This window comes from Dromaius novaehollandiae, chromosome 4, assembly GCF_036370855.1.
Source record: "Dromaius novaehollandiae isolate bDroNov1 chromosome 4, bDroNov1.hap1, whole genome shotgun sequence".
NCBI classification, from domain to species: Eukaryota; Metazoa; Chordata; class Aves; order Casuariiformes; family Dromaiidae; genus Dromaius; species Dromaius novaehollandiae.
Genome location: NC_088101.1, coordinates 62436565 through 62567214, shown reverse-complemented (window position 1 = coordinate 62567214; position 130650 = coordinate 62436565). Strand labels below are relative to the sequence as shown.

Below are 130650 nucleotides of genomic sequence, written 5' to 3'. Positions count from 1 at the left end.
TAAACTGGCTAGCATTTGAATCTTACGCTGTCCTACACCCTTTTCTAACAAATCTTTGGGTGCTAGCTAAGAGTTGATAAGGCTGGCTTGACCTCCAGGTAGAAAATTACATGGGATTTCTGTGAGATTTCTGGTTACTAGAAATTAACACCATCTGTTTAGGCCACCACCAATCAACTACTCTTTGCTATGTGGCAAAAGTGGTGTTTGTGTTCACTGTAGGACTTACTGCAGTATGGCAAGACTTAAGTGGTCACTACTGTATCTAAGGTTCTCTTGATCTTTGTTTTAGCTGCAGTTCAGCTACAAGCTATTTGTGTTTCACTGTCTGGCTTTGTTCGTTAGAAATGTTTGCTTGTTCAGTAACTTCTGTCTGGGTACATAAAATCTAACTGTAAGTAGAGCTGAGCTGGGGTGATGTGAAGGTGGCAACCCCCCAGGAACTTAGTCTGGGGTCCCTACTGGCCATTGGTTAGGCTGAATAGACTCTTAATTGTTGCTTATGCAAGTGTGTTTTACGTGCTCTGTGCAAACCTTGATATATTTTTGCTATCACCTGTGTACATGATGTATCTACTTTCTGGGTTGTGCTGTACCTAGGCATACTAGACAGGTTTACTGTCTCTCATCTTGCTGCGAACAGTATGGCAGCTCTGACATTTCTGTGGGTAAACTTGAGAGAGAAATTCCGGGATGGTTGCAAAGTACCAAGTGTAGTAGTTCAGCTCACTGAGTCGCATAAGCCTGTTATGGAAGTTAGGCTCGCTGGCCACCATAACAGGGTCCAGCCCTAGGTTCCTGCAGAGAAGTTGAGAGCCAAATCAAGGCAAATTAAATAATTAAATTTTAATGACACGCGTGCAGTAATTACAGCTCAAACTGCGTGCCTCTGAAGAGGAACCCTGAACAAAGAAATCCCTGGGCAATTATACTTTCCAATCTAAGCTCTCCACCCCTCACACGGTAGTTTGGACCAATAGTAATATTTAGTTCTGGGGTCTCCTGCTCCTTATTGGGTCTCATCACTGTCCCTAGGTAGGCTGTTTATCTTCACTGTTGGGGTTTCTGCTGACAGATGTGTCTTCATTCCTCGGTTCCACCCTTGTCTCTCAAGGCCCTGACAAAGAGGTGTTGTTCCAGCAATTAGCACTGCCCCAGCACTGACAGTAGGTGTTATCTCCCAGGGCCCTGACGAAGGGGGTATATTCCAGACCCCGAGATAGTCCAGACCCCCTAGTTAACGCTGTTTCAGCAGTGAGAGGAGGCTTTGTTTCCCAGGGTCCTGGTGCCCAAGCAGGCCTTATTTCAAAGTCTTGACATCCTCCCTTTCAGAGTGTGAAGCACAGGAATACAAACTGCTTGTTAACTCCCTTATCATTCCAGTTTGAACCAGCTCTCAGACCCCTTTCTTACTGAACTAGGTAAAAGTTCATTATTTTATCTAAGTGCGGCCTAAGGATTCAACAAATTTAGCTACGCGTGCTAAGCAAGTTTTATATAAGTTGTAGTAAGCAGCTACCTCTAGACAGTTCCAGCTCCATATTCTTTAACAAAGCCAGCTTGGCTCCTTGGTGGTGGGATGGTAAGAATAACCCTAGAAGTAATACCATATCATGTAGTCAGCCACTGGAAATATTCCTGTGTTTAAAATATTAGGTAAGGTCCCATGACAGCAGGTAGCAAGGGAACACATGCAACTGAGACTTCTGTATCTGTTGAGGGTATAAAATAGGTAAGGAAGTGAGGGCATCTGGTGGAGCGCCATCAATGGAGAGTCTTCCAAGAGCAGAAGGAAAGGGAATGGGATTGAGATGGACAACTCCTGAAAACTGTCCTGTGGCAGAGCTTCCTATGATAACCTTATCCCAGGAGGTGTCTCCAGCCCCACTGAGGGATTAGCAGTCCTGTGTCACTGGGCAAATTGACAGGCTGAGCTGGCTGCCCTGTAGCTTGGGGAGGAGAAAGATCTTAGATGGTCAGGGCTGACATGGAAGTGCATTTGGTTTTGGTGCCTCAATTAGTTGTTGGCTGTTATACCGGTGTTTTTTCTGCAGAGGCTGACAGGGGTTTTTAGTATGAATGGTAGTCCTTCTGGTTGATGTTTTTGCAGAGTTACATGAGAGAGGCTGACATGGAAGGATGTAAATCTTAATGATTGCTGCTGATGTGTCAGAATTCTTCTGAGAAAAGGCACAACCAGTGTCATTAGTGCTGCCAGTGTGTTCTTAGTGCCCCAAAACAACTACTTTTTCAGTAGAATCTGCCTTTCCCTGGAGGGGTCTGTAAAATATTCCAGTAATGTCTTTCTACTAAGGAAGTAACTCAAGAGAACTACAGCTGCGCAGTCAGCGTCCAGAATACAAAGGCTACTGTGAACTCATAATTACTGTAAGTGAAACTGTCTTATTCTCTAGAGCGAAAGATTTGTCAAAGGACTGTCTCTAGTCAAATTGACTTACTGCCTATGGAAAAACTAACTTTGCATATGACTTCTTGTTGATCATAAGGCTCTAAAGCAGAACTGACTTCAACAGTGGAGTTCAGTGGGGAACTAAACTGGTAGTTGGGTTCATCTGCATCTCTTTCAGGATGGAGGGAAAGAGCCTGGATGGAAATGAGTTGTTACTGCCTCCTAATGAACGTATGTTTGAAGGTGCAGAGCTTGGCATGGGAGGAGCCAGATACAGAGGTTTCTTCCTTTCCCTGCTTGCTTTGTCATTGGCATGGCCACAGATAGACACATCTGGAGCCTGCATGTTTTCTGTTCAGTAGAAAACTGAGTTCCAGTGGAAGAGCATAGCCTGATCTAAAAGGCATGTTTCAGTTGAAGGGGGGAAAAGTCCTTAAGATTTTAGGCTTTTTTTGATAAAACGTCTTCAAGACAAAGTCAGAAAGTTATCAAGGTCTTTTAACAGAAAAACCTCACAGACTTTTCAGAGGATGAAAGTCCTTTCTCCAAGTAGATCAAAGTAGCTGCAACAGAATTACGAAGCTGGGAGGTGTATCAATGATATAAACAGTACAAGAACAGGTCATCAGACGAGCTTTAGCATCCCTACTTGTTAAGGCCTGGACTCTCCCATTTAAGTGATTTCAACAATTGTTTGGGCATCCCAGATTTGCAAGGTCGTCTCGTATCCCCATATTTTTAGTGTAAATGGATGTTCTGGTAAGATGGAAATGGCAGTGTTGATGTTAGTGCCTTTAATAAAAGTGTATTTTGTTTTAAAGCTTAGAAGTAAGTGTATTTTCTGGGTTGCTCTGTATTTTGCAGATGTATTCCACAGTGACTACTCAACACTACTGGAAAGTGGATGTCTGTCTTATTGTAGATATGTATTTTTACTGTGTTTTTCCAGTGTGATGCATGAAACAGAAGAGCAAATTAACTTTTTTTGTTTCTATCTGTATTCTATAGCTGTAGCCAAAGATGTTGATCTTGTACCCTCAAAGCAGAAATGAAGTCTAGGAAGTAGCTGGGGAGGTGGTGAGGACAGATATAATATCAACCTCACTGAGTTCTGAACTTCTACAATTTCTAGTGTTTCTAATTGTTGAATTTAATTAGGCCCTTCAAAGAATAGAGGGGAAGCAGTTGGTTGTTTTATTTCAAAAAAAAAAAAAAAAAATCCTTTGTACACCTGGTTAATGTGGATTCAGTTCTGTTCTGCTTCTGATGACTGTATCAAGTGTATTCCTTAGAATGACCAGGAATAATATTGTCCATTAAGCAGCATAGTACTAATTCTCAGTTAGCTCGTATTCCTGAAGCAGAGGAAATTTGCAGGAAATGGCTTTTTTCCATATCTACTGAAAGTTGAGTGGGTGCAGAAATCAGTTGCACTTGTCGGGCTTCATCCCAGGGCCCTGAGTACTTGTTGCTCTTGTATGTGAAATGAAGATGCTCCCTGCTAGTCTGACTGCAGCATTCAGTGGCCTCTGAATGGCGAAGACCCAAGTCCAGAAAGGTAATGATAAATGAACTTCTCAAGCTCTTCCTCTCAAGGTTTTATAGAGAATTTTGTGCTCTAGAAGGTGTTGAAGAGACTTTGAGACTACTTCCAAATACAAGCAATTGCATTTCCCATATTTTTGTCTCATCTGAAACTAGCACTTGAATGGGAAGTAGCTAGCAAAAGAGAACCTTAAGGAAGATTGAGGGGATTCATTGATTTGTTGCCTGAAACATCTGCAAAGTGCTCTGTGGGTGCTCTGATTTTTTTTCCCCTCCCCTAGTCCCACATCACCATGGCTTCTTCCTTCTTTTGACTGTAATATATGTATATCTAGCAGTTGTGATGGTTGCTCGTATACTGGAGAGATTTGATTATTCCACTCCGTAACAGGGAGGACACCAGACATTCTACAGTAGCTGTGTATCACTGGGTTGGGCACATTATGCCAGCACTTTACCTTGTTTACCCTGCCCTGGCTCTCTATTGAAGGGTGGTTCATTTCATATTGTCAGTAGGACAACCATACCTCCTCAGAAGGTTTGTAATGGCTAGTTCTGCATGCTTGGAAGCTGTAAACAGACATTCCAAGTATATTTCTTTTAAGGTAGCTATTGAAAAACTTTGCATTTCCTATCAAGATAGCAAAGAGGGCTCTGTTTTAAGCGTTCTGATATTGTGATGCAAGTTTGGCTAGAAGCATTAGTATGGTGCTGAATACACCAGTTGCTACTGACTCATTGGGTACAGAGTCAGCTTTTCCAATGAGATGTCGTAATGCGCTGCTACCCAATTCTCTGAATTTAGCATACCAGCATCTTATTCACTGCTTATGTTAGGAGTTGCCTTGAAGTAGTCTTGGCAGAAGGTAAAGGACTAGAGAACAACATGCAGCATAAATCCTGTGCTATTTTCCTTACGTATAGTTTCTCACCAAGAACAGATCAGATCATCCGTCATAGTCCAGATCTGAGCATGCATTGATCATTAATAGCGTTGTATTAGTAGTAGCTCTCTGAAATGGCAATGTGATCTGCTACATTTGCTAGAGAATGGGGGTGAAGCTGGGGATTTGTTGCTAAAATTTTTCCTGGTTTTCTTGATGTTCTTGTACTAGCTCTTTTATACTGGTTTGAGGAGCTGGCCTTTGCACTCACATACATTTGCAACAAGCATCCTGGTTATCTTCTGCTTCAGAATAAACAACTCCCTTTATGCCTTTTCATCAGGCAAAAAGCATCTGAGCAATTGTTCTGATATTTCACAGCCCCCTGCCAGTTGTTGGAAGACAAGCAGCAGATGTCTTCCAAATACACAAACCAGGTAGAATATGTGATTATAGTAGTATTTTAATGTTAGAGCACAAATTTTTTGGCCTTTACCTCATATCACCTTCCATAAAGAGCTTCAAAAATAGCACTTAAGCCTGTAATATGAGTATCAGTGTTGTAGGCAAACACTTCCAGATAGCAAATCCTTTACCTGTCTTGAAGAGCAAAATAATATTTTTCACCCTAATTAATCAAAATGGAAATAGACATTCACTAGTGCTGACACCCTATACTAACGCTTGAACTTTTTTCCCTCTATTTTGAGAGTGCTAAGAATTCATTTCAGTGCCTTTGGTGCAGGTTGAAAATGAACTGATACCTTGCAATTACAGTCATTCAGAATTTTGTAGAAGTAAACCAAAGTTATGAATACAGCTTTTAACCCTGGCCAGGAGCCACTGTGGTCAGAGATGCTTAAGATAAGAGGTACTGTTTTCAGCTCAGGTAGTGGTACTTTGTCCTCAAGATCTAAATGACCTTGTGCCAGGATGAGTGTGGATGCAGCTTTTATTAGTAAAACTGCAGTTTTACTACTGTAACTTCTTAGTCAACTGTGCCATGTACATGAACAACAACATGCTCATGCTTGGAGGTGCTTTGCTAGGTCAATATACTGGTGCATAAGGTGGTAAAAAAAGCTGCGAGTGTAAAGAAAGTCCCAAATGGACCTACTGTTTGGGAATCTGCATCCTGGCAATATATTCTTAAAGGTAGGGGGGCCTGCAGGGTGACTGCGGGTTCAATCCAAACAGCTGCGCTTTGTGGTTACAATGCTGCCTGCTAACATTTTTGTGATGGGTAGACAGCCTGCTGTGTGGAGCATGAGATGAAGGAACCAGAGACGTAAGAAATGTAACTAAATACTGTCAGGCCTCAGTCTGTTCTCATTACTGGCTTGTGGGTTTTCTTTGCAGACTGTAGCTACTAGGCCAAACATGCTTGGCCCCTGTTTTTCATCAAATGCCGTAGCAACCTGAGAGGTGAGCATGACCCAAATTTTCACCCCAAATGGCAGTGTAATCTTTGTATTTCGGTCAGACACTGTTACATGAATAGAAAATGTGAAGTGTTACTGTGGCAGAATATGAGTGTGTGTGTCAAGCTGTTACGCTGCTCTGTTACAAGAAGCTCTGTTCCTTGCTCATGGGGATGAAGTCAGAGCTTGTCCCTTCAAGATCAAACTGACCCCCAATATAAATGGTTAAATATTGCATTCTTTTCAGTTAGACAAGCACTGCTGGAGGTCTGTATCCCTTTCCTGTGGGGACTCCCCACCCCTGCTGTTTCTTTCCTGTCAAGAATCTTTTTTAAAAGAGACAGTTAAGAGGTCACTGATAGTCATCTTCATGATATTAGTGTAAATCCAGAATAAATTGACAGAAGTCAGAATTGCTCTGGATGTAAGGTAGCATTCCTGTGATCAAAATATGCTGTAGTCCTTAGAAAGCTAGCCAAAAAGGGGAAGAATATCTTTCAGATAGATATCTACAGATATCTTTCCCACCCTCAAATGCAGCCCAGGAAGAAGTCTAAAGTGTGTCAGTACCCAAATAACAAAATGCTAAGACATTTCAGTAGCTAAAGTTATAGTTTACCAAACATTCTTTTCCCTCAGATGAATAGTTACTGCTTGGCTCATCCAAAGTGAGGTTTGTCAGGCATAAATAAGGTTTTTGCATTATGATAATTTAGATTCCCCCCCACTCTGTGAAGTTGCTCTGTTTTTAAAGCAGGCAGCTCTGTAATAATTGTAAGCTTGGAAAATAGTTTAGAAAACACTTACCCTTGGACTGGTTCACCAAGGCAAGTATTTAACGCTCCGAGTCTAGGAGCATTGCTTTATTCTCTTGCTCTCAATTCTGGGAAGATGGAGAAATGCCCTGTGTGGATTGTTGCATGTGATTAGATAGAGCAAAACCAGCTAGGTAACCCCCAAATTTGCAATACAAATTTCTGTTTAATGTCTTTTTTCCAAGATGCATATAACAATGCAAGCAGAATTATGAGACATTGGTTAAGCAGTGTGGACAAATACTGCTTTAGTAGTCATTTTGTAACCCGGAGTTCTGTGAATCTTTTTAAAACACAGTTAAAGTTTAGGTTGATACATTATGTTCTGTACTCTTTTCTTTTTCTTCCCTTCCCTCCTTCTTGTCTCCATATTTTGCATCCTGCCTTTACAGCCAGCTGCACTGCATTAGCATCAGTCTTAGGTCTTTGCAAGGAACTCTGAAATCTGAGGAACTTGGATAAGGACACAAATGGTTAGATGTACTTTATTCTGTGATATAAGGTGGATGTGAGCTTGCTGGTAAAACAGGTGTTTCCAGGGGATGCTAGACTTTCTACACAAATACCCTTGTGAATATGGTGAATTTTGGTAGTGTTTTAAAAGTGATGTTATTTTTACCCTTTTGAATTCTGTATAGATGAAACTTTAATTCTGAGTTATTGTCTAAAATGTTGCCTTTCAGTCTTGCTTCATCACGGATCAATTTACTGGCAGTTTTCATATGTGATGCACATTCAATCTGAAGGAATTGCATTCTGGTGAAACTAGTTGTTCAGCCCCCGCTGGTAGCTCTGTCACTTCCCTCTATTTCTGAAAGCTGAGGAGATGCTGTGTGTCCGGTAGCTCAAAAGTGATCAGGCACAGAAACATACTTGAGTCTTTCTATCTATACCCTTGTAAAAGGGTAAAAATTTCTATAATCCAGTTTTGGAGCATCAGGCTGCCTGTCATAGCAAACCAGTGATCTGGAGCAGTGTCTAGGCCCGGAGGTTGTCTTTGTATAGAGCACAGATTCTGTGATCAGCAATTCAAAACCATGATACAAAGCTGAAAATGATCCTAATAAGAACGAGTTGTGTATAGAATAGTTTTCCAATGGCTAAAGCTATGAAATAGCTTTGCTCTAAACTCTACCAAATACTGAATGCTTCTCAAGGGCAGAGAAAATGCCAGTCAACTTGCATGCATCCTGGTGAAAGGGAATGACCATGCTGCATTTCAGATCAAATAAATAACACAAAGCTCAGGGCAAAAGCTTCCTCTCTGTCACATACTGGAAGACTGTCAGTAAAGCTGTGTATATAAGTGGGCCTTAAATAAACTTACTTTCAGAAAAACTAACTGGAATACTTGAGTTATGTTTTTCCTTTTCTGGAAAGTGTGGCTAAGAAAGATTCCATGACCTGACATTCCAAACACTTCCTAATGTATTTCCTATCTTCTGTATGTGCAAGAGAGGAAGAAAATATGAATGAGTGTGCTGGTTTCAAGTGGTAGGGGATTTTTAGAGATAAGGAAGGAAGGAGGAGGCGGCAGTAGGTGGGTGAGAAAAAATGAGGCAGAAAAATGCATTGCATCTAAATGAAGTGCTGTATTCTACCTATATAGAGCAGGCCCAGTAAGGCTATTCTACTGGCAGGAAGAGCTGCTGTTGTTACCTGTGCTGTTAAGACTTCAGTTAGTCTGAGGAGAAGTCTGGGGCTCTTCAGAGTTAGTGTGCTGCTTGACCTCATCACAAGATAATATTCCATAGCAAATGCTTTGAAGAATGTGAACGCAACAGCTTCTGAGAAGAAAAATTGGCAGGAAGGCAAGTAGAAGCAGACTGTGAGACACTTCTAACAAACTGTGCTTAGAAACCAATCTGTTCTTCTTTATTCTCCAATGAAGGAATGGATTATAAATGGTACAGATGGCCTTGAGGCCTGTGATAATACAATATCTGTAGCTTTTCCAGTTTGAGGCTTAATCTCTTTCTCTTTCATGTACTTCATGCAAAAAAAGGATGAGAATACATTTAAAAAAATTCTGAAAACACATGTCAAAACCTCAGCCTTGGGAGCAAAAGATTATTTTAGGCAGGATAGGAAATATAGATTGCTTAATCAAAAGAGCAGATTTTAATATATGTGTTTTTAACTTGTTTCCTGCTTTGCTTGACCAAGATAAAAATCCAAGGTTGGAAGTTCTTAATATGAAATACACCCCCCCCCCCCGCCCCCAGTATTTCAGTCTGTTTTTAAGGTGTGTGTGAAGTCAAACCTCCCAAAATGGCAATACATAGAATTCAGAGGTTTTTTTTGAAGTCTTCATTACATGTGTGCTTGTCTAGAACCACAAGAAGTTATGCAGGTCTCCTGAGTGTCCTACAAGCTCAGTGCGCTGATGGACGAATGGAACATTATCATCCCATTGAGTGTAAGAATGAGCGCAAGTTCTGCCTGCACAGCATTCTCTGTCAAATATTTGAATAAAATCATATATGGAAACAGGATTGGGTGTTGTGCCATGTGCCTTAACTGCTCTCTGCATTGGCAGAAGCAGCCTGTGCTCTAAATGTGGTTTCATATGGTACAGTTGACAGTGATTTATATTTGCCTGCCATGAAACAGTCTTGTGACTAGTCTCATGTATCAGGCAGACCAGAGAGCCAAATTCAACCATTAAGTAGTTTTGTTCCTTTTGCTTATCTTGTTCCTTCTTTAAAGGAATATCTCATTTCTGCTTTGTCTTGTGTCAAATGTGAAGCAAATAATCAACAGTGAAATTAATCAAAGTAGATTTAAATGTGATGTGATTTTATGTGATAAACAAAAATTGTCTTGAATGTCTGGATTTTCAGTAGGATGGTTAACAGGGACATCTGCTGGTTGATACTCAACAAAGTAACTTTGAATTTCACTGGGAACAAGATCTAGTTTAGGAAGAGGTTAATGACTTGATTCTAGCTTCCAAACACTCATGATTCTTTCTAAATTATCTTTGTGAGCTTCTTTGTACTTTATATTAATTCCCAACTTTGTAGCAGAACTTTTTACTGTAAAAATAGAGGACTGCTTAACTATAAATTTAAGCCCCATTGAAATGTTAAATGGGATGTTTGATCTGGGAATAGTATTACCATAGATTAAGCCACAATCTAAAACTGTATTCTGTGGAAGTTTGTAGATGAATCTCTTGGATCATTTAAATAACAATTAACATTAAAAATTACTCTTCTTGTGAAGTCTCTAGCTTAGAGACATTCTGATTAAAATTACAAATCAGACTTCACCTTGTGAAGTAAAAAAAAAAAAAAGTCTGACATACTAAGATTGTTAAATGTCTTTAATACTGGAAAGTTTTTTTGGGTATATTTTATTTTTGTTGTTACAATCATTGTGTAATATGTGTAACCACCTCACATGAGCTGTATTCTTGTATGTGTGTGCCTGCTTGCCTGTCTTTGTTATATAGATGGCAACTAGCTATATGTATTTGAAAATTACTGAGAAGTTATGCTATATCCATTTGAGTTCATAACAATCAATGTATGGAATATAATGAGTAATAAATACATGTAGACATGCTGTGCTTCTTGTTTCTGTGTGTTGAGAACATGCAGTTTCCTTCTAAAAAGATCACATTATGTATATTGAAGTACTTTACACCTCTACAGTAATCTTATGTAAATTACTGTATATCAGTCTGCAATATTCTGCAGATACATTTTGCTGGTGTGGCTGGTCACAGGCCTGCCTCAAGCCTGTGGCAAAGCAGGCTTGGTCTTGGTTGCAGCAGTGTTCAGAGCAGCATACTTAAAGCACTAGCCCTGGTCATTCTCTTGTAGCTACAGTAAGCAACGGTAGCTACTTGCAGACATAATGGCAAATGTGCTATAGACTAAAGTTATCACCTGAGAACCTACTGATTGGACCATATCCAATAACTCTTTCATCTCGTTTGCCTGCAGTTTCTGTTGTCTCTAACAGCATAGTCCTTCCCACAGAAAAAGCAGGGTATTACATGCTACCTATGGGCTGCTTTGACCTTTTTGACTTCTAAACTGTTTTCTACTTTTTTCCCCTTTTGAGAATTCAGCAAATGAAGTGACAGAGATGGATTTCCTTACAGGTCCCTTGACTGAAATTATTTATTGCTTAGCTATTAAATCTGGCCACAAATGTCACTGATTTATGAACCCCCCTAAGCACAAATGTTAGGCAGTGAGTACCAGGGGTGCTACTATATAGAAGTCATTATGCGTATGGAGGGATCAATTTACTTCTAGCCAAAAGAATGCACAAAAGCAAAGCAATAGTATTTAATCTTTGTGTGGATTAGAAGTGTTCTGGACTAATTCCTTTTGTTGGTAATTCATTCTTTTTTTCACCTTTCTATTTAGCATTTTTAGTGGCTGTTGTGTTCTGTTGCCTGTTTTAAAAGGAGAGCAAAGATCATGGATTGCAGGATATCTTAAGGGATGGATTTAATTTGCCTATAGGGAAAAGAAGTTACCGCCTCTTCTCTGTGAGAAAGCTGTAAGAAATGCCTGCAACACTAGGAAACTATAACTTGCTAATATGAGGAATAGCCTGAGCTGATGATGAGCATTTCTTGTAGGCTGTTGGGGTAGGAGGGAGTCCAATTTATGGTAAACTCGCACTTCTTGTCACTCCTCTTGCTAAACTTGAGAGCTGTCAAATTCCGTAATTTGCCAGCAGAACTTAACAAGACTACAATGAACTGTGTTCGTACTGTACCAGGAAATGGCCCTTTATCTGTAGGGTCCAGTTCTGCTGCTCCTCCTTCCCATGCTGAGTAGTGGTCTTGGAGTTGTTCGCACCAGTGGAAGCTCTTGCTTGCACAGCTATGTTGGCAGTACCTATTGCTGCAAGTGTTGCTTGTGTTGTCCAAAGGAGAAATTTTGCTGTTGGTGTAGCTGCATCTCTTCTATGTAGTTTGGTTGATAAAGCATTGTTTTGACAGCAAGGGGGTAGGTAGGCAGGGGATTTTTCCTGTGTGGCATGTTGGCTGTGTGATGTACAGTATAACTATGCCAATTAAACTATTGAGCTGGATCCTTTTTTGTGTGTGAGGATCCATAGGCTTCTGCTGACTGGTTCTGAGTTAGCTGTTGCTGAACAAAAGGGCAGCAAACCTTGGCCCACTCTGAAGAACTGAGAAAGGGTTTATCATAGATTGGTTGTTGAATGCTGGATTTGTGGCAAGAAATGCAGTGGAGTGCAGCTTTCCTGCTGATACCCATCTGTTCATCTTCTTGCTCAGCATCAGCGTCAGAACTGGCAGCTCTCATGTTACCTGGAGAGGAGGGTTCATCAGAGACCTGTAGAGGTGGCAGAGACGAAGGCCATAGCTCCAAGTCAGGACCCTGACAGCTGCTGAAGGAGGGCAGAGTTGCTTCTAGCAGCTCATCAGTGCCTCGGATAATTCTATGCTGCTGTGCAACTTGTTTTTAGTTTTGGATGGTGATAAACATCTTTGTGCCCCTTGGGTGAACAAAATTTTACTTATGGTCCAGAAATGAAGAGAAATAGCCTGTTCTCCTCCTGCATATGTCTCTTGTGGCTGTTGACAGCAGTGGTGCTTCAAGGTAAGAACACTTCTTGGTAGCTAAATGTTGCGTTGAGTTTTACTTAGAGCTGGTGTCCAGATGCGTGCATCTTACCCAGCTGAGCTCCAGAGGATTCCTTCATCTGTTTTGTTTTACTTTTGCATCACTGATATATAGGCAAAACGAATGATCCTGAATGAGCCAGGATCTAAATGCTCTTTGGGAAGTTTTATTTGTTAGGATTTCTTCTTATTCAGAAAGATTTGCTTTGAACTCTAGCTCAGGAAGTCAGTGTGAGTCACTGAAGAGTGAAGTACTCCAGAGCACTTGCTTCCTGTGTTGTGCCAGCTGGCATTTGTGCAAGCCTTGTGAATGTTACAGTCCTTGCCCTTTGCTTGCAGAAATGTGTGAATCCATCTAAAGGTAGTACAGGCATTCTAGAGAAACTCGATGCACAGAGTAGAGTGAAACAGCAAGAGTATTATTTTAAAGGATACATTTCAGTGGATTGTCCTTAGTGAGTAAATTTGTATAGCAAGAAGTGTCCCCAGATATGTGGCTTGAGAATTGTTTACTGAGCCAATTGAAGGTGTTACTCCAAAGATGTGTTCATGCTCATACTTCTTCCAGTTGCCATTAAAAAAAGGAAACTCTGAAAGCCTGAATCTGAGTGCTGCATTTTGGCTTGTATAACAAGTCATTAGCTAGGGAGCAGTTTTGACTTCAGATTTTGCTTCTAATTTTAGTTTGGCAGATATGTGACTGTTTAAGTCAATCTCTATGCTTATGAAAGAAATCAGTAAAACAGATAATGATATTTTTCTTCTGAAGAAAGAAAATCCTCTGTATTGCTGCTGCTTTTTGGGAAAGATAAATATAAGTGGGTGTGAACAACTGTTGTTAGCCATGCGTTTACTAGAAAAGAATGATGTTCTCATTTGAATAGCTTCGTCGGAGTTATTGTCTGTTGTCTGCATTAAATGATGTTCTAGAGTATATGGATGATAATGTATGGTTATAGCATAAAGTATAGCGTATAGTTATAGCAAATGCTACTTGAAGCTGTAAAAAGATGTTTTTTGATATTACTGAGTACTTAATCTGATGTACTGAACAAATCTGTTATCTAGCTGTAGAATCAGCTAAAGGAAAATATGCTCACATGCTGTTTAATGAACTGTTCGAAGACTATTCAAATGCCTTAAGACCAGTGGAAGACACAGATAAAGTACTGAACGTCACCCTTCAGATCACATTGTCCCAAATTAAAGACATGGTGAGTAAAAATTGTTCCATTTTCTAGAGAGGTGCAGAAATCAGTGTACTAACTCTAAACTTCAGAAAATATATAGGTATGAGGATGGAAATTTTTTTTGTTGTTTGGAGTAGGAAAAGCGACCCGTATCTTATTGTGACAACTTCAGTAATACTTTTTTTTAAGTAAAGCAATCTTAATAACTACTTAACCATTTGCAATACTAGGATTCCCATTATATGGCTACAGACTAACAGCTGCTGAATTGTTAAAACTTCTTTTGTAGTAACAGTTAAATATTGATATTGCACCCTTCAGTTTTCACAATTTTTGCAGTGTATCAACTTAAATAGAAAAAGTAAACTTATTTTCTTTTTTAGAAATTTCATTCTGCCGGACTTTGCTTTTAAGGCAAAAGAGAAAGTGTCTGGAATAAGAAAGGAAAATCACTTCTGTGACTTCTGAATTACAGTTTGAAGGCCTCCACCAGCTTTCAGAGAATCTATTGAACTGAATCTGTTAGCTGTTTTGTTTTCTTAAGTTGGCAAAATAAAATTCTTAAGATACCGGAAGCCTTAAGCAAAAGTATTTTCATAACACTGATTAAAGGTAGGGAGGATGCAGAGAAAAGAATCCTCATATAAGAAACAGGGTTGGGATGAGAAAGTTCAAATGTGTAACCCCCCCCGTGCAGTATATGGACATATGTACCTGTTTGAGAAGTACTATTTTTGCCTGCCAGTAAACTGGCCTATTTTGAGCACTATTTTACAGCTATAAAACAAATGCTGTTTGTATCCAAGATGTGCTTTTTTCACCTTCAGCTAGAAATATTTCTGCATGTTTATGCAGGATGAAAGAAACCAAATTTTGACGGCTTACCTGTGGATTAGACAAAGCTGGCATGATGCATACCTCAAATGGGACAAGGATAAATATGATGGGTTGGATTCTATCAGGATTCCAAGCAGTTTGGTTTGGAGACCAGATATTGTCTTATATAACAAGTAAGTGAGTGTAGCTGAGAAGAATCATCTGTGTTAATATTTGGCTAAAGGAAGAGGCGAAAGCAGGACCCATGGAGCCTGAACTTTAATCAATTCACTTTGCATTAAGAAGGAGAATGCTTGTTGTCTTAAGATTTATTGTTGATCATCTAAATAGTTTGCATTAAAGCTGTAGACAGGATTGTTTGACTACTGATTACACTACACAGCAAAGCTGTTTGCGTCCCAGTGCAACAGAGGAATTTGGAAGATCCTTCTCCTGGGCTGACAGGCTGAAGTGCTTTCTGCTGAGGCTGCTGAACAACTCTGGAAGATTGTGTTCACAAAATGGCGGTACACACACTGCTCTCCCAGACCAGTAGTGAACAGCAGATTATCATAATCTTTGAATAGATTTTTATCCCAGCTGTATCCTGTTTGAGGTCAAGTTTGAAGAAGCTATGGCCAAGAAATAGGGTAGTTTAGCAGCACTGATGTTTAGCACTCATCTGAGTAATAATCCATCTGTCCAAAAATGGGCATTACTACCTGTAAAGAATAGTTAATAGTGAGTTCCTGATAAAATTCAGTACAAATAATACGATTTCAGAAGCATGCTTTTAATGGTTTGAAGGGAGAGTCTTTTTTTTAACCACAGTAAGTTGTCACATATCAATTTGTCACTTTTCTGTCTCTCTTAGGGCTGATGACGACTTTTCAGAACCAGTGAATACTAATGTTGTGTTGAGATATGATGGAAAAATCACTTGGGATGCACCAGCTATCACGAAGAGCTCATGCGTAGTAGATGTATCTTATTTTCCTTTTGATAGCCAGCAGTGCAACCTTACATTTGGGTCCTGGACCTATAATGGTAATCAGATAGACATCATCAATTCTCTTGATAGTGGTGACCTCTCTGACTTCATAGAAGATGTGGAGTGGGAGATTCATGGTATGCCAGCAGTTAAGAACGTAGTAACTTATGGCTGCTGCTCTGAGCCTTATCCAGATGTGACATTCACGCTAATTTTGAAGAGGAAGTCATCTTTCTATATATTTAATCTGTTGCTCCCTTGCATTTTGATCTCTTTCCTGGCCCCACTGGGATTCTATCTCCCTGCAGATTCTGGGGAAAAAGTGTCTCTGGGTGTTACAGTTCTTCTTGCTCTGACTGTGTTCCAGCTGATGGTTGCAGAGATCATGCCTCCCTCTGAAAATGTGCCTTTGATAGGTGAGCTTTACATTTTTTAAAAAATATAACTTATTAATAACAAGGCTTTATGTCAGGGAGATCATATGTCACTCTTGTCTTCTGAGAAGATAAATGTATTGCATTTCTAAAACCTAGTAAAGTACTTAAAATGCACATGGGACTTGCACAGGTATGTTGAAGCTCTTCAAAGTCATCTTCTGTCTATTTTGGATTATATATTTGTTAGCTGTATTTATTCCATATAGTTAAGATGTTTAAAGCAATTTTATCACTTACTGTTTTTTTAAAAAAAGTGGGACCAGATTACAAAGAGCAAATGAGAGAACTATAAGTACAAAGTTGGACTCTTTCAAGATGTGTTCCTGTCAGATAGTTAAATGACCTGGCTGGGACACTCCAGGGTGACTTAAGATTTGGCATTTATTACGTTAAATTGTAATGTCTGGGAATTTGTTATGCTGATTTTTACTGCCTTTTTGTTCAGAAGATGCCTGTGTGGACTCTGGGGTAGTGAATGACACATTCATCTCTGTCAGTCTGTCCTCTGCCAGGACCCTCCTCCTGTCCCTGGCTGATCTGCCCCTGTTAGGGTAGGAGGCTGCCCGGCTGCCCTGGTGGGAATTCCAGAGAGCTGGACACACTGCCTCCACGCTGGTTTCCTGCTTCATTAAGATAATTCAGATCTTATTTCTGTTGTTACCAAGTAGTGTATGTGTATGAAGACTACATGGAATATAGAGACCAAAAGCTGTCAATGAATAGGACTGTATTGAATGAGTTTCCCACACCAGGAACTGCTGTTCGCACTCAGTATGGGCTTGCTGCATCTGAATACCTTCCCTGCCCTCCTATCCCACTGTATAAATGAAGAAGCCAGGACCTGACCACAGTCCGATTTATATATATCCTCCCACTTTTCCTTGGCATCCTTCCCAATTTCTTTGTAAACTGGGGTCACATCAAACTCCTCATCAAACTTGCACATCGTCCTATTTCGTCAGTGCCAGCTCTTATTCTCTGTTCTTAGGCAATGCTGATCCTGTACTGGTCGAGTTCCTGCAGATGCTGAGGAGCAGCAGAGCAGGAGCTGGGAGCTGCATCTTTGCATAGCCACAGGCCTCTGTAGGTTAGCTGGTCAGCTGCATTCTTCCACTGTGAAGGGCAATAGCTGAGGCTCCCAATTTCGTCGTATTTGTTATCTATTCCTGGCCAGAATTCCTTGTTTGGACTAGCCATGCTAAAATCTGCCTAGTCTGAAGAAAATTCAAACAGTATTCCTCACCAGGCTACTGAGCCACTCTGGCTTAGCTGTCTGTGCACTACCTGCACTTGCCAATAGCGTGTGGAAATTCATAGACCTGTGTGAATGAAGAGGCATACATCTGCTGCTGTGGGATACATTAATAGTTCCAAAAAAGGATTATTGTCACTTTTATTAATACATCAGGAAGTGGGATTTCTAATATGCCATTTGAAGATATTGATACAGGAAACTTAGAGATCAGGAGAAGTGTCTCCTGATATACATTAAGTTGTTTTTTGAATGTTTTTGTTTTGTCTTTCAGGGAAGTTGCAGGGATTGGGTTCACAAATATTTACCATGTTGATGCAATAGTCATTCATCTGATAGAGGCATGCCAGTACCAGAGTATGATTTTGCTTTAATCTGTGTTTTTAAATGATTAAATTCAGTGCAATCTAAGTACAGAGTATTAGAGTGTGTAAGAAATAAGTTTTGCTTGCACTTACATTTAGCATTATGTTGTAGGATTGATTATTATTGCAGTGAACTTTTATTGGGATACCTTCTTTAATATAACTTTGTTTTATGTTCCAGGCAAGTACTATATAGCAACTATGACGATGATCACAGCTTCCACTGCACTGACAATCATTATAATGAATGTCCACCACTGTGGCTCAGAAGCAAAGCCTGTCCCACAGTGGGCCAGGGTGGTCATTTTGGACTACATGTCAAAAATCTTCTTTGTTTATGATGTGGGTGAAAACTGCACAAGTCCACAAAGAAAGAAAGAACAAGAACAGAAGTTAGAAAGGGATGACAGATGTCAGAGGAGGCACAAAGAGGAAAGGAGTCACCTTTCTGGTAGAAATGACTGTGATCTCAAGGAGAAGCGGAATGGAAATCTAAATAAAAGCTGTGGAATTCATGGTGGAAACATTAGGGAGACTGTTGATTGCTGCTCTTGTTACAAAATACTGATAAAAAATATCGAGTATATTGCTAATTGTGTTCGAGACCATAAAGTGAACCGGGCCAAAGGAGTTGAGTGGAAAAAGGTAGCAAAAGTGATGGACAGGTTCTTCATGTGGATTTTCTTTATCATGGTATTTTTTATGAGCATGCTGATCATTGGGAAAGCAGCTTAATTGAAGATCTTAACACACTGTTTTTTCTAAGTATGAGTACTTGGTTAGCTTGGTTTCTGTGGAGCTCTGTGATGGGTGTTTTTGAGCTCTTTGTATGTTGTCTTCTGTAATGATAAACAAATTGATTCTATAGGCTACAACAGTGTAGCAACAGAGGACAACATCTCTGCAGGTTCTAACTTTGCCAGCCCTTCCTCTCTGCCAGAACAAAACTAGGGTATTAGTGAGATCATGGCAAACTCTAGAAATTATCCCTTCATGGCACTGTTGTCTTTTTTCCCCCTCCTTTCTTAGCTTGTCTTCCTAACTTATCTTTCTGTTGTTGCTCTCTGATCATTGCTCATATCATTTCACAGGCTCTACCTGTCTCTATCTGTTGCCCTTTACTTCTAGTGCTATTCAGCTTTCTGAATATGATGGTTACCTTGATTTTTCTCTTAACCATTTCCTGCTGCTGAATATTACCCCATTGCCACCACAGGTCCAGTAATTCAGATTCCCAGGATTTCTTCCTCACCAAGCCACAAGGCTCCTTTTCCATTCTCTTGTTCTTCAGTCTCTTAATATGCTGCTTCTCTTGTCCTTCCTTGATGTCACATTCCTCTGGGCATTTATGCAAGATGGGTCTTTAAATCCTGCTTGTGAGACTGTTAAAGCAGGGAGCCGTGACTTCTGTCTCTGCTCATTTTACTGACCCTCACCAATGCTCACCCCATGTGTCCCTTGTCTACCGTTACGTTCTCTGTAATAATAACATTCTTCCAGACAGCTTACAATTTGAGGTTGCTGTGTGCATTACCTAGCACAAAAGCATGATCTTACAGGCCCATTAAAGTAGCATCATAATCAACACACTCCTTGCTCAGTACCTTTAGTACTTGTGTACACCAATGTTTGCTTCACCGAAAACACCGCCAGCATAATTTCTTTTGTGTTAATTTCTCTTAACCTTCTGGGACTAATGGAGCTCTGGAAGATGTCTCTTGTAAAGTGAGAAGCTAATACCGTGGGTGTACCCTGGGCAGATGAATTGCCTTTACAAAGTACCCTGAACTTTGAAACCATGATATTCTAGATGCAGTGGGAGAGGCAGAATGACACTGTAATGGATCCCAGTCAAAAGTTCATGTGATAAAGCTCATTTTTATAATTGTTACAGTTAATAGCGAGCACACCTGTGAAGCTGTAATTTTAAGGTAGTGAGGAGTCAAAATGGCAAAGTGATGCCATTGTTATACCCAAATTTATTGGAAGAAAAAGGGATTTGTGATTACTATTCTGTAAATGATGCATTGAATTCTTAATGACAGGTTTAGTCTTTTGTATGGAATAATGAAAGCTGTAAGGCTATCTGAATTCTCATAAATAATGCAAGGCTTTAAAGTCCAGGCTCCAATGTAAAGATGAACTGGGTAGCTAGCCAAGAATAAACTCAGTATGTGGAAAAAGTCTCAAGTGTTTCCTGTATATTATTAGTTCCCAGGCAACTGGGGCAACTTTAATGAATAGCTCCTTTAAAAAACAAGCTGTTTGTTTTCACCCTGCAGAAAAATGGTCTCACCCATTTGCTGTGGAGTTCAGAGTTTAGTGTTTATATTGCCTGTTTGAGGAAACTGATTTGTTCTTTGTGATGGAAAACATATAGTCCCAAAAGCCTGAGGAGTGAAGTATTTATAGATAAGGTTAAGGTATTCAGAACATGAGTATTGAGAATGGAAAACAGATGAGTGAGGGTGTGTTCATCCAATGTCTATATGGATGGTACAAAGAGTAGAGAAATACTATTCACTGTTTCTTCCAGTATAGGACTCAGATGCATCAAATGCAGGGAGTGACTATGGGGGAGACTGTACAATGTGTGAGGAAGAGGAACTCTTTCCAACAGGATTTGTGAATGGTAAAAGGTTATGTAGATTTAGAGAGTCAGTGGAAAAAATGGAATTAAAAAATAAAATCAAGGATACTACTACAGTTCTGAACTGTTGCAGGCTGGAAAAGTATTTTAAGGAATTATGACAACATGTCTCGTGCTCTTCAGCAAGCATCCCTTGGAGACAGGTTCCAAATTTAGCAGGACTTTTGGTCTCATTCAGGATGGCTATTCTTAAAACTCAGACTGTGCCCACCCTGTTCTGTTCAAAATAAACTACAACACATGTGCATATAGTTGTGGACTTTACATGTGTAAGGGTAAATATTGTAACTATGGGTGGAACATGGGGCTTTTTATCATGCTGATGCCCTTCAGAAGTTTCTGCCTGGCTGCATGCTTGAAGATGTTGAAATCATAGTTTGTACTTTCCTAGTCTCTTTTCTGTAAAGATCCGATAGCACTAAAGAATTCTCTTCCTTTATAAGAATATGGTAAGATTTGAAAATTATTCACAGCTACTTCATTAACAACTAACTTGCTTTTTTTATTACTTTCAGTTATTCTTTGGGTGGCTTCTTTTCTTTGGATTACTAGGCAGTCTCAGGCCTTTTTCTTCCTTTGTTTTTATATGTCGAGTTGTCATCTTGCAATAAACCCTTTGCTGCTTTTAATTCGTAAAGGTTTGATCCTGTAAAGAATGTGAGCAGCAGATGATGGGCATAAGTAGAACTGGCACCTGAATTGTGGTTATGAAGTGTCATGCCAGAACCCTCAGATTCTCAACTCTGGACTTGAACATTGCAAGGGAAAAAACAGCTTAGTACTGTGTGGCTGTGTTTTAGACAAGGCTGCCCCAAGCTCTGTGCTACTGCAACCATACTGCCCGTGGTATGAGGGCTGGCTTGTTTGTTTGAAGCCAGCTCGGCAGTTTCTACCTCAGCTACAAGGGCTGCAGTTTAAGTGACACTTCAAGGTGCTGGATTTGGCTGTAGCGCTATTTCAGGAAGGAAAAACTGCTCTAAATCTACCAAGTGTGTTAGCAGTCAGAACTGTGCATGACATCTCTAATGCTGAGTGGAGACAGGAAGCTTTAATCTAATTTCATCTGTCTTGGTCTCTTCTTCTTCTTCCCTTTGCATGTCTCATGCTTAGATCCAGTATTCTTTGAGGAAGATTGAATTCAGAGATGATGAATGACTGATTATAGTAACAGAAAAATAACTGTTCATTTACTTGTCTGAGAAACTGTATAGGCTTAGCATGAAGGGAGCAGAGTGACTTATTCAGGAGGACTGTGATGCTATAAATACTGTTTGAGATCTGTTTTCTGCAGAGGCTTTTGCTGAGGAATGGGCAGATTGTTCTTGTACCATCTCTTGGCAGAGAGATCACCTCTCCCCTCTCATATTGAGTCATTGCAGAGCTGCAAGTGAGGAGGGATATGGGGCTATCTTTTGCACTGCTTTCACTGTATCCTTTATGTAATCCAGACAGAGGACAGTGATATAAGGTGAAAGCATTTATTGTGGTAATGCTCCTTTGGGCTAACTCTTTGGAGCTGTTAGGAGCACAGCGTGTCCTCAAGTCTGTCATGCAGGCCATGCAGCCTGCCTTCAGGATACCCGGGGTGCAGTGACTTACCTAGCAGCAGGCTAGTGGGGAGCTAAGTTGTATGTGTTCTTGATCGTGCAGGGTCCCATGTCTTTTGCTGACCATGCCAATACTGCGTCTCCAGGTGTAATTCTAGCCTGTGTGTTTGAGAAGACAGCCTAGGGGGTTTGTTCACAACAGGACTCATCCAAATATGACTGTTCAGGAGTCAGTTTATGGGGAGAGTAACAGGGCAGAGAATGTGGTCTCTGCTTAATTCCAGATGCAGTCAATGTTTTGGCACAAAACTGTACTACTTTTTCTGGGTTTCTTTTTGAGCCCTCGTGCTTGAAAGTAGAAGTTAGTCTAGTGAATATCCAGAAGGCACAAAACAAAAATGTCAGTGACAATTTTTAAAATAGAAGGGGAGGGGGATCCTGTTCTAGTTCCTGGAAAATATTTATTTAAAATGTGATTCAGAACCACTTTCTACGTAACCCCATCTAGAATTAAGAACTTTTCTGGACAGCCGGTATTGCTGTTTTCTTCCTCTGCTATTCTGAGCACTCTTCTTTACCAAGTTTTATTGCCTAATGACATTCACAGAGCTACTTGCAATAACCTTTGACCTCTGTTGTGGGAGAACTTCAAATATCTTCTATACCATTATTTTACTACTCTGTTGAACAAGATATTTTGGTGGTGTTTGGAGTTGCTGGGGACTGCACTTCCTTCTAAAGAGATTGTCTGGCATTCTCCTTGGGTTTGAAGAATATTCTGGTTTTAGTTATTCTAAATGCAATGACAGAGATGGCAAAGGGAGAAGTAGTAGTGTTTCCTATGGAGCAAAAACTGGTATGGTTTTTAAGAGTTGCTTAAGCTTAACCCTGACAGTTGTAAGCGAAGTACATCAGCAAATAAAGTGAATAAATTAGGATTCATTGGGTGCTTGCTTGTTATGAGACAGAAATCTGGTTAATCTTTAAATACTATATAAATATACTGTATAATGTCTTTAAATACTGTATAATAACATTCTGTTCTTATGTATTTGTGAATTCTCTATTATATTTAACATACTAGAAGGAAATTATCAAACCAATATAATATGGACAAATAAATAACAGTATAATTAATGCACACATCTGCATGGCTCTGTAGTTAGTGTCAGAGATGAGTAGTCATATTTTGTTGACATTCAGCTAGAATTTAATGTAGAATGAATAAAAGAGCCAGAGCTCAAGATGCTCACTACATTTCAGTGGCAGAGCAGAGCCTTGCTAGCATTTCATAACAACAAAAATGGACTCTACCTATAAAAGTACACAAGTATTAATATCATCCAGGGTAGTCTCCAGAGACCAGAAAAGCCCTTCACAGATGGAGCATCTGTATAGGATGTGAAGTCAGTGTTCAGTAGTGATGAAAGCGATGGTTTGACCTCTGTAAAGCTGAAGCTGAGTAGAGGAAGGCAGCAGATGCATCTATGCTGCAAGATAGTGCTAAATGAGGTTTGCAAACAGAGTAAAGAAGAGGCAAAAGTGATGAATAATGAGGTGAGAGATGTAAAATTAGCTGTCATTCAGCGACTTTGAGAGTTTGTTCACTAGAGCACCTTCCCCTTGTGGTATAGGTACTTTCTTTTTGCATCCTACTCACTGTTGGGGAGGGCGGGCAGACAGCCTGGGGCTGTGGGTGGACTGCCAGCAGTTCAAATGCAGCTCTCACCCAGGGACTGTATCGCAACAGCAGGTCTGTTCTGGGGCAGGGATTACTGGCTCAGTCAAATTTCCAGCTGTGGAAGCGAAAAGGGGCTGCTGAAGGCAAGGTTGCCATCTTACCTGGTGTCAGTGATGTGTCCAAGCCTGCACCATTTGTAATGAAAGGTGGGACCCTGAGGAGCTACTGTCACTCCCTGCCTGTAAGCCAGTCCTACCTCCCCCCTCTGCTCAGTTCCCAAAGGTGTCTGGTGTGTCTCAGTTGTATGGAGATATGTCATTTGTATGGTCTCAAAGGCTGGTTGTCTCTGGGCTACTTGATTACTCTAAGTTCCTTCTAGCACCTATGTGTATTTGAATCCTGTCCAGCTTGCCTACTTTTTCCACAAGAAACTTGATGCACTTTCTCCATTTCTTGTGCTCTTAACCAATAGTGTAGTGCAAATGAGCTCAGGAGTCTGGTGTTTGATATTGAAAGCTTGCCCTCAGCTACACTGCTCTAATTCTGCTTTTGAAAACTGTTCTTACTACCCTGCTGAAGTTCTGTTTGCACTATAAAATGAGCTTTTCTAAACTGTGGTTCAAAATGGAGTGGGTTGGGCATGGCATAGCACAGTTGAACCTGTGCATGATTTGCAGTGATGCTTCAACCCAGTTAGTTTTGTTGTGTTAGGAGCCTTACACTGAGACTGGTTTCCTGAGATACTGGTAGTAAACCAGACCGAAGTTTGCGTCTCATGTGCCCATGTCTGAGTTGCGATTGCCTCTGCTCTGTTGGCTGTGCAGCTTCAGCAGTCTGCAAGGCTGAAAAGTGGATTGCTAACATAGTTAAGGACTGTAAAAGGCCTGGGGCCATCCAGGATGAGGGGAGCAGAGGTGAAGGGTGGTGATGGATCCAGGGCCTGTCCTTCATAAGGTGCTGCCTTCCACAGCAAAGGTCCATGTAAAGACTGTTCCTCACCTAAATCCTGATACCTCTAGGGGTCATACGAGTGCTGTTCTGGTTGCCTGGGTGCTTCAAGACTCTGTTTGTGGGAAATCTTTTTTTAAAAAGAAGAAGAAAAAAAAATTGTTGCTGCTCTTAACCCTTGATATTCCATTTTTTTTCTCCAAGTGATGTAGACTTGGTGCCTTGTTAGCATAGTATCTTCTGCTGACATTTTATTGAAGGTCTAGGTAAAAGAAGAAATGTATTCTCCAGAACAGTACCTACTACATCGGCCTGAAAGGCAGTTTTATCCCCTGAGAAGTTAGGCTTTGGTTTACCATGTGATCGAGGGGCCAGCAGTCTTATAAACAAACCTGATTTGATTGGAATTTGGTTTGTCATATCAGTCCTCAAAGTACTGGGAAATGAAAGCTTTGTGAGTAGTGGAGGCTGTGAGCCTGCAGCTGGTTGGGGCAGTCTGGCATGCTGCTGAGACCCACCAGAAAATGCCTGCTGAAGGCAATGGGCATTACAGCAGGCTGAAGTCACTCTGGGCCAGGTCAGCAAAGATGTATCAACTTAGTTTCTAACCAACTTCAAGTAGCCTGGAGGAATGGAGGCTTTGTGCAAATGATTTGCTCTCTTCCATTGCAATACGTATTTCTGGATTGAACTATCTGTCTGTTTTCTGGGTTGCTTCTGAATTCAGTCCTCTTCCTCCTCTAGTTATTTATGTTCTCTTCTTACAGTAAAAGAATCCTGTTTTGGTGGGTAGGGCCATAAGGTAAAGCATAAGAACCTACTTTAGCATCACAGTATTGTTCTCTGTCCCCTGTGAATGTATTGCCTTGAGTTCAGTAGCCACAGATGTTGACTGGATAGGGCAGTATCTGTGATATGGGAGAAAGTAAGAGGGGATAGATATTTGCTCTCAGTATTGCTTTACAGCTAATATGCTCTGCTCACTGCACACAGCATGAAAAGGTATCCTGTCTGTGCAAGAGACTTCATCTCTACAGACAGCTAGGCTGAGAGAGGAATCACTGAAACAGTTCAATGGATGGCTTTTATTTTAAAAGGTGGACCCATTGGTAGATGCCACTTGTGACAGTTCTGAAGAAGACAGGAGAAATGGAGTGGGATGCATCATACAGGCTTTCCTGCTTGCTCTGGCTGGTTCACTATGGTAATTGGAGCCTGCACTTGCACCCAGAGGTGATTCTTCTCAAAATGCCAATTTAAACTTTCACTGTCATATCAGACTGCAGTCCCCTGTTGGAGGATTCCTGGAGTGTGGAGACTGTACAACTCATATGAGGTAGCAGATGTAATAGGACTGTGCTGGAGGCAGTTTGGTCCATTTCAAGTGACCCACTTGTTAAATAACAGCCTAGTACTTGCCCATGTTATAACCTTGCTTCGGGATACCTTGTTTCTAGCTGCATCTGTGTCTGCTCCTCGAAGGTGGTACTCCTGAGCCCTGCTTGGCTCATGGCTCCTTCCCTCCATCCACCCATCCATCCCGAAGGGGCTCAGACCTGAAGGTCTCCCTGTGTGTGGGAGAGGGTAGGAGGCAATCCTTGAATCTGCCTTGGAGCAGATGTTGCTGAGCAGGCAGAATGGCTGAAGATGCAACCAGGCTATGTCATAGATCTAGGCATATTTGCTTGAATGATGGTTATGGGACCTACCTGTGATCAGATCAACACAGAAGCCTACCAAGATGAACACAGCTTCACATAGGGCAAAATATATTGCCTGTTCAGCACGATGAAATACACTTGCCTGCTATTACTAGGTAAGTATTGTTCCATACAATTATTAGTACAGCCTAGGCCTGGGAATACTAATGAGCAGCAAACCTAATAAGGGCTGCTGCTAGCCGGTCAGCTCAGGGAGTAGATTTCTATTTGTGCAGGAGGAAAACATAAATCATTGTTCATTTCCTTTACACTGCAGCTGTTAATGTTACATTGTTACATTGCTGTTTGGTAGTTTTATTATTTGAAGAAAGAAAAGAAGGCAGCCAGGACAATGAGGTAATTATTAACCACTCAGATCTATATGAGTATGGGTTTAAATTCATTAAATATGTTAAATGTTACTTTTTAGTAAAGGAACATGTAGTAAAGGAACAACTACTTGTCTCAGAAATTACTGTTCATACATGATATCTGAGAGGTTCCAGATGAAAAACACAAAAGAAAGAGATGCCTTGCAGGGATACAGTGGGACCTAGAATTGCAGTCTTTGTGCATGGGTAGTGGGGCCTTATCATAAAGGAGAGAGGCAATGGGCAGATTCACGATGTTGTTTTGGCATCTAGTTTGATTGAGATGTTTTAGGATATTAGAAATGAGGCACCAAAATATTATAGGTCTGAGTCACGGTCTTGCTGATGATAGCGTCCTAACACTGAGCCTCAGTCCTGCAAGCATCCAGTGGTTTTCTTGCAGTGTGTATGGGTAAATCACTCTGGATTTAAGGTGAATACAAGACAACATGGAGTGATACCATGTTGTTTCATTGCCTGATATGTTTAGGGGGTTGCTTGCCCAGAACAGTGTTTATCATGTTAATGCCTTACCTATTTCTTCTGCTTAATGATAACTTGTTATTCAAAACTAATAATAAATGAAACATTCATTGAGTTTAGAGAGGTGACTCTTCTAGAAATAGAGCACTGTGCTAGAATTGCTTCTTTGGCTAAGTTAAAGAGCCTGCAAACAGGCTACCTGCTGTTGGTGCTTTAAACCTGGATCAAGTTATGACTGCTGGCACTTGTGGGTGCCTAGTGTCTTGGAAGTGAAACCACTGTTCTGGAGGTGTACCACTACGGGTATATGGAGCTTTTCTATAGCTGTGCAGTTTTCACATGTTGACCCGTCAGGTGCATGCAGGTGTTATTGCTGAACAAACAAACACAGACAACTTGCATTACAGAGATAAAGATTTCTCTTAATATGCATTGAATCTGCAGGGAAAGGGAATAGAGATTTACTTTAATCCAGAAGAGTGTATGTTAGAGAGTGAGTGCTCAAGAAAAAAGAGCCCTGTTAAAATCTCATTACCATTTACCTGGTATGTGAGCCTCCCCTGTTTTTATCACTCTTATGGATTATCTCTCCAAAGAGCAATTTTATCTATGACAAGTAACTTACCTAATTGCATGCTATTGAGAGAAGAGTTGCATTCTGGTACCGAGCTAAAGTTCCAAGGTTCACTGCAAAACTGGATGAGAAAGTATCTTATCAAGGATCTATACAGTCATTTGTAGTTTGCTCTTGTTCCCTTAAATACAGTCCAGCAACTCTAGATCCTGGGTAGAATAAGTAGGTTCAGTTTTGTGCAAAATATAACATAGATTTTTGTATATTGAGGTCATAACTCCTCCGATGAAAAGATCAATAGTAATTCCTTTGACTTCAAATGGAGGCTGTAGCATGCCACTGCTGTTATACAACTTTTGTCTTGATTTTTCTGCTTCCACTTCACTGTTTTAGAAAGCACATAATCCTCTAGCACTGCTCTGTTAATTTTTTTGGTCTCTGAATCTCCTAATTGCTATTTGTAAATTTTCCTGCTGGTAAAGATCACAAGGATAACGTGGCCTCCAGCTCAACCTCTTGGTACATCTCAGTTTATGAAAGGCAGTGTAGAAATCTGCAGATTAAGTTCATTATTCTTCTGAGGCTTCATCAAAAAGACTATTTTGCCTTTATAGTTCACTTCCATCTAATTTTTTCATGACATTTGAGGCTTGGGTTAGGAGTCTCTAATCAGGCACAATCAGATGGTAGGAACAGCTTTGTCAGACCTAAACCTAACCCTGGATTCTGTTGCATAGGATCCTCCCCTCTTCCTTCATGAGACTGAAAACTATGCTTTGCCTTCCTTGTACCCCCCCACCCTTCTGCCTTTGCTGGGAACATCTACAGATTGATGAAATTGGAGCAGAGCCTTAAAATAAGACAATAGTGTTTCAGTGCCTAATATTGCACCAGTCAGTGTTGTGTTCACTGTAGCCCCTGCAGACAACTTTCATAAGTTAGTGAGCCTTTGAGAGCTGGTTTTGCTTCCCAGCTAGGGAATTCACTGCCCTAAACCAACTATTCCTGTTTGAGGGAACCAGTAGTTGGTACCAAGGTGTCCTCATAAAGCCTTGAGTTGCCCTGCTCCTTGTTAGCCTTTGCTCCCATACACTACAGATGCACTGGGATATCCCTGCTGCTCTTCCTGGAAATTGTAGTAGCAGAGGCCAGCAGGGCAGGTAAAGCTGAGTTAATCCCAAATCCTGTAGATCAGCCTTTTGAAGCACAGGTGGGGAGAGGATGTGCAAAAGTGGCTGTCCTGCCTTGTCCTTTCTTCATACAGTCTTTGTCTGCTTAGCCCATGTCTCTGCCAAGGTAGTTCTGCCATATTTTTTTACTGGGAACGGCATTGCAGAGGTAATATTGCTACTTTTCTAGATTTCTTGCAGGATATCTGATGGTTGCCTGCTTATTGTGTGATTTCCGCTCCCCTCCCCCCCTCCCAGTTTCAGCAGGAGGGTTAAGCCTTTGATGTCAATGCCGAGAGCCTTGACCCATTTCTAAGGCTGAGAGCCAACATGCTGTCCAGTTCCTCGGGCTGGGTTTTGCTTGGTGCTTCAAAGAAAGCCACCATGCCACCTGTAAAATGCAGCTCATGAGTATAAAACTAGGCTGTAAAGTATACTTATGGCTATACAAATCTTTCAAGTGGCAAGATGCAATCCATATGTTAAATGGGGAGAGTCCTGAAATACTTATGAGAGTTCATTGAAGATAAGTAACATTTAACATGTATGTAGCTTTTTCTGCCTTCAGAGTGCTGTGTAGATATTTGTGTACTTGCAGCAGTGACTTAGCTAGATGCTAGTTCTTACAGCTGGGCAATATGAGTAGCATGAATTTCCTAGGATTGTGGATTCATTATCATGCCTGAGTTCAGACAGTGTGGCCAAGGCCTCTGATTGCACTGCATGTACTCTGCCAGGATGCTGCAAGTGCAGCACAGTGCCAGATCCCAGATGTCCCCAGGTGGATCTCCCCTTGCAAGTTCAGCCTGTAGGGTTATGCAGAGCATGTCGAGGAGGAATGTGTGCTGCAAAATCTGTATCCTATTGTATTGGGAAAGGCAGACTTTAACCATCTCCCAAAAGTGTGTGTCTCTTAGCTTGTTTACTCCATTACATTTTGGGGCTGAGTATGAGTGCAGTGATCAGATGCAACTTAAAGCAGCTTTTCAGGCAAGCTGGGGTAGCTTTAGAAATTGAGGGTCCCCAAACAAGATCTAAAGGCAACATCCAAAATTAGTTTTTAAAAAATAATTTTCCTACCCTTCCTCTCTAGAACACATCCCAAGGGGCCTCTCCAGCCCCTGTATCTCTTCCATCTTTGCTTGCTTTCTCAGTGCATATCATTTTTCCAAAGCCCAACTTTATGGCTGCTCTGCTCCATCATTTTCCGTCTTGGAAATCATTTGCAGGGTTTCTCATTTACTTGATCGTGGGTAGACTGAAGCCAGCTTTGTTTCACCTTGTGCAGAGTTAAGATGCAGGGTATACTGGATGCATGAGCACTACTGTGCCCAGTGTATTCTTTGCATCTGCTTCATCTGTGCTAGCTTTGCAGCTTATATTCCTAACCAGTACAACATTCAGGCATCATATGAATAGCCTGAACAGCTCTGATAACCTCTGCCGTTGAAGATGCAGTCTAGCTTTCAATAAGAACAGCTTTCTGCAATATCAGATAAGTATTAAGCTTTAATTGTTCATGTGGGCAGAATGTGGCTTCTATTTCTCTATACACTAATCTTGAATTGCCTTGTGGAAAGTCGCTCTTTCTGTAATTTCTTCCTTAAAATCAATGGCAACAAATACGAACACTTTCAGAAGTGCTGAAGACCAGATTTTCAAAGGCACATTGCCCTATACTGAGATTAGTGATTTTTTTGCATAAGCATCAAAATAAGGGCTAAATTTTCAGAGTTGCTGATCAGCCACTGCTGGATGAGGTCGGCATGTCAGAGTGAAACACTGATAGTCTCCCATTTTGTCTCCAAAGATAGATGCTGCTCCCATCTTTTTGGTTTGCTCACTTTCTATGCATGTTTTGGAAAATAAAATTATTCTGTGTTTCAGCACAGGAAAATTGTGTATAGTTTACAATCACGTGGTTGCTTCTGTTTAAGGGGAACATACAACATGCATGTGCTGAGTAAAAATAAAAAGTTGTTTAATCAAATTGCTCTGTTTGATTTTTAGAAGAGACTGTACTTGGAAGGGAGATCTGTTGGCAGTTGCTAAATAAAGCATATTCACCTCAGGAAATCCCCTGAGCTGGAAATAACGGAGGGCTCTGGGGGGTAGGGGGTGCGTGCTTGAGCAGAGCAGATGTAACTTGTGCTGTTCTTATTCTTCTCTGGCCATTGGTGTATAGTGGGCTAAACGGGTCGTGCATCTAAAACAGCACAGCTGCCCATATGTTCTGAATGGACAGCTGCTAAAATTACAGCAGGATCTTGCTGGGGTTTCACATTCTCTGTTACACTATAAACAGCATGGAAGCAAATTGATGTCATGTCCGTGCTTCTTCACTATTAATTTTGGACTACTTTGAAACTTCTTTCCTAGCATTCTTTATAGTAGCAACCAAATTAGGTAAAAATCAAGCCACTTTGCATTATCTCCTCAGCATGTGTAGAAACACAAGAGTTTAAGCAGAGTTGTCTCTTCTCAAAGAAAAAAAATGCTATGCTGGGACAGAAGCACCATCGCAGGAGGTTCTCTGTATGGGAAATGTCCAACCAAAATCAAATTTCACTGCAAGCAGTCACTGACAGATAGCAAGCTGTCATCCAGGAAGCTGCCAGGGTAACTCTTGCTACCACAGGGGAGGTGTTGGCAGTTCAGACTTGCAAGACTGATCCTACAGGAGCCAGAAGTGAAGGGATAAGGCTGTAGTACAAGGGCTGATACTATGCTGCCCAATGCTGTAGTGCTCACTCACTCTGTATGTGTTTGTCCTGCTTGGGATTCAGCTCAAGTGGAAGTATCCGAACAGCTTTTTGGCAGAAATCTTATGATGATTTGCCCAACTTTATCACTTGCTAGTTCCCGTATCATTCTGTAATGATATTAGTTCATCCTTGATGCTAATCCTTGTGTATCTATTAAAAGTTATTTCTAGCTTTCATCAATTTGAGCCTCATATGTTTCTGGACATGTTTCCATATGAGTCATTAATTGTCCAAAATTTGCTTTCTTACCAAAAGATTGCAGTCTGCTTTATTTACCGTCCAATTATATTAGCTCTGAACCTGTCTATGATTTTTGATCAATAGATCCTATAACATTCATTAAAAGCTTTTATCTAGACTGATCAAAGTGTAAAATTAAAATGCAGTGAATCACCTCCCTTTTTCTTAGTAGTCCCTTGCCTCCGAGAGGGAGGGCCTGTTCCTTGCCTGTTTTCCCTTCTATCTTTCTAAGCCTTATCTATTATTAAATCTAATCTTTGTCTTTTGAGTCCCTTGTCATTATCTTGGTACAAGCAAAGCCCTGATTACACTGAATTTGTGTTAAAAATACTGGCCAGTAATGCATTAGCTAGCCCTAGCATTTCTGGAGTGAAATAATTAGTTATACAAAGCTGCCTTTTGTTTCTTCTGTTGACCTCTTGGCAAGTTTTTCTACTCCACTTTTTTTTTTTTCTCCTTGGTTTCATTAAACAGTAGCTTTCATCTTTTGTTTTGGGGAGGTGTGTGTTCCCACATGCACTTATATGTTGGCCTTTCACTTTAAACATAATGGAAGTAGGAAACTTGCAGGGGATGAGACCTGAGACCTGGTGTCAGGATGTTTTAGTAGCATCGTCTTAAAGACTTGTCTTAAATTTCTGAATTCATTGAGTCATGAGTATTTAAGAGTATCATATGCAAGTGCTTATCTTACGTTGCACAGACCAGTTTGGGGTGTTTTGCCAAAATCCGATTTTAAAATGTTCTTCTCCTTTAGCTTCACCAAAGGAAAGAAAACCACCCCTGTTGTGCTGCCCCCCCACACCCCCCCAAAAAAATCCCATGGTCGTAGTAAGATCTGAGGAAAATACCTCTGAGGTTTAAACTTGACCAGTCAAATTGCACCTCAATTTAGCGCACACAGGAGTGAGGCCAGAGGAAACATGCACCTTTTGGTTCTCCTTAATTTTTTTTGTCTGCTACTGTTTCAAAAGCAAGTTAATCTCCACAGGTGCTAGGCCAGCTCCCCCTGCAAGCTTTGCTTCTTAGGAATATGAAAAAACATTTCTCAAGTTAACTGGAGTTGAACTTTTACAGAGTTAGGGGTTGGCTGTGGTGTTTGGGAAAGCTCTGTCACCAGCAGGATCCCAAGACAACAAAAGGAGAAAGTGCAGTCCTGCAGGGGCTGAGCACCTGTGGCTGGGAGCAGCAGCAGAGTTGCAGGAGGCAGTGCTGGGAGCTTTTGTGGGAAGGGAGAGGGGTAGGATGATTTTTATCTGCTCCACTGGCATGAGAAAGAGCTGTGGGTGCTTATTCCTGTGCCTTTCTCTTCCTGAGCATGCTTTCCATAGCTCCCTGGGCCCTTCCTAAGCTTTGAGAAGATGTGTTGCAAAATTACACAAGCAGCAGGGAAGGCTCAGAAGAGCAAATGAACAAAAGCCAGTAGAGCAGGCAGCAGAGGAAATGCAGCCGGGCTTCTGGCAGGGAATGCGAGCCCTCTCTTTGCCCAGAAATTACTTTCGGAAAAAATCTACTGACAAGAATGAATGGGAGTAGCAGAGCTGCCAGTAAATAAAAATGGCTCATAGCAGGAAGTACTGGGACTAAACATCAGAAGCCTTGTGGAAGAGTTGTAGTGCCGTTACTAAAAGTGGCATTTCAAAATTTCACATATAAGCTGTTTGCTCCACCACAGGTAAGGTTTTAACATTGCTCATCCGTGCTCCCCTGCCTCCTCCCTGGCCAGGGTGTTGCTAGTTGTCTATTCCCGCAGCGCCCCTGCTGCTCTGCCCTCAGCCTTGCCGCCTTGCTAGCTGTGGCTGAGATGGGAGCGATGTTGGGGATCGCTCCTGGGGGGCTGGGCCGGGTGCTGTGCTGTGCGCGCTCCCCTCGGTGAGCTGCACAGTGCTCGAGCGAGTGGCGACTGTCCCTGGTCAGGAGAGCTCTGGTGGTGCCTGAGGCGAGGGGCCCCGCTGTGGCTGTGCCAACCCACAGCTAGTATCTCCTGGGAGATAGCACTGGTGGTACCTTTAAAAAGGTACCTCTCAACCTGAGTTACCTTGCTGTGGTTTCTTTGAATCCTGTATAGACTAGACTAGTAAAAACTTCATATAATCAGGCTAATGTTGGAATAGGGGAGAGCAGCCAAACAGAAACCCCCCAAAAAACAAAGGAAAAAGCTACAATTCTCAGAAACCTTTGAGCATGTGATAAACCCTAAATGTTGGAAAAGATAATCTCTGACGCTTAGCAGAAAAATCTCTAAATAACTGTTGCTTCGTTGAATCATTGTGGGGCATTCAGTGTGCTGAGAGGAAAATCCCCATGTATAATGTTGGGGGCCTCCTCGTGAGGAAGGACCGAAGAGAGGGCAGTTTGCAGGCAGAGCCCATCGAGTTTCTTGCATAGCTTCTGTTTCCGTCAATGTTTTCTCAGGTTTGCGTTCTCACCTCAGTGACTCGCCCTTAGCAAGGAGGCTCTCCTGCGTGTGCCTTCGCCTGCGTGGCAGTGTTGCAGAGGTGCAGGCCAGCCTTTTCGGTGCTTAGGCTGCACGCCTGTCCCGGGGCCTCTAGGGACAGGCTGGGGGGGATGGGGATGAGGTGACCCTTGCTGCTGCGCAATAAGACGCTCCAGTGCGGAGAAGTTGCTGAGTTCAGCCCGGCTGCTGCATGCGAGGGTTGCGTCCCTTTCCTGGAAGGGGAAGGGATTCCCCCAGACTGCCCAGCAGTCGGAGCATGTTCCCAGCGGGAGCCGGGGGCGGCGGAGGCTGTGGCATGCTGCTTGGCTGCCCCCAAGCCCCAGTGAGGATGCGGTTGCAGCTCTTGGAGGCGCGCAGTGCTCGTCCCTGGGGAAGGCAGAGCCGGGCCCCTCCTCTCCCGCACTGCTGAGGACCGGGGAGCTCAGCCAAAGACCTGCTCCTTGGCCCGGTGCCTGCAGCCAGCTCGCCCTGTCCCAGGACCGCGGAGCGCCCAGCTCGCCTGGCCCAGGGCTTCCCCTCAGCAAGCCTGTCATGTTCTGCAGATGAAGCAAAAATATTAAAAGTCACTGCTTTGAAGGGTGATAGGGTGTTACATAACTTTCTAATTTCTTTATGTGGGTAATTGCTGTTGCTTTAACTCAAAGAGCAGATTAGGGAGCTTGACTTTTGGAAAGCTATTAATGCTCTGGTTACGAAAGCAAATGGTGGCTAATCCTCATCTTTACCTGACTGACTCCCTACATGCCACAGCCAGAGGGAAGTAGAAAAGCGTACCGAGAAAGTTTTCAAGGTGAAGAAGAATATTTGGTCACAAATAGCTCCCCTTTCCCAGCCTTTCCTAGCTTAAGCCATTTTGTGTTCTTTTTTTTCCCCCCTCTTCCTCTTTTGGGCAAATCATTTACTGCAATTTAGTGATCACAACCACATAAAATTCACTTCCTTGTTTGTTTGTTTGTTTGTTTTTTTTTTTAAAGGATTAGATGTCTTGGTTTATCTTTCCACGCAGGTCACATGGCCAGAGCTGGTTGTAAAATGTTGAAAAACGAGTTTAAGGCGTGCTGGGTGCCAAGTGCGGTACATTTCCTTATTCTCCCTGCCCTGCGTATCGCTCACAAAGACACCACAGAAAGACAAGGAAGTTTGCTTTCTCAGGGAGGGGATTTTCTTTTTTTAATTTAAAGCAACATTTATTATTCTTAAATCTAATCCCTTAAGACCTCCCTGCTGTCCTAGTCCCAACCCCAAAAGGAACAAGCTGAGAAAAGCTCTTACTCACTGATAGGAAAACCTGAATGTGGAACAGAAGTCGGAGGCCCGGCTTGTAACGAACAGTTGGGGAGTTTCAGGAAGCCGGGCAAGCCACGCAGGCGGGATCTGCGTCTCAGTTACCCCAGTGAATCTGATAAATGGTGTGTGAGTGCAAAACGAGACCCTTGTGCAGGATGTGATCCATCGCTCCAAACAGTGGCAGGGTCTCTGCAGCCTCAGGCCAAGCCTGGCGGCTCAGGTGCCCCAGCGGTGCCTGCAAGCGCAGCCAGCAGTGCGCTGCTGTTGATGCGCTCGCCGGCCGTCGCAGCCAGGCCAGGGAGCGGCGAGTGAGCCATGGCCAAGCACCAAGAAGCCCCCCGCCTGGGCACTGAGCAGGCCAGCGTGTCGGGGAGCTCGCTCCCAACCTCGCGGCTCCCGGGCAGAGGTGAGGCACATAGGGTGGGAAGTGGTAGGAGACTCTGAGACAGCAAGATGCCAAGCAGGACTTGATTTTTTTTGCCAGTTACCAGTAGAAAAACTATAGCTGCTTTGTTTAAATGGTGTCTTTTTCCCTTGTGGGGCTCTTGTGTGAGGCTTTCAGCAGTTTAGCTTTTCTTGCAAAAACTGGGGAGAGGAAATGTGCCCCATTTAAAGCGCCATTTTTATTGGTACTTCTGAAGAGATACTTCAATACTTAGAAAACACTCTCTGATAGCACAGGAAATGTAGCAGGCTCACGTCTGTTGTCCTCAGACCAGACCCCACGGTTTCACTGCTGCTGAGCTCTCTAACTTGAGCTAACCCTGGCAGCTGGGGAGTGTTTATCCATTACTTCTGGGCAGCAGCAATGCTCGTGAGCGGTGAAGACATGGTGGCACCTTGCTTAGCTGAAGTCTTTACTCCTGGTGGGGTTAAGCTGAAACATGTATTCGCGAGTGAAATTCTGTCCTGCTGCAGGACGCAGTCTGAGGTCTGTGCTCCACTGAAATCCTCCTGTGCTTCATATGAAAAGAGAATGAAAACAATGAGACAAAGATACTGCTAATTACAATGTGGTGTAAGTACTTTATTTACAGTACTGCTGACAACACCCAATGGGACAGGGTGTTGATACTGTCTGGATTTAGGGAAAACAAGTGACGTGTTCTGAATGAGCCTCTGATGGTCGCTGCAGGGAAGAGGAAACCTTGTTCCTAAACCAAGATGCACTTAAGACTGCATCTTTGATGTCTACAGTAATGATGTCTGTAATGGTCTTATTGGTAGTGACAATAGTGGTAACCTTGCTGATGCATGATTGCTCAGTTTCAGAGCTGTTTAAAAAGCATCCCTCCTGCTTCAATATTTGAATACAAAAGCATCATTTGAATTTCAGTAACTTTGCACACGTGTATTCCTATTCCTATCTCCTGCAGAGAAACAGATTTTCTCTGCTGTATGTCATACTCAGCATATTCTTTGGCAAAAGAGGAATTAGCTGTAGGACCCAAAGAGACTGATAGAATTATTTCTTCCATTTATTTCTATTTTGCAGGACCCTGAGAATAGAATTGTGACCAGGGACAGAGTGGGAGGTCTCACACAGGTGAGTTCTGCCTACTGTCCTCGCTATCTACCTATATGAGAGCACGCGTAGAGCTAGAGGGACAACCTGGTCTCAGCTAAAGCCAGTTTGGCTTGTTTCCGTTTTCAGCCCACTTTCTCCCTCCATGTGTATTCTGGAGGATGCTAGCTTAATGATTAACGTAGTGTCTGTCAGTGTCTTCCTTCAGACCTGCTGGGAGGAAAGAGGGGTACATAGCCCTTGCACCCATATCGCTACCCTTCAGAGAGAAAAGTAAATAGGGACAAATGGAGCTATTGTTCTGCCTTTTGCAGCTGATGCCTGCCTACCCAGCCAATGTCCTGAGTTTGACAAGCCAATACTGGGGAAAATCACTAAATACAGCCAGGTGCATCAGTGGAGGAAGACCTGCTCTGCACACACTCCATAGAGTTCCAATGGTGAGATGCACGTCCAAATTAAGGGCACGAAGTGATCTCTTCCCTGCCACAGTCTGACACCCAGCCTCCTCTGGCCAGCCTTCCCTCAGGCCAGAGCCTCAAGATGCCACCTCATCATCACAGTTTCCCGAATTGTCTGGGTGATACATGCAATGCTTTTTCCAAGTATGTCTCCACTGTAGGTTGTCAACTGCCTTATGACTCAGGCTGCAAGTTCGAGTCAGACATACTGCTCTTCCTCACCTTTCATTTTTGTCACGTATGCCAAGCCTACCCATGCTTCTTAGAGCTCATCTGCAGCATGAGAGCCTTTGGGTGTGCTCCAGGGCTTCCCAGAGCACCGTGCAGTTGTGGGATGGCCAAAAACATCACCAAGACACCATAAGAGGAGGAGTATCTCTATGGAGCATGGAGCTTGCCTCAGCCCCCTCAAGCCATAGCACTCAAATGTGGAAATGAGGTGTGGATACAGAGATGGATGGTCTGTCTCTTGGAACAGTTTGGGTGATAGTGAGAAATTACCTAGCTGATAGGTAGAGGGTTAGCAGGGGTAACCTGATGTCAGTAACTTGCCCGAAATCATTGCTGTTTTCCTAACAATTGTTTACTAATTATAGGGGCCCAGTGATGGTACTTGGGATACTTTTTCCGAAAGAGCTAGTAAAAATGTTGCCCACAAAGGATGCTGCTTCCTTGTCCTACAGAGTACTGGAGACTCAGAGGTGAAGCCTGGACCACATAAATAACACCAAAGGGCAAGATGATCAGGCATTTTCATGCTTGGATATGCCTTGGCGACATGATCGTCAATGAGGTGCTGGTGGTCCCCAACATGTTTGCCATGACCTGCAGAGCCCTGTTATGGGAAGCATGGAGTCCTGTGAGCGCTCTGCGGTGCTCTCTGCTGCGGCACCGTTGCTGCTTGGAAGGTTGCAGGAGGGCAAGGGCCTCCACAATTGTTTGGATGCCCATGTAGCAATTGCTCAGTATGACTGTTTAAAAATTTTGGAACAAAGGAGTTACTAATAAGTGTAGGCTGTTTTGCCTCTGACCAGTTTAAATGCAACTTTCTTTCTCTGCTAGTTTGTTTGAGGTCACTTCTGTGGCTTGTATAGGTTGTTTGCAGTTTTTTCATGCTTCAGTACGATCTTTTGGCTTACCTGTGGCTTCCCACTTCCCACAAGTGAGCAGACAGCAGACAGTGGTTGAGCTAAAATAAAGTACTTCGTGATACTGGGAGAATGTACAAAGACAGGCTCAAAGTGCAGTCAGACTTGTTCACCTCTGGCAAAAATTAAATGTGCTTCCTAGTTTGGAAAGAGGCAAAAAAAAAAAGACCCAAACATACTGTGGTTCAAAGTGAAACCACGGCCATGGGCAACCAGCCCATTAAATACAGCTTCAGTGTGGTGACCAACAGGCAAACTAGTTGTATACAGAAGCAAATAACAGCCAGGCTGAGCATAAACCCACAACCTGAGCAGAGTTTGTGATCTTGCTGCTAAAAATGCCCTGGGAAATGATAGTAGGATTTTTTTAATGTGGACAAGGGAACAGGACACAGGCCTAAATGTGAGGCAAACTGCCAATGTTGGTCTACCCTTGGGATCAAAGCCAGCGTGGGGAACCCAGTGCTGTTGCTGGCAAGGAGGTGCTGGGAAGGGAAGCACAGTGCCCTGGAGCATGAGTCAGAGCACCCCACTGACACCGACTGTGTTGGGTGTGGGTTGGAAACACGTGGATGTCTGGTGCACTTGGGACAAATCTGAGCCCATCTGAGCTATCTTTCCCACAAAAAAGTTTTCTAAAGAAGAAACTGACTCCTAGACTGAGTCCTTCATTGAGAAATGAAGTCCTTGATTGCTTACCTTCTGCATGCAGAATCTGTTGGAGTTTTGCCTGAATGTGGACTGCAAGACAGAGCTTCTGTCTTCTTTCATTAGAAAACCAGTGAACTCTAGTCCTGGCCTTCTGGTTGGAGAAAAAAGATCTGATCTAATTCATGAGCTTGACAGGAGGTATTCCATATGGAAGTATTTCTACAGATGAGCCTGTGCCAAATTCCTAAAAATCTCCATATTCTCTTTGCCCTTTGGCACCTTGAACAACTATAATTGCGTGCTGTAGCCTGCCTTTGTGCCCAGAGAGAAGGGGCTCCTGGAGCCACAAAACTGTCTTTTTATTTTTTAACTTACAGCTTCTCCTTGCAATGCTCCTCCTACCGTTTCATTGCCAGGTAGGACTTAACCTTTAAACTTAGTCAAGTGTGATTCAGCATTTAATTAACACACCGGAGCACAAAACTTGATTTTGCTGACTTTTAGATGCACAACAGTGGTAGTTTCTCGTGTTATGAGGTAGGTCTGGGTTTTATTTATTTTACAGGTCAGCACGATGGATCATATCCATGGCCGATATGTATGAAAAGGAATGCCGATCTCCATCAGTAACGGCCTAACCAGAACATAAATGTTAGAGGTTTAACAACAGTCACAGAACATATCATGGCTATACCTTTTCAGACATATCAAAAATGTGTTTTGCGTATACTCTGAGCAATACTGCTTATATAAACAAGATGTTGCGATATCAGAATGGTGATAATCCACTTGAATTTCTTGTTAATCTGTTTATATAGGTGCTGTACCATGGTTGTGTTAATGTATGTTGTTTCCTGAAAAAAGTCAAAACTGGTTTTAGTTAGCAATTTGGATTGATAACAGCCAGAGAAGTGCATGTCTGCTCTTCAAGATCATCAAGAAATATGTTCAGAAAGGGAAGGGGATCAACCTGGCAACCTTTGGAGTTGTCACAGTGCCCAAGGCCTCAGTATAGCTCCTGACATTCCCAAGGCAGCAAGGTCGTCTTAAAGACACAATTGCTGTTCACTAGCATTGTTTTTGTTAATATCCTGAGAATGACTTGCATATTTGAACCTTATGATGGGTTAATCATTAATTAGGATCTTACAAAACTGAGATCAGAAACCAGCAATCTAGGAAAACGATAAATTCTCTTATAAAGTGTCTGTTTAGAAAAAGCAATAGAATGCATTCCACGAGAGCGCCAGAGACATATTTTACTGTGACACAACCTTTCGTCTCAAAAATCAAAATGCTTGATTTTTGTGGAGTGTATGAACACCTGTAAAGAGCCATGGTTTGAGTTTCTTTTTCATCCGAAGTGAATGTAGGTGGACCTCTAGTGAGCGAGAACACTGGCAACTAATTGTAGGGAAGACATTAGTCGTCTTGTGTGACTTGATAATTTTTCTGACAATTGAAGTCCTAATGTGGCTATATCTCCTTGAAAGCTGCTTTTAGCATCATGTTGGTTATCCATTCCCTGAGCAAGATAGATTGACCTTGTTGTAGGAAATGGTTGCTGGGACACACAGACTTATGTAAAGAAACAGGCAAAATTAGAGCACACTCTCTGTTACCTTCCCCCCCTGCCCAGTCCTACAAAGAATTTAAAAAAATATTTTCTTTCCATTTGCTAGCACAAAAAGGACTAGGGAAAACTCTCATGAGCAGTATCCTTTAGGAAGCTCAAGACATGTTAAATACAAAAAAGTTGCCCTTATTGTAGTGTGAAAAACGATGTATAAAGAGAGTAGGTTGCAGGTACTTTGCTTTCCTATGAGGGATGTAGAAGATAGTGCAGTATTTGTTCTGGTCTTCTCTTAGCTGGTCTTCTCTTTTCTTTTGATTCTTCAGTAGTGCTAGTCCCTGTCTTAGAGGCCAAGACCTCTCACTTCTTTTTTTTCTACCTCAGGAGTGTAACTCTGCTCCCTCATACAGCTTTTCTCCCAAACTTGGTATTTTCAGCAAATTTTCTTCTTTCTGAGGAAACAAGCAGGGATTCTGCAGGACTGCATATATTGCCAGCCGGTACAGTTTAGCCTTTTGTGTATAAAAGGACTGTGCTTGAAGGCTGAATCATGCAGGGATGAGAACAGTGTGCCATTTCCCCTCGATGGGGCACTTCAGTGCCAGCCTACAGTGCTCTGCACCAGGGACATGCAACATGCAACAAAGTGCCAGGGGTTTTGTGCACGGGGTGAATGGAAAGCATGGAGAGACACCAACCTCTGCTCTTCCATCCACTTCCAAGCATCGACTCTGAACTGGATGTGAAAAGAAACGTAGGCTGATCCCATTCCTGCTGGAAGAATAGCAACGCTTGCTGGGCAGGGCTCTGTCCTCAGCACAGGTGGGACAGGGGAGCAGGGGGACAGCACATCTCCCCCTCCTGCAGGCGCCCGCGGGATGCCGGCTCTGGCGCCCTGCTCCCCCTCCTGCCCAGCTCCCAGGGAAGCACCCGAAAGCCTGCGTAGTGCGACAGCCTCTTCTGGGTGACTCCACCTGGCAGCAGGATGGTACAATGAAATAACAGTCTCCAATTTTTAAAGAATGCTTTATTCACTACATCCTAGAAATGTACCGTAAATGGAGCAAGAACTAAATAAACTCAGAGGCTTCCAACAGTACAGAGAACAGAGATACAATAAAACACCTAAAATATCACCTCTTTTGAAAATAAGGCACACTAGTTTTTTTTTATATATATATAATATATTTTTTTTCTTTTTATAGTTTGTTCTTAACCTAAAGATGTTCACATTTCAAGTTAGACTTACCTCAGTAGTAGTGTACATGAAATGGTTTAGCAACAAGCAGAGAGGGCAGAGGCAGGCGGGAGGCTCAGCACTACCTGGCTGGCTGGTACCTGGGGCTGCCGGCTCCGGCCGGGGCACAGCTAGCGCTGCCCCAGTGGCGCGAGGGGCCGGACGCCTCGGGGCTCGCCACCTTACGTTAGCGGCACGGCAGCTGGCGCGCGTCCGAGGCTCCCCCGGGCTTTTGCCCACGCCGCCTCCTCTCGCCCTAAAAACGGGCCGGGCCCTCGGGCTAAGGTCTAGGCGCGTTTTCAGAAGCGCTGGGCCCTGCAATAAAAGTCTCCTGGAAAGGAGCACGGAGGGGCAGAGTCCAATTTAATGGTTAACGTCCTCACAGTGCCTTCGATAATCATTTGATAGGTTTAAATAGAGCTCAGCTTTGCTGAATGAAAGAACCTACAAAACAACTGCTCGGTTCTGAGGCAAGAAAAATGCATATCAAAAGGCCACCTTACTGAGCTGGACATGATCTGGAAGTGGTTCAGTGGTCAAAATATACCTTTAGGTGAAACCTCTTCGGTGGGTGTTTATACCATAAAAAGGAAATTGTTTACTCGCTCCCTGCTTCACATCTCATTTCACTGGAGTTGTGTTTGCAGAGCTGATGCACTTCATAAAATGGGCAAGGTATTTCTTTAACATTTTACTATACTTTACATTCACTGCACTACTAAATAAAAGCCTTTAAACAGGCCACAAAACACTGCAATAATATATTTACTTATTAATAAAACAAACTTTTTTATAACATCGAAATAAAATGTTTTTGTTTTGTGGCAAACCACATACCATGTAAATTTGCAACATAAAATGACTTTAAAAATGTATATTAAAAGATATTTACAAGCTCTATTTCTTAAAATCATCGGGTCTAATGACTCCCGTCCCTGATGTGCATGCATAACCCCAGTAAGGAGAACTGGAATTAAGTGTGGAAGGGAGGGCGGGAGGGAGGCTAGCCCTGTTTTATTAATTTCAATATCACTACCACCCCTAGTACCTCAGAAATTTGTCATGGAACATGATGAAGCTATAGGTAAATAACGCTGTACTTCCTGGTGACAAGAGCACGCTCGGTCTTGCCTACAACAGCATACATTCTCAGTCACTACAACATATACTTCAAAGAATAAAATAAAGAGCATTTGAAAACAGCCTAGGTTTTATACTGGATGAAGATCTAAGTCAAGACACCTTCCGTGAAATACCAGATGCTCAGTTCTGCATGTGCTCCAAGGCTGAACTACTAGTAGCTTCAATAAATAAAAAATCCAGTTGTTAAGGAAAATCCAGAATCTTTCCTTTACTTAACGTAAGCCTGCTAATCACACTGGGAAGAGGTTTGTGTGATGAGGCTTTTTTTTCTTCCGAAAAGGCAATATTAATCATTTTTGATTCCAAATAATAACAAAGAGATTGTATTAATGCCAGCACAAAAATGCAGAGGTCTTGCACACTTCTCAAATTGCACTTTCCAGTATAACTTTTAAATAAGATACTTGTTTTTTTTCTTTTAAAAAATTTTAAGGTATGTATTCTTTAAATATTGAATATATTCTTCAAAATATATTGTTTAAACTTCCCTAGCTGCTCAGGTGGGCTTTTTAATATATAGCTGATATATTATTAAAGGCACTACAAAATAGACATCTCTGGAGTGCAGAAGTTACTAAAAAATAACCTTCATACCACAAATATATTGAAAATATAACTGCTAAAAAAAAAAGACCATATGCAATCCCACTGTAATGCGTATAAATGCACGTAAGCTGAATGCATCGAGGTCATTTAGAAATGGGTGAATACAGGCATGTTAAATTTTAAAAATAGCCTAAAAAACTTAGTGAAAACTTCATGCGTATAAAATATTTCAAACATATTCTTTAACATTCTTCACTTGCAGGTTCTGCATCAGTTTGCCGAGTCCCAATGTTACTCTTTTGCAGTCGGTTCTTTCTTCATAAATAGTAAAGTGTTCCTTCAGTGTTTGTTTCTCCTCGAGCCTCCTTCGCTGCCAGTCTCAGTACGTCTGGTAGACGTCGTGTATGGGCACCTGGATGGTGGCGGCCGGGAACGCCTGAGGTATGTAGCTGGCATATCCTCCGTAAGCCGCTGCCGCCGCTGCCGCTGCCGCGTTCTTCTGTAGTGTGGCTATCGTCGCCGTGGCGGGCGCCGCGAACGGCACATAGCTTGTCCCGTAAATCCCAGCGGCGGGAATTCGCGGCACGTTGGGAGCCATGGTGTACACCGGCGTTATTGGGCGGCCCTGGGGATAGAAGGGGAGCCTCTTAGGTGCAAGCGCCACTGCCGAGCAAAAAGGTTTTCCTGTTCCTGTCAACGTTCCCTTTCAGTTTTTAAGGGGGGGAAAGGATGACCATGAGAGGGGTCAGGGACTTAACTGGTGGAAGGACCCAAGCTGGGGGCTGAGCCAGTCTGCCGGGGGCCAGGAGCACCTTGGGAAAACCCACGTGCCTGCTTGGGCAGAGGCAGAGGCTGAAACGAAGGCCCATGGCTGATACCGCATCCCGGGGCGGGCTCCCTGCTGCTCGTGCATGCGGGGTAGGGCTCGGCCCTGCCTTCAAAACCCTGCACAACCCTGTGTCCTGCTGTCCTGCCCTCGTCATGCTTCATGGCACTCGTCTTCCTTCTGCTCCCTTTGCATCCTGCCCCATCACCTTTGGCTGCTCACATAGTTGCTCTTGGCCTCCTTTCGCACAGCCTGCCAGTGTCTTGGCCAAACTCTCTGGTAAAACATCCCTCGCCGCTTATACTGACTCTTGCTGACTCATACCAAAAATCCCTATTTATGGTTCTCACAGCCCTTCCTACACCAGCTTGTTCTTGTGAGCCTGGCTGGTCAGGGATGGCTGTATTTTGAAGCACCCAGTGCATGCTGGGCACCATCATCCAGACCCTCCTCTGCCCTGGCAGACCTTGCCAGCAGGGCTGTGGTGGAGCTGGAGAGACAAACTGCTGCTGCCCACCCCGGCACTGCTGCCTGCTGTCCCGGGCGAGGGCCAGAGCGTGTCCTCCCGCTGGGTGCCCATGCCCCTAGAGGCACCAAAAGCACCGAGCAGCAGCAGGAACAGGCAGAGTCCTCTCAGGGGCTTGTTGCCACCTACAGCCCCCTCGCGATGCTGAACGAGTCAGTGGACATCAGCCCTGCGTGCACAGTAATGCACCTCCTAGCCTGGCAATGTTGTTTCTCTAGGGGAAAGAACTTATTGTTTCATAAACCTCTTGTGGCAAACATCCATTGGCACGTGATGGGCCTCATACAAGAGCATCCCTCACCCCAGACTGGGACTCAGACTCTGCTACAGTACAAATGGTGCACCTTAAAAGAGTGATGACTTGCAATGGTTTGTAGCTACGTAATTGCACAGTGCAACTCTGTAACCTTATTGGTGTAAACCTTCACTTTTACATTTTTTTTTACTGTTACTGTAAAGTAATGGAATTCCAACTACAGAAGAGGAGTGATTACCTCATGTTCCACCTAACCCCAAGGGTCTGGACATGACACATGGGTGTCCCCCCCATCACACACTCTGCACTGCCACGAGAGGATTTTGAGCAGACGCCTGCCCCAGTGTCCTGCTCCCTGCCAGGTGCCTGCGCCTGCCCATGGAGGACAGCACTGTGGGACAGCGGGCGCGGCAGGATCTCAGGCAGGGGGGAACGAGGCCAGCAGGCTTCTGGGGTGACCTCTGTAATTCTGCTTAGACATGCCCAGATAATGAGGTGTAAAGGTCAGGGGGGCTGCACCATATAAACCTGAAGCTGAATAGGCAATGGGGGGTCCTCCAGTCCCATCTGTGGAAAAAAAGGATTTAATGTGGCTTTATGGCACTTAAAATGCCATACTTAAAATTTCCATTTGCAGAATGACAAATCTCCTAGGGCAAGAGATTGTGAAGGAAAGACTGAAAGTGCGTGCCTTGTGGCTGAACAAGAGCTCTATCCCTTTGGGGGCTGTCCCCTCCCTCCCAGGTTGCCTCACTCTGTAGGGAGGGCAATCGTCTGAAGTGCAGATGTCAGATAGGTCAGACAGGCTGTGCTTTAGAAGTGCATCTTTCTCTCCTTTGATTTAAAGAATGGTTTGGCTTTGGAAACAGAGGAAGGTTTGAATGGAAAGAAAGCTACTCAGATGTAGGTCAGGCATTGGCTCAGCTATCAGATGTAACCACTAAGTAGATGTCTGAAGTTATGTGAGATGAATCTCATCGGGCATCTTGGGACAAGGGAAGAGGGAGAAAATAAAGCACCTCTGTCACAGGAGCATGGCCAGACATTAGGCCTTCCACCTATCTGGCTATGTGGAGAATGATGTAAGCACTGAACTCACCTGGAAGGGGGGAGGCGTTGAGACAGCCGGTATCACAGCTGCAGCAGCTGCGGCCGCGGCGGCTGCCGCACTGGCTGGGTCCTGCTGGACAGCAATAGGGTTGATGATGTGCTCGACTGCGTGGATTTTGCCATCTTCCATCATCTTGGCTGGTGGGGCGGCCTGAAACATGGAGTACTGGGCTCCAATCGCGGGGATGGCCACTAGGAGAGACCAGATACATAGAGCTGTTTTGGGCAAAAGTGACCCTCCTGCCAGGGTACACTGGCTCTCCCACCGTGGTTCTGGCTGCTCTTGCTGCAAGGCGCAGCCACGTGTGCTGGGCACCTCTCCCTTCTCCACTGCTGGTGGTGCGGCAGCAGAGCCCATGTGAACCACGAGCCCGGACCAGCTCAGTGCTGGGCGCTCTGCCCATGCATTTCTCCTGCTCAGACCCCGGCCTGGGGCTGCCCCAGGGTGGCTGCGCTGATGCCCTGCCAGGTAGTGGGGGCTGCGCGCCAGGTCTGCGCAGCCTGGTCTGGCTGCTGCCATCCAGCAGTTGTAGAAGTTGCAAGCAGCAACTGGTCTAGTCCTTATGCTGTCCTTTGGCCAACCCTGCAAAATATCCACTAATTTACTATTATGCATTTCCCAGGCCTAACTTGGCTAAATACATTTTATCCTGTCTTTCTGCTGCAGGATCAATCTGTTTAATGGCACTAAAAAAGAAATTGCTCTTAAGAGGATTTCCTCTCATGCCAAACTAGGACAACATGAAATAATTAAAGCTTCCAGACAAAGGGAAAGTGCTCTGGTCATACTGACTGTGAGTTCAAAGACAGTGAGTTTGTACATGCTCCTAAATGGAGCTTAGTGGCACTGCTTAGGGAAGGAATGTACTTTGCTGAACATTCCCAATACTCATATTTAAATGCTGTTTTTGCTTCATAATGCACATTTCAGCTTTCAGTTCATGAGCCTTTCAGCACTAAGGTTATTCACAAGGGAAACTGAGTGACTAACAAATGATGGACTACGTGGTGATGATGCTTGCACCTGTGTGAGCTGCAACCAGTAAGTCCAAAGTGAAACCAAATTAGCATGTTTTTTTTCACTGGGACGAAACTTTGGAATTCTGCCTATGGGAATGACAGGTCCCAGCAAGCAGTATTCTCATTCTGATCATGGAGACCGCAAAAGGGATCTGATCAAATCCCCTCTTTCAGGCAGAGATGTTCCCACTGACAGCATACTGCTGCTTCCTCACGCGGAGACCTCTGCATGCAACCGTTTCTTGTTCTCCTTCATGCCAACTCCATGTGGTCAGCTCATCAGCTCAAACCAATTTTAGCACTGGTTTAATTAACCTGCGTAATTTCTCACTGCAGCAAAGGCCACATGCTCTGTTCTGCAAAAACTTCTGGCAGAAAAGCAGGGACAGGCAGTTGGGGTATGGGATGGTGTCTCAGAAGTTTTCTAACTTTTTTGCAGAGACTGCATCTTGGAGCTTTCAGGTTATTCTAAGCAGTTGTAAACCTTGCAAAGTCAGAACATCTCAACTCCTCCATTCTGGTAATGTGACCACAGAATAATATCCTTTTAATAACAGAGGTAAGGCTGGCAGGTAATACCTTTTACTAGCTCAGCTGATCTGGTTGGGAAAAACAGACCAGGTCCTCTGTGGTTGGAGTCTGTGCTGGAACTGTATGAGAGGGGCAAGACCAGATGAAAAACTCTGAATCTGAACATGAGTGAAGTGTAGAAACATTTAGACTTGAGATTCAGGCCTTTCTCTGGTAGTCTTATGAATTATGTAGGCCTCATAAATAAATAGTTAAAATAAAGTGTGCATTTCAAAAATTAGTTTTCAAGCATCCTTTAGTAATGCTTGGGATTCCTAAAGTATCTCTACAAATATGCATAGTGGTAATATTTTCGGGTTATGAGTGGATAGTTTTCTCAGGAAGTCTGACGATAAAGGTAGAATTACTGCAAATCTTCCTTTGAAAATTGTTCTCATCTTTTTAACAATGTTCCTTTTTCTCTAGACCCCTCTTTTCATATTATCTCATCCAGCTGTTATGAAGGCCTCTTCTTTTCACAACATTCATTAGACGTGAGTTATAGTTTCCACTTCAGGTTGTATAGTTTCCAGTACAGTACAGTGTAGTTTCCAGTATATATAGTATGAAGCATGTTCTAATAAACCACTGCAGCTTTGTTATAACACCACTTAGGTTCTGCAGTTACCATTACATGGAAGGAGGAATGGAGATACCAGAGGACTTCTGCAAGGGGGCTTGTCCTGGTCACCTGAAATGACCTTCTTCCTCAGGCTGCTTTTCCAAATAAAAATCTTTCCAAACAAGATCTTGAGGAATTTCAGGGCTTCAGCCATCATCGCATTAAGCTAGGAAGGGCAAGGGTTAGATGCTCAGGTCCTGCTGGGGATATGGCAGAAAGGAGCTCGCTGTCTCTGGGCCGGTTGGACATAGCTCAGGAGGGGGGAGAGCTCCCCTGCAGTTTGCTGCGTGGCTCGAATGGGACCCAGGCTCTCTGCCTGGCGCCTGCAGCAGGGCCGTCCCCAGGCTGCCGCGGGGATGGAGGAGCTCTGTGTTGGCGGGGACTTTCCTGCGGTGGGAAATCCCCAGGCCCTTTTCCCAACCACGAAATGCTTGAGGCCAGGCTCGCATGCCAGCCGCGGTGTCCCCCTTCCCGCGGGCCAACCGTGCGTACTGACCTGCACCAGGCTTAATGGCCACCGGACTGACGGCGGATAACTCCAGATTGGGCACCAGCTCGTATCCTTTCTCTTGCTGCTTTCCTTTGCCTTCGTGGTACCTGCTATAAATGCCACGGCCGGCAGAATATCCCCCCAGGTACGAGCCTCTGGGGCCGGGGGCTCGGTTGCCGGCTGCTCCTCGCCCTCTGCCTCTTACGCTGCCTGCTTGTGATAACGACAGGAAAGAGGGTGATGAGTAACATATAGCAACGGCAGTGTGGGGAGTCCTGACAGCCTGGGTCTGAAACCTGGAGGCATGCGCCTAGAAACGAGGCTGCTGAAATTAGTTTGATCTGAATTTTACTGACTGCGCTCATGGAAACAGGGCATTTGGCCTCACCAGAAGCACCAAATGGAGCTATGCAAGTTTTGCTCTTGACTTTTTTGACCGCTAATAAATTAACCATTTATTCATAATAATACAGCCCTCATGGCCAGTTTTATGAGTATAATATAGGCTTTGTAGTCAGATGCTCCTCCAGAGGCGATTTCTGTGCGGTAGAAACTTCTAGTTTCTACTCTCAGCTGTCCTCCAAAGGAGACCCAGCCTCTCAGCTGCCTGTGATGGGCCCCTGCAGAGATCACCCTCACTAAGCTGAATCTGGCCTTTAACCAACTTATCCCCTTATTGATGCATTTTTACTAGTGTCTTTTGTTTTCTCTGCAATTTTATTAGTAATGTGAATATGCCCCAGTTCCAGAAATAGCACCTCTATTTGTGTCAGCAACTCCATCCACATTACGACAGTACTTTGGACATGGTGGTATTAATGTACTCTGTGACAGCCTAATTGTAGCTTTAGACTGTCAGTTAACTCATTTGTAGTTCATTGTAAGTACAAGTCTGGGAATTGAGTTGAGGCTGAAATTTTTGATCAGCCACTGTCAAAAATACTTCTTTTTTTTATGTGTGTGCTTAAAGAATCTATTCATGGTAAACTGCCTATTGTACAGAAACACACATTAAGGATTTCAGGAAACTATAGTTCCTGTAAGCACAGGATAATTATAATTATAACACCAGTTATAGCTGCTAGGGCTTTTTATGAATAACTTATTTTTGGTTAATTTTTAATATTTATAATCCATAACTAATTAAATTATACATAACAAATTGTTTTGCACTCATATGGCCCCTTCTGCTTGTAGTTCTTAATGGTCTTTAAAGGATGCAGCAGTGCTACCATTTTAATGCAGAGGGCAAATGACGCCCCAAGACTTCCTGGCTAAGGCTATCCCAGACAGCGCTCCCTTTGGATGGCCAGCCCTGGGGTGCGGGTTTCACAGACCCACCTCCGGGCGAAGGCAAAGGATCTGTCGGTTTGGAAGGAGGCACCAGAAACTGAAGTCGCTGGACTATGCATTTGCCCAAACTTCCTGCAGCACTCATAAAAAGCAGATCACTTTCTTTCCATCCTGTGCTTAGTCTTTTAGCTCATTTTCAATGCCTCCATTATACCGGTTTGTACATTAGCAATTATTACTACATAAATGCAGTCTGCACAGTCATAAATTAAAATGAGACTGATCATAAATACAGCAAAAGGAACTATAAAAAAGTGTTGAAGAAAAAAATGAATAGCACCAGCTGTTATCTGGCTCAGACAGGCTTTGGGCCACCCTTGCCTGAAATCAAACCTGCCCATCACATCCCCTAATTGTGCTTACTAACCTTTCACAAAGTAATCTCTGTTGGGACCGATCAGGGCATTGTACGGATAGCCGTAATATGCTAGTGTGTACGGATCGCAAGAGTAAACGTAATTGGGTTGCTGCGTAACTTCGGGGGTTGCTGCTGCCCCTCCCTTGGCTGCTTTCTGGTAGCGAGTGTATTGCTCCTTGTCTACTGGCTTGGCCAAGGTAACCTCCAGGCAGGAGCCTTCCAGTTCAGCACCATTAAGGTTGTTCATGGCATGAATGGCGTCTTCCCTGGTTGTAAAGTGCACAAAAGCATAGTCACGTATTTTTTTCACCCGCTCTACACAGCCAGGGTTAAACTGCCCAAAGACCTTTTTAATGGTGTCCTCTGTGGTTTCAATCATTAAATTCCTCACATAAAGGATTTTAACAGTCTCCATGACGTCTTCATCCACATCTATCTCCGGTTCTGCCCAGTCAACGGCAATTTGGTGTCCCCACAGCTGGATCCTTCCAGGCATGAGTTTCCTCCTGGCCATTGCAGCTGCTCGATGGCTCTCATACTCCACAAAGGCGAAGCCTCTGTTCTTCATCTTGTCTGCCGCACTCGCGTACACGATAACATCCAGCACACCTTCCGTCACCTTGGCAATCTCTTCCAGGATCTCCTCTCTCTTCTTCATCTTGGGAATGCCTCCGATGAACAGCCGGCAGTTATCCACACTGCAGCAAACCCCGAGCAGCCTGCCGGGGCGGATTTCGTAGTTGTTCAGTTCCCTGACAGCACGCTTGGCCTCATGCTTTTGCGTGTACATCACGAAGGCGTAGCCTCGGTTCTTCCCATCAAAGTCCATCATCAGGCGCATTTCATAGATGCGGCCAACAGACTCAAACACGGGGACGAGTTCGTCTTCATAGACATCACGGGGGATTTTGCCCACAAAGACTTCGCAGCCGCGAGGAGGGTGCAAGCCCTCCCAGCCGGGAGGGGGACCGCCGTACTTGCGTTGCCCATTCTCCTGAATCATACTATATCCCGTACGCTCCATGAGCGCCAGCAAAGCAGCCTCGTTAGGTGCACCGGCTACGCCTTCGGGAACTTTAGTAGTAGCCACGTTGGAAGAATCGTTGCTCATCCTTGCAGTGGAGTCCTCAGCAGTCATGATGTCAAAATCATTCAAAGCCTGATAAAACCTAGGCACAGGAGGAGGAAGAAGGAGGACATATGTTAGAAGCTGTTAGCTACCACCAGCATCGCACCTGCTCTCTCTTGTCTTCCCACGGTTGTTCTGCAAGTTCATTTTTCAAGCTGGGAATAAGGCTGCAGAAGAGCAGGAGAATGCACTGTACTGCCCTGAACGTTTTACTGCAGGGAGGGGTGCAGCGAGGGGAGAAGGGGACGAGGCCTGTGGCCATGCAGCCTCGATTTAGGCACATCCCCTCGCTGAGGCAGTACGAGGGGAGCACCAAGAGCTGCTGCCGTGGGAGGCTGCAGTCACATGAACAGCTGCCACCAACCACCCCAAATCCCTAGGGGGGGCCTAGCTCCTCTTTGATGGGTAGGAAGGAATTAGCATCGTTTTGGGAAAGGGGAGATGCTGTTATGGAGCCAGCGTTTCCCACCTCCAGAGCCCTCTTCTCCCTCTAAGTCACTCCTCAGCTGATCTTTCTACTCCTGAACAGCAAAGTGCTGGCTCTGTTGCTCCACAGGGAAAGGGGGAAACGCACATGAAGCACCAGGTGTGACTCCCTTTCGACACCAACTCCTAGCTCCTGTAGGCTTTCAGAATAACACTTGAGTGGGAAATGATAAATACATTTTAAAATTTGGGGAACTAATTCTTGTTCTCTTGTGCAAAGAGCAAACTGCCAAGCTTCCGAGTTGCTTGCTCTTTGTGGTATAATGTCTAGCATGTCTGTGTCCTTCATGATTGCGACAGGACTTTACAAAAGCTGAAAGAAGCACTCCCCTATTACAGGCCACTTGCTTTAGAGCAATCAGTCAGCACAGCCTTGCAAGTCAGCAAGGGAAAGGCAAATTTCTGAACTCTCATTCTGCATTCAAGTACCGAAAGAGGGCAGGAAATACAGAAATACAGAAGGATTAAAATGCTAAATACTACAACAGAAAGATAATGAGCTCTCTTTCTGAGCACAACTAAAAAAACAGACACTTCGGGATTCTGAGAGTAGTTAATTCATTGATTTTTAAAGCTGGAAAGGACCATCAGACAGACCATTTAATACGAGTGACTGTATATGACATGGACCATTACATTTTATTGTTATTGGCATATTGAGTCCTATAACATTTATCTGAGTAAATCATATGTTCCAGAAGACATTCAGCCTTGATTTTAAGGCATCAAGAGCTGTAGTCCCTACCACTTCCCTTTATGGCTTGTTTGGTAATCACTCTCTCTGACAAACAGGTGGGCCATATATCTCATGAGAATTTGTCTGGCTTCTGCTTCCAGCTAGGATTACTTGTTAAACCTTTCTCTGATAGATTAAAGAGTCTTCAATACCTGTGTCTTTGCCTTATGATGATATTTAAGCTGTTCAATCAAGCCACAACTCTGTCTTGTTTTTAATAAACCTTTCAGATGGAACTCCTGAAGTCTTCTTCATCAAGCATTTTCTCCCCTAAAATTGTTTTCATGGCTCTTCCCAAAGCACACTATTTTTTTTCACCTTTTTTTTTCACCTTTGCTACACTCAGGGATAAAATCATCCCTCTCTCTTCTCCCCACTTCTCTCTTTATATAGCCAAGGCCTATTTCTCCACACCTTCTCACTAGCCAGCGATACTCAGTTCTTTGTCTGCTCTAGCCCGAAATCCTTTTCAGTGGTGCCCCTTGTTGGTGTACATCCCATTGGGGCATGGGATATACACCTGGGTAATCCCAAGGGGGCATGCCTTGCATGTGTTACTCCTAAATGCCAAAATCTTGCATTTGGCTACAGTCCAACTGCCTTTTAAATGAATCCCACCTACTGAGTGCTACGTCATCCCTCTCCTCATTATTAATTACAACCCCATCAACCTTTGCATCATCAGCCAGGTGGTTTGCCATGATCTTGAACTTATGATCAGTTTGTTGATGGAACTGTCAAAGGGCACTGGCCCCAGGAAAAACCCTGCAAACCACCAAGAGAAATGCTGTGTTTGGCAGGCTTATTTTCCATAAAAAGGGTGAAGCTTCAGCCAGATGTGTTTGTTCTATGTATTAGTGCAATCCAGCGGGACAGAGGTTTCTCTCTGTTCCACAAGGACTCTGATATGTACCCTTTGTTAGAATAATTTGGCCATTTTTCATGTATTGGTTGCCACACAGGTAGGTCTATTACACACAGGTAAGTCTATTAGTAAAGTAGGCTCATGTCCACAGACAGACATATACAGAATTTAGGCAGCTAAGTCTGATTTTTATAACCCACAAGACCTGCGTATCTCCTTAGTAACCTTAGCACCTCAGAATTTTTTCAGCAAAGTCCCTGAGCTGCCCAGAATTGTGCTTACCTATATCCAGAAATGCCTCTGTCCTAGCCAGGGACAAACACCGATACTGCCTGTTTTCCGCTCCTAAATGCATTTGGAAATGAGAAACTAGACCTCTCTGAGCCTACGTCTATGAAAGGGCCCTATCCCCCAGGTGTGTTTGGACCATGAGTATTACGCACTCAGTACAGCACGATTTCTGCTGCAGTGTAGGCATTTTTTATTTAAAAGTGTGGAGAGCAGAGGAGGAGGCAGAGGAGGGGGAGGCAGAGAAGGTGGAGGGACAGTAATAGTGATGCCCAGACAATATTCCTCCTTTAGCAAAGGCCCTTTCTGTGAAGTCAGGTCTTTCACGGAAGTGCATCAGTTATGACAACTTCTTGGTTTAAAATGTTGTTTATAAAAATGTTTCTCTTAGATCAAAATGTTACCCCTTTTTAATGTGTCACAGTCAAACATTTCCATTTTAGATCTGAGAACTATTCTACATCATTTAAAAAAAACAAAGCAGAGAAGATTTTCATTTTTCACTTGACAATGTATTCCTAAAAATGTGACTTCATCTTTCCTTAAATGAAAGCAAAGCTTGTTAAACAAACACTTTGCTGAATAATAATTCCTACCTTTACATTGGCCACCTGTTGGTGGCCACTTATCTTCCCAAGTTTAGGTAAATTTAAAAATGAGTCACTACCATCAGCTTTATGTCAACCTGTAAAATAAAAGTCTCTGTACTGTGTTATCTGCATGGCTCAGTCACCTGGGCTACAGCCTAGAAAGTTGCAGACAGGCACCGGGAGCGTGGAGAGAGGAGAGACGGAGCAAAGCCTCCCCTGCCCCACCAGAAACAAGCTGCTAGTTCAGTTTGGGCCTATGGTGGCGATCAAAGCCAGGAACTGGCTCTTTTCCCACACTTTTGCACTGCAGCCAGGGCTCCCTGCCTCAGGAAGGTGATGCCTAATGTTGAAAGCTGCACTTCAAGCTGCTGCTACGTGCTGATAGCCACCTTAGCTGCAAATACTGCTGTACACAGTCTGTACTGGTGAATAATTAAAAATGTTCTGTGAACTTAAAATGCATTTCACCTCTGTGTAATCTATAGGGAATCTAAATTCATGATCAAATATGCTTAATTTTTTCTGTGCAATTCCATAGACCTTGGTTTCATGGATACATAGTATCTCAGACAATTATAGAGCCCACAGAGTCTTACTTGATCCAGCTAAACCTACATTTAGTAACATTCACTGCCACATGACAATCAACACCTTCACAGTGTTCAGATACCCTCTGCCTTGATGAGAAAAAACACCAGCGTGTCCATTCTGAGAGCTCTCCCCACCTGTGGATACTACCTTATAAAACAGGCTGCCAGAACAACTTCACCCACTCATGGCAAAAACCAATCACTCTCAAGAAAACTGTTTTCAAAATAACCTTTTTTTGAAGTGTTCTGCAGTACCTACACATTCTGTTAGTCCACAGTAAACTGGTCATGAAAGCTTGCTACCATGTGTTTTAGCTGTACCCACAGCAAGAGCTAATAGTGTGAGTTGAGTGGTCTTGATAATGCCACACTGATTTGCATATATCCATGAAGTGTGATTAATGCTACGAGAAGAAGCAAAAGTTTAAGCTATAGTAAAATGCACTGTCTTATGAAATACAAGAGCTTGATTTCTAGTCTCTGAAGAGGAAAGTGCACCTGAGCTCAATGACAAAGACTCATAAAAGAGAGACAAACAAAAGTGTTAATTCCTAATCAGAATGGCTGTACTTTGGAGACAACTAAGTTCTAAATGACTGCTTATCAGGACTGTGTTAAAACCCTAGTTATTATAGCTATTGCTATATTGTGCACATCATGTCTCAAATGCTGAGAACTTAAAATAACAGCAGAAAAACAGAACAGGTACTGAAGCTCAAACAGTCAAAACAAACTACACTATAATTTAAGTAATAACACCAACCTAATTGCCTTTGTACCCAAAATACCCCATCCTGTGCATCTTAGAACAGTAATGAATGAATCTGTCCTTGCAGCATCCTGCTGAATTTGGACAGCTTTTACCCCATGCTCTAGGATGTGGAAGTGAGGCAGAAACGGTTCATGTGGTTTCCCCTGGGAACCCTGGGTGCTGAAATCAGACCCCAGGAGAGCTGCTCTGGTGCCATACGCTCAAAGCCATCTTTCTGAAAAATAGTTATCCTTTATCCTTTTCCCTAAGCATTCCTACCTTTTCCTCCCGTTTAAAACTTAGTAAATTACTGCAAAACAAAACAAACGTTTCAAGTCCTTTCAGGGGCTCACTGGTGTCTCAGTCCGTATTTTTGCAGGGTTGTCCGTGCCCCCTGAGCAGGCACCAGCACTCTGGGTGGCCGGGTGCCTTGGCTGCTTTCTGCTGTCCTTATGCCCCCTGTGACTGATTACCAGCACATCTGTGTAAACACTGAGGCACCCATCAGTACCCAGGCAAAATCAGCGTCTAGGAAACTAAAGACGGAGGAGCTTTGCAGCAGGACTTTGAGAGGATTTCTCTTTTGGGAGTAAGAGATGTGGGGCTGGGTTTCGTCCATGAGAAGCAGATCACCTGGGATGAACACAACACTGTGACATAAGGCAGTCTGAAAGAAAAAGTTCATAGGAGAAAAATGGGAAGTCATGGGGTGTGTACATATGTATGTGCACATGTGTGTGCATGTATATGTGCATGTTTTGCAGATGCAGGTATGTGGCTTTGGAAGGGCAAAGCAAAGACTCCCGCCATTTGGCTTGCTCATGCCGTGCACCCTCAGAAATGCCCGATAATCGCCTTGTTTGAATTAATCTGTTCCATTCTCTGCTCTGTCTCCCACCAACTTCAGTATCCGACGTATAAGCATACTCCTGCTTGCTGCTGGTGTGGTTCTGTCTGCCATCTCCTCAGTGTCTAACCCGTAGGAGAGGAATGAAGCTGAGCAGGCTGTGAGCGATACGTAACACTCTGAAAGATTTTCTTCAGTAGTGCAAATCACTATTTAAATGTCCAGTTTGCTTGGTGGTAGTGCTAGCACATAAAATACAAACTGGAAGCACTTTGATCTCTACCAGTTCGTGCCTGGTGAAAGACTTTCCCCCATAGCATGATTCCTTTCTCAGCTTCTGTTTGTCTAACCTTTAACTCCTTCTTATGGAAAACCTCATTAATAAGACTGATCTGAATCTTTGTGTCCAAGCAGTCAAAGCAAATACTCCTAATTTTTCTGGAAATCTGGTTAGCTTCTTTTTTTCTCAGAAAAAGCTATAAAGATTGTTTGATTTTTCTGTATGTTCCTTATCTCATTAAATAGATTCCAGGTTCTATCAGGCTGTTAAAAGCACGACTCGGAAACCTCTCAGTTCAGCTCCTCTGCCGAAAGCACTGTGCCTTTCTCGCAGGTGACCTTTCAGAAGTATACGTTTCAGCAAAACCATTCAAATTTCACTTCCTCTTTCTTACAAAACTCTCTTCCCCACTGCCAATCAGTTGTGTGTAAGGAGGTCTTGCCTAAACATTAATTATCTCCTTTTTAACCTTTAATGTTTTTTTTTTTTTACACGGCAACGCAGAACATCATTAAATGGGCACTGTTGCCAGTGACCGAGCTAAGGCATACCGCGAATAGGTCAGCTAGTAAAGGCAGATTCTCTGTTAAATGCAGCGCCTCGATTAGCAAAAATGCAAAATGCAACAGTGCAGGGCCAAATTCTGCTGCCCCTTACGCCAGGCCAAGGCTAAGCGAGGCGCAGGCAGCCAAGCGCGGCCCGGGGGCTCCCAGTGCAGCAATGCGGTCGTGACCCTGCCGTGCGCCGGGCCCCAATGCCTGGGGGCTTGCTGCTTCGATCGGAGCGTGAAACGGCAGCTGCCGCTGGGAGGGGACAGTCTGGAGCAAACTCCCCCGCCGCTACCCTTCCTCGCTGCCCGGCAGGAGCAGGCACCACCAGCCCCCTTCCCCAGGGCGCTCCGGTCCCTCTGTGCCTTTCCTTCTTCCTCCTTCCCATGGCTAAGGCAGCCAGGCCTTCTCATCCTGGGGTGGCCTGGGCTGCTGAGAAGGTTCGAGGCCAAAGGAACCCAAAAGCCTTCAAAGATATTACTGTGGATCTGCAACAGAAGCAAGGAAAGGACAGGGAGAGAAACTTCTGCAGCTGATATCCATGAAGTGGGCACAAAAAGGGCCAGTTACGTGCTGAGGAGACAGAAAAGTGTAAAAGGCAAATGACTGCATGGTACAAAGTAAGTCAATCTCTCAGCTGAACATATACCTGTGTTCCCAGGGCACTCTCACTGTCTGCTGAAGCAAAGGAGGTCAGATTTATCGCTTTAAAAAGGTCAGTCCATATAGCATCTTACCCATGGGCTTGTACGACACTCAACGTGACACGAGGACATTATGCAGCCACTGGCACTGCTGTTGAAATGAGTCTCGTGGCTCTGGTAAAACAGCTTTTACAAACACACGGCCCACAGCCGGTGCTCCTGTGGCTGCGAGCAGCTGTCCACTCCCCTCAGGTGCTCTACGGAGGATTTGGTCCACGTTTGTGTTTAATTCATGCCTCCAGTTTTGCACTTTGTTAGACTTAGTGGCACCGTGTGTCCTGCTACGGGCTGCAGGGCCGGGGGCACTCGCTGCCCGGGGTTGGGGGCTCACGCAAGCGGGAGGCTGCAAGAGCCCCCCGCGACACCGCTGGCCCCACGGCACCCTCGCAGCCGCTCCGCCGTGACCGAAGCTTCACCAGCACGGAGCATCCCACCAGCATCCCCCCAATCCGCCCCAAAAGCCGACTGGGAAGCAGCGGATGAGTGAGAGTGGGCAGAGGACAGGACGGGGACACCCGCGCCTCGCCAGCCACGCTGCCCTGCGCTGCTCGCCAGAGACCGTTTTGAGTTTTAGGCCAAGTTCACGGTCGTTTTTCTGTAGACCGTTTTGGACACTTCAGGCTGCACTGCATAAATTCCTGATGGGATTACACCACGATCCTCCACGCAAGCACGCCAGCCCACTTGCTTCAGGAAACTGCCACGGCTTTGCCTTGTGAGCCGCAACGCCTGCCGTCACAGAAGGAAGGTCAGCCACCAACATCTTAACTAAAGGCACTTTGTTGACAGAGTAAAATGTCAGGTACTGTTTTAAATGTGACCTTTCTGCTTTTTTTAGTTAAAATAATAAGGACAAATAGTAATCCTGCCCCGACATTCTGCAGCAGCCCTGTAGCAGTACTGCTACAGTTAAAGCTCACTATTTTTAAAAGTTGACTCTTTCCTAATGGTAGTTTTAGATAAAATATATATAATAATAATAACAACAACAACAGCAGCTAACTGTGTAACTTTACCATAAACATCAGTTATCCACAGAAATGCTTTTGCTGAAAACACAGTTTGCCTGTTTACAGATTTCTCAACTGAACAGAAAAACGAAAGGAACATGTCAATCGAAAATAATGCAGTGTCTGGAGCATTGCTTCAAACATACCGTGCAAGTTACTTCTCCTTTTAAATATAACTATATACATTATACATTTTTTTTGTTTAAGCAAGACTCATTCATCTGATATGTTTTATTTGCATAAATTTGCTCAGCAAAGCCAGAGTCTTTGGGGTTGTTTAGTAAGGATGTGCCTGTGATCAGCCACGATGGGTATGGCTGCAGAAAGCGGCGACAGCCTAGCACTGCTACTGACACAGCCACGGTGGTTAGCTTATACTCAAGGTGCTCCTTCCTAAACCAGTGGTGAAACAGAAAGTCTCACCACTTTTACAAACCCATATGACCTAGCAGCGGGCCCTGCAAGCGCTCCCTGCCTGCCCTGGTGCTTCCTGCTTTGCCCTCCGGTTGCAAGCAGCATGGGGACATCCTGCCGCAGGCTGGTTCCCCGGCTGCCCTCCGTGTGCTGGCGGGGGGGGGGAGGGAAGGGATCTGATCTTCTGTGGAAAATCCATGCAAAGGTTTTGCCTGATTCTAATTTATTTCATATTTTAAGGGTCAAAGGCTAGATCCCAATGTGGTTTTCAACAGAGAACAACAGGAGTTGGCTCAGAGCCTGGGTCCCCACCCGCTGTCACTTATGAAAAGCAAAAGTCTGAAGTTGAATCTTGTTCTGTGCCAGTGCAAGCGAGAGTGCATCATTTCAGCATGGCTTTTTGGCCAGTGAATTTTTCTGAAAGCCATTTATATAGGAAAGGGAAGCTTTCTAGGGAAAAAGTCTTTGTTCAGCAAAAGGATGGAGAATCTCTTGGACATTTAAGAAAAAAAGAAGTACTTGAGGCCAGCAGGCCCTGGCAGCTGTCTGCAGCATGTCAGACACATTGCTTTACTTGCAACTGAGCTGGATGAAGAATTTCTCCCAGCCTAGTTTAAACACTTTGAAAAGGTGGGTTTTCCTAATCTAGAACATTTTAGCAAAAAGCTGGGGAGAATGTGGTTAACAGCATCAGCAGGTCTGAAGGGACAGAAATATCTGATAGCAAGAGACTTGATGAGCAGCTTGCGACAGGCAACTTGGGAGAGTAATCTCTTAGCTCAGACCAGCCCTGGTGACAACAGCACGTCTGTCTGCTGTGTCGGCTATCCTGCTGCTGGCGCAGCGGATTCGGGGAAGTCTAACGCACTGCATGTGCTCACCATGGTGTGTGCGCCTGAACTAAGGCACTTGGACCTGTCTGACTCCTCCCAGGTCAGAGGGAGACTCCTTGCAGCTCAGGTGCTGCATGTGACCAGAGAGATGCACACGCACAGACCTTGCTGCTCACATCACGCTGCACGCATGTGCAGGTGTGAACACACACAACAGCGGCGCTCTGCCCAGGGAAGTATACTCTGTTCAACATAGAGAGAAACAATGCCAAGTACCACACAGGCAGTATAAGACTCACTTTGAAAGCAGGGAAAGCAGGCATCAAAACCACAGTTGCACTGGAGAACAAAACTGAGTAAATGGAATGAGAAAATGAGGAAGGAAAACAATGGATGGATGCAGGTTCACAGAAGTTTGAAGGTTTGTGCAGAGACAGAGAAGCCAGGGACATGACAGAAGTGGCTGACACCTTTTGGTAAAGTCAGAAGATCATTTCTGCTACCTCTTTTTTAGACTGGCATGGGGAGAAATAAGGCCAGCGAGCATCAAGGTATTGTAGCAAGAGCCAATACAGCAAAATACTAAAGGCTTAGTGCTTATATGAGGAGTGGTCATTTAGAAGGGAAGAGCTGCTTAATATGTTTTGAGGACATCTTGGTAATGCTACAACACACACACTTTCAGTTTTAACAGATTTTTATCAACTGTTTTACATTTTGCAACTTTGTCTTGGAAAAGGGAAAAGACCTGTGAATATACACAGAGGAGGGATTCTCTTTCCTCCTCAGGTTGTGATGGGATTTTCACGTTAACATATCAGTGAGGCACACAGCACCATTGTCATGCTGGAGAGATTAATTTCAGTTGTAATTAGGTAATATTTAATACATTTCAGCTTCTTAGTAGAATATACTCCTGTAATCCACTGCAATATTTAAAGGTAATGTCTTGCTACTATTTCTAGGAAAAATCAGAGCTATTCCCTCCTCCAGACTAAGCTTTTCCTTCAGTCATAAAAAGTTTTCCAGGACTGCAGGATGCTCTAACCTACTAAGGCCCTAGGCTCGCTTCTGGAATTCCCATTTCTACTAACAGTGGCTGTGGCAGACTGTCCTCAGGACCCCAGCAGGGAGCTTGACACTGCCTCCAGTGGAAGAGTCCATATTTCAAGCTTAATCTTTAAATTTATTCTGGTCAGCTAGTCATGTTCACCTTGTATTGGATGGGTTAATGTTCTGGTCTTGAGAGGCAGTTTTCAGCATGGAGCTACTGCAGAAGGGGTCCATGTACTACTTTTAAGCCATCTACTAGAGCAAGCCAACTGCCAGTTGCTTAAATTTGTCCTAGGTGGCCCAAGGATGTTAAAAATGGTTGGTTTCCTTTGAAGCATGTTAAAAATGGTTGGTTTCATCTTTTGATGACAGGTCCTGCCTCTTACTGACTCTTTCAAAAAGGAAGAAAATTTAAAGAAACAGAAGAGGGTGAGATTTCCAAAAGTACTCAGCATCTAACACTACTCCCTCTGATACCAATTTTAAGACTCTAACAGTTTCTATGGGGATATATTTCAGGCATGGATGAGCAATATTGAAAATCCCACCTTAAAAGTCTTGCAGGGACTGGTTATGTCCCCCAGGCACCAACGAAGAGCAATGTATTTGGCTGAAAAACTGCAACAACTTTGTTGTATTTTCTTCTATGTCTTCCGCCTTTTTACAAGGAAAACATCTGAAATTATTCTGTACATTAAAATCCTGGAATTGCCCAGGTACAAACTTTAATTCCAGTAAGAAAATTGAGCACTTATTTGTGGAGTCAGTAATTGGCTACAACTTCAGACTAGGATTTGAAGGTTAAACTTCTTCCTTTCCTTATTTTCATCACTGTTGTGAACAGCATTAAGAACCACAGATGTAATACCTTTAGTTATACTATACCAGTTCCCTTAGCTATATTAATCTTACGCCACTGCAATTTTCTGTACAATATTAAAATACTAATAAAACTGAAATGATGATATCCATACAAAAACAACTCACTTTGTATTATGCAAACTTTCTGCCTATCCTATTTTCAACTCTTTCTGCACCCTTTTAAGGCATATTTAATTTGGAGGGTGATGCTACCAAAAATTTCACTTGCATGATCCATCGGCATTATTAATGCAGAGGAATGAACATTCACAAGAAGGAGGCTCTTGAACCACCCATTCTCCTGGCCTGGAAATTACAAAAATAGTATTCAAGTAAAAGTCTAAATTTGGATAATGATAACCTAGACAATGAAGTGAGAAACCTTACCGGAGCCTGGGTTTTTACCTCCTGCCATTGTTTTTTGATGATGACAAGCAAGAGTTCTGTTTGCGCATACATGGTTTTCCCATGGCAAGAATGAGGTGACGGTGACCAAAAAGTTATCCATATGCCAAATTGTCACCAGCACAGAGCATCCTACCAACACGGTTGTTATTTTTACTGCTTCTTCATGTGAACTCTGTCAATAGATTGTGTATTTCTTGAGGGCTTTTAATTTACTGTGGTGCCAAACCAGCCATCTTAGTTTAAACCACTTCTGAAGAAAGTTTGGGTAAGTGAAAACCAGTCTCCTCCCTTAATTTATAATGCACTTTCCTGCAAGTCATTCAGAACTTTGTCCCAACAGGTTGTGTAACCTGTGTGTTGTATAGCTGATTAGCCCCAGCTCTGTCGTTTGCACAGTCCAACTCAAAATAATTATATAACTCTCCTCTCTTTCAATAGGACCAGTTGGTTGCTGGCTGGGTCTGAAGTTATTATCCTGCAAGACATTGAAGCCACATGTTGAGGAAAGCTGAGAAGACGGGAGATGTAGTCCTTCTTATCAGCTTTCCAAATCAGGAAACACAACCCTTCGCTTCCCCCCAAATTCCCATATTTCAGTTTAGTCAAAGTCTATTATTAACACTGTCAGGCAGGAAAATGTGTGACACTTAAATAAAGTGCAATGTAATCACTCAGTATCGTACAAGCATTTCCTATTGCAGATGAGTTGCATTTAATGGGAATTTTTTTTACAGTGTTTTTCACGAATGCAATGAAACAGTGATCTGTGCAGAGATTCCCACGCAGATAAGCGTGCCCTCTTCACTAGCTGTCTGCTTTAAAAAACGTCCATTCTAGGAAAGGAAGAAGTGTTTCATATAGGCTGGACTATGAGCTTGCAAGCTTTTACTGTAAAAAAGACAGGAAAAAGGATCTTTTGCAATTTAGCACCAAAACCAAAACAAGGCTCCTCCTTTAATTATTACACAGGAAAGATGAGACATTCGCCTAGCTCACTCCTTGCCTCTTGGAAGATATATTTTATATATAAAAACAGTGATGTAATTCTATCATTGAAAATGTCTGCGAAAAATCTTGTTGAACTCTGCGGTGTGGGGATGCGTGTGCATGTGCTTGTGATTTTTGTGTGTTTCTATAATGTAGACCACCGTCTGTCTGTTTGTCCGTCTAGCTATCCGTGTAAACACTACACTAAAATGTTCCACCTCACAGTGCAATCAAAAGTATCTGAAAGGGGTCCATAGACTGCAGTTCCATATTCAGCCTTTCTGATCTCATTTTTTCAGTTAATTTTACAGAAAACCCACAACTAAACATACTGCCTATTAATACGAAGCCTACTGGCTCAGTTGATTTTATAACAATAAAGCATGGTTTAAGCCTTTTCAGTTCCCACTAACCTTTCGCACTATTTTTATTGCCACATTCTCGGTTTCGTATTCACCACGTGAACGCTACAACAACAGAGGGGCCCAACGTGCAACTCCAATTTCAGCAGGAGGCAGCGACTGAAGGGAAAGCTGAAAGTGGCCCAACTTGTTCCCTCCCCCTCAGGTCACAGCAACGAAAATCAGCATACAGCTAACCACAACTGCGATGTGAATGTTCACTGTCGAAAGTATATTAAACTCAAAACATTTGGCTTAGTCAGTGACTGCATGTTTTTTTCTTTGTGCACTGACATTTGACCCTTTTTATAATATGCACCTTGCACCACTGAAACACAGCTAGTTATTTATTAAACTCAGGTACCAATGGCTGACTTGTACATATCATGCTTTTAATTGCCTGGTGTTGCCTGTGAGCAGAGAAGAGGGGGATGAAAAGCAATCGTCTTTGCTGTGAAATTCTGTCATATCGGCAGAACGAAGCTGCAAAGTGCAGCAATTTTGTCTGACCTCTGATCTAAGAAGTTTGTACAAACCTTTGAACCCTTGGATTGAAATCAAGAAACAAGGTTTACAAGTACAAGGAAGAGATTTCCAGTACTCATTACCTCTGCCCAGGGTTAATATTATAAATTAAAAAAAAAAAAAAAGTTTAACCAAGGCAGGGACTCTCTCAGGAGGCCCCGTTCCTGCGTTGAGTTAATTCGAGACAGTCTAAGTCTACTGAAATTACAGTTCAGTTGGAAATACCTGTGATTTGGAAACAAAATTTCTGTGCATTTCAGAAAAACAATGGGATTTGAGACAGGTGTTATCTGAAATTCACCTTTTGCTGCACTTAACTGGGATTTTTTTTTTTTTTTTAGTTAAAAGCTGAAGAAAGAAGAAAAGCAACATTTGAATCAATATAATTTCTTCAACAAGGAATGGAACTGAAATGCAGAATTAAATAGAAACTCTTAAAAAGACCAGCAATATGGCTCCTCCTTTGTTAACTGTATTTATTTTTATCCAACACGTTATCTAATCTCAGTTATAAAGTACAGAACTATATGAGAAACCCACGGAAAAATAATCAAACCAACAGCATTACAGCACGCTTCTGATAGACAGTCATACGGCTTTGTTTCGATGGGCAAAAAGGACATGTTTTGCAGTCATGTTACCTTCATTGTGTTAACTTAATCCAATTAAAAAACTCTCTTAACTCTTTCAGACACCAGACAAGGTCTTAGGTGCCACATCATCAGCTGGCACGCACTAGTGTGGGTCACTGTGGATTGCCCGGAGCGTAAGGCCTTCAAAGTTTAACTGAGATAATACGATTGAAAAATACACCCTTTCTGCAACGAAGCCTATCAGGCCGTGAAGCAGCGCAGAGGATGGCAGGTCCCTTGTCCTGCAACATTCCTCCTGTGCTCCGGACACTGGCTATCCTACATGGCAACTTTGGATGTGCCAAGAACGAAGGATCACACTTCAAACATGCATTTCAGAGCACAACGACTACCCCACTTAGCCTAGACCTGTACGCCAGTATATACAATTACAGCATCTGATCTTCATCTGAATTAGCAACCTTGCCGTTGGTTTAAGTCGGAACATACCTGAACCTGAGTTATAAAAACCAAGTTTCCCTTTCTTTTTTTCAAAGATGTTAGATTCAATTGCTTTTTTTCCAGATTTAAGTTCAAACTTTGCTATTGTTATTAACACTGATCCCAATAAATAAATAAATCAATGAATAAATAAATAAAGGGTGAACAGATTAACATCACGTGTCCTATGTCATGCACAAGACTTAAGCGTTTCACATGCTTTTTAATTAGACTGTTAATACATTGTTATCAGAACCTCATTCTCTTAAAATATTATCAAATATTCAACACACAGAATGAGTTGTATAGACTCATTTCTATTAATGATAATTGCATATATACCCTGCCTGCTCAGCCTTCCTTGCCACCCTCAATGTACAAGCCCCGAATCCTCTATCTAAAGCTGATAACCCACTTTTAAGGCTTGATTTTGATGTCAGTTCTTCGAGTAAGAGCAGAAGAAAACCCAGGTCAGCACAAAAGACGATGGCAGAAACAGGCCAGTTCAAAATAAAGCAGAAGATGGCTGGTTAATGCCTGCCTTTCACTTCATTGATTTAGGAGAACAGACAGCACCTCTCTGAAACTGATTTTGTTTTCTTCTAAGTAGTATAAGTGGTTAAACATAGCAGTATTTTAGCTTTAACAGTTGTGGCATTTGCTTTGTTACTTGCCAGGCAAATTCTTTCAGGTACTCATTTGTCCAGCTCTTAGTTCAAGTTTAGAAGTAGTTGCTTCCTTCTCATACAACTCCCTAAGACCCTCCAATGGAAAGAAAAAAACCAAATCTGCTTCCTTGACAAGGACACACTCTCAGTCTTGACTACCTGATAAATGAAAACCAAATAAAAAATCCCTACAGAATAAAAAATATTTCCCTTACCTCTCCAATCCTGCAATCCAAGCACGCCAGGTTAACAGCACTAAGCACCTTTGCCTGAGCAACCTTGCTTGCTAATCACGAGAACTGTGTAACCTGGTTATAGTGTTCATGCACCACTTTATTGGTCAGCGAGCGTTAGCCATTTAAATTCCTTGGGAGTCATTTGTTAAGGGCTCTTAGACTGAGGCTAAGTGGGTGGGACAGAAGGGAAAGGGGATGTTGGCGCTGCCAGATGCTGAGAGCTCTCCAAAGCAGCTTGAAAATTAATAGAGAACCATCTGTAACTAATGGATTTTTGGAGGGCTGGGTTGAACCTTAAGGGAAGAATAGCAAAGGGAAACTTTGACATTTTCACGGGGCAGGAGTTTGAACAGAAAGATTTCATTCAAAATTCAAAACTTGCAAAAAAGGGAGTGAAACATGTACAAACAACTCCTTCCTAGCACAAGGCGTTGTGCAAATAGCTTGAGTTACTCACAACAGATAAGATAAGCAAGGGGCATATTTTGCTCGATGGCATGAGGTTTTCAGTAAAATCTTTTGCTTTATATGTACTTGGCAAAATTGTTTTAGGCTGTGTTTAATGGATTTACCTTTGGTTGCAATGAAAATCACCTGTGTGCAAGGTAGGTTTACTAATCGCAGAGGCACCTGGATTGCAGGAATAATTCAGCTGGGGCTGAATACCTGGCGGGTGCCGGTTCAGTTGCAAACACGGAACTCAGATGTGTTTGCTTGAAAGAAAAAAAAAACTGGTGGAGAAGTAAAAGCAAAGGGGTGGTAAAACATGATTCATGACAGTAGAAATGGTTTGTACATAACAACGGTACATTAGGCCACAGCAGCACTTAGGCAAAGCAAACAACACACCTTGCTGAGCAGTCGAGAGAAGGAACTGGAGTGAAACCTGCTCGGGATGATGGATTTGGCAGCGCAGCAGGCAGTGAGTATGACCAGCCAGCGGGAAAAGAGGGAGCATGGCAGGCTTGGGGAGTGGACTGATTTCTCAGGAAGGACACTGTCCAGAGACAGTGAAAAACAAACAGCGTAACGCAGAAGCAAAGCCACTGCAGGTTACAGTCCTCTCTCGAGCTGGCTCTAGAAAGTGCTTCCACCTTAGCTTCACAACTTTATGAGAACGAGGGCTCCAAAGATACTCAGGGCTGCTCTGACAAGGCTCAGGAGAGCTGCTTCTCCAGAGGTTTCAAGGGAACGTTAAGCTGCAGAATTCTCAAGGGGCCACAGGCAGATTCCTTTGGGGTAGTTTTTCCTAGAAATCAGGGCTCGGCCTGATCATGGTTTGAGTTTGGCGCAGTACAAGAGTTTGAAAGCTCTATGAATTCTCATTAAAAAGAACATAATTATAGTGCACCCTCATTTAACCATATCTGATTGTAGCAAACTGAAAATTAAAATCTGCCTGGTCAAAATATTTAATTTAACATGCATACACACACCCTATGTACCTACCTATCTACCTAGCTATCTATCAGTAATTTTTACAGTAGATTCGCCATTTGGTTGTTTTCTGACATATGTATTCCTTTCTCCTTTTTTTTTTTCCCCAAAAAGTAAAGCCCAATCCTCCAGACAACTAGAAAAGAGGAGGTTGTGATTCTGGTTTTTGGTCATTGCACTGGAAGACAGTACTCCAGGAGGTATCACTGTGTGCTTGCCTTGTCCTTGCCCTTTTCTCCGGGCATCGGGCTGCAGCTGGACAGGGCATAGGGCATTGGGCCAGGCGGATCTTTGCTCTGACCCGGTACGGGTGATCTCTTGTTTTTGTTTCGACTTTGAGCTCCCGAAGGCATCTCTGCAAGAGCAGCGAATGTGGCAGTGCCCCATGGCCCACGTCAAGGACCATGTCCCCAGCAGCACCCCGCACACCGGGGCGGGAGGAGCAGGGGGACCGAGCCGCTGCCTGGTGAGGAGCACAGGAAGGGGAGCGAGTGCCTGGCAGCCCCAGGGCCACTTGCCGGCATCACTGGGGGGACGGGAGGTGTCTCACCTCTCTGTGAAAGACTGTGCGCAGGGGAGGACTCTGCAGAAAAGCAATGTCAGCTTGTGTCAGCTGGTCCTTCACAGTAACTTGTTCTCACCCTCCAAGTGGTTTAATGTGGGCGTGCAAAACTTAGAGGCATCCTTATGCTACAGATTCAGAGGCTGCTCAATAGAGAAAAGGGATAGAGGAGTCAAAGGATATAGGCACTAGAGTTCAAAAAAAAAAAAAAAAAAAAGAAAAAAGAAAAAACGGAAAGCACCAAGGTGGAGAGAGAAATTTGGAGGATGGCAAAGACTGTGGCAAAGGAAGTATCTTCGTGGCAAGTCCTGAGAGTGAACAGGAAAGGCAGCTCTTCGAATTACAGCACAAGTCCCGGTGGTGATCGCAATCAGCCTACTCTGACTTTCCAGACTCACTTATCGGCAGTAGTGTGGCCACAGTGTGGTAGGCACTGTACAAACACACCTGCAGCCCGGATCCTGGTCCCAAAATGCCTGCAGCCCAAGTCCACTGTACTAGTCTTTTATCTCCAGCATTCCTCCCTGCAAATGTTAACTCCTTAGGTACGAGAAGGCTGCCGGGAAGCAGCTACTACTTTGCAGGTGCAAAGCTGCAGCACGTCAGTTAAGCATTTTGCCCAAGACTGTTAAAGGAATCAGTCTTAAATCTGGGGTTAAAATCTAGGAGATTTGGCCAAAATTAGATCCATGTCTCAATCTCACTGACTGTATAGGAAAGTGAGTACAGAATATTTAGCTGATATAAGCTCACAAAACTCCCCTCAACAAAATCAATTAATTTTTTTAACTTAAGATCCTTATCTTTACTTTGCACTTTTCTGTTGGAAAACAAGTTACTCTGAACTTTCAAATCTAAGCATTGTAGAGTGAATCTAATCAGCTACGATCATGCATGCACCTGAATGCACAGGGAAGATTATTCCAGTGTAAGTGGAAAGAAAATGCCCTGATGCTAATAAGCCGATGGGTTAATATGCAGTGCACTCAATTTTAGAAGGATCTTTAATATATCATTTGATTTAGGATCACCTAGGGAGCCAGCTTGGCTTTTACTTTGTACTTTCACTTTTAGCTCCAGCTTGTTGTTAGTTTCCAGGATATGCCCTGATTATTGTTTAAAACAATTAAATGTCAGGACATCAAGTTGCTACATGATATTCTGAGGTGTTATTATCCTCAGCAGCAGAATTTGAAAATATATTATTGTGTTTTTACAGGGATGCAAGGAAAGCTGGGCAGAATCTCCAAGACATCATCCACGTGCCCTCTGGCTTTCCCTGGGATTGGGCACCTACCTCCTTTTGGCTTCAAACACACTGTGTTTTTAATGTTTATATGGCTTTTTATAATGGCTCCTACATAATGAGATGAATACACCATAGCAGAGTGGAAAAGTTTTAATAGTAGACCATCCAAGCACCAGGACAGGTAGACTCTGTACGTACACACACACACACACACACACACACACACACACACACACTCTCTCTCTCTCTCTCTCTCTCCCCTCTCCTCATACAGCATCCTCTGAACTTGTGTATGACTATAAATACATACTTTCTCCTAATACACAGCTTGACTGCAATGATGAAGTGTCACCCTCTGTTAAAATACCAAAAATAAATATTTAGTTATTTCCTTTTTGATCATGATCAGCTAACTAGCAACCCAAGCCTAAGAGATGTAAATGGGAACAACACAGAGAAAAGCCCATGCAGGCTAGTCCATGCCTATGTTTCCCATTTTACGATCTTCCAGTTCCTTCTATTCTTTCCTGTAGTGGGATTACATGAAAAAGATTTTCCTAAATAATTTCCTCCTGAACACGGTAACAAAAAAAAAGCTGGAAATTGAGACGAAAAGAAAAGAACATTAACACATTCACTAGAATGTGCTAATGCATTTCCAATGAGGACCTGTTCCCTGATACAGAAAAGGCTTTCAAGGAGACTGTATGTTTCCCATCATCTGTTACTTTTCCCAGAAATAGATACAGCTTCTTGCCTCTGCTAATAGGGTGCACTAGGTCCCACACTAGGAAAAGCACTAATAAAGAATTGGCTCTGGTTTCTGAGATGTTTACAAAGATCAAAGCCAAATGCTCTGGGAGATCCAGAGGCCGATCACAGCCTCATCATTTTACTGAGGGTCATTATCTGAATTATGGTTAGTATTTTTGATGGTTATGGTAGGAAATAGGATTTCAGGAGGTATTGCAGTGTGGCAACCTGACATCATGTGACAGGGTCATTGCAGACACAGCAGAAAGTGAAAGGAGAAGGAAAAGTAAGGAGTGAAGAGTGGGTTGGCTTTTACGGCTACATTTGATCTTCGGAAACTACTGACAGATTGTAGTGGAATGAGAAGGGAAGGTGCCAGGTAAAACGTTTCACCTACAAACCACATGCATTTCAGAGTGAGCTGCAAAGTCTCTGATCTCTGCCTCAGAAAGTCTTTACCTTTGATCAGTATATGCACATACAGGCTCTTCCTGAGCCACAGTACCATTAGGTCCTCATAGTCTCTCCCTGACAGCCTTTTTTCTTTTCATTTGTTCCCTTCCCTTTGCTTCTCTTTTTAACAAAACCATTTTGTGTTTGGTGGAACAGGTTCCTACATGTTTGCAGAACCATTTTATTGCCTATTTGAATGTTTAAAGAGACAACATCACTTTATTTTGATGAATAACATGTTCTCTTACACCTGTTCTTATACAATGCAAGTTAATAAAGCACAGTTCTTCGTGTCTTGGCTTTCTTAAAATTGATACAGGCCACAAATTGATAAAATTCTTTAGAGAACACACAGCCTGTAATAGGTACCACTATCATATGTAACACACAAACACATATAATTACATGCCTCCAAGCAGTTTTACTATATAGCCTCATGAGGCTGAGGGTTTTCCCTGAATAAAACTGCAGAATTAGGTCCTGGAGGTGCTCCTAAATGCAATAGCAGCCCACATAAACCTCTCAGATTCCTGGAGAGCAGCAGCCCCATGACCCACTGCTGCTGGGACATGGTGGTGTGTGGTTGCTGGCGAGGCAGGCTGTGAAGTAAGCTGAGTTTGGTGAAGTTGGGGGTAGGTTGCCTTTTGGGGGCTGCCATAAAAGCAGCCTTCTCATAGAGCCGTAAAGGTGGCCAAGGGCATAGTGGTCCTTCCCCTTTTATTCTTTAATCTCAGGTTTCTCTGGTTCATGGGCAGTTGGGGGTTGTCCTGATAACCTTAACCGTTGCTAGACAAAGTTTTGGTTTTATTTTAGCAAACACTAATTGTCACTCTGTAATGAAAGTCAACACAGAGGATTTCCCTGGGGCGGGGGGTGGGTTCAGTTTCCCCATGTACAATTATGTGCTTCCATTTACGCCCAGAAGAAGGTGTTAGGTCCAAAAATTTAGGCAGACGGGGGGACACAAGCCTCCGCGCGGCTGCACCACACGCCAAGGTGAGGAAACGATGCTGGGAGCGGGTGGCAGCCCGACCCCCCGTGGGCCATGCCCCTACGCCTGCGCTTGTGCTGGCAGGAGGGACGGGAGGTGGTGGGACTGGTTCTTTGGGCAGCACTGCTCGCTTCCAGCATTTGCAGAAGCACTGGTGTTGGGGAAGTTCCTGGGAAAAGAAGGGAAAGATTTCTTTTAAAGACTTCTGAATCTAGTTTTATAGCATAGCTCCTGCTCTGGAGAAGCCGCTGAGATTTCACAGGAGGTGGATGAGGGCCCTTTTAGTAACACCAGGGAGCTCACTGAACCATCTACAGGGATCAGAGGGTAGAAAAACAAACTGTTACTTTTTAAAAGCATGGATACAGCTAGTGAATTTTAGTGCTCCAGATCCCGTGAGGCCGCAGGGGCTGGAGGACACCAGGGCAGAGACACAGCGCAGCGGCACCGACTCTGGGAGCCGCGAGAGCCCTCAGGGGCCAGCCGGAGCCGAGGGGCGGCTGCTGGCCACTGCCTGGCGCTAGTGAGGACATCCAGCCGCACGAGCCACCAACATCCCCATTGGGCTTTGCCCGTAAAAAATTCCCAGCCATTTACATTCTCACCATTTCCCTCGCGGGCCTTTGGGCAACAGGGAGCATCGTGGGGTTTTGTGGTATATGTTTGCAAGAGGGAGGATGAAGACCACCAAATTTCTGTTTACAAGAGTCTGAAATTTGACTTGCAGAATCCAGGTATGAAAATGACCACGGTTAGCATAGGTAACCTTCACCTCCTCTCTTCCAGCAGCTGCCCTGCACCTTAGCAGGTTAGGGCAAATGAGAACACTAAGAGGAAAGAACTCCCCCAGCTAATAGGCATCATCTCTGGTCATGGCATAATCTTATCTATTTTAGTTATTAATGTCTTATTGAAAACAAGACAATATCCACCACTTGGAAATCATTTATAAGAAGAGGTTGTCAGATATGGGAAATGATGTAGTTTTCTCCAGGAAGAAAGATTTATTCTTCTGCTTCCCAGTAATATGAAGGAAAAATTCTGACTAGAGGGGACTGAGTGAGTTGCAGGGGCGTATTTACTACCTCCATTAATTTCTGTGTCTTTTACAGTATGTTTTATTACACATTAGCAGCTGACATGTTACAGAATACTGATTCATTGTCAGGATTACAAAATGCAGCTGTTTATGATTTAAGCAGCATCTGAACTGCCATTGTTCAGCCAATGGACAGAAAAGGCGTCGTTATTTAGGAACTCTGTAAGCGTTCAATAGACTTTTTTATCAGTGCTACGCTGCCAGAATAGGTGGGACTGGACTTTATTTAAACAGTAAAGAGATGTGTCCGGGTTAGGAGTTATCCTGATGCCCCAGGCAGAGTCGTCTGCTCTCTCGCTGGAGCCGAGCGCGGCGGTGTGGAAAATCCATATATAGGTAAGCCCTAAAGCTACAGCTATACCGAGCCACTTCCCTAGCGCAGAAATACCAGTATAGCAGAAAGTGCTCTCGCTCTGAACTTTGCAGCCCTGTGGTAAAACCACCCACCGTAACCAAACGAGCCCGAGGAGCGAAAGTGCGCTCTGGCCTCGCCGGCTGCACCTGCGCGGGGGCCCACTGCCAGCGCAGGGTCTGCGGCAGCCACCACCCCGCCGCCTGCCACGGCCGCTCTGGGTCACCCTGCAGCGCAGAGCTGGCCTAATTAAACCTGAAAGTGCTCAGGGACTGTGTTAACGGGCAGCAGTAACAAAACCCCACTGCAAGGTGATTTTTTACAGGGCTACGCTTCTGCTATAAAACACGTGTCTCTCAAAGAAAAACCTCGGAGCACTGATGACCTAACTTGACAAGACAAAACAGGCCAGGCGTCTGTGACTGCAAGGACCATAATAACGGAAATGTTTAGGAATGAGAAGAATGGTCTGAATGGCTGTAATTATTAAAGACATTAGCAAAATTGCTCTTTCCCTTCCTTATGCCAGAAAATGCCTCTGCACTGACCGAGGATCTGCTGCTCAGTTTGAAAGAGCGAGAGGCAGGGACGGCCCACGGCGGGCAACCCACCTTGTCGGGGGGAGGAAAGGCTCTGGCCAAAGGACTGTGTGCTGGGCGGCACTTGGGAGCAGACGCTGGCATGCTTTAGTTACTGTGAGAGGTGCAGCTGATGGGAACCACTGTCCTCAATTATTGGACATAAATAAAGTCCAGCATGCATCTGAAATGTTAGCTGTTTGCAAGGAAGCATCTGCAATTAAACAGGAAATTGCAGCTTGTCAGCGGGTTAACCAGGTGACAGATGACTAATTCCTCAGTGATACTCCCTTTTTTGAAAAAGCAGTTAAAATCTGCTCGGGAACTTTAAAAGGTCAGTGACTCTTTAGCCTTTACCCTTTTCAGCAACATCCATGGTGAACTTTCAGAGGAAACACGTTTAGTGGGAAAAATACAAATGGGTTGCATTTTAAAGGTAAGCGGTTTAGCAGCTACGCAGAGAGCTGCCGCAGTCGCTGCGCAGCTTAACATGGCTGGAACCTGCCCTTGCCGCAGCCGTGTGCTATCAGCAGAGCACCACTGGAGGTAAGCAGAGACTTGCATTTGAAGCCATTTCCCGTCCTGCTGCATTACTGGAGGCTATTCCAAAAGCAGGAGGATGGCATTTTTGTGCAGTTTGTCCCAGTTTTACCCAATTTGATTCAGTACAACATGATTTAGCACAGAATCAATGAATATGAAAATGTAATATATTGTGATCTAAGTACACAATTTCATGCAGCAACAACCAGGTTGCCACCTGTCTGTCACCTGTCAAAATGCTTAGACTTCCACGTCACCCTTAAGGTCTGAACACCTCACATATATTAAATAAAAAAAAATATTTTCTCTCTGTAGAAGAAATTATTTGTTTCTTTATGCTTAGAGGTGCATGTGAAGAGCTGATTGAAATTTTTTTGGTGTATAAATTATCTGAATGAATCTAATTTGCTCTTGGTGCCACATCATCATCTTTGACATGAAGAGTGTTACATCAGGGATTTAATTTGACTCTCACGTATGTTTCAAGGTATTAAATCAGTGGTATGTACAAAATAGTGCATTCCAGAAACAACAAATAAAACAATTGGGAGGTGATGATTCCCTTGATTTGTGCTTTGGCTTTTGTGTCTTGAAGAAAAATCTTTTTCAGAGGATGTGCCACAAGACTGAAGAGCAGTAAGGCTATGCTGAGGCTTTAGAATGCTTTTGTGTCATTACAATGGCAATTCTTTGGGAATTCTCAGTTCTTTGGGGAACAATTTTTGTTAAAAAAGAAACCTAAGTGGATTAAAACTGCCTTGCATATGGCTTGCTAAGCATATTGATGATGCCAACAAAGGAAAAGTCCTTTCCTTATGTAATCACGCAGATACGCCATTTCAGAGAGGAAAAAAATGCATTACTTTGAATTCTCACATTTACACCTGAAAAGGCCATATGATACAGTTGAAAAGGTTACTTTGGTCTGTTATTGATCTCCTTAGCAGATTAAACAGAATGCTAAAAAGCAACTGTTAAGTACATATGATGGTTGCTGTGCATGTCCGTAGCGCAGAAGAACACTTGCAACCCAGAGCAAGGGGAGAATTAACGTTCTGGCTTGTACAAGCAAGAGGAGGCCAGACTGTAGCTAATGAGACACATGTGGCTTACACTGTAGTTAGACATGACCCACAAGGGCCCACCTAGGTGCCAGCTATCCTGCACGCCAGCTCAGGGTACTCTGCTCCTTGTGTCACTCCTTGCACTTTCACAGCCAGCTCAACCAGGTGTGTTCTCATCTTACGCTTCATTTCAAAAGCAGTTCACGCTCAGTAACAGGTTGGCCATTCCTGTCCTAGAGACAACTCTGACTTCACACCATCTCTTGCCGTGAATCATTTCCCCATGAATTTAACAATGGTCTAAGTGTCATGTGTCATGCTTCCTACCATGAGGGTCTCTGTGGAACTGGAAGGCAGTAAATTTTAAACTAATGAAGAGAAGTTACCTATCATGAAACTTACTGTTGCAAGACACACCTGAGGAACAGAGCCTCCAAAATGACTGACTGCCCATTTCTAACAAAGATATTCAGTTGTATTCAGAACATATTCAGCTTCAAGAAGGCAACAAGACTATAAACTGCCAGGTTTAAGACATAAGACAGTCTCTTGTACTGTTCAATTTGGTGATTGCTGTGATTGGTGTATTAGGTGATTAGGAGGACAGGTAACTTTGGAACAAGGCTATTCCATAATTACTTCCTCTTACACTGTGCTTTAGTAAAATGGATGGGTCACTAACCAGGTTCTCTTTGGCATATTCTGTGTCCATATGAAATATAACCATAATCATAGGAAATAGCTACAGGATGAGGCTACTAACCTCAAGGGAACTCCCCAGCAGATGGGTGACAGTAGACTTAGGCACCCCGTGGCGCTGTGGCATGGGCCCGAGTACTGGTGAGTACAGATCAGCTAAGCTACGGTGTGCACAGGACAGCTGCTTCTGTTTTGTGCCAAAATGCCCAACCTGTCTGCAGCTTTGAGATCTTAATTGAAGAAGGGACTTCATAGGTCACAGAGAAACAACAGAACAAATTATCAAGGGAACCTGAATCATTACAACCTCCAACAACAACCAAAGCTGATAAAGGGCATTTTACAAAAGGTTCCTCCCTGAGTACACTATGATCATGTTTCACCAAGAGCAACCAACCTACCTCAAGTGGCCAAAGGTCATCATGTCAAAGTGAACAAAGTCCAGTACTAACTAATGGTTAAATCCTAAAGCCACTTCGCCTTACCACGAATAGTCCAGAAGTATAGCTTCTGTTAAATGCAAAACTCACAGATAAACTGTTCTAAGGATTTAAACTTGGAAGGGGAGGGAATGCATTTCTATACAGAAGACCAGCGGTATTTGCCACTGTAACAGAATAAACAGGCAATAAATAGACCTCATGTTGTCTTTTACTAGGAATTATTTTCCCCATTTGAATATGATTCCTCACACTTGCACACTCTTCCTTTTTTTGATCAATGCTTGGTATTCTTAGCCCGGTTTCCTAAAAATAACCCCACACCCCAAACCCTCTAGGCTTATGAAATCATGCTGTGCCAGCCAGCCCCCAACCTCCCCCGTTCACAACTCCTGAATCTGCCAGCCAGTTGCAGCCAAGCATCACTCAAGTGGAGAGATGTCTCAAAGAGTTTAAGTTCATATAGCTTCACGAAAATTAGGGCTAAACAGGGGAGATGGCTTAAATTTGTATCCAATTGAGGGAGAGGCAGTTATAAGTCAGCTTTTCCCCCACCCCACGGGACACAATGACGCATAGCTCCGAACAGCCCCGAACCTGCTCAGCCAAGCAGGAAGAGGACGCAGAAAGCAGCAAGGGAGAAAGGCAGAAGCTGGGGGCATGGGAGCAGTTGGAAATACATAATAGAGCTGTAACTATTATGCATTCCTACTGCAATACTGTAGAAAACCAGGCTTAATAAGTTCTGCTATTCACGGATCATCCGGTTATAATGATGTTAAATCCTGCAGTCCTTGTCTGTCAAATTCACACTGAGATAAGTAGGAACTAAGCATGTTCAAGAGTCTTTGAAAACTGTGTAAGTGCTTAGGTATTGGCTTGGGGAAGTCTGACTTTAAATACACGTATCTTGAAATTGCAACAGGTACAAACCAAAAACTCCCATCTATCAGACACAAACTTTAATTATTACATGGCCCAACTGCTAGAAATCTTATGACAAAATTATGCAAAAATGGTAAACAATTACATTCTAATTCTGTGTAAAAATCAAATTTCCTAGACTATACTACACTTCCATTTAATTAGACCATGTAACTTTTAAAAATTAACCTAGACCGTAAAAAATGTCCTTCTTTCTTCAGAAACACTATATTTAGGCTTCATTGAATTTGCTATGGTTACAGATATAAAGTTACTGCAATGTCACAGAAGTAATGAAAACATTTAAAGGTGTGTCCTGCAGCAGAGAGATCAGAAAAAATAGGATTTTGCACTCTTGGAATGGGAAGCTGTGTATGAAAAATCCTGGCTGCTGCTTTTGCTTTTTTCAGTTCATTAGTAGAAGCATTGGCTCCAGAGAGAGCTGCTTTCCTTCCTTCCCTTCTTTTCTAGGAAGAGCACAATGCACAGAAAGAACATAATGGTTTGAAGGATAAATTGTTTTTCTCTTATCTTTTTCCATCTTTCAGCTGCTCTTTATAACAGTGGTTAATTTTAAGGCAATAGTAACAAAGAAGACATATTCAGAAAGAACTGACCTTCTAATAAAGCAAGAAAGAAACATCCAGGATAGGCTGAAATCTGGAGCCAATGATGTCCTTTAATGAGGATGGTATAATGGAACAATCTGTCTAGCTGTCTACCGATGGTTTGGAAACCCCTGAAAGCTAATGTACTAAAAAAGCTATTGTGCATTTATTTCAGCAAAGGGAAAGATCAGGTTTTTTATTATCTCATTATGGGTGTTTGTTTCTAATGTTCTTATACTCAAAAGCAGTGGGAGCACCAAAACAATGTATTGTTTAATATCAAACAGTGTTCTTGTTTCTCACCAGAACAGGGAAGCCAACATTTGCTCGACTGTACAGTCAGAATGAATACACTACAACTATAAATTTAGACTTGACTTATCAAAGAAAATAAGGAACTGTATGAAAGCAGGGAAAAAACATAATAGGAGAAAAGAGAACCCATCACTATCTGTCAAGAGTTTCTCTAACTAGCCTGTCAAGTTGAGAGCACAATGTTTTACAAATCCAAGTATGAGTTTTTAACTCAAAGAGAGAAAGTGTCATCTAGTGATTCTGGTTTGGGGAATATAAATATGTTTCATTAATCTGGCAGTCACATACAGGACCCTCAGCTGAAGTAGCCAGAGCACAGGCTGCCGAGTGGGAGTCTCGCATCTCAGATGAGCTTTCTGCAGTCCTGGCTGCTTTGGAGTAGTTCTTTCTCTTGGTTTGGACCAGAAATTATATCCTGGACATGATAACTTAATTGAAGCTGTGATGTCCTTTTGAACACTTTTGGCTTCAGTCATGTGTATTTTCCACCAAATGTGTGTTTTGTTTAAAAACAAAATCTCAGTCAGCCGTAATATAAACACCTGTTTTGTGCTTGTCTCTTGTGGAGGAGCTGCAAATAACCTCTCCTGAAAGAGGATCACATTTTTTTATAGAAGGAAAACAGGAGAGAGAGCTGCAGCAGGGGAGTCCCACACAGAGCCCTGGAACAGCGCTGAGCTTGAGGCAGCCTGGGGGCATCTCCACTCCTAGCGTAGGGCATGTTCGAGCTACCTGGACCAGGCCAATTAGACTTAGTGAACCCTGCAGTTTAATCAAGCCTCATTGGGTCCACGTGAAAGAAGGGCTAGACTGCTACCTGTGCTGCAACTCTATTCAGCCTGGAGAAGGAGCACAGAGGAGGGTGCATGTACCCTTCCCATTACCCCACTCGGGCAAAAGCCCTGGGCTTTGATCCCTGGAGCAGCTCGAAGCAGCCTCGTGTGCTCTGCATACATCTGTGCTGTGTGATAGCTCCATTCTCCAGCTCATCCTCTGTCCTGCTGGGCCTCCATGCTGCACAAGTGTTTGCTTGCTTCTGGGGCCTCTTTTGGACAGAACCAACCAGTTCTTCCTGAAACAAAGCCCAAATGTGGCTCCAGGGCCAGACAAAATGGACCAGCCTGAATCAGGTTTGGCTGCCTTGTCAGATGCGGCAGTCTCCCAATAGCACCCCTGCACTGCACCTGCAAGTACCCCAACATGCCTTCACGCTGCACCCAAACACACACCCTCAGCTTCATGACACCACTCTGCTAGTCTTCAGAGGCTGAGAGCAATAGAAAAGCACATGAAAAATGATGATTACATCTTAGGACTAAGAGGGTCATCACAGAGGCTAGAGAAGACCCAGGACAAGCATCACAGTCTGCTCTGGCCCACAAATAACACAGCACAGTCAGTACGTGTAAGTGAAAACTGCTGGTTACAAAAGATATTCTAACAACAAATAATGTCCACTAAGCTGAATAAACTTGGAAATTTGAGGTGCAAGGCACACATGTTTGGCTTCCATATCTCCAAAAGACCTAGTGTGATTCTACTGAAACATGCCAGGAAAATGCTACCCTAGGCTGAGGTGAGAAAAAAACTTGCTTTCATTCTGATTACTTGGAATAGTTGTCTGAAGCTTAGGAATATAGCAAAAAGGTTGTTCAGTTCTAAATGTGAAGAAATCGACCCAGCAAAGGCAAGAAAAATCATGGAGAAGCACTTGACCCAAGACTGCCTGCCTCCCCTCACATGGACATTTGCAGCACAAGTGGTTAAACAAAAACCCAAGCAAATGAAAATGAAGCCTTATCACAGGAAGAGACACGCAACCAGAGCGGTGAGAGATACTCCGTGGCACAGCCTGCTGCTGGGAGTGTCAAATCACTGCACAACGCGAATGAAATACTAGGCTGTTATACCCAGCTCACGCAGAAAACATCCTGCTGGTAGCGAGTGAATGGGAAAGTCATCTTTCACAGTCAGATTTTAACAAGGGAGTTATGCTTTGGAGATGATAGGCTGTACGAAAGAAACAGGCTATTTTTAAAAGTCAAGCCAAATGCTCTGGGGTAGCTGGAAGAGAACTGCCTAAAAAGTAGCCGACAGCACAGCTGTGTTTATGGGAACCTGGTCTATTCAACCACAGCATAGTTGGCTCATAGATTTTGAGCGCAAGTAATGATTTAATATCTTGACCCAAGCAAGAACTGGAACACCCCGAGAAAAGGTTTTGGCAAGGTTATATTTAATGAGTCAGAGTGTCCTGCTATCTGATCATGTTTGACATGTTTGGAGTTATTTTAACTGCAATATAATAAGATGAGAAACTGTAAAGTTTTGATGCTTCCCCTTCAGTACTAATGCATTCAACTTAGGCAATGTTTTTGCACTAAGATTTGTCTCCCTCAGAAAGGCACAATTCCTGCTTCTCTGCTGAACCTATTTGGTAACAGACTCGTCCCCTCGTCCCCCCTTATGACTCAGATACAGAGCCACCCATAGAAAGGAGCTTTCCCATGAAAGCGAATCCTCGACACCAAGGGGAAACCGGCAGCTTCGCCTTGCCCAGTTCCTGTGGGTTGCATCTGCCTCGGGGCAGCTGCAGTCACACGTGGGTCTGCAGGTCTCCTGCCATTTTCTGCTGGTTTTCCTTTCTTCTAGGCCCAGGGACGGGTGTGTGTGTGTGTGTGTGTGTGTGTGTGTGTGTGCGCGTGCGCGCGTGCGTCGCATCTTCCTGGTATTTGTGTCTGTTCTTTTTTACATGAGCAACCAGAGGAATAAACAAGAAATCAAGCACACTCATGAATCCAAAATTAATTCTGTTGCAAAGCTGACTCAAACAGACGATCCAGTCTGGTACATTTGTTTTGATGAAGATTTTCTTAAAAAAACTCCCAGCCTCCATACTCAACCCCAGATTAATTTACTAAAACCCCCAAATATTTAGCCGTATCCATCTCTTCCTGACAGACCTGACTGGAAACGTACGCTCACTATAAATTAGCTAATGAATATAAAATGCTACTCCTTAAATATTTTTATAGACAAATAGAAAAAGCTATTGTACATAAAAATACCACCAGTGTAACATGCTTATCTGAGGTCTCAAAAAGCTGCCCTCATAGCTAAAATATTTAACATTTACAAAGGTGCTTAATTAGAAAAGTTTTTTTTAATGAAAAGAAAGTTAGATGTGGAATGGCCAAATGCCAGTTGTGAAGCTATATGCGAAAGCTCACTTCTGTCAGAAACTGCTATAATCTCTAATATCAAAGCTCCACCTGCAGTTATCAGACTATTTAGCATTAACTGTCCTACAGACTCAAGGTGGTCCCCTGCATTAAAGGGGAAAAGCAAAGGGAGGTTGCATTCATTCAGTTGTTTGCAAACCTGTTTATCCAACACATAACAAAGCAGAAGCCCCCTTCACAAACTTACAGATCTTGCATGTTAACAGTCTGAAAGACACAGACAGAGATACTTTCATTTTTTTCACTTTCTTTAAAAAAGGCTTGCCTGCTGTCTTAGCATAGAAACTATTGTATAAGCTAAAATAATCCTTTTTTAAAAATCCATTTTTTACAAATGATTGGACTTCACTCACAAAAAATATAATATTAATGTAAGTAATTTATGTAATTACAGCTCTGTAAAACCTGAATTTAAACAAAACAGCAAACTCTCTTGAACCCAGTTGGACAAGCAGACAAATAAAGGAGCAGACGCAGATCCGATCTCCTGTAGTTTGGCACACTCACACAATTCTACACTTAAAATTCTGTAAAAATATGACTCCTTCAAAAAATCTTTTTTTTTTTTCTAAATGTATCTCCAGTATATTCAAGAACAAAGCTATCCAGCCTCAAAGTTCAGCACTATGATAAACTTAAATGCCAGTTAATAACTTGGCAAGCGAGCAATCATGGACTCTGGACAAAGAGTCTAGCAAGGCTGTGGGAGATTCTCACATACCCTGGGGAGAGCTGCAGTCCTCTGAAACACTCTTACAGGTGTGTTAACACAGTGCTGCTTCAGTTCATCAGGAGGGATTTTAATAGGTCTCCCCACCTCCAAAAGGGAAAGAAGGGAAATCTCATGAACATGTGAGTTCGGAGTATTGCTAATGTCCACAAGAAATTATCAGATTTGCATATCAGACATTTTGACCAAGAGCAGTAATTTTGGGTACTTCTTTTGAGAGAATTTCTACTTACTTTCTTCTTTTTAACCTAATTCTTTAGTTTTCCATAAAACAATTCTCTAGCTAGACTCCAAAATGACCAAGGTGTCTAGGCAAGTGAAAGCACTTTAAATCACATCTGTATTAACACAATTACAACGTGTTTAAAGTTATATATGTGCTGGCTGGGGTGCACCCTACACACCTCTCACACGATGTGGATGCAGGTCACAGTAACCTCTCTGCCATTACAGTTAATGCACAGGAGAGCTCTCGCTAGGCTTTTATGCTGCCTTGAAGACACTCCCAAGTAATTCAAGGATTTATTTATTGAAACTTCCTTGTATGAAATGCAAATGAAGAGCAGAGCTGAGCCTACAGTATTAAATAGGCAGAAATTGAAGACATAGAGTTTGCATTTTTTCTTTCCTTAACCGGATTTCATTGCAATGCTTTCCCTCTGTTCTTCCAGAGTGGAGAGATGTCACTGGTTTAAGAGAATGGATGTCACAGGTTTAAGAGAAGGCTCTCCAGGTATCCTGCTTCTGCTTACAAAAAGCTGCTTACCGTTCTATTTGTCTTTTTCTTCAGGTGATCAAAGAGAAACAAAGTCTGCATCCAAAAAAGTCTTCTACCTCTGTGCAGAAAGCAGTCACTTTGAAAAGTGCACAAATGCGTGTATTTGCGATGTATACATTACTGTGGTTATTGATAGCTATAGTATTTGTATCCAACATCAGCATTAACTCACCAGCCATTTAAACAAAAATAGTTTGCAGCAGAAAATAGATTACTACCTCGAGTGAAAAAAACTTAGCATATAGAACAGTACCATCTCAAACAACCATGCACGGCTCTAATTTCAACATGGGCTGTCTGTAATTATGGTGGTAGTACAGAATCACAACGGTGGTATTTACCCCTAGCTGATCGGAAATAGAGTCCTCTATTCAGTCTCATGGGAAAATACATGTATATACTACTTACACTGGAAAGGAGAAGAACATTTCCCCAATTAGGTATATTTTTTTCACTTGTTCTCATTAATTAAGCTGCTATATTCCCAGCAGAGAGCCACTGACAATATTTCTTTGCAATCCACAAGTACAGTACTGAGGCTTCTTTCTCTGTAACTTTATGCATTGACTTTCTTTTACTATTTTGGCTGAGAGAAGCGTTGAACTTCTTTAAAAACCGCCTAGCTGGGTTTTGGAGTTTCACAACCATAGTCACACCTCTACTCACTCCCCCATACAGAACAGAAAAGAATGAGGCCAGGAGCTCCCACCGCTGATCTCCAGCTTCCCAGGATGGCTTTTCCTCTCATGGGCCTTTATTCGCAGGGGCAAAGGTCTTGCTGAGGGGAGGATAGGAAAAATGTTTGAAAGAATATCCAGTACAAAATGGACCAGGAGAATCGCCTTTGATTTTAGTCAAAGGTGAGAGCCCATGAAGGCTTTGCGGAAAAGGAATTTAGCCCACTGAGCCTGTTGAAATAATTTTCTGTTGGAGTTACTAACCATTTCTTTTATCTCCAGATGGTAAAAAACAGGGAGCATACTGCCTATGAGTCTCTGGAAGGCCTTCCCCCTCAAGTGTAATACATCTTATATTTTGGTATACAGAGGATATTACAGGATACTGAACCTAAAGATCTTCTGGAAGTTGAAAGATGAAGGAAAGGGAGAAACCAAGAAGACACTGTTGTTTAAGCCCTTTATATTGCTCCTCAGCACTGTTGTCTTGGATTTCCATCTGGATGCTGCTGTCCTAATACCGGGTGTGATAAGCTTTCAACGCAAGCAACACTTTTCGCCTTTCAGATAGTTTGCCTCTCTTGCTGCTTTCTAATTTCCCTTTATCTACCACTCTTGTCATTTGCGTCTATGATTTTGCTGCTTTCTGTGGTATTTCTGCACAGGGTTGTCTTGAGACACTGGGTGCCTAAAGGCCTATTGCTAAGCATAGCCTGGTGAAGCCCCACTGGTATGTGGTAAGTAAAAGCAAAGTAGTTCCTAAGAATAACATCAGCAGGAACAAATGCTATGCCAGGTATCAAGATTTTAGCTATCAGTCCTACTAATTGACAACAACAGACTGAGTAATTCCACTAAATTCAACCTGAGGTTGACTATCCACGTCAATAACTCTCCAATGTCAAGTCCTTAGTCTCATTTTTGTTTAGAAAGTCATCTGCCTATGCAGAACTAACTACAGATGTGATCTGAGCATATCTGAGAGCAGTTGAAGTAGAAGAGCATCATGACTGAGTGGCTGCTCTGAGTATTGCTTGTGGAAACGTTAACAAAAATGCCACAAACCAGGTTAGAAAAAGCTGCTTCTACACGACAGAATGTTTACCTAGCAATTTTGGCTTTAAAGTGTATGCAATTTTTCATGTAAAAGTATTCAGTTCAGTAAAACTTAGTATGATCCCAGCTGACAGTCTTTCTAAGGGCTGTACTTGGAGGAAAGAAGATATGCACTTTTACTGGAGTCAGTTATGAAAATACATCACTGCAGTATTTGTCTGTTAATATCTTTGCAGGAGGTGGGAAGGACTGGAACAAGGAACAGTTCTTCAGAAAGGAGGAAAAGACAGTAGAGGCTTCACATGTGCAGAATATGATTTCCTTCACTGAAATGTACATTAGATACAAGAGAGGCAATCTGAGGAACTCTCAAATGTGATTCATTCCAAACCTGAAAGTTTAATGGCACTGCAACTTTTGCACAGTGTCTTTTCCTTTCGTTCTCATACCCTGGGAGCTGCAGCAAAACTCTCTGAAGAGCAGTAAGTTCACATAAGTCAGGATATTGTAGTATGAGAAGTAAAACCTCATTTATTTAGCCATTTTTCAAATCATTTTTGCTAAAATCATTAGTTACTCTACTTTTACCTCGTAGGATCTAAGCAAATTTTCATGACATTATAATATTGTTTCATATTGACAGCTGTTATGAAATGCTGGAAGTGAAGGGAAACTGTGACCAAGCACTGGGAAGGGGAGGGCAGGGCTGACATTCATTTGGATAGATATGTTTAATCATCAACTATTTACTGCACTCTGATCTGAGCAACTGACTTCGGATGAGATCAAAAGTTATTCTGAAAGTTATTACTGAAGGCAACAAATTGCATAAAGAAGCATTCTCAGTGAAAGAGCACATTGCAGAGAAGAAAAACTAAATCAAGATCTATGCATTCATTTCTCATTGACATCATTGGGAACTCATGCATCCAGCACAAAATAATTTTCGTAATTTTGGTAATTAAAATAATTAAAGTTACTTCATTTCACAGAAATTATATTTCATATTCAGTTGCAATTCATGGGTTAACACTGAGCCCATTATTTTAGCAAAATTGAAGAGCTGAGATTTCAATGAGTTGTAAGTACTTATGCTCAGCTGGAAATGTGCAAGGATAAGTTTATATGTCTGTAATCACTGTCTTTTGCTCTTTACCTGATCATTTCATTCACCGCAATGGAAAGAGGAAAGACAGCTTATTGTGACAAAGATAGCTTCTGCAACTGGTGACGAAAAAGTAAATAGTTCCCCTCAGGAAACCATTGCTTCTGTAAAAGGCAAAAATCTCCCAGTAAAATGCACATTTCTGCCACAAGGAAATGAACTAATTAAATGCTAATGTTTTAAATTGCTCACAGAGAAATGTGATGAGCTATGCCAGTCACATGGGCATTATACAAGAGGACAGCGATGGAAAAGCTTTGCTATCATTCACGGAGAGAAAAACACAGAGCCGCATTCCAGCAGAAGAAACACGACGACTTTCAGAGACCGCAGAGAAACTTGCTCTTCTCTCTCAAGCCCAAAGCACTTGCAGTTGCCTATGTAGGCAGTTCTCTAGGTGTCACGTGCCTGCTGCATCAGGTGAAAAAAATAATGATTATAAATGTCTCCACTCAGGGTATGCAAAGAGGTCCAAAGGAAGTGATGACTTTGTTGATACCAACAAAACCAAGACCAAAGCAACCTGTCTTATACAAGTGATTTTTTGTCAACTTCTTTGTTGTGGGGAATTAAGGAAAGTGATTACGACATACAACTTGTGGTGTGATCCCTGCTACACAAACTAGTACAATAAATAAGTGAAGACCACTGGAATGAGTGCTCGAATGCTGAAGGTCCCTGAAGGCATAGCCCAAATGCTACTTTTGGCAGAAGGGAACGAGCTAGAGCAGCCTCCTTCGGGTCTGAGCCCCCTTTCCCCAGCCTGCAGGTAGCAGGGACCGAGGCTGCTCGGTCCGTGGTTGCCTGCTGCATAACCGCAAAGGGGTACGCCAAGCCGGGCAGGCTGCGCGCCAGTGTGCGTGGCTGCCGGGTTGCATCACCAGCTGTGGGAGCCACCACGTTTCTTCAGGGTCTCTTTCCAACCTGGTCACTGCCAGGACTTGCAGTGGTGATGACATTCAAAGCCCTGCAGCCTTGCAGGTGAGAAGATGGCAGAGTTTTGCCATTTCTCTTATTACCCTTCTAAACTTCTGGCTGGGATTTTTTATTTGGCAGTATTGGTCTTTGCCATCCAGCCACTGGTCACCTCTACTGAGGGAGTATCACTCCTTCCCAAAGTATCTACTCCCTTGTTGATATATCCCTTTACTGTGGCTATTTCTGGTTCAAAGACAAATACATTTTTTCTTTCCCATGGAGGGTTATCTCAGTGCCATTTTGGAAAAGTGTCTCTGTAAGATCTCTACAGGATCCATGATATTTTATTTTGCTTAGGTCTAGCAATAATATCTCTGTCACAGGAACTCCCTTTAACGATGAAGAGAGTTTATTTTTAACTAGCAGCTCTGTGAATAGCCCAGCCTGAGCATCATGCTTGGTCTTTTGCATCTCAGATACGCAGAAAAAGATTTTGCAGGCCAAGTTGACCTTCATGATACCTATGCAGCTCTGCTGCTTTCAGCATATCTACACAAATTTAACTGAAACTTGATAAACGGTTCTGCTGAAGATGCAGCACATATGAAATCTGCTCGCTTCATTTTAGTAAATAAGAATATATTATTATTTGCTGAAACAATTTAAATTGCTCATAATTTATAGATTATCAGATCATCTAAAAACATAAATGAAAAAAGTGCCTCAAAAACAGTAACAGTAGAGAAGATCTGCTGAGTAAGACACTTCCATTAGTGCACAGTCAGTTCTCAGATGAAAAACACACTTTGAGAAAACTTGTTCAGACATTTCAGGAAGCAGCTACTGGTATCTGAACAGACAGTTGTGCTGGGGAAAGTCCTTCTTCAGATGAGATGTTTGCAATGAGCACTTCCGTAATTCAGCAATGTGAAAGACAAAGGTAGTTTGAAGGAAGATAAAAGGTTTTCCTGTATCTTTTACAAATTTTAGTTATTCTGCTCCTTTACATGAAGCAAATGTTTCATTCAGTTATCATGCTAACTACGCTGGCCATCTGATACAGAAGGCAATGAGAACACTCATCTACTCTGTATCACTTCCCACTGCCGTGAGCACACCATGCTTTTAAAGGCTGAAGTTTCAGCATGCTCAGGGGCAATGGGGAATGTTAAAAATTTTTCCCTTTAATTTGGCAGTACTGTTGACATTTCAGTAATAATCTCTCAGGCAAAACTAAAACTATTGCAAGAGCAACAACTGTATGAATCGTAATCAAGTCATATGGGCTGCATCTTTTACTCAGCTATCTTTAAATCGTTATGACCCCCTTGCCCTGAAATCTATGTCTATCTAATGATGTTTTACCTTGACTCCTTAATTCAGAGGTGGAAAGGGGTTGGAGCTGCATTGAAACAAGTCCTCTTATTCCTTCCATCTAAGCCACAAAATCTTCCTTACAGTCACCAGCTAGAAACCTGTCTTTGTATGAAAATAGGCAAGATAACATTGTCATCACTGTCCTTTGTTTTAGATTTTAGGGTTTTTTTTTATTTCAGTCTCTGTGAGCTCTGAGATTAGATCTGAAATCTTTAATTACTGCAAAGGAAACTTCCACATCAGTCCAATTTACTGTCCAGTACTGGAATAACCATTCCTGGGAGGAGGATGCAAGAATCACAGATCAGCTATGACACACATGCAAATTACATGTGGGTCCATAGCAATAATGTACTTCACTGCTAAGAATTCACCAAAAGACTGAAGCTATGGTGTGGGCTTTACCAACATCTTTCTGGAATCGTATTTCTTTAAAGCAGGTGCTTGTGGGAATCCAGTTGCTTTGTTCTCCAGTAATTTTTTCCTGCATTTTGCTCTAGGACTTTTAGTACTAAGAACGAAAGCCACAGTTAGCTTAGACTACTTTTAAGAAAGTAAATGTTTTACCACACGTCAACATAACCTAACACCACTGAGCATTTACTAAGCATAAATCCCCTGTAATGTGCAAGCCCAGTAAGCAAACAGATCAAGAAAAGCTATGTCACATCAGAGAGGTATTAAAGCAAGTAGCAAGCATGGCTAAGACCTGACACCGACTCTCTCTTGAGAAGAAGAAACTGGAAGCAACAAATTACAATTTTTTCCCCCCTTTCTAGCATTATATTTTGCATCTCTCTGTGCACACAAAACATACTGTATATAAATGATGATGTCAAGTCATTTCATATTTATCGCACAGAGTGAGCTGTGAAAACTCCCCCTCAGGATTACCTGACAGCCACCTGGGATGTCATAGATGATTTTTGGAGAGTCACCATATGTACTTAGACAAAAACATGTCCAAACCAGCAAGTTACACACAGAGGCTGGTTCCTGCATGAACAAGTCAGCTTCCACAGTGTAACAGAAACTTTCAGTCACTGAGTAAACTTAAAACAATTATTTGAATCTCTCCGGCTTCACCTCTCTGTGGGATATGTGTAGTATCTTACCAGGAGCTTAAATCCTGGTATTTTTTCTGTGCCCACTGTCTTGGAACATAGGTGTTGTAAGGCAAAAATACTGAAAAATTGTTGTCACTTTGCCTGCTTTTGCAAAGGTGGTTCAAAAATCAGCAAGCATTTTTCAGACTGAGTCACTCACCCACCCCTGTAGCAATAACTAGATTACGCGTCTTCATTAGAAACTCTGACTCCTGCTCTTACTCTGCAGTTAGAGCATGAGCAGAAGCCGGCTGGTCTGAATTCTGCTAGAAAACCATGAATGAGACGTCTTCAGGTGTAACTTTCCAGGATTTTTTTTTTTAATGAAGAAACAACAAAAACAAAACAACTAGCAGTTAATCGCTCCACGTTTCGATGGCACCTCGCAGTCAATCACAGTTGACACAAGCAGACCAAGAAGAGCAACGCTAACCCCGCCGCCGACTTTTGGATTTCTGCCGCGCGACCCTTCAGCAAACCTCGCAACCGAGCACCGCTGCTCGGCTGCCCTGCAAACGCACAAAAACCAAAGCTGGAGATGGTACCTGCCAAGTGCGCGGAGGGCTCCTGTGCGTGCTGGCCGGCGCCGGGCTCCCGCAGCTCCCTCCCCCGGGCAGCCGTGCGCCCTTGGTGGCCACGGCCGGCTGCGCATGGTCAATGTTTTACCAAGCCGCTGTCCCACCCTCCGTGCAAACACGGTGCGGAGACCGCAGCGCCGCGGTCACACGGGCGCAGCGTGGCGGCGTGAGCGGGAGGAGAGCGGAAAGGCCCATTTTGACTCCCTCTGCCCTCCACGCAGAAAGCAAAACAAAACACACCAAGGAAAAAAAGGAAATCTGCTAAGAGGGGCACATGGGGAAAGCAGGCTGCGGGAAAAAAGCTACGTAACTAGTGCTATTAATAGATAATTCGTGGCAAGGAAGTCAGGACAACCTTTGTCCATGCTGTTGTGCCTCCGCGCGCAAGCCGAGGCATGCCTGACGGAGAAGGGAGTGGGAGCGGGCAGGGGACGGGAGCACATAAATCTCCAAATAAATCTGCAGTGTAGGAGAACAGTCCTTCAAATGACAGCTAGAAACTTCAAAACCAAAACGACCCCAAAACACCCTTTTGCTGTACTCTGAAAGCCAATGATGAAGGGAAGCGAAAGGAGGAGCCTGAAGGCAAAGATGAGCAGGGCACATGGCAGAGGAGGTCCCCGGCGGGTCACCTCGCAGCGCGCGGCTCCGTCCCCACGTTTCGGCTTCCCAGGGGCTCCTCGAAGTTAAATTTCTACCAGCATTAACCAGAGTTTTCACATTCCCGCCAAGTTAACGATTACAAGCGGAGGGCAGCAGACACAGGCCGGCGTCAGCGTGGACGGGGTGCCGCTGCTGGTCCCCTGAGGAAAGGACGAGGGTCTGGCTGGGAAATGGCTCGGGGGCTGCTTCCCACCTGCGAGACCCATCGCTGACCTGCCTCGTGGACGTGAGCTCCCAGAGGCACAACGGGAAACTAGGCTACCTTGGGGGGCCCATTTTTGTGATCCTGTCCTGGCTGTCGTGGTCTGACAGTCCTGGCTTGAGGAAGACTGATTATTTTTGTCTAATCTGGGTTCTCTGACTTGAGTAGTATGCATTTTAATGGCACGTATTTAAGAAGAAACTCCACTTCATCGATTGCTCTCTCTATCCAGGTTAGCTACAATAACCTGCTGTGTAGGACATGGGGCATTTCCACGTCCAGGGCTCAGGGTTGATTGTTCTGGATTTTGCCCGGCCTCATGTGAGCCACGGCCTTTCCTGCCTCACTCAGCAACGCTGGGCTGATGGACACCAGCTGAGCCTGGTTGGGTTGTGGGGATTGCCTCTGTCTGCTGGGTCCACTGCCGTGTCCTCCCCATGGATGGCTTTTACCGTATAAGATTTACGGCATTAGGACAGGGCCAAATGGATATTTGCCTGGCTAACACTGCCCATTTTATGGTAGTCCTACCTCCAACAAAGCTGCAGTGTCAGGACCCTGAAAACAGGAGGGAGCCAGGACTCCTGAGCGGGTTTGGTTAGCGAGCAGGGCCCCAGGCAGACTGCAGGGACTGATGAGCATCCAGCCACGGCCGCCAAGGAGCTTTGCAGCTGCCCCCAAGCTGCATGCTCAGCCCACCCTGGCACAACGAGCCTGCACGGCTCTGCAAAGCCCCGGCGCTTGCCGTGGGTGCTTTCAGGTGAGGCGTTCACTCCCGCTGCTCCGCATGGGCCTCCCCTGTCCTTTCGCCTGGAAAAGGGGAAGTGGAAGGAGACTCCCTCACACACTTTGCATTTGAGGCCAGCTCAGCAGCCTGGGACACCGGGGAGGACAGGCTCTTGGCATGCATGGAGAAGGCATACGGATTTCCCCACAACTGCTGGATATAATCCTGCTGCCTTAGGACAACCTGCAAGACCTGGCGGTGTCTCTGGCGTATGCCTTACTAATTCCCAGCTGTCAGCTTGTATTCCCTCTAGACAAAAAAACTCACAGCTGCTTTAAAGCATCAGCTCCCAACCTGCAAGGAAGAGTGCTGTCACTAATGCATGGGGGACAGCGAGACCAACCGTCCTCTGCCAGCTTTTCCTTAGACTTGGGGCACGATGCTTGCTAAATCATGTTGGCTTCCCCGTGTCTTGCTTATCCACAATTATAAGCAGAGATAATAACAACCTCCTACTCCACAATGCTGCTCACAGTCTTAATTGTGACTATCACGTCATCCCCATGCAAAAAGAGGGGTCTGTGAGCAAACTCTTTTATTTGAAAGAGCCTATCTGAGCTTGAGGCCCTGCCTAACTTGCTCTGTGGGAGCAGGAGCTGCTCGTAGTGGTGCTGCTCCACCATGCATGGAGAGCTACTCAGAGAGCGGGACTGACTAAGCAGGCGAGGTGCAGGAGACGCAGAGATGCTGCCTCCCTCCTGCCTGGATAAGGACTTCACTCCAGATCTCAGACACCTGCCCAACAAAACCTCGGGTGGAGGGACTTCACTTCCGTGAAAAGAAGTGTCTGCTTTTGACAGCTTGGCGTTCCCTGACTGCAGAAGCGTTTCAACAGAGGATTCTGAAATAGCACAACCTACTCATCTGGGTTAGATTGAGATTTTATCACTGCAGTGTTTCATTTAGTAACACTGCTGGCTAGGTCTCCAGCAAGGTTGGAAACTGAGACTGCAATAGAAAGGTTTGGAAATGAAAAAGCGGAACGCTGGTACTTTGGTTATATTGGGCCAGCTTGAATTTGGTTTGCCTGGTAGCGTAAGACAAGGTCGCCACTCACTGCCTGTTGTGGGGAAGTTGTCCAAATACTTATTTTTTCCAAGGTGCTAATACTTTTGCAATGCATGTTAGCATGGAGCAGGCCTGAGAGCCAGACAAACTGTGTTTAGTCTGTTGAGGCCAAAGAACTTCAAGGAAATTCATTTGTCAGTCACAGCTTGTAGGTGCAGCTACAGCAGAAAAATGAAGGCTCTGCTATGGCATAACTGAAGTTGTATAACTTCACCCTGGTCAAACAGGACAGTGGATAATTTAATGGGTCCTCCCACTAAATCTGTGTAGACAAGTTGATATAATACCACAGAAACCAAACTGAGATTTCACTGTTGCACAAGCGATAAGAAGCAGAAAAGATTATTTCCCCTACCTACCTGTGTATAGCTGACTTGCAAAAACTCAGTCTTTTATCCACATAGGCTTGTGTGACTTTTTGTCTGGTTTCAAGAAATTAACCTCAGAATAAAAAGCATCCCAAATCAATGAGTTTTACCTTTCTCTGGAATGAAGAAATAGAAGGAGTAACACTTTTTATGGTCTTGCATCTGAAAGCAAGTCACGAACATGAATGACTGAGTTAAGTACCCTTGTCAGGCATTTCTCTGGAAGTGTTAATACCTTCGGTTCTTTGTACACTGGGATAGGCTGAGATAAAACCATTTCCCAAAGGTCACACAGCAAGATAGTACTAAAGCTGGAATCAGAAGTGCAGGAAGGCTTCTTTCCAACCTGAGTTTAAGATGTTTCTCCTTATTTTCTGTTTTCAAAGAAGAGTTTTTCACAATGTTAGAGTTACTGGAAGTATTCAAAGAGAGGCAAATGCTCCTCAGGAGGCTGAGCGCGTCCCTGCGCCGTCTGTTCCAAAGTTCTCCGTACCATGCTTATACAGATAACCAACGGGAGGTTTCTGATTAACGTACCAATGACACAAGGAACTGTGACCCACAGAAACTTGGCGTTTCATTCTCTTCTCAGTTGCAACCTTTGTCACAGAGCCTAAGTTTCAAGGGCAACATAACACTTGAATATTTACTTACTGCCAGTGGAGGAGGTGCTGAGTTATACAGCATACAAAGTCAAATGTTAATTTAGTACAGGAAATGTATATCTCCAGGCTGGCTTGGGAGCAACAGAAGGAAAAGATACAAATATTAAAAGTGAAAAAGCACCTAAAATGCACAGACGTTTGGTCAAAGCATTTTGGTCAAAGCATTGTTTCAATGAAACACCAATTTGCTTACAAAGTGTTAGCAACCCTCACAACAATAAATCAAGCAACAAGATTAAAACCTGGGGATCAGATAACAGAAGGGGAAATTTCTGTTCTGCACTATGTGGTGAATCTTAAGCAGGGTTTAATTTTATTCCCTTTCTCTTTCAACAGATGCAATTGTATTTCATCCGGCATGGCAACACTCGCTTTGGTAAACACTACATGCAGATCCAGAGGGCTACTGCAGAAGCTTTGAAAACTTCATATTCCCAGTAAAGGACCTCTAGTACCTGAGTACGCAGGGCTGTGGGGAATATGTTCCAACCCACCCCTAAGCAGCATTTCAAAATTACCTCCCTGGTAAATACTGGAACAGTACTGATGACCTCCCAAAGGAGCTACATCCCCTCCTCAGCGGGACTAACAACCACCTGCTGTAAAAGAAATAGGTGGGAGGGAAAAATAATTGTCTGTAAGTCTTGGAAGATCCTTATCATACAGGAAAACAGCAGAGACAGGAGGTGTGCATTGAGAGCGTTCTTAGCAGCGGCCTGAAGGTGGCACACATGTGGACACCTCTCCAGCTGTGGCTTTAGCTGGGCATCTGGGCTCTCGGAAATATTACTGGCGGTGCAAGACCTGCAGCCCTACAGTACCTAATCTTCACTTTGGTCCATAATGCAGTCACTTGTGCTGAGCTTCTAGAGCAAAAAGCCTACTGCAGAATGAGTCTTCAGCACCGGGCAGACAAAGCGCTCCTCCAGATGATAAGAGGAAAGAGATAGCAAGGAGACTGTTTACAAAATGTCTCTGCAAAACTGATCCCCAGAGTAGTTTTGCTAGTGGTTTCACTGGGCAGAGTTTCAGTCATCACTGCATTGGAAGAAATCGATCTTTCAAAATACACGGGATATGTAAGAAAATGTGCTCATGATTCACAGAGATACTGAATGCTAATAGAAAAGAATATATGCCAATTGCAAGCAGTTTCCATAGAGCTGATTTGTTAAATACCTGGCTAACAGAATGAGCAATGCTTGTACAAAATCATATAATGCCAGGATATAAAACTCCCTAGGAGAGGCAGCTTTATTTTAAAAGAGAAACCTATCTCGTTCACTTTCTTATTTGCAGCTTTTTTACAAAAATGGTATTTCAAAACCCTATCATCCAAAGCTTTCTCAAGAACTGCCTATTTTGACTTCATCTGTATTTTGTACGAACATACTATGCTAGTGATTTAGCAACTTCATACCGCAGACAAATATTTCAAAATATTCCCTTCTTTATAGCTGTTCAACCGCTTTTACATGTATAGCTGCATTGCATGATGCCACCCACGGTCACGCTTAGTAAAGGGTTGTATTGGAAAAGCAACAGTTTAAAATCACAGATATGCATTCACCATGGGTTTGATTTTAGTACAAAACTCCCTCCACGAAGTTGCTTCTGGGTTTCCCCTTGATATAACAGTTACAGGACAAGGAGAATCCCAGTCTCAAACTGGGAAGGTGCTGGCTTTGTCAGACCCCCTAGTGTGCTCCTCCCCAAGCAGGCAACGGGGACGTCAGGTTTGTGTGTTTGAGGGGTGCCCTGGAGCATCACCCAGAGTGCCCCGGCTGCCCGCGCAGCCCACGAGCAGGCAGGCAGGGTGTCATGGGGCCCCGGTGCCCTCAGGAGAGCTGGGGACACCAGGTGTGCCTGGCAGGTATGTCTGCTGCCAGCCTGCCACCGGCAAGGTGCGAGGTCCTGCTGCGCTGGGCTAAAATGAGCCACGTGTGCACACCACGGCCACCTTTGCAATGTGCCCGTTCTCCCGTCCAGGATGAAGGCAGCTTGCGGGGCAGCAGAGGAGGCAGGTGGGAAAGCACAGCTAAACACGTTACACTTCGCACGAGCAGAAACGCTCATCGGTCTGCAGCTTAAGAAAAATGAAGACTGCTAACGCTGAAGCTACACTTTGTGCTTCTGTCATTGGAGAGAAATGGGGCAAATTTGGCCTCTTGTTACTTTGATGGCAGAGAAAAGCCATATCCACACCCTCGCTGTCCTGCTCCTTTGCCAGTGCTGGTGGCAGTGTGTCTGCAGCACCCTGTTTCCTGGGAGATGTGACAGAAAAGCACCCAGGGTAAAAATTTCCCCAGCAAAACTGGAGACCATTTCAAGTGCAAAAGAAGATAATACTACTTTAGGGGGAAAACCAGAGCACATTAAATGACATTTTTGGAAGAGCTTGCCTCTCACGTTAGACACCAAAACAAGCACGCACAGAAAGCTGAACCCCACAGCCACAGCTGTCACTATCGGTGTTACAGAGAATGGAGCAATTTGATAAATCAGACCCTTTCTAAGCAAGGTTACTACAGCACTGGCACTACCTACGCCCTGGCCCAGGAGAAGCTCCAAGCTCTGAAGAGCAGCAGGATTTCCATGCGGAGCAGGGCTCAGCAGCAGATACCAAAAAGTCACTCGCTCTCAGACCAAGCTCAAGCCCTACAAACACGTTTTCCTAGTCAACCTCAGGCTTTTAAGTGCCAAGTAACCTGCAGTGAGCAGCGCAGAAACCAGAAGGATTGCCTTGCTGCAGGTGCTATTTACTATACAAAAGTGCTGTCACATACAAAGAACATATAGACAAAAGCGCTTCAGCGCTAAACTGTTTTGGATTTCTATGGACTGCTGCTTAGAAAATGGATTTCTATGACTGCTGCTTAGAAAACGAAAAAGTTTGAAAAATTAACTACCCCAATGTTGCTACAGTGTTTTTTTACTATTTTACTCCTTTTAAGAATATTACTAGGGTGAGCGATTTCTTCCACTTACATTTCAGTTCAGGCATTCCTAATTACATCGTTAAATGCATGTATTATGTATATGAGTTAAATAATTGTGAGCCACAGCTTGCTACAGGACATTTTTTTTTTTCTGTAGTTCCTTTGAAATAAGAATATAATTGCTTATTTTTATACAGGAAAGTGCTTGTATTAAAAAACCTATGATCTAGCTGTCTGTCTGTCTATGTATCAAGGCACTTTAGGTTTTGGCATGCTTTGGGAGATCTGATGGGTAAGTGGGGCTGTAAAATGTAAGAATTCCCAATAAATGAATATAAATGTATTACTAACTGTCTTCATTCTACTTGCTCAGGCTTTAACACTGGCACTGAAGCTATCCCGTAGCCATTTTAGCAGTGAGCAGTCTACTTCTTAGCATCATCCTTAGCACTTAATGTTAAATTTGGACAAATATCTACTATCTAATTCTGCTCCAAACATTTGATTACATGAAACATCTTTATCACACTCAGCAAGTGGAGCTAGTTGCCTTAAATGAACCCCAGGAGATAGGTAACATTTCTATTTAAAAATAATGCTTAGGAAGATAGTGCATATGAAGATTTTATAGCTGAATGGAAAAGCTAAGAGTGAATCATTGTTTCCAGTAAAGAGTGAGCCCGGGACATGTTCTCTGCTAAGTACATGAATGAAATACTTCCTGTTGTTATTTGCTATACTGAGAATCTCAGAGGAGATACAAATAAATCTCTGTGAGGCCAGTTCCCGAGAACTGTACTTAAATATTTGGAATCGAGCTATTACTTAGGTTTTAATTATCTCACTGTAACCAACCCCCCCACACCTCAGCTTCAGTACACAGATGTCTTTTACAGTATATCCAACTTATCACCAAATTAATGCCACTAAAGGAACGGGCATTTGTAGAAGCTGTCCTAAGGACGTGGTGAGTGTCCACCCTTCGGGATGAGTAAGATGAAGGCCTGAGGGGGTGTGCATGAGCACAGCGGCTCCCTTCCTTGCTGCTTTTTCTATCGTCTGTCCTCAAGAGGTGTCTGGCTGCCTCTTGCTCCTCTCTTTAGGGGCCCCGAGGCAGAGGGGAGCTTCCTGAGACAGGGACACAGCTCGGAGGGAGGACGGCGCCAGGAGGCAGCGTGTGGCCGAGAGGTGGCTGGAGCTGGACGGGCGACTGCAGAAATACCAGGAGGAGAGAGGGAGTCAGGAGGGAGTCAGGGTCGACAAGTGACTGAAAAGAAATAAACAGAGAATCACAGAGATTAATAGAAGTGGCTGAGGAGGAACATGAGCTGTAAACTGCTTATAGGGCAAGTGACAGCTGGAAAGGAAGATGGGGAAGAGCTAGGAAAGCATCTTGAGTGCAGAAGAGCTTCTGAAGGGAAGGAAAAAGAGGGGCAGGAGCAACCTGGGTGCCAGGGCAGGTTAAGGTGTTTTGGAGGGAAAACTAATGAGACATAATAACACTTGTGAGAAAGGAGAAAAAGTGTGATGTACAAGGAGAAAATGAGGGCTTAATGGCTATTGGAAAGAGAAGGCAGTAAGTATAGCATGTACTGGGCTTAAAGAAGTCAGAATGAGTCAGGTAAATAATAATGTACTTGGCAAGACATATGCATAGCTGAAAGGGCAGCTAGTGTTTTGGGTGAAGGAAGAATTGGCAGGTCAAAAATGCACGTGTGATGGAGGTGGTCACAGGACAGCTGGGAGGATGTAAGCCATACGGAGGCAGATGGAGAGTATGAAAAAAACAGCGTGATGACAGCACAGAGGTTTAAAGATTAGAAAAGAAACGATGCCTAAGCAAGATCTGATCAGCCAAAGGGCCATTTTCATGGTCAGAACAACCCACAAAGTGAGGCTAAGAAGGGTGCATGGAACACTGAAGGCCAGCTGGCTTGGCTGAGAAATGGGAGATCACTGGGACAGCAGGAGAGAGCGCAAAGTGCAGGATCTGGGGAGGAAAATGACAGGGGAGCAGCGTGTTTGCAAACAGTTGACTAGAGTGAGCAACTGTAAGGCAAAGGGACTAGCGGGCACAGTCTCTTGCCAGCAAACTGCAGTGAAGCATTGGAAAAGGGGGCTGCCGGTGAAGGGGAGCCGGGGATGGCTGTGCGGAGAGCCCAGGGTGAATGGAGGAGTAGGAACTGCAGGGTAACGGTTCAAAAAGAAAAATGAAACAATCTTTCCCGTTTACAATAAAAATAGCCTGAAGCAGATTTTTTTTACTTACTAAAAATCTTCACATAAAGGAAGCCTAGAAGAACCACCAAGAGCCTCTGTATAGTAACTACATCACATGTGCATATCAAATATGTTGCTAAACTTGTTTTCTTCGTAAGGACTAAAACCAGGTATCATTTACTCCTATGCACGCATAACCAGTTATTCCTTATGCTTGTAGTGTTCCAGGCTATTGTATGGAAGCTGAAGAACTGAGTAATAACACAATGTTCTGTACCAGAAAACTGCAGCACTTAGCCAGTGTATCAGTTTCCCAGAATAGTCTTACGGTATTTCTGTTTTTCAGATCTTCCATTAAAGCTCAAAGGGACTCACTGGATCTTTTTTCCCGTGCAAAGAAAGGATTTAAAAGAAACCCTGTAGCCCTGTAACACCTACTCTGGCAAGCACATTGACACATTTTCAGAGATCAGTGGTAAATTGCAACTTCTACAACAAATAATCTGTGCATAACAACTCTCCTGAGGATCATATCATGGTTAGTGGGAAAATACTGATTCAAACTCCCAAGTTATAAAACACATCTTGCTTCTGCACATTTTTAGAATTCAAAAACCTTTCACAGATACTGCAAAATTCACATTGTAATCTTTCAAATTAGGCAAGCACTGTATTTTGATAGCTGACACACAGAACCCTGTTCTACTGATTATTATGAAATTGGGAGTTGGGGATATCTGTATCCCACAAAAAAGTACTCTGTATTTTTAAATAGAGATGCAGTCATTTATGGGTGACTGGGTCTCAGCCTTACCTGACAGCTAGAATTCAGATTTGAGGCTTGGATTTGATTTACACTAAAACTGGAGTTGCACAGTTTGTTCTTACTACCCTTTGCGCAAGATGGAGGAACTGCCAGGAGTGACTTGTTCTTGCAACATTTCTGCTTTGTTAGAAGAAAATCTCTCCGAGGGCAACAGCTTGCATTTGAGTTGAGCTGCATCTGTACTGGAACCAGATCTTTGGCTCTGCAGGTTCAAAATGCTCCCCTAACCAGTGGGGATTTAAACACCTGAAATGAAAGGATGTATTTGACTTAACATGGCTCAGTTTATTCCACGTGGATATGGGGTTATTTTGCAGAGCACTGAAGTTCTGTCTGTGCTGTGCACTTACAGCTGGTCTCTATTGCGGGTCTCCATCAGCCATGGAGAAGATTTTTTTTTTTGCTTAAACATAGGGGAGTAACTGAACCTTTGTTCTGAAATATTAGCCATTCAGAGAACTACATGAATATTATAGACTACTGTGAGGAGAGGTGACAAATCATATTCTAATAATTAGCAGCACTCCAGACTGGATTATGAGAAGTATCTTGAAAGACACTATGGGAAAGAGTGCCAGGCAGCTGTCTAAGAGTCATCAAACACTAAATAAAATATCAAATTCTGAAACCAAACAAATTGTTAGCGTTCTAGCAATGTCAGCAAGTATGAGAATGGTATTGCAAACCTCAACGCAGGATTTTTCATGATTAATTTTACTTGCCTTTATCTTTTGCAACTTATCGTCTGAATCTAAACGCAAACTTGATCGTTATTTTGAAATAATCCTGGACTATTGTGAAGTGATAGTCAATATTTCATATTAAGGTTACATACTTGTGTGTTTTAAATACTACTGATGGCTTACACTTGCACAGCTTACATTTCCCCTAATGGAGTCCCAGCTCACTTGCTTAAGTAAAAAAATGAACATCATAGTATTTTCACCCCCTTTGATATACAGTCAGCTATGAAGGAGAACACAGTGTGAAATGATTAAACTCAGAAATTAAAATAATACTTGATTCTACTAAGGCTACTGTGGGTATTCTGGGAGACAGAACGCATTTATCTAATCTCACGCATTAGCAGGCTACTCATAAAAAATGCAGGGATGTCTACGCTGGGGAAACTGAGCATCTTGGCAACTTAGTAAGATTTCTTTTTACGAAACTACAGCACTCCTTTAAGAGTAACTCCAGAAAACACCATTAATCCTAGGAAAAGTCAGAAAACTCCAATCTATTTCATTATTAAAATAGAAAAAGGACCTCGATCATGACTAGTGTTTCCATACACTTACCCATTACTCAGAGAGGAAGCAGGCAAACATGACTGATTGAAACTGAGTAACTCTGGAGAATGAGAATAGGTCCAGCACAGCAAAAGAGTAAGTCTGCTATTTCGGGCCTGTCCTAGGCTGCATCTGTAAATTTTGTATTTGTCAGTGATTTCTGCTTCCCTAAAAAGAATAATTTATCTCCTGGCAGAAACTGTGAAAAGCATGATTGCAGCGTTACCGCAGTGTTTTTTGCCAGAGCTACGGCACACAACCAGAGCGAGTGCTCAGGCTGCTGTATCGTGCGGCCACCATCATCGACTGGCCTCATTTCTCTCGCCAAGCTTATGTCTAGGCTGAGGCACTTACTGTTCGAGACCAGGACTTGACAGCCTGATACAACACTGGGATTTCTTGCAGCCCTTCCCCTGTGTTACTTGCAACCTTGGCTGGGAAGATCCAGGAAAAAACATTCCCAGGGAGCGGCAAGCAGCTGCAGAGTGCCCCTCTGCACGGACCGGCATGAGCTGTAACCGTATCACATGTGGGGAAAAGGTAAGGTATTTCTTCATGCCAGGCTTCCTCCAGTAACGAAGGCAATGGCATGTTGGAACAACGTCACACCTAGATACAAACAAGTGAGGGCACCCTAGCTAAAATAAACAAACAAACAGAAACACAGAGAAAGAAGAGTTCAATCTTTTGAGTTTGCTGCTCTTCTTAATGTGTGTGTTTGACACTTACACTATTTGGATGGATGCTACAATTCATTTATTGATTGAATGCCAGTCACCGAGCCAATTTATAGCTCTTGAGTGAAGCAGCTTTACTGATAGCTTGAAGAGAATTTCCCTTGCGGGTGGCAGAGTAAATCATCAGTGCCAATCAACATCTCCTTATGGCATGAAATCCTGTGTGCATACATTCCACAAAAAAATGTGCACCAGACAGAGTTGTTATGAATATAAGCCTTGTGGGATCACACTGTGTATTAGCCCGAAATTCCAGGATATGAATCAGTCTGTGGACTGTGGTGCAGAGCCTGCAGTGATCTTTTGCAAAAAATAGCACATGGATTAACACTTGCTGAAACTTCATTTTCATCAGCGTATTAGTCAACATTTTGTGTATTAACGTCTTGTTGATTGTATTCTTTGTTAAGGAACAGAAAGGAAAATATTAGCTCGTAACTCCTTTGGTGTACAGCTCTCCCACCCATGATACCGTATCTCTGAGCTGACTACAGAGAGCAGGGGAAAGAAGGAGAGTTGCTCTAAAAATTCCAGAACTGTACCCAAGAATTAGCACTGTTTAAACAAAGCTCGCTCCAGCCTGACGCTCCTTGCGATGCTGCTGATTAGCAGGAGCTCTGAGAGCTTCTGGGGTCCTGCAAGCGCAGAAGCTGCTGGTATTCGCAGGGGATTTATTTCTTGGCAGCAAACACGCTAACAAGTCCCCCATCTTGGGTTAGCACCATTGTCAAGCCCCACTCAGTGCCATATGGAACAAGCAGATACAGGGGATCCATGACTGTTTAGTCCTCAAGGCTCTTGTCATTTTATATCTAACTGGAAAAGGAGGCGAGGGGATTTTGTCGCCTTAAATCTACTAAAATGCCTCTACCGCCAGTGGAAGTCTTTAGGCCTGTATGGAGTACTGTGGCAAATCCAACTTATGCAGGAAAAGAAAGAAAGAAAAGAAATGATATTCCACAGAAGGTGAATGAAATTCTGCACTGCGTCGCATACCCTTGTGAAACGTCTTTCTAGAAATTAAACTTTCTGCTGATTTTATTCCAGCTGAGTGGAAGAAGAGTCAGTCTCTGTAAAAGAAGTTTCACCCTTTTCATATTACTCCAGACATTCTGTAAAAACCTGTGACTCCAAGGGCTTTTTTTTTTCCCATGTGACTAAGATGTGGGAGCAATATACAAGTTAAATGTGCCACATTTCTAATCTAAAAAAAAATGATAAGGTGCTCAGTCATGCAAATTAATGTATCAGTCAGAATTGAGAGAGTTGTCCATGATACCAGATTATGATTTGAGACAGCTTCTTTTAACCTGAAGAGTCAACTTTCTTCACTGATGCAAATTAGCGCAGTTCTTCTACAGTCAAGGTAGCTGTGCTATTTCAGACCTGTTCTTATACCATGCTTATCATGACCGCATCTGAGTGCATTACAACAAGGCTTTAAGCAATGTGACTAATACCAGGAATAAGTTGCTTTATCCCTGCCGAGATGAGAACTAAATATTCTATAGCAGCTACTATCTGTATTGCGGGCAGTGCAGCTCTGTACATATCTCAAACAACTCCCTGCAGCCACAGAAGGGAAACCCACAGCATACGACTGCATGCATTTGTGCACACATTTGACTCAAATCCTCATGCATTCGTGCATGCATGTGTGCACTAAAATGTGCAGTGCCACTTTTATTGCCTTTTTAAAAATTAATTTTCATAAACAGCAGGAATGGCAGAATGATGTCCTTTTCTGATTTCAAACAGGTATTTCTAGCATTATACCACATCATAACATATGGCACTCAGCTAATAAACCTATAAAATACAGTGGGTCAGAATCAGTTGTTCAAATTCTCCTCTAATCACAACTTTAAACTTAGTTTAAGGCAGTGGAATTGCACTGGTGAAATATGCTCTAACGATGTGCTTATCATTGCTGCTGTATAACAGAAGAGCATAAATAATGGTATTTTGGGTTATTTTTGGTGGTCTGAAGATAAGTAAGTTAATTTAAACTACTGAATGTAATGTTGCCTGTGATATGTTCTCAGGCACAAGGGCAGCATAAGTTTCACTGTATTGTTGTGAAGGACATTACACACATTCTGAGGATAAAGGAAGAACTTGGGGTCATTTATTAATCCAGAACCTCTACATAAATTATTTTACTTTCATAGAAGAAAGCTCAGAGCTCAATTCTGAGTCTACTTATGCCCGAAAAGAGTAGCAAAAGGGGACAGGGGGCCCAGAGAAGAAGGTGTGTTCAGATAAGTCCACATTGTCAGACTAGCTTAACAGTGTTAAAAAGCCTTCCTAACTTATATAACTGGGACAACGTGAGTGACCGCACATCTGAGTAGCACGGCTTCAGACAGCTTAGCCTGCATCTTAAAGGATGCCCAGCCAACAGACCCCCTCATGTGATGCTACTCCAGCCGCTGAGCCCTACTGCCCCATCCGCGTGCAGCACCTACAGCCACAGCACAGCTGCAGGAGCAACCTGCCTCCCACGGGCACTGTGGAAGCACAGCTCCCTGCATTGCTTTCTCCTCCAGCTCAGGTGCAGATGGAAAGGCAGAGTGCTGTGAATTTCTCTGTACACATTTCATGCTAGGCCAGAATACCAGCATGAAATTCATTCTCCATCCAAATAAAAACAGCACAACAGCATCACTATTTTCAGATCGCCTTAGGGTCCATGTACCCCAGTAACTCATTTCCAGTAGTGACCATAAGCTGAGCCCTACGGCAGAACAAGAGCATGACAAGCATATATGATCTCTTCTCCAAGTATTCTTCCAGCTTCCAACCATTTTCAGCTCTGGGAGCTCCTTGAGCCTGATACAGTTTGAGCAGTGACCCTGGCGGATTTCTCTTCCAAGTACTCACCCAGTCTACCCCTGAACACACGTAAACGTCTTGCAATCATCACATCCTTTTGCAAGAAGTTTCACAGATCTAATATTTGCTGTATGAAGAAGTATCTCCCTTTGTTCTGAACCTGGTTCCTAACAGCTTTGTTTGACGGCCACTAGCTCCTGTACGGGAAGAGAGAAAGCAGCCCACCACTACTCACCCTCTCCATGCCACTCAGGATGGTCCAAACCTGTATCAGCTCCCTCCACGCAGTGGTCTCTCTTCCAGGCTGAGGAGTTAGAGCCTACTCAGCCAGAAGTTGAGTATCACACGTAAGTTTTAGCTCCTCATTTCAAAGGGATTAGGGAAATTAGTAAACTGTTCTTGCTGCCCAGGCTCACTGCATATCCTCACCGTGAAACTTCAGCCCAAATTCTTTGGTTGGCTATAGAACATGCAAATATCACATTCACACAAAGCTCAGTGTGGGCCCACGATCCCAAATATTCAATCACCTACATGGCTATGCTCCAGTAAGAAATGTAGAAATCCACTCTCCTCCTGCTTTGGTAATCAGTGTCATACCCACATACAACACAGTGCTCCTGACATAATTGTCTGACCTTGAAAATCCAACACCTGCTACCCACGGGCACTACTGCAAGCCCTCCACGGCAGGAGTGCTCATGCAGAGACCTCAGATTGCTAAAATAAAGCATGTATGATCCACAAAACTGAACAGACATTTGGAGGAAATAGGGTTTTGTCTTGATCCAGTCTCAACTTTCATTGAGTCAAATATTGCATACTATTTTCTCCTTAGATGTTGGATTTATTGAGTCTTTGCAATTTTGAGGTCAGTTCTCACATACCCCATTTACTTGATAATCTTTCCAAAGGCACCATTTTCACTGGCTTGATTATATAAGTGCTGTATTCCCACGATTGCTCTCATGCCAGTACTTTGGAAGGTAGCAAGGATTTTGCTTTATTTGGCGTATTATGGACTACTGAAGCTAAGCATTATTTAGATGCACTCTTTAGCTTTTAATTATACTGTCTGACATTCTGTCTCTCTTCCATCACATCATTCTGCCAGATTTTCACTTGTGTCATGTTTCACTTTTGGTTAACTGTAAGAGTTTGCCAGAAAGTAAAGATTTTCAATGGTGTGAAAGTCACCAACACTGTGAGCACTCATATATTTTTATCTGCAAATGTCTGCAAATGATGCTACAGAGATAAATAACTCAACTGACTTGACTCTGTGAGCTTTTCAGTTGCCCTCTGAAAGCTGAAAGCTCAGGATGAGATCAGACAGTGGATTTTTTTGTAAAGCTGGCTTCCTAAGGAACAACTTCTAATACTTCATGTTTTTGCGATTTTAACTTCTCTCATTAAGTGATATGCAATGGAAATTCTGCCTGATCATGCAGGTCCTGTTCACACAACATATTTCTAACTGATTTTACAGCCACTCAGTATTAGAAGGAATGATTTTAAAAATGATTTTATGTTTAGCTAGAACATGATGAAATATGATTTAAACCATGCACCCTTCATTTGCATGTGGACCATATGGTTTCATCGTTTTCCTTGGATGTGAGGGTATTTTTTGTTTTTTACAGCAAGGGCAGCTCCTCATAACTGCATCTCAGAAACCAGCTCGGCCGGTCATATTCCTCCCAGCTCTGTGTGCGCTAAGGCATCACAGGAGCGCGTTGTGCTCTGCTCACTACACAGCCCTTCCAGGCATCTGCTCCCCTGCCGAGGCAGAGTGACACAGCTTCAGAGGTTTATCTAGAATGCACTGGCATCCTAACGGGAAGCAATCGGAGCCAGGAACGAGTATGTGGGGAATGCGGAGACAAATGTATCAAATAGCTCAAGTTAATTGGCAATCAGGCAACCAGGCAAGCTTGAAATACAGTTGCAAAACCAGGACTGAAAGTGGAAGGCTCACCTTAGTGAAACTTTAAACAAAGTTTAAATAGAAGATGCTAGTATTATTCCTGGTATATTTACTTATCTTTACTATTGGCTAGTGTTTTGAGATGTTCACAAGTAAGTTTAAGATGAGAACGTGGGCCAAAAATAACTCTATAGGGTGAATACATGTTCATAAAAAATAAGGATCTGGTTTACTTAATTGCAATTCTTTCTCATTGGAGTTCCAACCAAGAAGAAATCCACCTAAGGAACCAGAACAGCCCTAAAGAGGTCCTATCCTTAGGGTGAGCTGGTCAGTGTCATTCCTGCTGGCACAGGCATTTCAAAGAATACATAGTGGCAGACAAATCAGAAAAAGATTTTGTTCCCAGAAAAGTTCCATGAACTGATACCGCTGCTAGCCATCACTCCTCGCCTTCCCCCATGGTCTCTGACAATTGATGCCAGCACTGCTGTTGTCTTCCCCAGAGCCCTGCTTGAGAGGCAGGTCTAAACGCTCAGCCGAGCTCTGTAGGATCCCTGCCAAGAGAAACCAGCTGGATCAGGGAGTCATTCAAGTGCACATGCTGTGTGGGCTTTGCATGGCCATGGTCCCAATCCTGTGGCAGAGGGCAGGCCGGCTCCTGCAGACCCAGCCTGGAGGGCCCCCAACATTTGAATTATACGCTGTATTGTCTGTTTTGACTTTGGGAAATACGGAGTAAAAGGATAAAAGCCACTGAACTCTATCACAGCAATCTGGATTTAATCAGCCCAGCTAGAATTTAACTCTGCCTCAAGTTAATAAATACACGTTTACAACAGGCAAGCATTCCCTTGAGCTTTTTTTACTGGTGTCTATTTTCCGCTTTGTATTAACTGCTCCTTTCCTTACTTGGTTTCACACCCTGGAGGAGCAATGGCCCCAAAGCCACCATCATTCCTGTCCTCGTCTCACCTGTCCTGCAGCAGTGGCCCCGTGCTTCCTGGGTTAAGACACGTATGCTGGTTGAGTACTCTTTCTTCTGGATTCAAACTACTCAGATGAAAAGCTCAGTAGCTTCAATCCTTGCTCTCTCCTCTCAGTCTATGAAAGTATTTATTTCTTCCAGGGACCTGTCTGGTCTGCAATGGTCCTACCAAACCTATGAGAAGATTCTCAGCTTTCTTATAGCTGGACTGATTTCTGTGAGCACAAACTGAGGTATTGCTTTGGCTGGAGAACAGGCAGTGGGTGCTAGCAAAAGATCACAAAACAATGTTTTGGAGCCAGCAAGTTACCATTAAAGAATGCTGCCCACTTATGCAGAAAAACTGGGTGCCAGCCGTTCGCCTACCCTGTTATTCAAGTTCTGCAGCCTACAGAGAAAGGCTCTCAGAATTCGCTTTCAGAGTCTGACTGTGAGACACCTCCGATGTCTGAAACGGGTTTGCCTTGGGGTTGTTAAATACCTGCTCCACGTGATTGGGCTAATTAAAAGTTTTTAGCCAAACAAATCCTTGTTTGTGAAGGTATAAAAGCTAAGAGGATTAGATGTTTCCATGTTAGTTAAACTAGAAATAACTGAGAAACAAAGTTGTTGCTGTTAATTTTTAAGTGTTACCCTAGTAGGTGTGGGTGAAATTAGTGGACAACAAAATTATTCTGTGAAAGAAAAAGTCTCAGATGACAGTTAAACCAGCAGGTATATTCTGTGGAAAAGAACGTCTTCCTTAAATTTGATATTACCATGTAACAGGAGAATACTTTGTCCTACATACAGAAAGCTTTGCTGTTTTGAAAACAACTTTAGGTAAAATGGTTTCATCTCCAGAATTCTTTTTGTAAAGATAATGCACATAATGTTATTGTATAGGTTTACCAGCTTGTTCCATTGGTATATTGGTATATATAAAAAGTGTCAAAAACTGGTTAAAGACAACATAATTCCAAACTTTTACTGTAAGAATTGTCTACTACTAAACTGATGAAGTGTCCAACTCCCATTAACACTGTACTGACCAGCTAGGAAGGCAGCGATTTTCAGTGACTTTCCACCCTATCCCTCGCGGGGCGTTTCAGTTATAAAGAATCAGCTTGTTTTATGTTTCCATGGGAATCAGAAGTCAACTGCTCAGTCCCACCAATAATGAACTGCTTGCAACAGCATCCCCGATACGGACAGATTAAGGCAAAATGGAATCTAGATCCACAGCATATTTGCGCCCAACAAATGCTCCTTCCCTACCAAAAAAACAATGAAAACAGAACAGAAGAGCCTCCAGACTCTTCCTCCCACTCTAAGAACACACTCTTGTCTTTTTCCCGCTCAGAGATTCTTGACTTTTTCCCAGCAAGACCGTTCAGCTTGACAGCAGCTCGCAACATCAGCATCTGCTGTTCCCTATCATTCTGCCTGCTTTCACTGCCTCTTCCTGGGCAGAGATCCCAAAGATTGTAGGTTTTTATCTTCATCATTCCATTCTCCTGTACAAGCCTCTTTCTGTAACACTTGCTTATGCTGGTAGGCATTAATTATACTTTGATTTGAATGGAAATACTTTGCTTGGGGACATAATAGGCATACATCTGATTTTGGAAAATCTGAAAGAAGAATATTCTGCTGATCAGCGCCAATAAGGAAGGTGGAGATCCTCTACAGAAGTAAATTAAATAGTGTCAGCGAGCATTCCCGGGCGCTGAAAAGTGATTGTATGGCTTAATTGTTAGAACAGTCCCCGACATACTTTTGGCCTGTGCCATTAAATTACCACTCACCCAAGCCAGAGGGCAAATACCACTCTCCCTGGCACAGGCTGGGAGGCAGCAGGAGCCATGGGTTGTCCCCACTGTGCAGTCTGGGGACAGCCATGCAGTTCTGGGGAGCAAGGCAGCACCCTTCTCTGGAGGCAGCCAGCCTCAGCGCCAGGGAACAACTCTGGGCATGCTTAATTTACTTGTTCCCAATGGGGAACAAAGATAGAAAACTAAACTCTTTAGCAACTAAAATAAAGAAATCTTTTACATTGGGAAATACCGAGGAAGATGATCAAATAATTAGTACTGTAACAAGTTTGCACTGCCTGCAGCTAGAAGAACCGCTCTCTATGGAAGCAGGAATGTGGTTGATCCTGCAAAATCATGATAAGGGATCTACACCTAACATTTTTGGTCTGCATATGTCACAGGTATGCTTCCGTGCAGCTCAGAGATGGCAGAGAGCATTCAGGATGAAACGCCGGTGTAAAACCTCTCTATTTGAAACAGCTGAGGATGGTTTGGCCACCTCGTGCCAATGCCGCCTCTCTGGGTGCCACCTCTAGTGCTAGTGCCACCTCTCTACTCCTTCGGGAAGGTGAAAATATCAGGAGCAGAACCGTGTGAATACCTGTCCCTCCCCACAGCCCTGCTCACAAACTGATCCTGAAAACAACAATAAAGATTCTTATTCATTGCTTTCCTTCACAAAATAGAAATTCAATTTTTTTCTGCAGTGCTTCAGTAAAATTTCCTACAATTTTTACATAGTGTGCTCCAAATTGAAAAGTGAAAATATTTTTCTTGTATTTTTTTCTAATTTTTACACAGATCAGATTATTTTCTAAAATTAACCCAAACTTACAAATAGTTTTATTAAACCCAGGTAATTTTTTGGTAACTGTCTGCACATTTCTTCCCCAATTGGGAAGACAATCTTGCATATTGTGAGGAAAAAAGCACAAGTGTGGATTTCTATTCTGATGTTTCATCACATGTGGGCTGATGCTGGTTCTAGGTATGAAATACAAATTCAGTATATTCAGATCTCGCTGATCTAGTAGAAGGACTAAATAGCACATCTCCCTGCCCTTTTACAGAAGGATGATTCAAGCAGCCTGTAGGTTCCTAGGCCGCTGCATAAGAGCACAGTGTATAATGGCATAAATAGATGAATAATAGCAACTGCATTTTCAGTCCCACCCACATTTCATCGTATTTTCTAAAATCACATAACACCTACACACAACGCTTGGGCAAGACTGACAAACACAGAGTACAAGGAAATCAGCATATTGTTTGCTGCGTGTGTATCTCAGGAGGAAATAATAGCTGGGATTTCTTTCTTCTTTTTTTCTTTTCGGAAAAAAATACAAGAAAACAGCAGGCAGGTGGTAAATGCCATTAGTTGCCATGGGATTTCAAAAGTGGTAAATCCTTGCATGCGTTTGTGTGGAATTGGGCTTGGAGGGGAAGACAGCTGGCCTATTCTGAAATACTGCTGCCTGCCTTTTGACGGAGGTAAGCTCTGGTATACGCCACGACCTTGCTGCTTTTGAGAAGTGTAAGAATATCGCCCTTGACTTGAATGGAAGCAGGATCAAGCCCTACCCAGAAAGTTTCATATGCTACGTGTCGTATGTGTATGCCAGCATTACGCAACGGAGTGAAAAATGAAAACCTGTCAGGCACATAACTGGTGCACTCAAGGACATACTGTTATTTGTTTTGCAGCTTTGCCACTCTAACAGGGAATAACAATGTACCATTGATAGCTGCCATGATAAAGCCAACCAGAATGCCTCGTTTTTTAACTTCCAGAACATGATCTAAACTTTGGAGGGAAATGGCTAGCTTCGCCTCAAGGTTTTATCAAAAAAAAATCTAACTGAGAGAAAGCAGTCACATTTTCCAGCTTTCTCCCTCTTCCAGACACCTCCACTTTTCCCTCCCTTTGTCCCCCAGCTCACATAGCTACAGAAAAGAACCACAATTAATTCACCTCCCAGTTCCTTTATTATTTATTTTTTTCAGCCAAGTAGGTAGGTATTGTAAGTTGCCAACCTTTGCTTTCTGGAAATTCTTTGGTGTATTACTGCATAGCAGAGTGGTGTGACAAGGATAAAGAGATTAGAAGTAATTTCATATAACTCCTTCTTCTGTCAAGATCTGCAGAGGGCTTTTACTTGCAACTCCAAGTGTTGCTGAAATTCTTCATTAAAAACTTTCTACATATGAGCAGGAAATCTCTAAGCACTAAGACACAAAGTAAGCAAAAAAGAGGGAGAAAAGGTCAGACTATTAAAAGTAAATCAAAGTCCAAACAGAGAAAGAATATAAAGAATGGAAACTACTTAACTGCAACAATAATAATGCATGTTAACTCCATGGGGGTTGACGCCAATTCAGCTTTGAAAGCCAGGAAACCACATGCTGATTTTCACTGGTTTCAAGTAATTAGGCATAACCAGTTCAGACACGGGCTGTCCGTGTCGCCATTAGACAGCTGAGCCAACGAGCTGATGCTGGATGCTCACTACTGCAGGTCGCAATTGCTCACAGAGAATTCAGGCTGTGCTTGCCCTGTGCATTGTACCAGCAAACTGCACATACAGTCTAGACGTGCAAAATACGGCTTTTGCCAGCACAGTTTGTCTGGGACCTCCACCTCCCGGTGACACAAACTCTGTCAGTGGGAAGGCATTTTGCCAGCGCAGCTGTGGATGCACAGGCAGCTTTTCCTAGCCCAGGTACAACCCCTCATTTTGGCAGTGTGGGAAAGGAGGGGGGCAGACCAGGGAGAAGGAGGAGTGAAAGATGATCTGATTGACATAGCTGGGCCAGCAAAAGCTTGTACTGTAGACCTGGCCAAAGCTTTGAATATGAAAAGGAGCAGACTTGCATTCCTTATGAATAGCCCGTAAAATGAACAAGGGTTTGGGCAGACGTGAGATTTGAGGGCCCATCGTGCACTTTTTGAAAAGTTATCATCACGTGTTATAAAGGTGCTTCTCAGAGCTGGTGACCTTGCAGAAGGGCAGAGAATGTGGGCATGTGGGCATGAATGACACGACGTACTGCAACCATGCCAGGTTATGAGAAGAGCTGAAACCTTGTGTCCCCTATTAGAGGGGTATCATCCAGCCATTAGTTTTCATGAGCACGTTCACAATTTGGGCTTGCTCAGTGAAGGCTGCAGTGTGATCTGCTGCATTTCAGCCTGCTCAGGAACTGTCTGCTTCATATTATCTCCAGCCATTTGCTGTGTGTGTGTAAGGTCGCTCTGGTTTTTTCTCCCTGACTTTTGACTTCAAGCCTGTTGAAACAAGGGTTGCCTTTCCCGTGTGTGTTTGCGGCGCTTGGTACAATGGGGATCTTTCCTTTGTGAACTTCTGCTTTAGAACAATATATGGAAAGAATGGATCTTTGCCAGTTTACACCAGCTCAGACATTTAACATATTCAAGCTTTGATCCTGCACCTTCCACGTCAGTCAGGCTTTTGCCATGGACCATTTTGGAAGGGGTCTAGGGAATGGGAGCAGCCTCCCTGCAGCGCTGCGCTGCAGACCCAGGCCTGGCCGAAGGCAAGGTGCAACCTGTGACAAGGCAGAGAGACAGCACGGTACAGCAGGCACCTTGCAACCCATAATCCCATAATCGCTGTCTCCTAATGACTCAGGATTTCACACACATGCACTGTGTCCCAACCTCACTCAGTATCCTTAACCTGTTTATACAGAAGAGCATGGAAAGCACTTGCCTTTGCCGCTCAACTCAAACAAGTTTAGACTCAGTCTGCCTGCCTCCATCCCCCCTCGCTAACCTCGTTTGCTCATGCCAAGCAAATATGCAAATCCTGCGCAGCAGGGACAATGTGAGCAGTGCTGACGCTGCTTTAAGCACATGTCTGCCAGCAAATTCGCAAGCATTTAGGAAGATGCAGAGAGTTTACTTTGTTTTTAAGGTTCCCTGACCCAAACTGGTCACACTTACGGTGTGTGTGGTTTATGTTACAAAGATACAAGAGCAACGGTCACACTCCCTGTGTCCTGTTCCTTGCCTTAAAACAAGTTAACTTAAACTAACTGTAATTTACAATAATAAGCCACCAGGAAAGAGAGACCCCAAACCCCTAGGAGCATAAGGTGGGTTTCTACATTTGATTCCTGCCTTTAAAAATCATTTTAATTAAACAGATTTCTAAACAGGTGTGATGTGGCAGTCAGCTCTACGCTGGCCATGTTCCCTAAGCTAGGTAATGTCTGTGGAAGGATTAGCATGGGTGATAACCCAGTCTGCCTTTGGATCCATCCCCCGCCTTGTACTGCATCGAGCTCAAATCCTCTCTTCTCACCACCAATAATTTCTCACAGCACTGCCCTTACTACTTGTCTTCTCTAATCCCTTCCTTCTTCATAGTCCCACTGTTTTTTTATCATCCTTTGTCTTTTCCACGGGCTGTTTTTCCCGTTGCAGCTGTGTCGGTGACGGCGGTTACCCCTTGGAGACACCAGCCGCTGCCCCTGCGTGGCTGCAGCCCACCAGCTCTTCACGTCCACCAGCGAGGGGGCTCGTGGGACCATTTCACCCAGCACGACCCGGGCTAGTTTAAGCCCTAAGCGACACGTCTGCCTGCTCTGACTGAAGCAGGTAAGGTGCTTTTGTGAGCCTTCTTCAGTAATTCCTGCATGCTGGTGGCATGTTATGAAATCACCAGTAAGCCTAGCAAGCTCAGCCTAACAGCTGCAAAGGTAAGCGCGTGAACACCAACGCGCGCTCAGGAGAACCACGCTTTTCCTACGAGGGTTCATCATTTATTCCACTAACGTAATCGGGCCTGTGGGAGAAGGACGAGAGTGGGTGGGTGACTCTTGCCCAGGAGGATCCTGCACTGGGTTCCACCTGTTTCGGTACTTTAGCCAAGGGATGGGCTGTAATTTGGATGAACCTGGCGCTGCGGCACCCATGCACGCACGCACGCACAGGCCCCCCACAACCAGCCCCTGGGCTGCCCGTGGCCGAGCCGAGGCCCTCGAACCAAGCTGCCCGCAGGTGGCCACCGACTGCATCTTCCTTGTTTTTGGGGTGGAAACGTTTTCTGCTCTGAGAGCTACTCACAGAAGCAAAGAGCGCTCGCAGCTGCCAGCTGGAAGCATGCTTTGAAAATGCTGGTCTTGAACAAACCTTAAGTTTTCTGGAAAATAGGGTCACAGGCTGGGCAGTGCAAGTGATTCATACTGCTAACTGAAAAGGGAAAAACAGTAAGGGAGATGGTTTATTTTGCCCCAAAGCAAACATTTCATTTATGGATTCTCTACCCTTTTTACTGTTAAACTTAGTCACATTTTTAAATGAAATATCATTCTGAAGAGAAAAAAGGAGTTGTAGTGTTTTGGAAATATGGAAGTAACACTTCAAGTTACTTAAATATGTTTTGATTTGTTCACCCAAAATAACCTGTTAAATCTGACATAAATCCACAACTAGATCTTGTTCATCCTAAAGCACATTTTTCAGTGAAGAAGACATTTAACTAAAAACCTTCACCTGTACCTAGCTGTAGCACTCTGCACCATGCACTCAAAACTATGGTAAATTCCTTAACTTATATTCTGTGTCCCAATTTTTTAATAAAAGAATCCCACAGTGTTCTTGTGCAGATTAACTCATTACTGTTTATGAAGTATTTAAATACTAGAGATGGACACCACAAAAAAGCCTAAGAAAAACCAATGATTGAGAACAAAGCAATGCAAGAGCATGGAGCATTTATACCCAGAACAGCAAGGAAAAAAATATATATATAAAATAAATTGCTCATTAAATGACCCCCTTGCCTTTCATACATGGTATAAGGCAAGAGTCCTGCAAAAGAAAGAACAGTACTGACAAGGCAAAAAAAACCCCAAACCCGTAACAAAAACCATAATACATACCAGCAGGCAAAAATTAAATTCCATCATGTGGCATCCTAGTGACTGATGCCTGTGTCACAAGGAGAGGTGGCACATGAGATTTACCACGCAGACTTCTGCTACTTGAAGTAACTAAATAAATCATAGAAACAGGACAACAGCACAGCACAGCATTTGCTGGCAGCTGTGGGGTAGGGGAGGATACAGCACCTGGGGGGGGGGGAGGTGGGGGTTGTCCCAGGCTCTACATGCAAACCTGGTGCCTCTGGTCTCCCATCCAAACTATCTCATCAAATCCCTCTTCCCACCAGCCTTGACTCCCAGGCAGGTTTTCCAGGCAGACGGGCTTGCTCCCACGCTTGCCCCCCACCGCAGTCCCAGTGTCCCTCTTCTCCCTCTTCCCTTCCCTTGGCTCCTCCATCCAGCCTGATCTTCACAGCCCCAACTCCCAGCGTCTGTTTCTCGGCTCCCTTTGCCTGCAGGTAGCCTGAACCCTGCTCCCAAATCCAGACACAGAGAGCCTAGCGCCCTAGTACTGCAACTGCAGTTAAGACCTTGCTCACACTGGAGCACTCTTAGCGTGAACAGTATTTTCTGGCACTTGGATGATAAAAGCTGAAGAAGTCTCCACTAAGCGCATGGTAACTCTGGTTCTCAGAGGTTTATGTCCTGCTTAAATCTAGGTGGCTTTGCGCAAAAGCCACTTCCCTGCTAAATGTCAAGTCACTGCCCTAGGATGCTCCAGAGAAAGAGGTTGCAAAAATGTGAAAAGAGCAAATTCTCTCACTTTGCTTTTCAGAAATGGCCAAGTCATTTCAGCTTAAGTGGCCCTTGGGCCTCTACCCAGACAGATGCAGAGCAACGCGCATGCCTGGGGCAGACACTTCTGCCATGCATGGTTTCAATCTAAGGAGTTAAAGCTTTGCAAAATTATGAGCAAATGAAAATAGCCTCGTACTAGAAAATGCAGGGCAACCTTATTAACCAGAGCTGGTCAGCCTTCTCTCTCTTCCTTCTAAACCTGCTCACATGATGGGAGCTTTTTGATGCAAAAGTGTCGCACACACACACAGCAGCCACAGCCATGGACCTCTGCAGGCAGTGCTGGGTGCGCAGTTATTTCAGGAGTGGACAACAGCAGTTGTATCTAATTATCCAAACTGAAGCTACAGGCACCTTTCACAGTGCATTTCAAACTGCTTTTCTAAAAATTATGATTACACCACATGTGAAGCACAAACCCAGGCCTTGCCACAGCCGGGATAAGCACAGCAACTGGGGGCTCGCAGCCCTTCTCCAGCCTCAGGGTGTCACAGCAGACAGGCCCCCCTAGGTGCAAATTCCCCTCTGCTGGCCCCTGGGCAGCCTCCCCACCCACCTGCGATCATCTGTATCCTTTATAACGGTTGTACCCTTTATAAGGACAAAGATCTCCACAGCACCAGCAGCAATTGCTCAAATCCACAGACTCCCTGGCCCCAGGGAGGTGGGCTGCAGAGGGCAGTTCAGGAGGGGGGAGCTGAGCCAGGGAGCACCGGGGTTCGGGTCAGGTGTCCAGCTGGTTGTCACCTTCCTCCACCCCTTCAAACAAACAGAAACCTCACAGAAGACTTTTAAGCCAGACCGGATCCTGCTGACAGACATCACAACCCAATGGCATGTTTGGCTGTAACGGCAGAGGCTGACACCAGCATTTGGGGACAGTAATCACGTAACTGATATCCACAGCAGCCAGAAACAACACACCTGACTGTACCATCAATAACCTGTCCATGCCATTTTCTGTGGTGCGGCAGGGTCCTGAACCCAGGTTTCCTAAGCCTTAAACTGGTGTTCTTCCTGCAAAACCAGTCATGCCTACACTTTTCTTCATTTTCTTCTTGTTTGGCTTGTTCTACACCCTATTGCGTATATATTTACAAGAGTATGTGTGAATTCAGAAGAAATCTTTTTAATTGTGATTGACATTTGCAAAAGCTTGGAGAATACTGTGATTTTTGGCACTAGCTACTTTCCAGATAAGGATTAACACTAAATTAACAAACTATTGCTCTTTGTTCAAAGCAGGCCACATTTCAAAATGGAGGCAGCTTTCAGATTTCTGCACAAAGACTGTGCTTTGATTTGGAAATAGGGAAGCACAGCAAGGGTTGCAACACCCGCTTCATTAGCTTGTCATCTCATTGGGTGTGCAAGCACAGCTTAAGAAACAGATAAGATTAGATGAGGAGGAAATGTGATAGAAATGGTTCAGGTTTGGAGCTGTAGAAGGAGCAGTAAAACGTGGCTATTCTCAGACTGCTGATGGTATAGTGTATGTTTTCGGGGACAAGAAGCTAGTGCGCCCTTATCAGAGACGGGACAGAAGCTAATTAAGCCCTTTCTGCATTTTGGCATTGTGGCTGGAACCTGGATTTGAACAATGTAGAAACAAAGCGAAATAAAAGCTTGGTTCCATCATCTTACACGTCATTCAGAGCTCCCAGCCTTGGAGGGAGGTTCTTCCCAACCGCTTTGCCTTGGTACCAGCAGCTCCGCACGCCGCTATGCAGCACTTTGAACTGGCTTATATACGCACAGGCCCTCCACGGGCCACGGCTCAGGAACCCTTGCTTTGCACCGGTACAAACATCTGTCTTGCTCCAGGCCTAGGAAGGCTAGCGGTAGGTCCCGGCTCAGTGGTGCACCCGGACAAAATAACAGAACAGCTCGCTGGCCCCAGAAGCGAACACCCACGCCGGAAGGAAAAGGCAGCCAGAAGGACGGGGAAGCGGTGAGTCAGCAGCACACGCTGCCGGCAAGCGGCTGCGGCGCACGGCGTGGATGGAGCCCACCAAACAGTCTCGGTCCTGCGGTTTCAAATCTTGAACTCAGAACAAAACTTGCACAACGTTGACAACGCAGCTTAACCAACCGCCTTTGCACTGACCAGAGCTCTGGTGAGGGTTGGTCCAACCCATTTGTGAGTAGTCCTCAGACATGACTACACATGTGGGGGCAGATAGCTGTGTATCTATGTGGGGGCAGATAGCTGTGTATCTGCCCTGTAGTAGCATGACTACAGCCCCCAAACTGACAGCAGGATCCTTTCTGATTAGCTTGGAGCATGACAAAAAAGAACATACAGTTGCCTGCATATTAAAAACATGAAGGTGGGTCCAAAGGTACTACAGATTTACACCCCAGCTTACAGCATGCTAACTCCTCAGTGCAGACAAGCCTTGGGTACCCACAATATTCATGGTTAGCTATGGTCTGTAACTGAAGATTTTCTTTGCTGCCAGTTTGATGTTTTACTGCAAGTCTAATCTTCTATTGTTTCACAAAAACTTTATGGATATATGGCATTTTTCATAAAAATAAGTTTATTACACTGCCCTTACGTAGGTGGATTCTACAGTTGGCAGTTTTGCTTTCATTTTCTCTGGAGCCCCCATATTTTCACACAACTTCTTTAATTAAAAAAAACTTGTGTCTTTTGGAAAATGTAAAGAGGGAGAGATGCTTCCTGCTAGAGGCAGGTGCATTCCCAGTATCTCTTGTATATATGTGCTATGCTCTTTAACAGCCTATCTCCTACAGCCCTTCTTAAGAGTGGATTCCTAGTGTTTTACAAGGAGAGACAAAAATACATATTCCCTATATACTGGTGGGGAAACTAAGGTACAGTGAGGCAAACTGACTCACTCAAGGTCACGCTCCCTAAACCAGGGCCAAAGCTGGTAGCTGAGCATCGATAGCTGAGGGCCAGTGCTTTGGGAATTAAAGGTGCAATACTCCGAGACAGATTTGTGCTGACACGAGCTGTGCACACACAGGGAAGCCTCCATCTGTTCGGAAGAAGCAAGGTAGTCATCAAACAACCGCAAAGTTAAAATACCAAAGCCTCGTTCTCTTCCCATCCACAGGTTACCAGGACACTTCTACCTGCTTCAGTGAAGTCAGTGATCACTGATGGCAGCATAAATGAAAGGGCACCGTTTGTGCAAGGAGGTAAAGGTAATTTGCTCCTTCACTTTTTCTGGCTCTGTGATCCACACATGGAAACGCGGGTCTGTGCCTCAGATTTCAGCATCCTCCAAGAAGCTGCGAGCTGATGCCAGCCAAGGAGGGAGGCTCAGCCCTCTGCCACGCTGCTCTACCTGGGCAGGGCAGCGTGGACATGGCCCCTTGGACCGCCACAAACAGCCGTCCCACAACAGCTCCACAGGTTGCTTTTGACCTTTGCTGCCCAGGGGCAAAAAGGATGGCAAACAACAACTGAAATCCTTGCCATGTTTTAATCATGCTTCTCTTCCTGTTAGTACACTACCACCAACTCACCTTCAGACACACAAAGCGACAGTTAAAACTCCAGATAATGCGTTAGGTGTAGCAGAAGCAGCCCTGAAGCTGCTCTGGCAGCAAAACAGCTACTTTCCCTGTGCTTTTATCATTCTGATGAGAAAGCTATCAGCCAAGGCCACCAGCACCTCCAGTTTAGTAATACTTAACTGCTCTTACTTAGGGCTTCTGGCAATTCCTTCCACATCCCTTAGAGCTGCAGGTTTTGTAAAGTGTCCTATATATCAACCACACAGTGAGCTGATAAACTTTCCCGAGGCAGGTGGCCCGGCAGCAAGCATGACTAGCTCCTTACTGATACGGATCTCTTTTACAGGAATTTCTAAGGAATTTTCTTACTCAGGCTTATAGGGTTAGCAGACAGTAAAAAACAGTACTGTTTGTCAGTCTGTTTTGTGGCTTACCAAGAATGCCAGTCTGGAGAGGAATACCTGCAGAAAAGACTTTTTTCAAGAGGAATAAAAACTGAGCATGGGTAGATATGGTCTTTAATTTTCACAGAACCTCAAATTACAGTCTGCAAAAACCAGTGGGAAAACACAGGTCAGAGGAAAGGACCAAGGGGTATACGAGGAAGGGCTCCACGGGCTGCAATCCAACACACTGCAACGCAGGGAGGAGCAGAGCAGTCATGGACTCACACTCCAAGAGCCACTGCCCATCGCCGGCCAGGTTCCCGTGACCACACACAACACGAGGCAGAGCACCCGCGCGGCGTAGCAGACGCTCCTTGCCACCCCTGCGGTGTTTGGGAAGATTTATTCTGCACACGTACAGTCTGACCCGTGATTCATGCAGGTAAGTCGATACTTGGTACTTCGGGATGTGGAAGAAGCATGTAGAAGCCTTTTTGTTTATTATTGCTCAATACAATTAGCTTTTATGAAATTTACTTTTTTTTTCTTCCTGCAGGACAAAGGTAACCTGTCCAGCTCACTGTGAGCCCAGTGTGATCCACCATTCACTAAAACTCACTAGTGTCACCTACTTGCTAAGCGTGCCTGTCTGTAAGGAAAGCACAGCGCTCTCACTCAGGGGCACAGCACAAAGCAGCTCACTGGCTTGCATCAATCTCCCTTTTAATTTGTGTTTAACAGTTCAGCCTTGAGGCTGAATTTAGACTCTCCACTGAGTCTGGCTGCTGGAGTGTCCTCAGAAGAGCAACGAGGGCAAGCTAGCCGCTCTGCCCCGAGGGAGCCCTTCAAACCTGACTGCGCCCCAGGCAAAGCCTGCTCCTGGCGCCTCGGGGGTTGCGTAGCACCACAACATGTGTCTGTCTGCAGCTGCCTCGGGCTGGATGCGCAGAATAAGCAGACAGGCTTGTCAGCAGCATCTGCTCTCCCTGTTTACTGCATGAACACTGAGTAAGACACAACCAACACACAGCAACAACTATAGGTGTGTTCAGATCACCCTGGTCCAACCTGAGGCACCTTCAGCTTCCCTTCAATCTGCCAAATGCACATTTAGCAAGTCTGATAAGGTGGGTCTTTTCCTGCCCCACTTCACAAGGCCAAGAAGCAAAGGCCAGAGGCACAGTTGTACCGCAATCCCAACAGCTTGAACACACTCACCCATGAAATATTTCCCTGCTTGCAGCATTACACAGTCCCATGTTCCTGTGAGCTTCATGCACCTTATAAGTGCTAACTCTAATGGGGATACTAATGACAGTGAAACTCTCCTTGTGAGGAGAAGCGGGTGCCTGTGCACAAAAGCATGAACTCTGCTGAAACTGCAGCATCCACAGCCAGCAGAGATTTTGCTGCCAGAAGTGTGCACATGATGTGGACATGGCCTAAAGTCATGTTAATGACGTGAGTTTTTCATTAAGGTGAGCTTAACATACTCTTCTGTTGTAAAAACATCTTAAGGACATGGCCCTGCCTCCATATTTATGTTTGCCTCTACTCTGCCCCCAGGCCTTTGGTGCCGTTTTCCCAGGTCTGGCCCCCGTTTTCCCAGGTCTGGCCCTTTGCCCATCCCAAGCCTTGTGAGTCCCCACAGTCGAACCCCACATGCTGTCTGCCAGTTCCTCCTCACCCCTGTGCCTCCGTTCCTCATCTTGTCTCCAGAGCACACACTCCCACTTTTAAAGACCTCAGTCAGCCACGGTCTCTCCATATCTCCATTCCTACAGGCTCCAAAACCTCCTTGTTGCTTCAACAGAAACCCTTTTAAGCCCTAATGAGGGCTTCTCCTTCTCAGATATTCCCTAACTGGGATCAGGTTGTACTCTGTGGGTCAGCCTTTTCCTCGTTCACTCTCTCCTGCCACTTTCAACTTCTCCTCCTCCTTCTCCTCCTCCTCCTTTCATGATCCTTACTTATTATTCTCTCTTTTCCTTGCACTGCAGTCACCTGCCATCGACCGAGTTCCTCCACCTTCCTCCTTTGGTTTTGATTCTCCATTTTCTTCCCACAGGCTTCCTTCTGGCTATTGCTGACTTATGCCGATGACCCATATCACCCTCTCATCATGTTTTGTCCATCTCATCTATTCCCTTCTCCCTTGCCTTGCTGCCCTGGTTCTTCCCTTTTACTCATAAAAAGACTATTTATTTGACATGCATTGCTCAGGCTCCAAGCTCTCTGCTGCTGAATTTTTCCTGCTCTAGCCTTCAAGTGGTCTTATTCAGCATCATCCATTAGCCTCCCCCATTATGTGCTGCCATTCAGCCTTTCTGTGATTTCCACTCCATCAGCCCTGATGACTTCTGTTTTGCTTTTAACCCTCTTCTTTCTACCAAAGTTAATTGCACATTCTCTTGATGCTTCAATTTCCTTCATTTTGCCTTCCAATCCATTCCCAGCTGACACCCCTCACCCACTTTTTCTGGTATATTCTGAAAGCCTGGCTATCGTTTCCAGCTCAATGTGGATAAAACAGAGTCTTTACTACTCTCACCTCAAGGGGTTCCTGAAATCTCCTTTCTCTCCCACTGTCAGTGACTGTCGCTCTGTTGATGGACCTGGGCATCATTTTTGTTTAGACAGGCTTGCTTTCCAGGTACAGCTAAGATGTGAGATGTTTTCTGCAAACACATCCACAGATATCACCTATGCTATCTATCCTCATAGCTAAAACTCTTCTCCGGGGTCTCACTCTCATATTATCTTGATAACAGCTATATCCTTTCCTCTGGCTTTCATAACTGCAATCTTTATTCAGCTTCATCTTCCAAATGCTATTACAAAGGTCATTTTCATAGCCTATTGCTTTGGGCATTCCACTCATTTTTATGCTTCTGCTTACCAGCTCTCCACTCTCTAACAAATAAAATATTAGGTGTCCTTACACACACAGCTTGTGCAGGCACACAGAACCGAATGACGAATGCTCTTGCAGCTCTTGAATGCCCACACTGTACTTCACAGCAAGTACCTTCTCTGTTTTCTCTCGTACTTTCTCCCTGGAAGGACCTCCCTGTTCACAACCACAAAGAAATTTCACTAATCTCTTAAATGCCTTCTTAAAACTCTCCTTGCCCCCATGCTGCTGAAATAGTGCAGCAGGTCTGGCTGCCCAAGTGCTGTGGCTGCTTTGTACCCAGCTGACCAGTCTCTCACCATTTCCGTGCGCTCCACCCTTGCATCTTACCCACCTGTTGTTTCTTGCCTTGTATTTCGTACGTGAACCCAGTGCGGCAGTGACAGTCCTTCCGCTCTCTGCTTGCGAGCAGACGCACACACACAGCAGCAACACCCTGACCAGGAATCCTAGCGCTATGACAGTGCAATAATTAATGTAGACTTCAGTTTTACCAAGAAGTCAGCTTGCCGAAGCTGAACCTATGCTCTGACTTGTGGTTGATTCTAGTAAGCTTCTGTAATAAGAGACAAAAATACAGAGGCAGGATTTCATTTTATTTTAAGACAGAAGTCAGGCATGCGTGTTAGTTACTCAGAGGCCAAAAAATGAATATAGACCCTGAGAGATATCATTTGGGATAGTGCTTCTATAGAATAAATTTCCTTATGGGACTGGATGGCCCTTACTGGCCAATACGATAGAGAGCATTTCATTTTTCAATGGTTGGTTAAGCCTTGCCCACTTCGGTAACAGTTACTGGTGTCTCATGACTCTTTTGTATCACATTGTAGGTGATTCTCATGCATTTGAAGTTTCTTTCTATCTCTTGCCAAATAAGCCCATCTGTGCTGATTTTGCCTCTACTTTATGACCTAGCTAGGTAAAAGATAAAGTCCAGGCTGTATATATATATTTTGTAAAATACAATTAAAAAAATATAACTTTCTTCTTTTCAAATGAAAGCTTGCTTGTGATCATGGCAAATCAAAGTCTGGAAAGGACAAGAAAATGCCCTCAAATATCAGGTAGTCAGCTTTGCAGTTATTAAGAAGTTGCTCTGCTCTGTTGAGTTCACTGTGTCACCAAAACCCTAACAGCCGTAACTATACAAAGCCTACATTGTCTCAACAAGGCTACAGAGAAGATGCGCCCAATCTTGGCAAGAGCTAGGTGTACCCAGAAGCATTTTATTGAAAAAAAAACAACAAAGAAATATTATTTTAGGCCTCTTACTGGAAAAGATAAATGTTACAGTCCTTCCTCCTACTGAAACAGCATTCAGTAATACCCTGTTCACAGGATAAATTTCAGAAATTCAAAACTTTCACCTCAAATCCCGATATGAAATAAATTTCAAAGCAACTTTACTACAAATAAGGAAGAGATGCTCAGATTTGTGAGTTTAGATCACTGGTAATTTGGAGATCTAAACTTCCTGACTAAGGAGGTAGCTGCATACACTAACACATACCCATGGAGATAGTCCTTTCACAGTTAGCCTATCAGATTTACTTTCTTGCTATGAAGCAAACCTGATCTTTACCTTCACTGGAGTCATTGATTTCTGCTATTCTCAACAGAAACAGGATCTGGCACCTTAGAGACCTATCACTGTTTGTTTACAGAGCACACATCTTTCCCCTATTAAATTTCTTAATAAATCAGAGCAATCTTGATTTGAGAAATCATACACAGATGATCAGGGCCAGCACTCTGAACGAAAAAAGTCAGGACTGAATTCTTCACCTGTGACTGTCCTCTGCAGGAGTTTGTCATTCTAACAGTGCCATGTGCTCCGACGGAAAACTAACCCCGGCACGCATACCCTGGTTCTGAATAATCCTCAGATCTTCCTCTCCAGGTGCTCTTTAAAGAAATAGCATATTAATAAATTTTGAATATGTCATTACCCAACCCAGCAAATATGACTTCAGTGTACACTTAACACCACAAAAATCAACTTCACCTGCTGTGAGCCAACAATAAGATCTATGATGGCAGGCATAAGAATTGCCATCTATGTTTCTGTACTAAATACTTTCATCAGCTACCAACAAAGTCTACTTCCGAGCTCATTTCCAGTTTTTTTCCCTAAACTGTCTTAATTTTGATGGAGAAAAATAGCAGACAGTGAAAAAATTCTAATAAGCAAAAGCAAATCCCTCTGCCTTCTATCAGATGCTCTCACAGCTTTTGCAGAAGGGTTTCTGACACTCTGTAGGCTGTGCCACGTGCAGAAAGCCAAGCTTGGACACCAGGACACCGCAGTGTGGGCAGACACAAAAGCAGGCCCCGGTGCTGGGAGAGCTCTGCACCAGCGGGCCCTGCACTGATGCCCGCCTGGCCACAGCCCAGCAGGTTCAGGCCACACGGGTCCAAGGCTTCAGACCTAATTGCCATTGAAACAATACCCTCTGCAGGCTTCGCCATCTCTGCTGCTTATATTAAATACTTTTATTCCAAGGTTTTCAACGTTTTTTAATCTGGTTTATTGAACGCGGCACATTCCTTTACTTTCTAAAACTTCAAACAAAGATTTCTCATCCCAGGGTGCTGCAGGAACACACAGAAATGATTAGGAACTCTATTTACATGCCAACCAATTCTAAATATTTCCTTAACGATACCTAACTTGCAGAGCTTGTGCGTTTTGCTCTGTGTTTCAGAAAGTGAGAGTATCTGAAAGCACAAGGAAAAGCCCAGTTCTCACCTCACTCTGACTTAAGTCAGAGCACGTGCCTTAAAGTCAGTGAAGACGCACTGGTTTAAAATAGGTCAGGAGGAAAATCTGTCCCAGGGAGACAATACATAAGGAGAGTGGGGGAGAGAAAGACAGAGCAAGAACGAATGTATGAAAAAAGCATTTGTCTCTTCATTTATCTTCCAGACAGTAGTTTGTCAGCCTTTTAGTAATTTTGGTATGAGCCTGCTGGACACCAGCTCGCAGTGTATTTCTGGCGTTATCTTAGTTTCCTTTCAGAGAGTGCATGCTGTCTTCCAGTTTTTCAACTTTATACCAGGCTCTGCTTAATACCACGGGTGACCTCTCGCCCCCACACTCTGGCACCTGCAGCGCACGGAAACGTGGAGCACAGCCTCTGGCAATCCCTCTGGCAGCCGGCCTGAGCACAGCAACTTGCTGCGTCCCGGTTGCGAAAGACGTGTATTTCCCCCTTTCGCATCATGTGAACTCGGCTCAGCTGGTAAGGAATAATTGCAGGGTTGTCCAAATTATCATTTGCAAAGTCTAGAAGGCTCATAAAGGCATCAATATTCAATTTGCACTAGCCTCAGGCCCTTAATTTCAGCCAGTCTTATCCTCTCGCGCTCTGTGAGGTCAGCTCAGCTGAGCTGGTAAAATTTAGGTGGGATTGTGAGATCTGTTACATCCCAACCCATCTTTAACTCTTATAACACTTTGGCTTTAGCCCAAAGTTTTACTTTAAATTCCTAAGGAGAAATGAGCTGTGTAATTTTCCCTCTCAAAAAAACAGCTATTCCTTTTAACACGAAGAGGAACCCCCAGTATTTCTCATCTAATCACGCATACCTCAGACTGAAGGAGAAGCTTGACCAAGCTGCTGCGCTCAGTATGTGAAAATATGTGATCAATACACATATTTTAAACGGTCATCAAAAACTTTTCCAAGACAAGGTCCCATTCTCATGCTGATCGTCTGTTACAGACTCCTGGAGAGCAGCCCAGCTGGGAACCCCTCTATCGTCTCAGAGCTGTGTCACAACGCCGCACTCTGCACAAACTCCAGTATTTTAAATGGGGAAGACAAACAAACGCTATTCCAACAAAATTTACTCCAAAGCCGTTAGGCACATCATGCTGTAATTTTCGTTTGACAAGGAGATACATAGTCCTTTTAAATTAAATTTTCGAACCTATACATCATTTCTCACTCTTATTTAATATTTGCTTCTGCCTCTTATCTGTCATCTTCTCGCAGAGTTATGATTACAAGGCGTTAGAAATCTACCACTTGGAAAGAACCACCAAAACTTCATTCAGAATCTCTGCGGTCCACTTGGTCAGACCCTTCCCCCCCAAAATGTTCTAAAACGCATTTTCGGAGCCAACTTCTATCCTGTCACGTTGTCAACCCAATCACAGGAGAGCAAACCCTCAAATAAGGGCCCAGGAACAGCCGAGCAACCCGAGGAAAGCCGGTACCTACCTGGAGCGGCGGCGCGCCCGGAGCCAGCCCCGGCGCCCAGCACCGCGCACAGGCAGAGACGAGGTTGGCGGGCCGCCGCCGAGCGCGCTTGCTCCGCGCCGCGCTGCTGAGCCGGGGCCGTTGAGCAACTCCGCGCGGGGCTGCGGCAGCGGCTCGCCGCTTTTTTTTTTTTTTTCTTTAGAGTTTTTCTAAAGTGTGGAGAGGCAAACTTGCAATTAGTACCGGCTAAGCCGAAGCCCCTGGCTCTGCCTGCGCTGCCGGCGCATTCCTGCGCGCGGGGCGGTGCGGGGCGGCGCGGCGCGGCGCGGAGCGGGCCGAGGCGCGGGCCGGGCACTGCGCGCAGCCCCGCGGACGGGCGGGCGGCGGCGGCCGGAGCTCAGCGGCGCTGGCCGGGCCGGGGGGAAGCGCGGGCGCTCATCGCGGCGCTGGGGCTTTCCCGCCTCGCTCGCTGCCTCCCTCGCTCCGCGCTCACAGTAGCAAGGTTGTCTCCCGGCTACTCCCTGCCTTAAACTCACCAAACCAGATTTTTACTCCTGACACCTTCCCGTAAATCTGAACTGAAATTTTACCCTGCTCGCTGAGCCCTTGCTGGCCGAGGGCCAGTACAGCATTCCTGTTGTTTTAGGAGGGCAGATAAAAAAAAAAAAAAAAGCGAAAAGAAAGAGAGAGAAGCCTGTGCGATGCAAAGGCTGGAAGGAGGCAAACTTTTAAACCGGCTTTACTACAAGTGCTGGGGGAGGGAGCGACTCCCTTTTATCTTTAAAGGGCTAAAAAAGTGGTTTTCCGTGTCGGTCAAGAAAAAAATATGCTCCTCGCTCATCTGCATGCTTCAGGTGGATGGAGATTTGAAAAGAGACGAGAGCGATCGCACTCACCTGAGGGACAGCATCGCGGGGGCGAGCATAGCAAGCAGCGGCGCCTGCGAGCTTGTCTGATCCGGTCACCCCAAAGCAGCAGTAGTGTTTGCTAAAGAAGTACCACATTTTATCCTTTTCTGACCTAAAGTTACATCTGGTGTCTAGAAAAGGAAGAAAAGAGAAACTACTTTATAAAAGAAAAACGGCCAAGCCTTCTTTTAACCTCCATGTGATCTCCCTGGCCGTTGTCTGTAATGCTTAAAGACACACCGAGGCAAGCCCGCAGCTTCCTCGCCCCCTTCTGCCGTACCCGCCTGTGCCCGGCCGCGGCTTGGAGGTATCGAAACAAAGCCCGAGACCTGTTTATAGTAAATGAAACCAACCAACAGAAATCTAATTCAGCCTGGTGACTACACAAACTGGAACAGGAAGCACACACCACCAGGATTTTTTTTGAAGTAGTCATTCCTGCTTGCATTGTCATGCAACAACAACAAAAGGTTTCGGGCTTCTCCCTTCACTGGCTTTTGGTCAAATGCAGGTCATTTTTTTGTTGGAAAGCTTAATGCAGGCAATGTTTAATCATATATATGCAAATACTTAACAGAATAACATTTTAGTTCCGTAGTCATCTAAAGATCTTTCTCATCAGTTTGTTTGCTTGTGGAGGATGTTTCTGCAGCTGCTTTTTTTTTCTGAAATCAACTTCTGTAATTTATGACTGGACATAATATCTTAGTCTACCATATTTGGACACAGCAAACACCCACAAACAGTAGATTAGCAATCCTGAAAGTTAAATCTTTAAAGAATAGCTAATATTGCAGGTTAAAGCTATTGATGTAAATGAATTCTTCAGTGATTTTTAAAAGAAATGTTCAGAGTTGAGTGTAAACTGCATTATTACTGTTACATAATCTGCATTTTTGAAGGCAGTTTGTCCCTCTAAATATGCATTTATCTAATTGCATTCAATTTTCTGGTAGAGAAGAACCATATATTTCTTACCTAAGCAAATCTCACAACTCCTGAAGAACATTTGCCTTCAGGGAGAAACTGAAGAATCAAACTCCTACTGCTATAACAAAATCAAACAGCCAGATATGGCACTGTTCAACTTAGCAGTGTATTCTCGCCAAACTGTCAAAAGTTGATAAAGGGATATAATTGCAGTTTTAGCAAATGTGTAAAGCATAAGTCTTTCAGAACTTAGCAGTATTAATGAGCAAACAACCAGGGTGGGAAATTGTCATCAAATATTTGAATTGAAATGTGAATTCAACAGTAGCTGCAAGCATTTTATGCATTTAAATTCTTTAAGAAAAATAGTCTGGCAAAGCAAATATTGAGGGTCTTCGTGGTATAAGAATCTCTTAAGTGTGCTAGCATTGGCTTCCTTAAAACATGCCCCATTTGTCCTGAAGCAAGAGTTTTAGGTAGTGTCTTCATCTGAAAAGTTTGCCAATCTGCTCCTCAGGAAAATTGTCTCATGTAGAGACAGGTTATGCTCCATTTGCCTCACTTAGAGGAGCAAAATTGGCACTATTGGCAGAAGTACTTCTTTGCCAGCATGTATAGATGCTTCATCTAAATGACAGCTTTTGTCTATGCTACAATAAAGAGTATAGAAAATGGAACAGAAATACGAATATACTGTCCTGTGTATCCAGGAAGCGGCTGTACTGCCAAGAGCTGTGCTTGCAGCAGCGCAGCGAAGGCAGCCCTTGCAAGGCGTGCCACTGG

General features: G+C 43.7%; 2 protein-coding genes across 7 annotated transcripts; one reads left to right on the top strand and one right to left on the bottom strand.

The window, feature by feature from the left end:
• Positions 1-12599: 12599 nt before the first annotated feature.
• Positions 12600-18478, top strand: CHRNA9 (cholinergic receptor nicotinic alpha 9 subunit). Its single transcript, XM_026093786.2, has 5 exons — positions 12600-12669; positions 13761-13906; positions 14738-14892; positions 15573-16105; positions 17925-18478. The coding sequence occupies exons 1-5, from the start codon at positions 12600-12602 to the stop codon at positions 18476-18478; spliced, it is 1458 nt and encodes a 485-aa protein (XP_025949571.1).
• A 23503-nt stretch (positions 18479-41981) lies between these two features.
• On the bottom strand, positions 41982-129329 carry RBM47 (RNA binding motif protein 47). Of its 6 annotated transcripts, XM_064511243.1 has the most exons (6): positions 129178-129329; positions 128926-129068; positions 51041-52200; positions 49327-49533; positions 46608-46810; positions 41982-44525 (listed from the first exon to the last, which is right to left on the bottom strand). In XM_064511243.1, the coding sequence occupies exons 2-6, from the start codon at positions 128952-128954 to the stop codon at positions 44280-44282; spliced, it is 1845 nt and encodes a 614-aa protein (XP_064367313.1). In that variant the 5' UTR covers positions 128955-129068; positions 129178-129329; the 3' UTR covers positions 41982-44279. The 6 variants fall into 6 exon arrangements, with proteins under 6 accessions (XP_064367313.1, XP_064367312.1, XP_025949530.2 ...); XM_064511242.1 differs by having other exon boundaries at positions 128926-129327; XM_026093745.2 differs by lacking the exons at positions 128926-129068; positions 129178-129329 and adding an exon at positions 128051-128521.
• Positions 129330-130650: the final 1321 nt, after the last annotated feature.

Coding starts and splice junctions, on each gene's coding strand:
- CHRNA9 (XM_026093786.2), top strand. CDS start 12,600: ATGAAGAGAAATAGCCTGTTCTCCTCCTGCATATGTCTCTTGTGGCTG. Junction 12,670..13,760: donor GACAGCAGTGGTGCTTCAAG/GTAAGAACACTT, acceptor TCTGTTATCTAG/CTGTAGAATCAGCTAAAGGA. Junction 14,893..15,572: donor GATATTGTCTTATATAACAA/GTAAGTGAGTGT, acceptor TGTCTCTCTTAG/GGCTGATGACGACTTTTCAG.
- RBM47 (XM_026093742.2), bottom strand. CDS start 91,082: ATGCGCAGCCGGCCGTGGCCACCAAGGGCGCACGGCTGCCCGGGGGAG. Junction 52,201..90,975: donor GCCCTCCGCGCACTTGGCAG/GTACCATCTCCA, acceptor TCCTGTGCCTAG/GTTTTATCAGGCTTTGAATG. Junction 44,526..46,607: donor CAACGCCTCCCCCCTTCCAG/GTGAGTTCAGTG, acceptor TTCTATCCCCAG/GGCCGCCCAATAACGCCGGT.